The following is a 122,692-nucleotide window of genomic DNA, read 5'->3' on the forward strand; positions in this document are numbered from 1 at the left end:
AATTGCCAAAGTTTACCAAAATACTGTTCAGGTAGAAGTGTAAGTAGTCTGAAAACATATCAACTTCACTAAGTACTGCAAGTAGGTATAATCTACTGGACTATCCCGAAAAAGTTGTAAAAATTGGCATAGATATTATCTCCCAAACGTAACGTGGTAGAACAAAAATAACGCCAGATTCGTATTCAGCGCCTCAAATTAGGTAAGAATGAACCAAAGGAATCCTGGCGCAATAATCGTGTAGACCAGCGTTATTATTATTATTTTTATTTCTCATGCTTCTCGCCTTTTTCAGACTATGTGCACCACGACACGAATGTTTGTAATGTTCATAAGTCTTGATCTTTGGTAATCTTGAGGACGACTTCTTCAATCTTTCGCTCATTCAGTCATCAGTCGCTCTCGCATCCATGCGTCCCAATCGTGGTCTTTGCTGCCGACTTGTAGGTAGCACGGCTCACTTTCGGTCTGGGCACTTGGCTCTGGGAAATTTGGCATGGTATATCTTGGTTGTGTTATGCACCTTCGCAGTAGGTTTTAGTATTGTCACTCAATGATTAGCATAGTAATTCCGTTACCAAAGTCGACAATATATCGGTGCGCGCTGATTTACTCGATACTCGACTTCGACAGCGAAATTACAACGCTAGTCATAAAGACATAGTCTTGAAACTTGGTACAGCGCAAGATGACAGCATCAAACTATACTATACGAAATTCTGTCACCCAGCTCGATATGGAACATAGTTAAAATCAACGAAGGGCAATAGCGACTTTGCCTTTAATTACTGTTGCAGACGGATCGACAATAGCGAAGTCGTCAAAGGTATCTGGGCGTGATAGTCACGTGATTTTACAGGTGTCCACACCCAAAGAATGTAGAAGGACAAGAAGTGCGAGGTCATTGTTACGTCACGGCATTGTAACGCAGCGGCATCCATTTTGGTCCTGAAAGACCACCCACAACAAACCTGAACGCAGTTCTTTCGGCGTTATTGACAGTGCTATTCATGGGATTACGCTTGGAAGCTTGGACATTTGACATCGACACCAAGGTGAATTTGTTTATATTTGTTGTCTGCTGGTCGTTTTTATTTCAGATCTACCCGGACTATCACAACAAAATGCCTTACTGTGCTGCACCGAATTGCGCATCCCGCGATGCTGTATACCGTTTTCCAGCGGATGAAGAGAGGAGGCGGAGATGGAAAATTAACTGCAGGCGAGATCAATGGACGCCAACACAGAGTTCTCGACTTTGCGAAGTTTGTTGCTATATTGAAATTTTGATTTAAAATAGCTTTTGATGAACTCAAGTAAACTCTAGAAACACTTCGAAGCCAATCAATTTGAAAGGAAGCGCATTGACGGTTGCGTGAAATTGAAGCCGAACGCAATCCCAACGTTATTCGATGTACCGAATCCCCCCCCCGTAAACTGGAAGGTACTCAGCGGATTCTCAAAAGATCAATACCGGTATCAACTGAAGGTACGAGATGACATTGCACAGGTAGATAAAATTCTCCTGACCTATAAAATCATGTTGTCACAGAAACGGATTGCAACGATCGCGTGGATTTGCTTGATGAAATACAAATTGTCGGAGAATCACCGGTAGGCCTACATTGCCTCTTTCACAGGATTTGCCGATATACCCAAGTCTGTACAACTAATCCCTTTATTTAGAATCTCGACCAAAAGGCTTCTTGCGAGGATTGTGCCCTGTTAAAGCAGGAGCTGGAGCTAGTAAGATTCAATATTGCCGATTGGTCCATAACTTTACGCAGCATAGCACCGACTAGGATGTAAAGTCACTCATCTTCTCAATTGCAGCTCCAGGGCCAGTGTCGGGAGAAAGATGCAGAAATTGCGCGGTTGAAATCGCAGGTAATGCGAAATCCTTGTCAAATTCATTGTAGCCCTTTTTAAACGTTTCAAATATACAATGAGAACCATGGTGCAAGATATCCAAATGTGACTATAACGGAACTGTACATAATTTACGATCATTTTGGTAGTTGAGTATGAACTCCGATACCACGGAACGAATGGAGAAGGTGGTAGGAAGGTTTCTAAACGAGGATCAGATTCAAGTTTTGAAAAGAGAAGGGCAGGCCTCTGGATACAAATGGAGTGATGATACAATTATGTCAGCGCTGAAAATCAGGTTTTCATCTGGAAAACATGGGTAGATGACTAAAGGAGTTTTTTAGTCTTAGAGCGCCAACAGTATAACCGATCTTCAGATATGAATACCTGAGGAAATCCTCCTATCCTCTCTCGTCTTATCGCACGCTATGTGAACGGGTGGTATCGCTCAAGTTTGCTGCTGGAATCCAGTACATTGTCTTGGATTGGATTGCAAAAAAAGTAGACAGCCTGCATGACTGGGACAGGAACTGCATTTTAGCCCTGGATGAAATGCAGCTGTCCGAGAGCGTGGAATTCGACACCGGATTAAAATCGTTCGTGGGGTACGTCAGCCCCGAGTTTAGGTCGGGCGAACGAGAAAAATTCGCGTCTCACGCTTTGTGTTTCATGCTGAAAGATCTCGCCACAAACTGGAAGCAAGTAATAGGTATTTATAATAGGCCTACTTACTTTATAATAGGCTCCGGCCTACTTGTGTTCAATCAAATGCGCATCCGAGGTAAATAGCATATTGATTTTAACAGCGTATTATTTTACCGGAAATTCGGTGTCTGGCGTGCAATTGTGGGAGGTAACAAAGATATTGATCAACGAGTTGGGTCGACGAGGAATGTTCGTCGCAGATGTCGTAAGCGACATGGCGCCATCCAATCAGGCAATGTGGCGATCTGCCAATATTAAAACCGGAAGGTTTGATGACGAAAGATTGGTAGAGCGCCATTGTCACTTTAACTTACTACCAACGTTCTATCCAACCAGAAATCAAGTATCGTCAGTTGTTGATCATCCATATCTTGCTGGTGCGAAGTTATGTTTCCTGGCTGATGTCCCCCATCTTATAAAAAATTTACGCTCATCATTTTTGTCCAATGAGATTTATTTGCCTGGATACGCATTAACAATACCGAATGTCCCATTAACTTCCGCAAGGGTGGGTATGATATCCTGCACTCATCAATCTCATTTTAAACCAGCACATCCCCGTCATTTAGGTTTCTTCATCTCACGTCGTGGCATTAATTGATTACCAGGAGGGTAAAGAACTTAAAATGGCACCAAAACTCACTCGCAAACACGTGAACCCAACAAAACTTGAAAAGATGAGAGTTTGCACCGCTGCTCAAGTGAGATAGCCTATCGTGATATTGCATTTATGGTGTATGCTATGCGTCCATTGGTTTTGCATACCATGTCATCTGTATTTCAGGTACTGAGTCACAGCACCGCGTCTGCTCTACGAGCAATGCACGCTTGCGGGGCTGTTGCCAAAGAGGCAGAGACAACGGCCTTTTTTTGCGAATTCTATAATAGCTGGTTCGATGTGATGAATGCTCGAAAACCAGTAGAAGGTTTATTTGCCACTTCCGATCAGAGTTGGATCAATTACATTATTTCAGTTCAATTACAATTACAATTACAATTACTTTCATGAATGTTTCAATTACATTACAATTACAATTACTCCATGCTAAAAATATAAAATTACAATTACAATTACAATTACTCCTTGCATGCATCAATTACATTACAATTACAATTACAATTGCTGCTGTTGAACATTTAATTGAATAGTCATAAATTCAACCGTGGTCCTTGACAACCGTAGCGTCGTATTTAACAACAATTCAAGTCTAGTTCAGATTGTGTAGTAATAATTGCGTTGATGTGCGTACATAGTATGCTATGTAAGATGTCACTGTGACGTAATGTAAGCGTGTTTTGTATGCTAGGTAATTATGGCTCACGTAATTGGAAATGTAAAATGGTATTTACCTAATTTCCTATGAGTTAGGATTCAGTGTTGGGATGACTCGAGTCATGACTTGACTCGAGTCAGACTCGAGTCACCTTTTTCGTATGACTTGACTCGACTCGAGTCACTTTGCTAAAATGACTTGACTTGACTCGGCGTATCAAATATGTGGCTTGACTCGTGACTCGGAGCAAAATTCACGAGTCAATTTCAAGTCATCAAGTAATCGATGTCGATAAAAATCACTGTATCTCACGTATGTCGAATTGTTCACGAAACGCTGCTGTAACCGGCGAGAGCGACTAATCATTCAATGATCGTGCGTTTTACTGAGCCTCAATTGTTTTCTCACTCTCACAAATATATTGACCGCAAACGAAGACGAAGCTTACATTTTACTTTGTCGTAAACTAGTATAGTAAAGTAATTTGATAGAAAAATGTATATTTCAATTCTCTGTTCTTACCTTAACCAACCTCTTGTTTTATTGAAATTGAATTCGAATATAGTTTACGTATAGTCCCCACCAATTGGCGCAGGCTTGAATTGTATCATATCAATTTGTAAATAGGTAATTTATTGCATCCTATCAATTCGTTTCTCTATTCTCTATTTTGGAAGGTGACTATAAACTGAGGGTATGCAATTACTTACGTAGTTAAGTAGTTCTACGTAGCCTATATGTGAGCGAGCCTTTTGTGTGAGCCTTCTTGCGTGTATATTTAACTCTGTATTCGTTCATCGGTAAAAAAAACAATGACCACTCAACCTGTATTTCAGACAGCTAGCAAAATGCAATGACGTAATCATGCTTATATACTTGGAAAAGGCAACTTGACTTGAATTGTGACTTGACTCGTGACTTGACTTGACTTGACTCGACTTGACTCGAGTCACCTCCAAAAATCGAGTGACTTGACTTGACTCGAGTCACCTTCGAAAATCGATTGACTTGACTTGACTCGAGTCAAAATGCGCAATGACTCGAAATGACTCGTGACTCGAAGGTAGTGACTTGATCCCAACACTGTTAGGATTGAGGATAGGGTGCAGTATGTCGTTGAAAAAGTATTATAATATATGCATGTGTTGGATTTGCGTATATAGTATATAATTAAAGAAACAATATTATTTTTATCGAGGGACGTAGGAATTAGGATGAGGAGTAAAAACAAAACCGTGCTTTGTCAGATAAGACGTTATATAATATCCAGTGGTCTGGTTAGTTAGCCAGACGAAATAACGATGCATCATCGTGATCTGAAATCGTATTGTAGATTGCCAACCCACGGATAGATGAGCAATATGTGAGTCACGGATGAATGTACCGACAAACGTACTGAAAAGTCGGCTAAAACCAGCAAACTTTATAGTCCTAGAGCTGGCGATCCATGCGTCCAAATTTGATGCATCTGGTCTTCATCGTAAGCTATTGATGTACTAATTCCGAAAATACAAAATAAAATCTCGTCAGGGCAATGTAACTGCTCCAAAATAGCCGTTTAAGGCCGACTGTTCTGAAAAGTGAGAGCGCTGCAGCAGCATGACTACAACAATTACCAGTTACGCCCATAGCGATTGTTCAGAACAATGCCGATTCCCAGACTTTCACGACTATTTTGGGATGGTACCATTGGGCTCGAAAGTCACGTGACTTTTCAGCATAGCAACCACCGTCTGGGGCCAAGCGCGTTTCTGGTATCATCTTCTCTGCGGCAGTAATGCATTTGTATGTCGCAATTTCTGCTACTGCGCTGGTCTTTGCTGTCACATTATGTGTTTGTGTTACAGGCTTGATTTTTTTCCTGCAGATAGATGACAATGTATAGTATTCAATTAACATGATGGAGTATAGAGCAGTTTAAGATAGCCTATTTCAAACAAGTAATTCCAAGGTTTAGTACTTTCATCTGGACCTACTAACTATTCATCGTATGGCTGCAGCATTATTATGCTTCAAGTGTATACTTATCGACACGGAGACAGTGATCAGTCAACATCGGAGATTATTAATATTGTAACATTACCGTACCGTGTTAAATTTGATTTCAGATGGATTTGGTTAAGCTACTTTTACCATTTGCGAGTTCTTCAAAAATAATCCGAATCTGGTCAAAAGAAGTCAAAATGATTTAGACAACGACCATCCAATATCAGCAATGTATGGTGGTGATGGCAAAGAATTGGGAAATATTCAGTTCAGCCATGAGTATAATGAAAGTTTATGACGTAGAGGTTGGTAACTGCAAAATTACCTGAAAGATTGGGGAAGCGTTGGAATTGAGTTCGAATCCCACTTGACGCAAGTTGGTCGGAGGCTTATCTGGACTCCCCACTGCTTACCTAACTACATGAGCAGCGTCATGTAATCAAGCCCAGATGGCTAAGTAAAGCCGATGAGGCTCGAAAATCGGCACCACTGACGAGGACGTATGGAAGCAAGCAAGAGAAGAAAGAAAGAAAAAGCTTATCAAAAAGCAAAGAGACCCTTGAACTTTAAAGCATTTATGTTGTGGTGCAAACAGACGATCATCATCATCATCATTGGTTTATTAGCAATTTTATCGGTTCAATACACCACAAAATGCGATACAATGAAAAGACAGGAAGATGTCGAAGCGACTTGGAGTAGTCTATGGAATCAGACACCCATCTTGACCTAGGCGATGTAAAGAGGAGGCATGCACACCGAATGAAAGTAAAGAAGATAGTATTTCCACCTTTTCAGAGTACTATGTAATATTGCATACTTGCCGGAGTGTTATATTTTTTAAAGTAGTTTTAGGACATGTTTGCGGCACTTTTGTAATGTGTGTATATTGACTGATATCAAGTGTCCCTATTCTACCAAATCAAGATCATTAATAGACTTGAGCGTTTAGAAGAAAGACTTCATTTTGAAATGAGTCGGTGATACTATAGTACTTGCCCAGCATCACAAGTACTTTGACAAGTGCAGGGCAGCTTGTGCATTGCATACTCAAAACTGGACCCGACGATTTCCTCGAGATTCTGAATAGAAGAACTGCCTAATTCTGATATAACAATATTTCCACAACAATACTTTCTTAATCTTGCATAGTTGCATACTCTCGCTTGATTTTACAAAATTCTAAGAGTGCTGACGAAATCAATAACTGGCCAATAAATTCGACAAATTCACAACTTGAGAATGTATTTCCTTTGTACCAAGAATGAAACAAATAGAATGTAGGTATTGGTCACAGATTAGGTATTCCTGATTAATGTTGCCAACTTGCCATAAACGGATGCAGGTTTGACTTAAGCTATACACTGCTACTGTGGAGGTAGTCTTAAACTGACGACTCACTTAAACACACAGAGTTGGCTTGAAAATGGGCAGTCATAAGCAATACAATTGATAGGACTGTGTTGGTATATCGAAATTGACGAGAATAACAGCAAGCAGTGTAACGAGCACTCCATCGCAATCTGTAGTTATTGCATTTCTGCATCGCGTCGACGTAAGTATCTTCCATTGACAAGCCAAGATCCTGAACGGCGTTTGTGTAAATTCACGGTGCTCTGGCCATGAGAACGACGGTAAGGGATACCAGTGTTGTTGGGTCCGTATGGTTACAAGGCTGGTCTCACAAATGACCTACTGGTGGCATTGATGTACCATATGTCGACAACAACGTCAGTTCCTTCCCAGCGTTTTGGGTGGATTTCTACAAGTTCAGGAAGTATATGTGGTCCCGACTTTTAAGGCCGGTAGCGTCTTGAAGTGTGTCGCTCCACCTCCCTACGGTGACGTCATTCCATAGACAGTTGAGCTGCATTTTCTCACAGTTCAAGGGGTAAATAGCGTGCGTGTGCTTCTCGTTCTTGCGATGATGGAGATGGTGTCTTCTGGAGAGCAGTTTTTGGCAGAGATACCAATTGCATCATACAAGATGCCGGGATCAGAGATGCCCCAGATATGGTTTACATATAGCACACAGTGCAACTTCACTAGCACAGCAATCAGGTACAGATTAGTGAGGCTAGCATCAATGTTTGCATTGATTTGTTAAACATCTAAAAGTATCTATAAAGAGAATAAAATAGTTATGAATTACCCTCTGATTTTTGTTCAAGAAATTTGTGTAAATTTTGTATATCCATACAAAATTTACACAAATTTCTTGAACAAAAATCAGAGGGTAATCAGAGAGCAATGCAAAAGCTACTGAAAGTAGAAAATTTTTAATTTGGCTCAACTAGCCAAATTTGCTAAACATTTTTTGAAAACTCAACAATTTCATGGCATAGCCAGTAAAATTTAATAAAACTATTTTATTTTTTCGATAAATTCAATTTTTTAAAAAATCTGATAGCTTCACTTCTGCATGTTGGAATTGAGCCAAATCTAGTGTGCAACCTTTTTTCAAGCCACCTAACAATTTTGTTCATGAGCCAGTGAAATTTGGAAAAAAAGTTATTTTTGAACAACACTGATGTATAGAAACTTGACCAAAATTTAGAAAAACATTGGCAACAGTGCCAGTACTAAATTATAGGAAGTAGCGTCATGAGTAACAGCAAGACCTGGTCTCCCATTAAAAGAATATTTACATTCCAGTTAAAATGATACCAAATTGTAAATCGCTGCATCATCAAAGAAACCAAGTCGAAAGTACGGTACTCTTATCCTTGTCCGGCAATAGCAGTCTTCTCAGCACTATCCTTGAAACAATCAATAACTTCCTTCTGATTGGCATGGTTGAATATAAATTTGGCTGACCAAAATTCTTGATTATCTTTTTCGATAAATGGCACAGATATCTTAAAAGCTAACCGATGCCTGCAGTTGATGCATCTATTCTTAGGCCACTTTCACTACATAAACACTTTTAAAAAATCTAATAATTGTGGCTTATCTTAAATCATTTGCTATTGAAGCTGACTCGATTACGCTGTCTTGGGGCGATAGGGTTGGTGCTCTCACTTTACAAATGGGAAAAAAAGTTTGCAAATGGGCAAGGATTTACTTTGCAAATGGGCAAGAAAGTTTGCAAATGGGAAAGTATTTACTTTGCAAATGGCCAAGAAGTTTGCAAATGGGCAAGGACTGATTTCACTTTGCAAATGGCCAAGAACGGTCAAAAATCACGACTTTTCATTGTATCGCATTTTTTGTGGTGTATTGAACTGATAAAATTGCTAATAAACCAATGATGATGGGTGGGGCTATCAGCACCCTCAGTTGAGCAAGAGCCAGATGGGTCCTCTCCCGCAAATTCGGCGAAATCCAAATCCAAATTAAAAAATCTAGATCTTCATCCAAAATTGACGTCAGTTAGTTTGTGCTACCATGTGACCCCCATCGCCAGATTCACCACCACTAATTCGGATAAATCCAGATTTAGTTGGTGCTGTCAAAACTCACGACATGGTGGGGTCGTCAGCCCCCCAGTTGAGCAAGACCCAGATGAGGCCTCCCTCCACACATTCGGAGAAATCCAAATTCGAAAATCCAGATCTTCATCCAAAACTGGCGTCAGTTAGATCGTGCTGCCATGTGACCCCCGCATCCCCCATCACCACCACCAATTTTGATAAATCCAAATCCAGAATTAGTTGGTGCGGTCAGTCCCCCAGTCGAGCAAGACCCAGATGAGTCCGTCTCCCACATATTCGGCGAAATCCGATCGTGGTCAAAACTCACGACAATGTGGGGTCAGCGCCCCCCCCATACTTGGACACTACCCAAAAGAACCCTCATCCCCCAGAAATACGGCGACAAGGACACTCATCCCCCAGAAATACGGCGACCCATCGTCTATTTGACCAAATCCCGAACCCGAAAATCCATACTTTCATCAGAGTACACCCCTCCCGCACTTATTTTCTCTTAAGTTGCAAATGGGCAGGAAATTTTTCAAATGCGAAGGATTTACTTTGCAAATGGGCAAGCATTTACTTTTCAAATGGGTAAGCGTTTACTCTTCAAATAGGCAACGATTTACTTTCCAAATGGGCAAGAAAATTTGCAAATGGGCAAGGATTTACTTTGCAAATGCGGGCAAGAAAGTTTTCAAATGGGCAAGGATTTACTTTGCAAATGGGCAAGGATTTACTTTGCAAATGGGCACGGATTCACTTTGCAAATGGGCAAGAAAGTTTTCAAATGGGTAAGGATTTACTTTGCAAATGGGCAAGAAAGTTTACAAATTTCCCCGCATCAATTTCGATTCCGCATTAAACACCAAACCTCACTTCATCATCATCATCATCTAATGGTTTATTAGCAATTTTATCAGTTCAATACACCACACAATATGCGATACAATGAAAAGACAGGAAGAAGTCCAAGCGACTTGGAGTAGGCTAGTCTATGGAATCAGACACCCGCCTTAGCCTAGGAGATGTAAAGAGGAGGCATGCACAGTTGCACAGAATGCACACTGAATGAAAGTAAAGATCTAGGGATGGTGTGAACCTCTGAAAGGTTCAGGTTCGTGTGAACGCGAACCGAAAGGTTCTGTGTGAACGCGAACGTGAACCTCACGACGTCACGTGACGTCATATTGCTAATTCCAGCCCTATATTTGAATGAAGTGACAGCCTTTATAGTCTTGTAGAATTTTCGGTCAACCTAGAAAAAATTCTTATAAAGACGTATTATATACGGTTGGAAAGATAATTTTATCAGCTTTTCAATGTTGGGTTTTGTGACTTTTTTACCTTGGGGAAGAAAAGTTATGACCAAAAACGTGCCAGGGGGTAAAGCACTATTTTGCCTAACATTAAAATACAATTACAAGCTAAAACGCGATATCGTCGTAACATAATACAACACCATAAATTGGAATATCACTCTCAGTAAAGCAAACTAACAATCGAACAGCAAAAAAAAATGAAAAATAACTTTATTAAGAGGTATTTATGATACGTTAAGGGGTCAAAAGTTGACCGAGACGGAGATAACACTGGTATACTAATTTCGAAAAAAATGAGGGTCAAAATGAGCGTCAACCCCATGGACCCCCCCTCGAAGTTTTTGTTCAAATATAGCTCAATTATCGTACAATCGTCATCTGTCTTGTGCAAATGATAACTGTAGGCTAGTGGTAAACAGCAACAAAATGACTTTTCTTTAAAATAACAGCATTCTATTTATGTAGAAATTGGGTTGACTTTTATTATTTCAAAGCTAATTATTCAACTGCATTTTTTGAAATACGTGGTCGTGTCTTTATAATCTGCGCCTTCGATTTCATATCAATAAGTGCTGAAAATCCATTTAGACAAAGAAAGATGGTGGCGAATGTGATAACAAGGCATAACGCTTTCGACGACACATTTGGGTATGATCGCAAAAATGATGACACCAAAATTGACTAACAAATTTTTTTATTGAACATATAACATCAAGCCTGTTCAAGCAGCTCATCTTGAAGTTATTAGAGAAATGGTTATGTAGGCCTATATCACAGGAGAAAACGGATTTTTGCGAACATTTCGAAGTCTCCGTGATTGACTTTACGTATCCAACCATTTATTTTTTACACAATGCCCAGCAAAACACCTCTATACGCAGCCAAATATTTGTATCAGTGGGCTATTGGCAATTTCGCAACTAAAATGAGTCCACACAGCATGAGGATATTCAATCTCAGACGGCCATTCTGTTTATGTGAGATCTACTGTAATGAAGTAAAACTGCCTCGTGATTTTCGTAATTTGAAAAATATAAATTAGGCTATCAATTATTTTGTAAATTCGCCTCGCTTCGTGGACCCCTGAAAATGCTTCACGGACCCCCAGGGGTCCGCGGACCCCCAGTTGAGAACTACTGAACTAGAGTTTGTAGAAGTGCTACTCAAGTAGCACAAGTAACTCCCTATGTTTTCTACTAAATTAACAGTATAATTAGCAATTTTTGTGAAACGTGAAAACTACTTCAAGTAGCAGAAAAATCTAAGTATATGTGGTCGGGGGAAGGGTGGTCGCATATACTTTCGACATTTCGACCGCACCAACTACTTCTGGATTTGGATTTATCCAAATTGGTGGTGGTGGTGATGGGGGAGAGGGCGAACTAACCCTGTCGTGATTTTTGAACGTTCTTGGCCATTTGCAATGTGAAATCAATCCTTGCCCATTTGAAAACTTCTTGGCCATTTGCAAAGTAAATCCTTACCCATTTGCAAACTTTCTTGCCAATTTGCAAAGTAAATCCTTGCCCATTTGTAAACTTTCTTGCCCATTTGCAAAGTAAATCCTTGCCCATTTGTAAACTTTCTTGCCCATTTGCAAAGTAAATCCTTCCCCATTTGCAAAGTAAATCCTTGCCCATTTGCAAAGTAAATCCTTGCCCATTTGCAAACTTTCTTGCCCATTTGCAAAGTAAATCCTTGCCCATTTGTAAACTTTCTTGCCCATTTGCAAAGTAAATCCTTACCCATTTGAAAACTTTCTTGCCCATTTGCAAAGTGAATCCGTGCCCATTTGCAAAGTAAATCCTTGCCCATTTGCAAAGTAAATCCTTGCCCATTTGAAAACTTTCTTGCCCGCATTTGCAAAGTAAATCCTTGCCCATTTGCAAATTTTCTTGCCCATTTGGAAAGTAAATCGTTGCCTATTTGAAGAGTAAACGCTTACCCATTTGAAAAGTAAATGCTTGCCCATTTGCAAAGTAAATCCTTCGCATTTGAAAAATTTCCTGCCCATTTGCAACTTAAGAGAAAATAAGTGCGGGAGGGGTGTACTCTGATGAAAGTATGGATTTTCGGGTTCGGGATTTGGTCAAATAGACGATGGGTCGCCGTATTTCTGGGGGATGAGTGTCCTTGTCGCCGTATTTCTGGGGGATGAGGGTTCTTTTGGGTAGTGTCCAAGTATGGGGGGGGGGGGGGGCGCTGACCCCACATTGTCGTGAGTTTTGACCACGATCGGATTTCGCCGAATATGTGGGAGGCGGACTCATCTGGGTCTTGCTCGACTGGGGGACTGACCGCACCAACTAATTCTGGATTTGGATTTATCAAAATCGGTGGTGGTGATGGGGGATGCGGGGGTCACATGGCAGCACGATCTAACTGACGCCAGTTTTGGATGAAGATCTGGATTTTCGAATTTGGATTTCTCCGAATGTGTGGAGGGAGGCCTCATCTGGGTCTTGCTCAACTGGGGGGCTGACGACCCCACCATGTCGTGAGTTTTGACAGCACCAACTAAATCTGGATTTATCCGAATTAGTGGTGGTGAATCTGGCGATGGGGGTCACATGGTAGCACGAACTAACTGACGTCAGTTTTGGATGAAGATCTAGATTTTTTAATTTGGATTTGGATTTCGCCGAATTTGCGGGAGAGGACCCATCTGGCTCTTGCTCAACTGAGGGTGCTGATGACCCCACCCATCATCATTGGTGTATTAGCAATTTTATCAGTTCAATACACCACAAAAAATGCGATACAATGAAAAGTCGTGATTTTTGACCGTTCTTGGCCATCTGCAAAGTGAAATCAATCCTTGCCCATTTGCAAACTTCTTGGCCATTTGCAAAGTAAATACTTTCCCATTTGCAAACTTTCTTGCCCATTTGTAAAGTAAATCCTTGCCCATTTGCAAACTTTTTTTCCCATTTGTAAAGCGAGAGCACCAACCCTTCTCTCTTGGGGCACACGAGATACCGGTATGATATTTGATACCACCAAACAAACAAGTCAACATAGTTCAAATGTTAATTATATTTATCAACATAGTTCAAATGTTAATTATATTCATCATTCTCACTAGCTTTAATTTCAGTCACTTTCCTGTCGTTTTCTGGCAATTCAGAAGTCGATGGAAAGACTACTCCGAATTGTTTTCTCATCCATTATAACAAATTGGCACGTTATACCCTGGCATTTTGCGCGGCTGCAAAACAACATAATCCTACCTAGTTAGTATCTAAAAGTCCTGAAACTAGCTAATAAGTCATAGAAGATAACATAAAACCCAGAACTGTACTTCAAACAACCTCACTGAGACAGAAAATACGATTTAAAAACAGACCAATATCGCAAATTAACACAGGCAGCGGCTATCTAAGATAGTTGTTTGGCCCCAGCGAACCAGAAGTCACGTGACTTTCGAGCCCAATTGCCTGGAAATATACTTTTATTGCGGAATCAGTGCGACACTAGCTTTCGATTACGACCATACATATCAAATTTCGACTCTTGGATCGCCAGCTATGGGACTATCAATTCTGCTGCTTTTAGCCGGCTCAGCAGTTCGCTTCTCGGCGTATTCAATCGTGAGCCAAGTGTTGCGAATCCATCGGTTGGTTAGTAATTTAAAAATTGTATGGAATGGCAGCCGAGGCCAGCATAGCGGTAAAAATAAAAATAAACTCCGCCCGCAAGGGCGCGGTCAATGGCCTTCGCGAATGGATCAACAAAATTCCTTGTCGTTCGTTTAAAGAGAATGCATTACAAGTCAATTGTTTTATGTTGTGCTTGTCAGGTCTCAATAGCAATTTAATGTAATTGAAATTGTAATTGAGCAAAATTTTTGTCAAAATACAATTACAATTACAATTACACAAAATAAAAATGCTTCAATTACAATTACATTACAATTACATTGAAAAATGTAATTAATTACATTCAATTACAATTACAAATTACAATTGATCCAACTCTGCTTCCGATGCAAAAATACAATCACTCGAAATGGTACCTTGATATTTGGCAAGGCCGTGTCACAATTATCCTCCTATTGTAATTTATCAAAGGCTATCAAAATGACTGGGGACATCACATTTTCGAAGCAAGGATGGAAGCCAGTCCAGACCGGGATATTGATGTCCACACAAAGCGTGCTCTATCTCCATCACACGCTGGTAATCGGAGGTGAGCTGAAATACCTCCTCACTGGCCGCCTCACGCAAGATGCCGTAGACTCGTAGAGAATCTTTTTGCACAGGTATGCTATTGTGGGGTGTCATCTTTTCGGAATTGAAGTAACAGAAGTGTGCTTGACTTTAGCCTAGCCTATATATTTTGCAGATAAGAAGTCGTGGTCAATCACACCCGAAGGCGATACAATTCCGCAATGCCTTGAAACTTATTTGCGTATCGCAGTACATGGGCAGCATCAGAGGGGAGAATTGTGAGCAAGATGATTCAGCGAATTTGATCAATTTTTTGAAATCGGCTGTGGACAACCACAAAAATCAAGAACGGGAGGGGCAGGAGGGACTCGAAGCGGAAGAAAATTTGAAATTACTGGCCGACGCATGTCTGGACGAAGGAGAAGCGAACGCCCACTATTACGTTTGCGGCTGGGTTATCGCAAAAGAAATCACGCGTTCGGAGTGCGAGACTTGCCGCTCGCATTTTTCCGTACAAGAGCCGGTTCTCAGATCATCTAACATGTATTCAAATTTAACAGTCATACGGTCCTACACGAAAGATGGAAATTTATCAATAGCTAATGAGGATGAATATTTAACCCACCCGACCCCGCCAATGCTCCGTTTTTTCCAAGGTATCGAAACAATTTTTCGCAGTAACATAGGCCCTTTTCATACCGGATTTACGAAACTCTTTCGGGAACAAGTTCCGAAACAGGCGATGTTCACATAGAGAAAAAATTACCGGAACAGTTCCGGGAAAAGAGCGCGTTCATACCTATTTAGAGTTACCGCGAACTTATGTTCACACAGGTCGTTTTTTCGGTAAATTCGCGGGAAATTATGGCCAGTATGAACGCGATTCTCCGTAAGTGTTGATAGTTACGAAACCATGTCTGTGGGGTGTTCCAGTTGTAATATGCTTGTGGAAAACGATGTGGGAGAGGCATATTCGTGAGATGCGGAGAAGTTGGCTCCAACTTTTAGCTATGGGATGTTGCGGATATGCCTTCTCGATGTGTATGGGGCTCTATACTCAATATACCTGTTAACCTGTATCAGTAATAGAGCCCGAGCATGTTCCTGGCTTGTATATTATCAACCGAAGCTGAGAGCAGAAACTGAAAGCCAGCAATGAGGATAAAGTCCTGGAATGAAAAGAACCACTGATCACATCTGCGTACGACAAAGTCAGTTTATCTTTGTGATTGCTTGTATAATGGTTTGGGTAAATCTAATCTTATGTACACTGTACAGAGAAACCAAGGAATTCTAGAAATCCGTGAAAGAAACATTTGGTATACTCTGCGACGAGCTTCGAGACCATAACGAAAAGCAGCCAGCAAATTATACGAACTCAATTTCTCTTGATTGCTGATTAGCTGTCGCTCTTTGGAGGCTAGCCAATGAAGCCAATCGTTTATAGATCCAGGTAAACATCAGATGTATTTTAAGAAGGCAACTGTCACAAGTTGATTTTAATAAAAATAATTGCTGGTGCCTAGCAGGGCTAGCCACAATGATTCGAGTACTCGAATCTGAATCGAGTATTAACTTTAATGATTCGAGTCGAGTAGTAAAATACTTTTTTCGAGTACTGAAATTATACTGAAAGTTGATTTACTAACGAGAATTATACCGTAGTTTTGATACTATTTTCTACTGAGGAAGCCTTGATTGGCCGTGTCGCAACATACGAGATATAGTACAAAGCTATGAACGTTGCTGGAAATAAAACATTTCCGAAGTCATGACCATCCCATAACACTATCAAGCAGTGCAATGAAAACGGTATGGTCGAAAAAACACCAAAATATCTTTAATGTGACGGACAATAGGCGTTATGTTCTTTGTGGTGGCATAAAAGGTAGCCTACACATTTGGATTTTGGCATAGTACATTGTGTTGTGATGTCATCATGATGATACTTGACTCGAAGCGTAATAAGTGATTCAGAATCGAATCACTCAGGTACTCGATTTTGCCCAGCCCTAGTGCATAGTAATATTTCGATATTTGTCATGGCGGAATGTCAGCCAGTTTTTGCGTAGCATACCACTACAAAAAGGTCAGACAAATTTGGTCATGAATCATTATGTTCGAAAAAGAAGTCTGGAAGACCAATTGTTCTTGCCAAGTAGGCTACTTTCTGTCTCAGAAATAAGACCCAAATTGATGGAAAATAGACTTCTGGAAACTGAGCAGTCAACACAATGACTTGGACTCGGACTCGAGTCATAAAACCATGACTCGAACTCGACGCTCTGCTCGATGATTTGGACTCGGTGGTGAATTGAAAATGACTCGACTTGAATCTAGTCAAAACTTTTAAAGTGGGATCAACTTGTGACTTGGTTACGACCCTGCTTACTTATTAAGACTGAAATTGCTGAAAATGAGACCAAATTTGTATATTTTTTGTAGTGTAGTCAGGCATGTACAATGTACATCAACCTACTCATTTAGTTAGTTTTAGTTACTAAAACTAAGTAGTTCTAGTTGTGGATTTAAAAAAGTGAATAGTTTCTGGTTCTAGTTGGGGATATTTGAAAGTGAGTAGTTCTAGTTCTAATTGCAGATTTTGAAAAGTTGACAGTTCTAGTTCAGGGCCGGCCAACCCGTGGCCCACATGTGGCCCGAGAGTTAATTTCCGAAATTAGTAGTATTATCAAAAATGGATTGCACAGATTGTGAACTTGCAAGGCCAAGCAAAATTTGATTAGTCTGGCCGTAACACTTGAGATGTGATGACTGAAATGTCAGTTCCGACGCATTGGTAGATATATGGGCCAGTCACATTTTGGTAGATCTTCGTACACTACAATAAAGCAGAATACTTTGCGATAGATTTATCAAAAGTAAAAATTTTCTACACGCTTAGCGCAACATCTTGTCACTCGATTTCTTGCTTTTAATATTGTTACCCCTTTGTGAAAATGAAAGAACGCCTAATGTATCAGATTGAGTCTAACTATATATATTTGCGACCTCCTGTTTGTGCTCGCAGAAAGACCCTCGACTATGAAACCTAGGCACAAAATGATTGACGCATGTTGGACGAAGCTTTCGATACCGATATGTCCAGGTGCCAAATAGTCCAGTCCTTGCAAACTGAGCCTAGCGATATACAGCAGGCTTGCAATAAAGTCAAGTGACAATATTATTAATTTATCAACTTCAAAAATTTTTCACACTTGCCGCGGCTAGTGGCCCGCAGAATAGTTCGTCAATCGAATGTGGCCCTTGGCTGAAAAGGTTGGCCACCCCTGTTCTAGTTGCTAGTTTGAAAAATTGAGTAGTTCTAGTTGAAGTTGCGCATTTTGAAATTCCAGTACTTTGCACAAGTCTGAGTGTTGTGGAGGGATAAAAAATTACCACAGCAACATTTGTACCAAACATGCATTTGCTGCATTCAAGTTTTCAGATTGGGAGCCAGAGGGTTCCGTACTAGCCTACATAACTGATGAGGCAGCCTATCCCTTTCAGCCCCGGCTCATGAAGCCTTTTCCCTGAAAAACAAACAGAGCAGGAGCTAAAGCTAATTTCAAATATGTAATATAAATTTCCTTTCTGCTGCCCTTAAAATTCACAATTGCTTTTTCAGAAACTTAGCAAAGCATACATGAAGGTTGAAAGATTTTGGTCGACTGAAGGCGCGGTGTTCGGCTTTGCTCAGAAACTGCAATCCGGTAAGGCCAGAATAATACAGAGGATGGTATACGCAATGAAGACAAGACGTGGTGGTGATCCAAGTATCGCTGGCCCAGACGTCGGAAATGCCTTGTGTGACTTTCTCAATAAACAATGCTCTTGCTTAACCAGATGTGTTTGTGCTGTTTCATTTTATTCATGAGAGAAACTATAACTTCATGCACACTTGCACAGTTCCACCTTTTTCATCAGTATCCTCCATCTAGACCTGCGAAAAGATCAGATTAAGTGACACTTGCATAACAAAGGAATTACTTGGTTGTAACAAGAAAATGAAGGCATAGGTGAAAACCAAATTATGGCTTGGATGATGTACGATGGGTTACCAGCCCGTTGGTTCAATTTTGGTTCGTGATTCAGAGCTAAGGACATCATTCTCTGCTGTGCTGACAACTATCAAAGCAGATGTTACTAAATCCCCTTTTCAGTAGGCGTATATGACGGTGACTAACCTACGCACAACATATGGTAAGGGTCAAGATCACCTATCAAATTGGTGTTGAAGTCCTTAAGTTTTCAGGCAACTCACCCAATGTTGCATCATTTGGAGATGGTGTTCTACCTTTTTAGCCGTGCTGTGTTTACAAAACCACAGAAAAAAGAAGCTGAATAGTAGTCAGTGACTACGTATTGTGAGCATACAGAATATAAATCCAAGAATAATGCATTCCCAACACCATTACACAAGAAGATCAAAATGCCGCAAGTAGCTGACCTCGAAATACAAGCAGCCTGAATGAACAGCGCGTTACCGTAACTAAAAGTTTGATTGACAGCGTTCCGGGAACCCAGCTGCGCCATTCGTGTTCATACTCAGTCGGTCCCGTAAAAATCTCCGAAAATAAGCGCGTTCATACCGCCCCGAAAAACCAGTGTTATGTTCACATAGAGGGGTTCCGGTAAACATTTTCGGGAAATGTTATTCCCGGAACCCCGGTATGAAAAGGGCCATAGATGTCGCACGGTTCGAAAACTCACCCGACCAGTTTATATTTGAAAAACTTCCGAAACAAAACGATTTCGCGCCGTGTCATGCTGATGTCGCCTTTTCTAGAATGGCGCACCGATATATTCAACTAAGACTGCATGCATATGCAAGAAATGTATCGGGGAAATCAAATGCACACAGTCATGCAGGTAAATTGGCCACACGTTCAAATATTAAGTGAGACAACATATACCTTGAACACTACAATATAAATTACCGCTTTTCTACTGTCTAGGAGCTGATTTTTTTCAACTACTACTGAGAATACTTTTCGCTATACTTTTTCGGCTACTATTTCTACCATGGATTTCTAAATCTAGTAATGTCATTTATTGTTCCTTTATTCCTACTGTTCCTTTGTGAGTGTTTTTGAAATTACTGCCATTCGACATTACATATATATATATATATAATTTTTATTTAGCATTATTAGTATATATTATTTTTATGGTCACATGTTTATTATGACTTTAGTCCTACAGTACCTTAGTTAGCGTTATGATGCCATTATATTCGAAATAATTTACATGATTGTTGTTTATGTTATATTGCAATACTTTATAATTTATTTATCACAACATCTATTGTAGTATTACATTTAATATCACTCAAACACTAAATGTATTATTGTAGTGGGTGTTGTGATGAAAACAATCTTCAACTTATTCTAACGAACCTGCTTTTTAATTTGGGTATATTTTCTGGTTAGGCTTCATCGTTTCAGAATATTAATAAGATTATAAATTAAACACTTTTGCTTGGATTTTATGAATAAAGAGGGAGAAATCGTTCGAAAAGTCAATTTCAATAGAACCGAAGAGCGGGGCAATAGGCAAATTAACGATAGACGGCTGCAGCTCCAGGACCAAAATGGCGGACGCCCTACGTAACAATGAAATCACGACACAATGACCTCGCACTTCTTGTCCTTCTACATTCTTTGTCCACACCGGCACACCACCTTTGATTACACGCTGGTTTGACTATAGATAACTAAGGTAAACCTTATAGGTATCTATAGTTTGACCACCTCTGGTACTCACTGTCACTATACGTTCATTTTATGACATTTCTAGTTAGTGAGTCACCCGTGCACGGTTTCTGGAAATGGCAGTATCTTTTTGCTGTTTTAAGACGAATCACTGAAGAACCGAAGCGTAGGCGCGATGACATCGTCAGGCAAGGGCTTATCTGACTTCAATATTCATAACCCTGCTAGATGGCCGAGCTGGATTGGTAGATTTGACAATTGGATGGAGGCAGAGGGCATTACAGATCCTGGCCGGAGACGTGCAAAACTGCTGCATGAGGCTGGTCAAGGCGTGTATGACCTGGTTAAGATCTTTCCCGACATTACCGAGGACGGTGATGCGTATGTGAAGACTAAGAAACAGCTTACGGACTATTTTGTCCTGAAGCAGAATAAAATCTTCGAAAGAGACCAATTCCGGCAGACTAGACAAAATGCTGATGAGCCCATTCAATTGTACGTTACGAGACTGAAGAAATTAGCTGCAACATGTCAGTTTCACAATGAAGATGAAGAGATTGTACAGCAGATAGTCTCTTGTGGATGTGATTCTCGTGTCAGAGAGAAGGCTCTGCGACAAGAGAGGTCTTTGCAGGAATTGTGCGACTATGCACTAAGTCTGGAACAATCGAGGCGGATCGAAAACCGTCACAAAGAAGTGCCCGACTCACAGACGCAGGCAAATGCACAACGTCAAGCATTGCCACTGAAGGAATCATGTGATAGCGAAAGTATGAACATGCAGAGAAATGATGCACACGCCTGTTACCGATGTCGCAGTACAAAACATTTTGCTCGGTCATGCCCGTTCAAAGAAAAACACTGTTGGTTTTGTGGAAAACGAGGGCACGGCGAGAAGGCTTGTCGTTTGAAAGATTCGAACCAATATCATCAATAAAAGGCCGCTCAAACGGTCAGAATAAAGTGAAAATGCTCACTGCGGGGGGGAAGTCTTGGAAGAATACGGTGACGGACTTACGTCATGGGTGCTATTGGCGAAGAAAAAAGTGGAGATTCTGCTGATTTGGACTTCTGGGTGATACAAAGCCCTAGTTTGTTCGTGACGAAATTGAAAAGGAAAACATTCCGGAACCGGTAGTGGACCATCCAGAGTGTAGTTACGAGTCTATTCCGAGTCCAGCAGTTCGAGTGATGAGAGACAAGTTCCTGTTTTAACTGCTGATCATGATATTGAAATGATGAATGATGATGTACGAGGACATCCTTCTTCATCTAGGCCAGGGGTTCTCAGCCCTTTCTTGGCCGTGGCCCATTTTGCGGTTTAAAAATGTGCTGTGGCACACCTGATATCTTAGAGTCATAATCCTGTTTAATGCGCGGTCATGGACAGCGCCGATATGCCTATTTCTCTCAAATATGCACATTTTTCTCTAACTGATGATATTTAAATTTCGATTACCCGGGATATGAAATCGCGCCAAGCGCGAAAAAAAATTCAAGTTGAATAAATATCCTCCAACAAACGACCAACGACATAATCTTGGGGCCCCTTCGAGTTCCGCAATTGGGGGTGTGGGTGCGGTAGTTACGGCCCTGGTAGATTATAAGCTATAACTCCTAAGTAGATTATTTTCGTCCGCTGCTCCATTCGCGTCACGAAACACAATGATCTGTGTGATTGGGACTTTGGTGATACTATTGTGGGGAATATTATAATCATTCTAGGCCAGCATCGAACAATTCATTGGTGGATGGGGTACTACAGAGAAGTGAAGAAATATTTTTCAATATCCATTATGTACTTTGTATGTCTTGTACCAAAACAACTGAAGTTGCGATGTCAGAATATTCAATCCAATGATACAATCAATTCCTGTGACTCTTTCATTATGTACATGTACAATGATTTCCAGGCCGGACATTTTAAACCGACTTCAAATATTAATACGCTCCGATAAATCCTCAATCCATTAAGATTCGTTGAGGTGGTGCAGTATACCTTCGCCAGAAGTTTCCAATAATTTGCAATTATGGCTATTTTAGCTTACAATAGTACGACCTACCGAAGTACAGTAAATCTGTACATCAATTTCACTTCATTGCGAGTTCATACCCCTTTCAACAGCATACGGCATATGACGCTGCCGTAATACTTGGTTACTTCAGCATTATCTTCCATGTATTATACGCTTGAAATTATTTTAGTTGCTGTTAACCGTAGGTTGTCATAGCCAGTAGAAAAAGCCACCGTTTCTCCCTAACATTTTCGATTTGTACATGCTTACTTCATACGTGCCACTACGTCTAATCAGGGTCGGATGACAAGCTTTGTAGCTATGGAGCCTACGTATAATTAGATAATACGAATATATTTTTAGCGAATAACATAAAAAATATAACTAAATTTACATTAATTCTGAAATTTTATAAATAACTCTGTGGCCCACCTCAAAATGCTCTGTGGCCCACCCTTTGAGAACCCCTGATCTAGGCCTACGGAAAGAACGCGTGTTTGTTTGCAAATCATGTATAGCAATGTGCATCAGTGCTTGATTTTGTAACAATGATTGGCGATTTCAATGATGCAGGGTTGTGGTGACTCGAGTCGAGATTTTTTGGTGACTCCGCTTGACTCGAGTCATTTTTTTGAAATGCGTAAAATGACTCGACTCTAGTCGGTTTGCGTATTGACTCGACTCATTGTGAATGACTCGAACCAAGTCGTATGACTCGAGGTTAGGACGGCCGAGACAGACATTTCATTGTGACTTCGAAGAACTGTAAAAGTCACCACGTTTGGTATTTCGTCTATCAGTCCTGATACTTGGAAAATAACGCAGAAACTATTAGGACAGAAAAAATTACCATATTATAAATGCGAGCCATTCTATGTCCCTCGAGCAGAGTTGAATGAAGTGGATCGAATCGAGCAGTGAGCATGATGACTTGAATTCGACTTTTGAGTCAAAACTAAAGGTAAGAATGACTTGCGACTTGGTTACAACCCTGATGCAGGGGTCAATGAGCTAACAAACAAATTCCCTGCAAGGATTTCATGAATAATAAAGATGGGAGTACAATGATGCAATTGATCCCAATACAAAACAGTCACACATAAACAATGCTATGAAGAAGGATAAGTGTCGTGTAACATCAACCTTGCTGAATCAATGACTATCTTGTAATGAATCATGTTTCATAGCACAGCATTGCATATAAAATTGGTTGATTGCTGCCACTCTCTACTTCTGGCAGGCCTGTAACAACAGAGCATAGCAAGATTAGAAATGAATTCATATCAATTTGTGAGACGTGGGTCCCGAGATGTCAGTAAACCCAGATTTGTCGCACTCCTTAAAAAGTTTAGGAGCCACTGTTGTATTATGACCGAAGTTGCGAATGAGTTGTAGGCTATCTAACTGCAATGAGCTCAAATCTATAATAACACCCACTAATTGTTTTTTCGATCAAGTACAGCGCTGAGAGCAATGAACATGCTTGGGACGCCAATCACTCGTGATACGAATTAGGTCATTTCCGTTAGATTTTCGGGGACGTATTAACAGATGAAGTCATTCAAAGAGCGTTCTATTTCGCCAGCAGTAAAATTTAAAAAATGCATAGCTACATCGAGAAACATATTAAGATAAATTATAATGAAGCCATTAGTGGCAACACGTTCCTGCCGTTATTACCACATCACAGCGCTACCTATCGCCCATGGAGGAACCATGAATTGAAAAGTTCTAAACGAACGGTCCCCTATTCTCACATTAATATTGAATCAATTTCGCCAGACTGATTTCATCAGGTTAGGAAATATCCATTGGGCGCCTCCTGGCAGGTTCTATAAACGGTGTCACGAAATGTTATGAGATTGTGATAGGTTAGCACTACTAGTTAGGTAGATACAGTCACACCAAACCGACTGAATAAATATGATTTTGTGAAAAGACCGGCTGGCAAAACATGGAAACTGACCACTGAAAGTATACTAGTGTTGATTGGAAGAAGTTAGTTACCTGCAACATTCTGAAACGAAAGAACGAACGTCACAGGATATGAAGGTAACAACGCACATTTTATTTCACACACAAAACCAAGTAAATTTAACCAAACATACCTCAAGACAAGCCGGACCAATTTAATAGACGCCCACATGAAGAACAAGAAATAATGCAAACAACAAAAGACGTGAACACAAAAACACTGCAGGAGAATAACTGTTTTTCACAAAATTTTAGCAAATCAAAAAATGGCGGGTGCATTTTATTTTGAGGGAACAAAATGTGTATGTATAAGCAAGAGACGAAACAAACTCACAAAAACCAACTTTGGTACTGACACAAAATGGGGATACAATTCGATATACGATACCGTTATTGCAAGAAAATTCAACACATTGAAACATACAGAGAGTTGTCTTGTCTGAATATCTAACCACAGTGTAGGCGAGTCATGAACTAAACGTCGGATTCATCTTCGGAAAACTCGTCGTTTTCGGCGTTTCTTAGCAACATATAGTTGTCCATGTCGATGGACACGCAGTTCTGGATCGCATAGCGCATCTTTTCAGCCATCACTTGCCGGCTGGAGTATGGCGGCAATCGTAATTGGAAGAAACAAGTTTGACTGGTAGGGAGGCTGTCTTTGGCCTGAAAGGAATATCGGATGGGTTATACCAGGGTTGTAATGGCTCGACTCCCATTTTTTTGTGACTCGACTTGACTCGGGTCATTTTTTCAAATGCGTAAAGTGACTAGACTAGACTCGAGTCAATTTTTGTATCGACTCGACTTCTACTCGAGTCATTGTGCATGACTCGAACCAAGTCGTATGACACGAGACTAGGACCGCCAAGACAGACTTTTCATTGTAACTTGGAAGAATAGTATAGTCATTATTGGATTTCGTCTATGAGTCCTGATACTTGGAAAATAGGGCCAGAAACTGTTAAGACTGAGGAAAGTAACTTTATCATGAATGCGAGCCATTTTATAACACCCGAGCAGCGTTGACTTGGACTCAAACTCGAGTCAAAGCACTATGACTCGGAGTCGACCCTCTACCAGCTGACTTGGACTTGACTCGGTGGTGAATTGAAAATGACTCGACTGGAGTCAAAACTGTAAGTGAGATTGACTTGTGACTCGGAACCTTGTGACTTGGTGTGACACCGCGGGTCCTTATGGAGTTGGAGAACTTGAATACTTAAAGCTATTCCTAATTCGATTAGATGTTATGATTTTGCTAAAATTTGGAAATTTAACTGAACTACTTCCTCTCACTTTCTACCACAACTTGAAGCACTTTTGACAGGCCTTGGAAAATGCTACTTCTGCTTGTAATCGAGTAGAAATTTACAGTCTCACTCCCAATTCTACTGCAGTAGCAAGGCTGATTGCTTTTGCCCAACCGCTCTTGGACTGTATTCAATTCGACTTACCCGGTCAATCTTTGAAATTTGAAACTTCTGAGGAATATCGACAATGTTTGCGGGCAGCCTGGATCGTCCGGAAACAAATTTGAGAAAAAGCACCCGTTCCTCGTTTGTGAAATCGTCCAGAGTGGCCCACAACCATTGAATGATTGTCGAGCTTTCCTCGACGTCGCGATACCTGCACGCAAAACAGAAGTGGCCATCGAAATATAAAGTGATCTACTGTATATTCAAATTTAGTTAATAACCAAGAACTTCCGCTATTTCAGAGTACTCTGACTGGTTTTGCCTACTAATACTATTTACTCAAATGGCTAAAAGTACAATATAATCATGGAGATTTGCATATTTGGGCCAACGCCGATACAACAAGTGTGTGCAAACGATTGTAACACTAAATAATTGCAAATTTCCGTACCTCGCTACCGCTTTCAACACATCCACATCCACAAGCCTGGCGCCACACACGAAATTCTCCAACTGCTCGCTGGTCAGCAGGGAAAACAACGGCACCGGAATAATCCTGGCCATTCCTTCCCGGACAGCGGCAATCTGAAATCGACATTTTGTGTAAGTCAATGATTCTCAGAGTATGGTATGTGTTGTGTACCATTAGTAGTACACGGAAGCTTTTAAAGTGTTTGGCCTATTTTAATTGCATGTAGTCTACAATTTATTGTCATATGCAGTAGGTAAACTGCTGTGAATACACAATGTAAGAATTACTTCAGCTGCTCAACAAATTCACATTGGTATTTCTCGAGTCCTAGCACATTCCCAACACTGGGGCTAACAGACTGATTAATCAATATTGCAAGCATGATAAATTTCAGAAAATCCCAACAACGCCGGCATAGTTTAATTGATACTGGACATAATGCCGTGGCACATAGATATTTAAGCGATTTCGGTGCCCAATCCCTCACATTATCCCCCTTGAGCTTAGCTCAAACGCACCTGGCCATAAGCTAAACCCACGCTGCACCTATAAACCAGTTAAACTTCATTAAGGGACATCTTCTGATCAGTGCAAGGTTCGGCATCGGTCATTATCTAGCATCAGTGTGTTGGTGGTACGACACAATCACGACATTTAAAATCGAAACACAATTAGTATTATTGCCATTGTTGAAACTTGGAAAATTCAGCACAAATTAAACTCATTCCGAGTTCACGAAAAACCATCAAATGGTCACAGGCGGCTTCGCACCTCCCATCAGTTGCTTGCCACTGCCCTAAATAGACATGCTTGTGCATGCGCAGAGGAAACAGTTACATCATCACTATTGTGTTCACTTGGTGATATGGCCTCGTAAACACAAGAATAACTAATGAATACGTCTAGATTTGAATAAAATAAATCATGAAGGAGCCAGACGGTAAACAGTGTAGTAGAAACAAAAAATCTGAGACACACCGGTGGGGATGAACAAATCGGACACCTCCACACCACACCGACCTGTTTATCAAACTCGTGCAGACGAAATTGCGTAGCCTTTTCGACGTACTGCTTCCTGTTATCGAACGTCAAATGAATTCCCTGTCCGCCAGGCATAATCGGCACAAACGTGCCCTGCGAGTTTTGACCCACGAAATACTCCAACGGAATTACCTGGAGAGGAATTCATGCAAGATCAAACGGGGTCATGTGAGTAGTTTTGGGACAAGCTCGCATTACCTTTTTGAGCGAAATTATCATGAAAACCGCGTGAAATAGACCCTGCGTCACGATTAATAACTATATATTTGAAGATTCCAGCTGTTTGAGGTTTCATTAGTCTTTTTATGCCAGTTGAGACCATGCATCTTGCTATTTCAAAAGTAATGACCTCATATCAAATGCTAAAATAGGCGTCGCCTCGATCAAACCTACGTTGTGAAAATAATCAATTGACCACTTTTTGGTCCTTTGAAGCTTAAAAAGCGCTACTTCTACTTGCATTTGAGCAGAAATTTACTTCAGTTTTACATTGAGTTGAGCAGAAAAGCATTTTCATCACCTCTGGGTAGGTTGATTTCATTCGAGTGACAGTTCAATGGAGAGACAAACATCGATGGATGGCTTAGAGTTGGATTGTGTTCGGTTGAATTTAAAAGTAATTGATTTAAATTGACATGCACCTCAAAAGGACCAATTAATGCCATTCAAAAGAATTTGTCACTGACGATTGAAACTGCCCTTTTCAATTTTCGTATAAATCAGTTCATCTGTCGCACATACCCTGCCGGAAGAGGAAAAGTTACCTCATGAAAATTGTCACGAGTGACGCCCGATTCTTCGATGCGAGCAATGCCGCGCAGCGACTGTACCGTGAGCATGTCGACCGTTTCCAAATCCTCCAGCGTGATGGTGACGCCTATGACGGAAATATTCTCGACATAATCTCAAAATGTATTTGCACTCAAAGAGCGTATTTTCAAGTTTTCTTAGTACCGAAAGTACACGGGACTTCCCAATAGACTTATTTCATCAATGAGAATTCTAATTTCAGTAGTATTTTCCACTGCGGCAAGCTGTAAACCTTGTTTGGTCCTGATGATGTCATCATTAGTGATACTCGAATACCAAATTCCGAATCCAAACACTCAGCCTTGCTACCGACGCAGGTGGAATACAAACCTGCTATAAGTTTCCAAATCATTGGTGCGAGATGCAGGTCCAGAGGTTTCTTGGTCCTCATCGCGACTCCAAACAAAATACCGATGAAACGATACAGGGACAGGCTGTCTTTGGAATTCTGCGACGGATTGAACAAAAACCTGCCGAGAAAATAAAAAATCACAAATTAAACCTGTTTTTAAAAATTTGCTGGCATTTACTACATCCGAAGAAAATTGCAAATGCCTGTTACTGAGATTGATAGCATTTCATAAACACTGTGTACAGAGTACATTGTTTTTCACATGGCTCGATACCTACTGGCAGATGTGAACAGGTTGCATCAATCATTACAAAATAGACAGAGAAGGTACGATCCAAATTTGAGAATTTGTGCGAAAAGATTGAGGCTAAATCAGCCCACTATGGTTGAGATCGCCGTGTGATTCCAGTACCATTGTCAGAAATTGCAATGCCAGCCAAGCTGAAGAGTCCACGGCATTACAACACAGTAAAATACTGAACTTGAATTAATCCTACGACTCACCTGTCTATATTGGAACCCACGCCGGACAAGGTATTCGGAGTTTGAATAAACAAATCAACCACGCCAGTCTCCAGTTCCTAAAAGCATAAACAGTTCTGCTACTCAATGACCGAGGCTTCAACTCACATTGTCTGTTACAACAAATTTATGCAAGTTGGATATCACAATGTGACATATTACAACCAGAACTTCTACTTGGTAGTTGTAATTTGAAAGTATATATATTCACAATACTCCAGCAGAGTAAGAAACTAGCCCTCCGAGAAGCAGTCCATGAATTTCAGCACTTGGAGTTCTCATTTGGAGCGATAATATCAGCAGTGATGTCAGTGGCTGATCAATATTGATTGGAGTCGGCCGATACCAAGATTTCAACTGAGACCCAACATCATGCTTTTCCAAATAAACAGTACTGAATTGGTTTCATGGATGTAATCTAGCATGCAAAATTCAAGCATGTGACTTTGGTGCATGTCGGTTAAAGTTAGGGAAGGTAGAAGAAGTGTAATGGTCTGTGTAACAGAAATTAGGGAACAAATCTCAAAGTGTTTCCAAAGACGGAAAGTAATCACATTTCCAATACGAACCCGACACATTTCCGTGATGGTATCGTCAAATACACCGCCAGCATCATCAGCACCTTCCCCTAATAACTTCACTTTCCAAGCCCTGGCAGGCAGACGAAGTTCTTCCGGGTTCAATTTGACCACCTACCAAATATAAGCGATATGAGCCATTTTACAGATATAAAAGCTACAAGCTGACGTACTTGACGGGCAGTCTGCATGAAGATGGATCTTGTCTTTTTGCCGGTCATGGAGAAGCGCTTGATGGTGATATGCGGACCGTAGTTGCGACCTTGCACCATCGTTTTACCTATAAACATGCGGGTCGGCTGTCAGCAAACGTACCACACAAATGTAATGCCAAACACACAAATGGAAAATATCTAGACTCTCGGAGGTACAAAACTTCAACATACAATTGCATATAGTCATATTGAAATAAATTGGTGTATTTTCGGCTGAGATTTATATGCAGGGTTGTATTGACTCGACTTGTAATTGAGTCATTGCGCATGACTCGGCTTAAGTCATATGACTCGAGACTCCGACTGCCAAGACCGACATTTCATTGTAATTTCGAAGAATAGTAAAGTTACCGCACTGTTGTTATTTTGTTTATCGGTACTGGTACTAGAAAATGCGACCAGAATCTGTTAAAAGTGAGGAAATTGAGGATATCATGAATGTGTAGCATTAAACATTACCAGGCAGAGTTGCAGTGAATATTAACGGAAACAACATCCTTGTGATAAATTGGCAGCAGGTCACAAAGCGAGATGAAACGGTCATCGTCAGGAAATAAAAAATCATTTTTATATCATTCTCCTCATGCCACAAAAAAGTATATAATTGAACTTTTCAAGTCCCACTGACATGACTTCATAGTGAGTCATACTCAATTAGGTTCACTCCGGGTTGAGAACAGAGGCGTAACCACGTTGGCTGTCCAGTCCATGTAGAGAAAAGCAACAATCGCTTATACTTTTCTTAATGTTACGGCACAAAATACGTTACTTACCAAGAGAGCGTACCAGTGCTAACGAACTGACTTTCGAGTTGAGTAACGGTTGAATGGTACCATGTTTGAACGCGTTCGTAACAACCGTATACTTGGACGGAGCCGAGGTAATCTGTAAGATCAAAATATACCGGTGACAAAGCCCTTGTCAGGAAACAAAATGGTTGAATTTGCTGTTTGCAACGTTCCACTGTATAGAGTTTCGTGTTGGACGATCATAAAAGATGTATGCTTTGAAATGCACTGCTCCGAATGCAATAACCGTTAAATCAGATTAAAAAACAACCCAAAAATGTGTACACGATCATTGCCTATAAATTGGTAATGAAAGGATAATAAAAAGTTCCAATTTAAGGACAAGTTATGTAAAAATGAAACACTGGGCGATATCTTGTATTCACTCCGCTTACAATAAATGAAAGTGCAATAATGGAACACTTACAGGATCCACGTTGGTAAGTCCGAAACATCTCCAACAGGCCGACGTCAGATCGGAAAAGTATTGCAGAACGAGAAGGCGAGATCTCAAAGCCGTCATCGGTATGTCATGGAGATGGTTGTACTGCACGGGCACGCGGTCCGGACTGCCTACACGCGACACCCTGGCGCGATGGGCGCAATACGCGGAATCGGATAGCTTCATATCGTGAATAGCCCTGTAATCAGAATTGTGTATTGAATAAAAATTCATTGAAAACACAAAGAAACAGATTGTAGTAACAATAGTATTAGTCTTCAAGTGTCATTTATGAGAACGTGATAACTAGGGCTGCTGCCCTTGAACCTTTTCCCCCATTCTTGCCAAGCTACTAGGACAAATAGTCGCATCCAGCAATGCAGAAAAGTACTACAATTCTAACATCTAGTGAAACAATGCCTAATTTAAATACCTGGTTGCCAAATTTTGTCACAATTAAGTATTTTAATGTCGAAATCTCAATTTTTAGAGCAACATCTTAAGTTTTTACATCAAAAAACAACGGCCCTTGTCATAACAGCAGGGGTAATGTACAAAGTTAAAATGTGAATCTTTTATGCGACCACAAAGAAGATCCTCTATTTTGCGTATTTTTTTTATAATCTGTTCTGTAATTTTCACGATTACTTGAAATAATGTGATCGTTGGGGCGATTTTTTTCAGACATGTCAAAATAAGTCAGGCTAAACTATTTCGTAATGACAGACAGTTCCAACCAGAAATGAAGATTAGTAGTACAATCCTAACATTATGCGGATAAGTACCTAATTTTACATACATCAGGTCAAAATTTTGTGAGAATCAAGTTTTTCAAGGTAAAAAAATCAAAATTGTTTTACTTGGTCAAGATCTACCGTTTTTTTTGGTATAAAAAATCGCCATATTTATGATAAGTATCATCTGCTCCCAATTTTTGAAGATATTTAGCAAGTGATTCAAGAGCACAAATGGTAAAAGTAGAGAGCAGTTTCACCCAAAGAATCCAGCAAGAAATTCCCGTGGAGAAAACTCCTTTTGTAAAAGCAAAAATACATAACCGTTGCCTATCTCTGACGATCACACCAAGGCAAACACCAACCTTATTTGTCCGACAGGTTGGGAAGTCCACGCGGCAGTGTGATTCCTGCCGGCTGCCACCTGGCTGATGTTCTTACCAGACAATTCGGTGCAGACGACTGGTTCCTTGATGTGGTCATGATGACCAAGTCCAAGCTGAATGAAAAAAATATAGGCTTTTATCATGTGTTACCGTGTCATGTACAGCTATAGTGCGGTACATGCAGAAACGGTTATGATTAGAGCCCCACTGATTCAAAATAGAAATGAAATATAGCATGCAAGCAATAAAACTCAAAGCCCAGAAATGCCGATAAGCATACCTGACCGTCACTGTTCGATCCCCATACAAAAACTAAATGGTCCGAGGTCAGAGCGATGGTGTGGTCCGCGCCGGTCGCAATGTCCACCACTTTGTGATCTCGCAGTGCCGGGACCATCACCGGCACCATCACCGTGGGCCTTGGTCTTATCGTACTGTCAGGTTGACCGATGAAGCCATCTGAACGTAATTGAGATACACCAAGTATTACAGAAGTGCAGAGTGGAATGAATTTTGTGCCTTTTCAACACTAACTGCAGTGAAGTTTATTGATTACTCAACAAAAACGCATAAAGCTGATGGAGAATTATTTCATGGGGCGGAAATTTAACAGCAAAAATTTAATTTCTAGTAATGGACAAGCGTGAAATTCTGCACTAATCTCTGCATGCAGTTGTGTCTGCATTACTATTGGTAATCCTAAGTCACAGTGATAATCTCCTGCTTTGAGACACAGAGATCAAGTAAAAGTTTGTTTGAAATAGGCAAAGTTTAATAGGGAGGCCTAAGATCAGACAACATCAAAACGTTTGACATTATTACTAGGTCGGTGCCAGAGCTGGGAGTAACCATTTCAGTGTCACTCGAGAATCCCAATGGAGCCTTGTATAAAGAATTAAAACATTCAGATTGATTAGTGATAGAAGATGTTTACGAGTACATAATTATACCCCTCTTTCCATAAAGACTCATATTACTAACAGCATTTATAGGAAGCCTTGAAAATTGAATTAGTTCTATCAATAAATTTAAAACTCATAGCATAAAGTTACACACATTAATGGAAATGATACATCTGCAAATTCGTGATCAAGCCTAGCCGGGAATAAATACTCAACAGCGTAAAATGTACTGTAGAAGTGAAATCATTTTCCTTGCGGTTGCATCAGCCCTACTAAGATGAGGTTATAATTAGGGCTGAATCACTAGGTCACTCGATTATTTAGCCCAACCTTAATTATGACATGTTTACAGTGATGACCACAACACACTGCCATAGCACATACCATCCGACCCAAGTTACTGCATGTAAATAGTCCCGCACACTGTAAATACTGTTATCATGTCTATAAGCTTTGGAATTTTCCAAGATTTCATTTGATTGCGAATCATTGACACCACCCTTGATATGAAATATCTTGAGGTTGAAAGGAATAAAGAATCATTTAAATGGATCTCTTACCTTGTCCACACGTGTACACGCGGCCACATTTAGTCAAAAACACAGAGAATTTCGCAGAGGCACACACTTTTGCGATCGTGACACCAATCAGCGCTTCGATCCTGGTGGGTTCCATTTTCAAAGACGTGCAGCCCTGACCGAGCTTGCCGAATTCCCCATCACCAAACGACCACACCGTCTCGCCGTCTTGAGACACTGCCAGCGTGTGATTCATGCCGCACGACACCTGAAATGTATAATTTAAACATAAATCTGTCCCTGTAAGATATTGCCTGTGCAGTAGTCATTAATCAAAGTTATTCGTTGAGCACTAACACTCACCTTTCCAATCAGGGATCCTCTCAGCGCGGCCACTCTTTCCGGCACTTTTTTGTTAGCAGTAGTCCCGTGCCCCAAACGGCCAAAATCTCCGTAACCGAACGTGAGCAACTTTCCATCCGAGGTAATCACCGCCGAATGCTTATACCCGCACGCCACCTGAAATCATTGTCGACAGAATACTAGAGGTGGTCTTTACTTCCTTGGAAATCGCCAGGGTTGGAATGACTCGACTCACGACTGCCCTTGTGCCTTTAAGACAAAACCAAGCCAAGGATACATACATTTTTACTTCCTTGTAAATCGCTACTTCTACATATACCGGAGTAGATGAGTGGTTTACTTTTCTTTTTATTCTACGTTTACATCTACTGGAGTAGGCCTACCAAGTGTGGCTACTTTGACCAGCTCTGCAGAATAAGTTGTGGTTGAAAAAAAAATTGCCACAATTACATGCACTACGGATTCTCCACGCAATGCTTCAATCTGTCTCGGGCGACGTTGTCTGTCACTGTTCCCGTGTCCCAGCTTGCCGTAATCTCCGTCTCCCCAAGAAAACACTTCCCCTGACTCGGTCAAAGCCAGCGAATGACCGTCGCTGCCCACAGACGTGGCCAGTTGTGTCACCACAAAGCCTGAATATTAAAAATTTCGATTAAAAGGCGGAAATTTGTGAAAACGCCTGTTTGAATTAAACCTTAGATTTCGGCAAAATCGAGTACCTGAGTTATTTGACCTTGAATTGAGCAGTAGGCTTCGAGTCCCCTTATCGAGCATCACTCATTATGACATCTCAACAGTATCAATGATCAAGTTCAAATATGTACAATAGGGCTGTTTTTCAAATTTTCTTGGCTACTCGATAAAATTAACAGGCTGTCTAGAAAAACACTGCACACTAATTTTGGCTCAATTAATTTCTATCGAATAAATACAAACTTATTTCTTATGTAGCAATGCTTCTACAGCTTGGAATTGAGCGAAAATTGGCGTGCAGCGATTTTTTTAAGCAACCTAACAATTTCATCAAGTTACCAAGAAAATTAAAAAAAAAACAAATACTAATTTACACTAAATAAATCCAAACTTATTTGTTATACAGCAGTTCTTCTACTGGTTGAAATCGAGCCAAATTTGGTGTGTAGCGTTTTTTCGGTAACCAAACAATTTTTCCAAGTAGCGGGTAAAATTTGAATTTTATAACAGCCCTAATGCATATTTTATGAGATTACAAAGAATACAATCCCAGATCTACAGCAAATTAAAGATTATTAGGTATTTTTGTAGCATACCCATTTCACTGCAATTTGCGACTGTGGCTTTATCATGACTTAGATAGCTTTCTACTACATGTTTCGCATGTTGTGATATGTCTAATCGAGGTTTACAGTCTCTTTACAGTAGAAAATTGTATTGAAACTATTAATTCTTGTTGATGGATCGAATCTTAGTGACAAGAAGTGTATTATTCCGGCGCTTGGTTGTTCATAACTTCATAGATCTGTCGTTTCCATAACGCGATTCACTTTCCACTACAGGTTACGATACGACCTGTTGATGTTCCAAGACTTCTATAGCGGCAAATAACTCTACGTGACAATAAGCTTATAATTTCATCTCTCATTGCTCGGCTCAAATCATTGTGCCAAGCGTTGGTTACCTTGCAGCGAAGTTATGATCGACAGGGTGTTTAAATCGTCAGAATTTCCTTGCCCGAGACGGCCGTAGCTGCCTTCGCCACACGCAGAGACACTGCCATTGCTTTGGATGATGAAAGTGCAATTTTGCCCGCACACCACCTGTCAGATACAAAAGAAATACTTTTAAATCGGGCTCACCCACACGTGGCCCACAAGGTCACATTTTGCGGCCCGCGATCTGATTTGAAATTTGTTGTTATTCGAAATAAGCTATTCTCCTGCGCCCAACATCACAATTCCTCAATATCTGAAACAGCTTAGGCGATGGCACCAGCATTCCATCGAGGGAAAATCAGCTGATATGAATTAGCATATTGCCTTGGCGTGCCAAGACCAAGACGCTTAGGGCTTCCTTGCAAGATTAAGCATGGCAAGGTGATGGTCATTCAGCGAGTACTGTCTCGCTAACGCCAATATTCATTCCTTAGTCGCTGAAAGGTGTTGCCAGGTCCAAGGCGAAGCTCAAAGTTCATAATAAAGGTGATGATTATGATATGTTTGTATTTATTCAATAAACACAAAATACAAAAATAAATTCCATATGATTTCTTTTGTGGTAACTATGCCCATGATGGAGAACATAGAGTCTTACTGCCATAAAGTTACAAAATTGTGTTTGGGAAACGGCGTGGCCTGTTTTGTCACAATATTGGATACTTGTGGCCAGACTTGTAATGATTCGAGTCACGATTTTCTGATGACTTGAATTGACTAGAGTCATTTTTTCAAATGCGTAAAATGACTCAACTAGAATCAATTTGTGTATTGACTCGACTTGTACCTGAGTAATTGTGCATGACTCGAACCAAGTCAGATGTCTCGAGGCTAGGACGGCCAAGACATACATTTCATTGTGACTTCGAAGAATGGTAAAGTCATTAAAACTGTTGGTATTTCGTCTATCAGTCCTCATAATTTGAAAAGAGGGCCAGAAACTGAGGAAAATGACTACCATTATGAATGCAAGCCATTCTATATCACTTGAGCATAGTTGCAAAAAGTGGCCGGATTGAACTCAAACTTAACACTGGACACAAGACTTGCACTCGGACTCAACCTTATGCTCACCGTCTTCTACTAGGACTTGCCTCGGTGGTTTATTGAAAATGACTCGACTTGACTCGAGTCAAAACTATAAATGTGAGATTGACTTGTGACTTGGTTACAATCCTGGGCGACATGGACTGACTCTACGACAATATGATGGCCTGCGGTACACATTAGACATCAACGCACGACCAACCTCTTGCGCCAGAACGAACGAGTCTGCTTTCTTGAACACGTTCGAAGACGAGCCCACTTCAGCGATCTGCCCGTTCCTGCCGCCCCCGGTGAGGTAACAATCGCACCGACCGCCAGGCTGCCAATCTTCAGGATGCAGGACGGCCCATTCCATGACCTGACCGTCCATTTTCAACGACCAGCGTCGGTTGTCCTGGGGAAATAAAATATCGGAACGTTAACGCTGGGTGTCGATAATCGTCAGATTATATTTCCATGTGATCAAGACACACAAATATATATACCAACCCTGTAGCTGAGTCTCGGGGTTATTTTGCTCGAGGTTGGCACGTCTTTATCGCTATCGTCAGTGTAACCAGAAAAGTCCTCGTCAACTAAACTCTCAGCTTCAAAGCCTTTATGAAAAGGCTTGCGGTGATGCAGGGAGTTGACCATCTCGGTGAACATCTCCACGTCCGCGAGCCAAGCCCAGTTCTCTAACAGGTCGAGTTTGTCAGGAGTCTGTCATGAGTAAAATATTAAATTGAAGACACAAGAGTTATGGAACCTGAATATACAATTGAATAATATTCTCGAGTCCGAGTCCAAGTCATTGAGTTGACTGCTCAGTTTCCAGTTAAACTCTTGTTAAACCCACTTTTTGAAACTCTTTTTGGTGGTATCGAATGGGTCGTATTTATAATATACTAATTTTCCTTACTCATAGCAATTTCTAGTTGCATTTTCAAGTACCAGTACCAATAGACAAAATCTCAATGGTGCGGTTACTTTACTATTCTTCGAAATGACAATGAAATGTCGGTGTTGGCCGTCTGAGTCTCGAGGCATATGACTTGGTTCGAGTCATGCGCAATGACATGAGTCGAAGTCGAGTCAATACGCAGATTGACTCGTGTCGAGTCATTTTCTCAAAATACGGACTCGAGTCATTATAACTCTAGATTAGCTAAATTAATTAACGTATCTTGTCATGGACAAAAATGCAATTGATCGGAAATGGGTTTGGAATATCATCTCTTGGGTTCGTGGACATGAAAGCATGTGGCAGTTAGGAAGTGGGTAAAGCCAGAGTTCCAGTTGGGTTAGGGCCAGGGTTAAGTTCATGTCGGGATTGTGGGTAGGATTAGTTCGGGGTTTATAAAGTCATATGTTCAAGTGTGCGACAACCTATGGAGTTGTAACAATAGAGCTTGAGGCGGGGGTTCTCAACCGGGGGTCCGCGAAACCTCCAAATTTACAAAATGGTTATTAGCCTAATTAGTATTATTTTCATTAGAGAAATGACGAGACAGTTTTGCTTCATAAATGATAAAACTTCAGGACGGAATGGCAGACTGAAGGTCTGCGATGAAATATTCTACAGCGTAAACTCATTTTAATTACCAACAGCCCAGTGATATAAACACCGTTTACAGATGTTTTGTTGAGTTTTAGAAAATATTCTGTTTGAAAAAAAATCGATTATCTCCTGTGAAATAGATAACCGCTATTCCAGAATAACTTCAAGATGAGGACTTTCGGCACTCGTTCATATCAAATTGACGGATTTTCAAAACGAAACCGTGTATTTCAAAAAATTAAGCTACAGAATTCGCTTTGAAATGAGAAAAGTCTTTCCAATTTTTACACAAATAGTACGATGATATTTTCCAGAAAAGTCATTTTGTTGCTGTTTATCACTATCCTACAGTTAATATTTGCACAAGACAGATGACGGTTGCACAATAATTTGAGCTAAATTTGAACTAAAACTTGGGGGTACGTGATAGTCCAAAGGGGGTTCGCGGAGACAAAAAAGCTGAGAAGCACTGGCTTAAGCGGAGACCAGTCGTACAACAGTTTTACAGACTATTGGCGGGGCAATGTTGGAAACCACTATAGACCATTATGGTTCAATAACTGCCGCAGAAATAGTCATTAACACACCAGTTCAATCTCAGACATCTGCGGAGCATTCAACATTTAGTCAGGTTCAATTTGAAATCCTTTTAACACAGCGATAAAAGATTAAGGATTACATTACCTCGGCCGTTTGAGGATTAGTTCTATACGCGATGGTAGAGGTCAGGTCCAGTCCCATGCAGAGCGCCACCATCGAATGTACGAATGGAGAATGGACCAGTTGATTTCCGTTGTCAATATCAGCCTGTAGAAGTACAAGCGTACATGGAAATGGTACAAGGAGCCAATTACGCATTGTCACTATGCACTATAGCAATGGTTCTTAACCTTTTTTCCTCCAGCGCCCCCTTTCAAAAATTATCGTGCTCCAGCGCCCCCCAGCCTCATATTGTAAGGAATGTAATTAAGACAATGAGTAAGAGAGAGGGCCGTAACAGCACTTCGTCAAACCCCCTAAAAACGATTGACTTGCGCACCCATAGCGTGATAAACCAAACTTCTGAGGGCTTCGCCCCCAAGAACCCCATAGCGTGATTTCGATGGTCAGCAAGGTTTGTGTGGCCTTGTCGCCATAGGTACCAAAATTTCCTATAATGCATGAATGAATAGGTAGTATTTACATATATAAGTCGCCATAAACTCTTTATCCTCTCAGCCCACGTAATCAGATTTACCAGTAGCGCTGAGTGAGCTGTTGTATGGGAAAATAAAGGGCACGTAATTAATAATTGAACATATTCGGGTGTGCCCGTAGGTACGATTAATTCGTTACCAGGGCCGTAACAGCAATTCGTCAGCCCCCCCCCCCAAAAAAATATAAACGTTGGTCTTGGGCCCCCCTTCGGGTGATAAACCAAACCTCCAGGGCTCCGCCCCCAGACCCCATTCGGCTATCCGCTATTTGCTCATACTAGTCATCTACAGTAGGTGTCCATTTACTGAGGCAGCTATTCTCGCCTAGACTTGCGAAGCGCGAAAAATTTCACTAATTAATCATTGAATTGGTCAATATGATCGGTAATTGCATGTATATTTAGATCAATTTTTATCCTCTCTTTGCTCACGTAAACAGATTTACCGGTAAGGCTGAGGGATGTGTGATTGAAAAGGTAGGACCCCTCAATAATAATTATACATCTTCGGGCATGTACCCGTTGGCAGCAACGAAACGGTACTTTGTCAGGCCCCTTAAAAACTTGGGTCTTGGGCTCCCATAGGGTGATAAACCGACCGCCCCCCATCACGTTGTTCGCTTTTGCCACGGAATCAGCTGTACTGTTCAGCAAACCAGTGCGAAGCTCAAAAACTTTCGATAATTCATGATAAAATTGATCAGTAAGATCGGGAATTGCATATATATTGCTATCAATTTCTTGTCCTCTCTGCTCACGTTACCAGATTTACCGGTAGAGCTGAGTGAGGTGCAATGCTCCCTCTAAGCTGCGCACGTGCGCAGTGCTGACACGGTCTCTGCGCACAGAATATCTACGCTGCGCACAACAAATCCGAAGTTATACCTTTTTTTAGTCGTTACGCACTGTTGTCCAAGGGTCAGCGCAGTGAGTTGTTGAGTGTGCGCAGACTCATCAAAACTAAAGCGAACATTGTGAGGTGTCTTGGAAACTGTAGGGCCCGTAACTAATCATTAAACATATTTGGGCGGGTGAACCCGTTGGAATGACTTCGTTGCATGATGCTATTTCGTGACCTCCTGTCTGCTATATCAAAAAATATAGAATCGCCAAACAGAGATATCGCCCAACAGGAATATCTAGTTTTAGATATCCTTGTCGCCCAATCGTACTTAACTAAAAGACGAACACGATTTCAAATTGGTATTTCTTCACTGGCATATAATTTTTCCCTGCCATATGAAATACGTCTTCTGGGGTTCAGATTGCCAAGACAGGAACATTCGACACCAGTCATTTAGGCGCCCATGGACAATTAAACCTATATGTCCTTTGTAGGCTATATATAACGAGGTTTTCGGTTTTAATTTGCTCTGAATACTCGTTAAGGATATGTCCTACCACCACATCATCTACTGCGAAGCCATTTCTCTCCAGCGCCCCCCATACCGCCCCCCTGAGCCCAGCGCCCCCCATATCGCCCCCTTCAAAATCACCAGCGCCCCTTGGGGGGGCGCTGGGGGCAAGGTTAAGAACTACTGCACTATAGGAATGGATTTGGAACAAAAAATAGTTACCTTTTCATAATTGTACTGCTCAAGCAAGATGTCCGGCAGATAGTTCATGGCCATCTGAAAGCAGTCTGAAGATGCAGCCCCATGCACCAGACCTTGTCGACACAGAGACATTCGCACTTGCGATAGCACTCCAAATTGATTCATCCAAGATTTAGGCGACATCTGAAAATGATTTTGCAGCATAGCAAATGGCAAAATCAAACACGCAATCGTGATGACTGATGATAGAATTCATGAAGACACATAACAGTTTCTGATGTTGTCAATATGGTATGCTCGCCTTTTAGCAATATATAACAATACATGCTAAGATATAACATCATCAACACAGGACTTTTAAGGTAGGCTACTTTTTACCGCTAGTAACTAGCACACCATATAGAAAAGACACATATTTCATATCAGATCACATCGTTTCTTTGAGTAAATAGATTCGTGGGTCTTAGCTAGGGTAACAAGTCTCGAGCGTTTGCAAGAGGTCAAGACACACACCCTACCATTACAGCAGAAATGACCGAGATTTCCATAAAATACTCGACATAATCTTTTTGAATTGTGTGAAATTCATGTTTTAATGGATTTGTTATTTTAACATTGCTGTTGATGCTGCTGTTGAGTATTCTATACAGGTAGTGATAATTTGCAACACGGCATATTTACGCTTTTTGTAATTCAACAAAAATCTGGGGTTCGATAGGTCAATGAGGGGAAGAACCACTGAAAAATAACTGATTATTTGCAAGGGATGTCCACAGGAATGCAATCTCAAAGGCCTGTAGCAGCATTGGGCTTTGCAGTCCACTGTCAGAGAAATTTTAACACAGAAAAATGTCAAAGCGAGGTGAAAACGTATAACCCAACACAAATTATTAGGGGCGACCAGAAAAGAAGCCCCAGCAACCCAATGTTAACCTACATGACTTGTCATAGAAATGTCGCAGTTCAATTTTGACATTTAAATTTAACAATGCCTAAACTTTTCAACTGCAAACACTGACATATATTAAGCAGCCTTGAAATAGCATGACAAAAAGTATTTCAGATTAGATTTAATAAGCTAATTTACGTAATTTTCGGAACTTTTACTAGGTACAGTATAATAAAATATACATTTGTCTCACAAATCCACCATTACCAGAAATATTAGAAATGGGACACACAAGATAACCTCACTGACACAATCAAAACGAAATGGCCACGTACCGTGATGGCAATTATTTCTTTGGAATTACGCACACCAACGCCCAGAGTCTCGTCACCGATCCATTGCAAGCACCCGATCGGACTGTCCTGCTGATTGCTTTGCAGCACAGATCCGTTCTGAAGTAAAACAGCACAAAATGATGAATGTATGCGGTTTATTCTTCGTAATAACGATGAAAATATATAAAGTATATCAACAAGAAGCTAATGCATGAATGAGGGCTTGTAAGTTAAAAGAATAGTTAAGTCACCACATTATTGGTATTTCGTCTAGCAGTCCTGATACTTGGTAAATAGAGACAGAAACTGTTAATACTGAGGAAAATTACTATATTATGAATGCGAGCCATTCTATATCACACGAGCAAAGTTGAAGAAATTGGGTGGAATAGGATTGAACTCAAAATGGAGCAGTGAACATTTGTGACTCGGACTTGACCCTCTATTAGCTGCTAAGACTCTGATTTGACTCGGTGGTGAATTAAAAAGGTCTCGTCTTGACTCGAGTCAAAACTAAAAAAGTGAGATTGACTTGTGACTTGGTTACAGCCCTGGCTAAAATCCACCTTTACGCAAGACATTGAAAAACATAATCTTACGTGCATGGACCAAATATTCATCCAGCCGTCTTTGCATCCGCTGCTCAGAACCAACGAGCTGTCGTGAAACGCCAGGCACGTGACCGGGCTGGAATGGCCGCGTAGCGTGAATACGTGCGCCGCTGTTGACAAACTCTCCAAGCCTAAATAAAATATTTCACTACCGATGTATCACATCAAATAGGGTTGTTAAAAAGTAAGTCTTTTCCCAAATTTAACTGTCTCAAAATGAAGAAATTGCTAGGTTGCCAAGTTTTGTCAGCGGTACAAAAGTTACGTACAGATATTAAACATCACTTTCTAATATATGCTTGTTAGTTTATTTCCTATCCATGGTCACTGACTCCAGTGCGGAATGTACACAATTTAATAATATATATTCATATTGAAATAAACTGGAATATCTTCGACTGACACTCGTCAGGGGTAATTGTCAGCAACTAGCGCAGAATTGAAAAGAGCATTGTACATCAACAACCGCACCAAGAGATACGACATTGCAGGCGTGAAATTTTCAATATTAGCTGCGATATTAATTTACAAGGTTATTTTGAAATTCTCAACTAGTTGTTTGATGATTACCACTGATGAGTAACAGCAAAAATATTTGGGTTCATTTGAATTAATACTCATATTTTTATTCAAATCAATACATTTTATTATTTAATTGTGAGCTGAAGTTCTGTTTCTCCAACAATCTTTGCAGCGTGCAATGTATTTCATTTGCGATTGATGTCACCATCGTTTTATCTGGGCTATCCCAATGAAACACTCAATTTCCAGATCATCAGCCTCATAATCTTTATTAATTAGCAATATCTTAATCCAAACGCTATGACGGGCATAACTTAAAATGAGATGAAGTGAGAAAATTGACCACAGTAAGGCAGCAATTGAGTCAAATTTGGTGTAAAGCGTTATTTTGAGAAAAAAGTGACTCGTCAAAAATCCTAATATCTAATGAATCAATCATACCTATTGCCGAAGACGCACTCGTGCATAGCTTGACGGGCATGTTCGCCATGCCGTATTGCGCCGAACGGTTTGTGATGGTGTCAGAAACGGCTGGTATCAAGTCCTGGTCCCCGTACTCGTCACTTGACTTGCTCGACACAGACCAAACGTGGATGGTCCCGTCCAAGCATCCGCTACAGTAGAAAGGTTGATTGTAAGCGCTGTTTTTATGTGTGGTTGTTAGGTGGAGAGAAAATCTCTATGACAGGTGAAAAGGTTACTAACAATCCCGATACTTTTATCAAATTTGAAACTTTCCGGATTAGGGTTGAGTGAAACATACAAAGATTATAATTTCAGAAAGTGTTGTTGATATAGGCCTATGGTCACAAATATCAAATGAAACACTTCTATGACGATTTCAGGTACCTGCGTACAGAAGGTTTGCATTTTCAAGTAAAAGAGTTATAAGATAAATCATCATATGCATTTGACTTCGCATCTAATGCATCAATGCCGAATTTTACTCAAAAATTCAAGTAATTTGCTTGTAACTTTTTTTCTGTACATTTTTAAGACAAAGTTACACAGGACGGAGATAGAAACATGTCGCTTCTGAAGATTTTAAGCGCAAAACTAGCTTTTTAGCATAAGCGATTATTAAGATAAGACAAAATTAGCCAATTTTTGCATGTTCTGTGAAATTGCACGGCCACTAGAGCGTGCAGGAATCTGAAATCATGATATTTGGGACCATGTAACAATAACACTTTTTGAAATCAAAATTTTTCTATTTTTCACACCACCCTATTTCGGATTTCTAAATGTTTTATTTTACATAACTTCAAATCAGAACAAAACATCTCTTGTAGGATTTCAACATTTATAGATCGTACTGAGATAATGAAAATAACTCTAAATAAGCCAGATATATAGTAATGGAACAAATGAGGAGAGTAGCATCAAAATCAATTCATGAAAATATTACAGTTTTCAAAATTCCGACACCAATACCCGGGTGATTAGATTTCGAACTCAGTGATAACATTCGAGTATCAGTTATCGTGACGTCATAGCAGTATGAACCACAAAGAAAATAACCCAGTTGCATCATATCAAATAGTTTTGGTCAATATTAAATGCCAGTATTGTTCAACTCATTTCTCTAACAAACATTTTAAATTCTCTTGATTGGCCCGAAGCACGGAATCACTCGGGAATTAACAGTAGTGACAAAAATTCATGCATAAAATCTAAAACAGAAAAATTGTGACTGTAAAAATTCACCTCGCGACCAGACTACACTTGTCTTCGGCGTAGGACCACGCGACACACTGTACGGGGGAGGCGTGCTGAAATTTATGCGCTGCGATCCACACGCCGTTGCTGTTTTGCCACAGTTTGACGGTAGGATCTTCGTAGGCGCTAGTTAGAAGTGTAGTCCCTGAGAAATGAAAAAACAACATAAAATGCTCGCTAACTCAAATAGCTCATTTGTGGCACAGAGCTTAAAGATGGTTTTCATCACGAAATCATGATACCGGTAACACATTTATTACAACTCAAAAGCGGTATAACAATACTATATATAGTAGCAACACGGCAAGGTGAAATTGACCGACGATACACATATTTAGTAAATCAAACTAATGAGTGATTTGTAAGTTAACCAGAAACTCTTGCTGTTTACCAAACCTGGCTTGGTCTACTGAATAAATATAGAATCCAACAGATGAAATAACGATCTGCCATTCTAAATCACAGTGAACATGCCATTGGTACAGTTTTACGCGCAAGAAAAATTCTCATTCAAATGCTTACACATCGGCGAAATATCAATCTGCTTTTGCAGTAGGCCTATGTTAACACCGACGTGCTTGTGGTGTGGATTTCCCAGTGTGCTGCCTTACTCGCTAAAGCAATTCTTGGTATGTACTACATGCCTACAATCACAGTGGCACTTACATTCATAAATGACGTTACTTTCAACAGCAAGACAGCAATAAACAGACTTACCGGTTGAATCCCATTTGAGCTGCGTTATCTCCGAGTAGTGAGCGTCGACAGTCCGAGTGACGTTATGCGCTGTATGATTTCTCATTCCGAACAAAATTTTCCCGTCCGAATATCCGGCAACAAGCGTCTGGTCTTCGTGAAACCAAGCGACCTTTGTCACTGACGCTACAAAGCCACGACCATTAGTTGAGACAATAGTTTTATTAGCGGTGAATAAGGGTGATGCATCAACTCTGAATCAGAATTTGGCAATTAGATCGATAAAAGATAAATGTAGCTGTCACAATATACTAATTAGAGTAAAATAACAGAGTTCAAATGTAATGTAATTTCTGGTTTTCCCGACAATGTGAAACAAGTCGAGCAATGAATTAATCATTAAAAAATAAAAAAAATGTTTGTCCGAAACAGATTGCTGAAACATCTGCCTAAGAAAACCTTACCGTTTCTCCTGGCGCAGTGGCCGACTTCCTTCCGATGAAACGTGGACACGTCAAAGACATCGATCAGACTCAGGTGACCATCAGCACATCCCACCAGCAAGGAGTCCATCCCTAGACCGGCGCAACCTTCAATCGGGCCGCGATGTTCGGGCCAGCACACTGACGTCACTTTGGAGGTGTAAGATTCCACATGTCCGACGGTACCTGTGATTAAGACGCAAGAAAGCTACATTGTGCTGTTAACCTATCTCTCAAAGACATCGACAATGTGGCAGAGCCCTGAAAGATATCAGTTGTGCCTAAAGTGAGCGACGAAAATATGACATCATGATATAATTATGCAAATTACAAGCTCCAGTAAGATTTTGATATTGACCCAAAAAATCCAACTTTTTTAAAAGTTATGACCTTAAAAAACTGGATTTCAACAAAATTTTGCCCTCATGTATGTAAATAGGGTGTTTTCGCACATAATGTTAGAATTGTACTACTTCATTTATAGTCCTCCCGAAGTGGTTTGACCAGAACAAACTATTACATGAAAAAAACTTTATGCTAACGATATCTGGACCTATTAAGAATTCCAGTAGTTACATCACGCATTATGGCAGAAATAATTACAATTTTTAGTAGTACAACGAATGATACATTCCTACATCCTCGAGCAGAAAGTGTCAAAATTTTCACTTTTCTGACACGGATAAATAAATAAAACAGTCAATGTCGTTCTATGTGCCTGAATGCAGTAAAATGTGCTCAGGTTTCATAGGAAGAGTAGACCTACAGCACTGTTTGTCACACTTTCCGCATCAGAGCTCAGCACAATTTCAAAAGTCATCATGGCCTTCTCGGATGAGAAAGCCCAAATATGATTCAATGAAGTATAGATAATTAACGTAGGACTCACTATGCCAGGCTACATAAACTAATATTCATTAGTGAACCGCTGTAGGGATCCCATTTCGGAGCCACTGGTTTACAGGATAGAGATACTAACTTGTAATCGGCCACACATTCACCGCGTTGTCGAGAGACGCCGCAAAAAGTCGCCCGTTCGCGTTCCAGCAAGCGTTTTTCAGCGAGAGGCTCCCGATTTTCTCCTCCGTCTTCGCGTCGTCGCCGATTTTATCGCAATCCTCCTCCCGTACGTTATCGCGTTCCATCTCCTCGTCTATGGTGAGAACAGGCTCGAAACAAGCGCTTCTCGGGGGTCTCGTGAAGACGCAAGTGTGTTGCAGCTGCATCGATGTCTCGACGGATGTAGTCAGCGAAAAGAACAACACGCTCAGACCTGTGCCGCTGTTGATAAATAAAACCGAAGACTAAAATATGTAAAGAACAGTAAATTGACATGACTAAATTCTCAGGGTTCATAATGGCGTTGATACTGACGTAAATAAACTGCAGCGAAGACCTTTGATCTGTTCTCTGTATACTTTTATCTAGTGTCACAGAATATTGTTATACAATGAAATAAAATATTCTCTATTTCCATATAATTCAAGGGGTTAATTCCATCTTAAATCGAACTGAACGATATATCCATTATGAATATATCATATTTTTATAGGCTACCCCAAAAAAGTCCAAGCAAAGATGACTGGTCGAGTGGTTATACACAAAATGTAGTGATCCACTTGGTCAAGTGCACCTTGTCTAGTAACTAGGACGCAGAGCATCGCTGATAAATAGCCAACAAATTCATTTGCAAGTTCACATTATGCATTCGATTGAGCAGCTACTGTAAACATGTTACCTCAAGCTCGAGGTTAAAAGAGTACATTGTCCGAAACGTTAATATTTAACTCGTATTACATTGGTATACTGAAAAATCGATAGTGACAGTCTGATTCCAGTATTTCAATCATTACTTTACTCTAATCCGAGTAATCAAATTATTTGTCCTGGCCCTTCAAAGATCAGTTGTTAAACCTACAAAATCGATGCCCCGTAGCGTGAAAAAATACTAATTTCATACCATACGGACATCAGTTTCCTCCTAGCGTGCCAAATACACGACAGCATTCCTTGATCGTGAATTTTCAGTTTGGTCGAGGGGCATTTCGGGAGGTGTTGATGCACGTCTGCGAACAGCATGTCAGGCGACGTTTCCATGGCGTTGTTAGCGAACATGGAGACTAGAGTTTTGACGGCCCACGTTCGAACATCGGGCGGCAATCGCGTGCTCAGGAAACACGCGGATAACGCGTCAAACACCACAGACTGAGCTGCAACATGATTAAGACGTTTAATATTGAGAAATCCACGCAGTTACTGTGACAAAGGGGAAATTTCACTAATGTAAGACATACAATCGCATATTAAGCATGAAAAATACCCAAAACAGATATCATGAAAGAACGATGGAATATCTATAGAAAAGTGGCAGGAATACCGCCGACCGAGATAAGATCTCACCGTTATCCTTTTCCTCATTTGTAGCATCTTCGCTGATAGAAGCGATCTGACCGTTTGCCAACAAATTAGTGAGTGATTGAGCGACCGATACGCGTGGCGAGTCGGCACGCGACACTCCAAATGCGGCGGCGAATAATTCCTAGATTACAGAAAAATTCACCAGCGAAAGAGCATTTTGTAAGGCAGTAGGCCATATTGAAACCGACAGGTGTTTCCAAGTGTTTACATGGGCTGTAATGACTCGATCAAAGGTATATGACACGAAACTGGAACGGCCACGACAGCAGCTACATTGTAATTTCGAAGATTTAAAAAGTTAGTACTGGTACTTGAAAATGTAACCAGAAAATGTTAAAAGTGAGGCAATCAGTATATTATGAATGCTAAGCATTCGATATCACCATACAAAGTTGTAAAAACTGGGTATAACGAGACTTTAACTCAAAACCGAACAGTCAACACAATGACAAGACCGACATTTTATTGTAATTTCGAATAGTATAGTAACCACACTATTGGGATTTCGTCTTTTGCCACTGGTACTTGAAAATGTGTCCAGAAACAGATGAAAGTGAGGAAAATTAGTACATTATAAATGCAAACCATGCAATATTGCCAAACAGAGTTATAAAAAGCGGGTTCAACAAGACTTTAACTGGAAACTGAGCAGTCAACACAATGACTTGGACTCGGACTCGAGTCATAATACCATGACTCGGACTCGACCCTCTGCTCGCTGACTTGGACTTGACTCGGTGGTGAATTGAAAATAGTTAGACTTGACTCGAGTAAAAACTATAAAAGTGAGAGTGACTTGTGACGCTGACATGGAGGTAGCCTAGTATTTTAAATTACAAATTTAAGATTTGACGACCTTCTTAGCTGGTACACTAGTCAGCATTATTACTCAAGTACAAGCAGTGATTTCATTCGTGACTAACGCAAAACGACCAGTGACACTACAACTAAGTGCGATTTTCAAAAACATAATCAGTCGCCGTGATACAGTTCGGCTACTGGATTGTATTGAATCCTTCAGGCCAATATTCGTACCATACATAGCAACTAAGTCATTTGAAATAGCATACCTGGGCACCAATAGTGAGCAGCAGTCGGCCGGCACTGCTATCTTGAGACGCCAAAGCACCAATCACAGTGCTCATACTCTCCAGAGTCGAAAAGTTTGCATAGTCCTGGGTCAAAAGAAATTAGAATTCGAAAATCACGCATGCCCTTATTCTATTATTCCAGTGTTATGTCATACCATGATGGTTTTCATTTGAAATTCTATGTCTGGATAATATTCGTCTGCGCTAATTGTCAGCAACCGGTAAAGAATTTAAAAGAACTTAAGGGGCAGGGCTACCCCAGGAATCAAGAAATCAGTGAAATGCCTATAACTTGAAAACTAATGCAGCAATCCTTCTGAAATTCGGATACATGCTTTGGTGGATATTCTAACTTTGATAAAAATTTGGTAGTATGCAGTCAAGTATTTTTTTATTTTAATCAAATTTTGTGAATATTCAGACCAATTTTTGGAAAAAAATCTCATATTGTCAATTAGGCTTATCCAATCATTACAAAACTTGGGTAGGTCGAAGATAACATCTAATGGTACAAATAGCAAGAAAAATAAAATTTTCATTTTCAGGGGTAGTATCACTCTGTAGGATTTTTGATATACAATATTCATTACAATTCTTTACTAGCTGCCGAAAATTACCCCGACGGGTGTCAGTTTAAATTATTCAGGTTTATTCAACATCAATATCAAAGTCAATACAACAGTAGAATTATCAATTAAATGTTTGTCTACGTCAAAATTCATGGCGTCAAGTAACGATCATGGAAATTAACTTCTCAAAAATTGCTGATGAAACACCCGTTTACTCACCTCCGCGTCGTCTCCGTAATCTTCGTTTGCAGTCAGACACATCAGTTTCACGATAAGGCTGTCAAAACGCGGCGCATGTCGAAAATTTATAAGAGCAGCTGCAGATTCGCATTTTACCTGACATCATCCATTCCGACTGCGGAAAGCCCGGCAATAAAATCGCAAGACGATCTGCTCGATGTCAGTAAAGACAGCACTTTGGTGACGAGTCTTCGACACAGCAGGGTGCGCAATGTCGACACAATGTTGGCGCACGCTAGTTCTCTCGCTTGGGAAACAGACAGGCTGAAATATAGATATAGAAAGTCAGAAAATTTCAAATTATTACCAACGTAAGAATAGCAAAATGCCCAAGTGACAATTAGGGCTTCAAAAAAAAAACATTTCCAATGTCATCGGCTACTTGATATAATTGTTAGGTTGCCTAAGAAACACTGCACACGAATATTGGCTCAATTCCAACCTATAGAAGCATTGTTTTATGAGAAAAGAAGAACATATCGAAATAAACCAGAACGGGTAATCGTCAACAACTAGCCGAAAATTTGAAAGAACATTGTATATCAACAATCGTTTGAACAATTATTATGTTAAAACAGGAGAGAAATTTTGAATAATCGAGGCAAGGAAAGCTCAATCTACTATTTTTAGATGAAATCAAGTCACCCCTTATGTGGGCACAAACTAGGTTGGCGTATTTTGATAAACGATGACTCCAACGTACATAAACGGAAGAACGTATGGCACTGATTAGTTCACATGAATGTGAGATTTTTGACATTAATGTTCCCATTATGTTCTGATTATGTTATATCATCTGGAAGTAAAAAGCATAATTACCTGGCTGCATGCTTGGCGAGATAGTGCGGGGGCCAATCCAGTTTCTTGCTATCATTACCGCTCATCGCCGAAATGCTGCCTTCCAGAGACGACGTCTTGTCGCTGTCAGTCAGCACGTTTGCGCCGAGGGGATCTGGGTTATTGAACCTGTTGCGATATAAAATCGTTTTCTACCTGGGTATCGTTTATAGCTATGCAGCTCTAGCAACAATTTCATGGCCGTTCGCGGTTTGGAAACTTAGAAATAAAAATTCTCGTTTCGATAGCATTTTCCACCGTGGATGTTTTTAAACTGTGATTGATCAATATCCAAGAAGCCTTAATAAGCCTATAGCATTGTCCCAAAGAGCAATAATATGGACACATCTGAAAAAGTACCAAACTATCTTGACCTGGCATATTATTCTATGAGGTAGCAAGGTACCGGTACAGCCAACTCCCCATGGCGTTATTTAAAATATTACATAACGTCGCGCTTAGACAAATGGGTTTTCATTTGAATCTCTGATTATATCAGAGGTTCTTGAACCTTTATAAGGGTGGTTACGTGAATCCCGTGTTGTGACTGGAAATTTTTTGAGGTACATAAAAAGGTTATGGATCAATATTTAGGAAGGTAATTACGAAAGTTATGGAGATGATGACTGAGAAAAGGTCATATCTTTTGTTGGGTGATGGCCTCATTACCAATTAGTGCTTCTATAGCCAGTGTAGCTGTTGTGAACCGGGGGGGAGCGGCACTGAAAATGAGAATGGGTATTTGTCGAAAATAAGGACCGATCTTTCAAATAAAGTCAATGCAGTTTTATGATGGATAGTTTCAATAAGTCTCTTCCAAAGACCGCATAAACCTAGTCCGCGGAACCCAGTTTACGAAAAGTGTGTTATTAACGAAAATTCTCAAACTGAAATGCATTATACTGCAATGAATGCGGTCTTGGATGCAATACTCCAGAAAATATTTCCTGAAAAATCAGAGAGAGATGTAAATATTTCAATTATTTTACTTTATCACTCCTGGCACAGGCTTCTGTCTCGTGAGACCCAGCAATTCGAGCAATTCGTCAGATTTTGATTCCACGTCGAGATTCCCGTCTTTTCCAGACAGCGGCCTCTGTTTCAGCTTCCGTCTCTTTCTAGGATCACCGCCGTCTTTTTTCTGCATGAACATCCCCGCCAGCGACTCCATTTGATCTTAAAAAAGTATGCGAAATTCATTGTAAACGTTCTGTAACATGGCCATCGCAGATATTGGGTTTTTCAAACAATACAGATCCCCCGATATTCCAATGATATGGCATACAGCTTAAGGCAAATTTCCAAAACTTCGGAGCATTTACTTCTACAGCTACACAGCTATTGCAATTCTTTGACATGACATGAACTAGAAATGCTGCATCTCAGGGGAGGGCAAACTACGGCCCATAACACACTTTGGTCCATAATGACTTGGACTCGACCCTCTACTAGCTGACTTGGACTTGACTCAGTGGTGAATTGAAAATGACTTGACTAGAGTAAAAAGCTTCAAAAGTGAGATTACCGTGTGACTTGGTTACAATCCTGAGCTTAACTTACAGAATTTTCAATAGTCTTACTGTAGCAATACACCAAGACATTGCCGACTGGCTGTACAGCAAATGATAGAATTACCTGTGCCGTCAGACGGCGCCTGTGTTCCGTCGTCCAATAATCCTTGTATATAATCCACGGCTCCTGCTTCATTGCCACGATTCGACACGTTGGTCTGGCCCTATCAACATTTCAACACTGTGACACATGGACAAATTCCACTTTTTGCGAGTAATTTAATATCCAGTCAGGCAGTATAGTGTCTGCCGAGTTGGGAGCATATTTTGTTTTCTAGCAGTATCGTGAAGATGATGAATGTATATTTGCAGTTTGTTTCCGAAAATCGTCTTGACATGATTTTCTCAGCATGGATAAATTAGCATCACTTCGAACATACTTTTGAATATTTTTCTATACAAGTTCAATACAACAAATCAATTATCGAAATCCATATTTGTCAAAAATTCAAGTCAAATCATTACCAAAGGAGCCAAGAGATTTCCTGCTTGAGTACGGAGACTATCTACCGTGGCCGCACTGTCATCTGCCAATCGTCGCATGGTGTCTGCCATGTAAGTCGTGAAACGAGACAATGCCGGAGAATCGGTAGACGCCTGGTTCCCTAAAAAATCGTTTAAAGTTATCAGAATTCCAACTCATGGGGAACACAATTTCAGTATGCAAATGAAAGATATATTCATATTGAAATAAACCTGATCGTATTCGACTGACAACCATAAATTTCTGCAATATAAAAACATCTCCCTGAAAGCTACTTTTTACTTAAGGAATCCCACAGTTGAAAAGCTGTTCAACGAAAGTGGAAGCAGTGTAAAAACCTGGGTGCAAGTAGGCAAAGTCTACTTGAATACTGTTAAAAAGACGGCCTACGACAATACTGATTACGTCTGGTTTGCTGTAATTCAGGTATTGGCATATCTCACGCAAGTACCACGATTGGAAATAAGACGCACCTTGAGTTCTGGTGGCAATTCCGGCGTTTTGGCGTGCTTCCAGCATCTGTCCCAGTACATGTCTCATGCCGCGGGCGATAGCGCCGTCCTGCGTGCCTGTTTCCGTAGTTGGATTCTGCTCGTGCAACAAAAAGCTTAGATTGTCGCATTACCAGTGCATAATTCATTATAGCGGAATATATCCTGATGTCGTTTGACGGTGTATTAACTTCATTTTGTGAGAAGTACGCTATCTTAATATCACGTTTACAAAATTTCTGGTCTATTTTGAATTTGGTCAACTACCTTTACCGACATTCCAGCCTGATGAGAGTGATGTTAAAGTTTTGACCCTCCGAAAGTCTATTCAGATATTAGAGCAGTCAAGCTGTAATATGCTTTGGGAAATAGTTGAGTAGACATCATTAAGTTACATGGGACGGAATTTGGTGTTGTTGATATTATGAATCGTCGGTTTAGAGTTGAAAAGATGAAAGATCACCTTTGCATACCTCTTCATTATTCACCTGAATTTGTTCTTCCAGGTCATCGTTTTCTGGTACGTGCGGGTGCTCCACCATCCAAGTGGCCAAAACAGTAGTGTTATGGGGGCTGGCGGCAGCGCTGACCCCGGTCTCTCTCATCGCGATTCTGATATGCGCGGCCGAGAACCCCATTTCGAGCAGGGTCAGGAAAAGGTTGGTAGATTCGGAAGCGCGGGCCCCGGAACTTGTACTAGGCTCTCTTGTGGCTTGCTCTCCGGCGGTCGAAGACGCTAGAAATAGTTAAGGACGCGCTTAGTGTATAGAAAATTGGTCACTCATTGGTTGAGCTAGTGTTGGTGATAGTCTTGCGGAAAATTGCAATGACGCACAATAGTTCAACCAAATTGCAATCATGAGCTATGATATTTGCGCTATTCAACTTTTATCTAATAATACTTCCGTATATAATTCACCACCATATAGTTTGAACCTATCTTATAAATTTCCTATCTATAATTCAGATTAACACAAGTGAGATGCTATAAAACGGAGAATTTTTAGCTGGAAAGCTTACATTTCCAAAATTACACTTATACACTTACGCACATATGCTGAATTCAACTAACCTGAGTTGGCATTCACGACGCCAGGCAAAACTGCAACTCCGGCCGTGTCACTCTCTGCCGCCAGATTTCTCTGCGGACTTTCCGAGCGTAGCAATGGCGGGGGAGACGAGTGCCGGACCACTGGCGGCACCAGACCAGAAGGACAGGCCCTGAAATGCCGAAAATCACAGATCAAAAGCAAGGCCACTTCCAAAGGCACGCCAACACAGGGACAGAGGCCGTGAGTAACAGAGTATTGTCATCCATCAATCGATCAAGCTGTTATGATTTTAGAATACTCGGACTTGTAACAGACTTCAGTTCTTTTAGGCATAAACAGGCCAAGGATATGTACCTTTTTGCTGACAGTCAGAAAGTCAGAAAAAAAATTAGATAAAAATGTTTCACTTACCACCAGTAGATTAGAATTAGATAATCTGTATTTCGTTCTAATTAGTTTAATTAGACTAAAATTATCTAATAGTCTTATACCATGGCACACGATGCCACTAAAACAATTGAACAACTTCTTCAAATGATTTACACACTCTCAAATGCCACCGAATTCCAGAAATGCGCAATTCAGCAACATTTTAGCGCATAAAATCGACAAGCGTCAGATTTATATAAACTACCATATTTTCAAAACTAGAACTAATGTCCTTTTAAAAATCCGCAACTTACAAACTAAAGCACAATTAAGTAATAACTGCTAATACGAATCAATACTGATTTGAAAATAAGCTAAGAAATAGTACAGATAGAATCTGCATTTCAAAACGACCGGGTTTCGAGTTTGAAATGGAAGGCATCCCGGCCCCCTGGTTACCCCAAGGGTTGTCCATCCCAAAAATCAACCCCCGGCTCCGTTACCGTGAGCAGTAATGACTCTGAGCAGGCAATGGCTGCAGGAACATCACCAGGCCGTGTTATTTTTGGCATATGCCAAAACTGCCAAAAATAACTTATTTTTGGCATTTTTCGATTTTTATTTTTGGCAGTTTTGGCATCGTCCTCTAAATAGATAGTTTCAGCCTCGAATTAGTCACAAAAACGCTTTATTTGGGCTAGTTTGTCAAAAGACACCACAAAATGTGCAGCATCCACGTATAATCAGTGCCAACAAACAATTAGAAGAAGAAAAAAACTAACGATTTCATAGGTTAATAATATCAAACGAAACCACAAAATGTGCAGTATCCATCGGAATCGGTGCCAATAAGCAAAAAAAAAAGAAAGAAAAGCCTAACAAACACGCTCAACAGCTGATTGTTACAGCTGTTGAATAGACTTAAATCGTTTGCACTGTAACAGTGCTTCCAAACTCAGGTCAGCTAAGTTTCTCCTAAATTCTTTTCTCGCCCAGCGAATCTGGGAAATATCGGCTTCAACAGTAGCCGTTGAGGGAAAGAATGTTGCCTGTCATCCACAAAAGGTTTTCAGAGCTTCAAAATCTTTGGAGGGCCGAACCGGCTTCCATGCATCATGAAGAGATCACTTCGCCAGTGCCATCGATCTTATCGCGGAAAGAATTTTCTTCCCGATCCTTTTCCAGGAGTTTCCTGTGTTGTCTCTCAACACATTCTATTTAGTAGCCCGACTATCATTTCCCCTTCAGTCTACCGATATATTTTCGGAGGACATTTGTCACTTCAGGTGGCTTTAATATTACCAACTCGCATGGAAGAGTCCTGGAAAAGTTAGCTTGTTCAAGAACATTGACGCAACAAGACTGTCTAGCAAAACGAGACTATGCAGCTCAGAAATAGCCAGACAGTTTGTTGCGTCACAATGTTCAACTCGATCACAATGCAAAAATTGTGGTTGATTTTGGAGATTTCAGTTCCATGAGCAGAATATAATTTAGATTTTAATAATCAGTACTGCGGCAGCTTCTCATTGATACCCGTTTTATCAAATTTAGTGCCCGACAAGCCGGTCAAAAATGGTTGTAAAATTGCCTTTCGACAAATGGAAAGTATGACGTAAACCAAATGCAGTCAGCCGTTCGATCTCGCTGTGCCCACACCATTTAGGACACCATGCTTTCCCCCCTAATGGGTGGGCTGGACCCAGATTAAGAAACCTGCCTTTCACAAACGCTCTTCTCGCTTGTAACGAGGTCCTGCTAACACAACACCATGAACGAAATACACTATTTGGCAGGCCGTGTTATTTTTGGCATATGCCAAAAATTGCTTATTTTTGGCATTTTCAAATTTTTATTTTTGGCAGTTTTGGCATCTGGCTCCTGAAATGCCAAAAATAACACGGCCTGAACATCACCCAAGACAACGCAGGCATACGATTCACGTTGAACGACAACACGTGCTTTCCAGCTGTTTTACAACTTAATTCTTTTTAGAATGCGCAACTAGAACTACAACTAGATCTACTTAAAAAATGTAATAAGTTGGCCATTAACTATCTAGACTGACAGTTTTCGCAAGTCTCAACAGAGTAACTAATTCTAACACACCATGCAATTGCGAGAGCATACCAACCTTCTACGAATCCTCGACATTATAGAGCGAGCGCTCCTAGTTGTGTGTGACTCGGTATTGGGTCGCCTTGTGCCCTGGCTCCTGGACAACTCTTGTTGGGATAACATACCCGAATCCCGCATTCTGAAACTGAATTCATTTGAACTCCCCTGTTGGGCTGTTGATTGTTTTGTGCCGACAATCGAAGGCCATTTTAATATCGCCAGTCCGCCCCACTAGCAACTATTTTGTGATGTTAGGCCGGAGGTATAAACAAAAATGTCATACTGTTTATCAGTATGGTTGTGATGTAGACAACATTGTCAGAATACAACAACACGGTGTGTCACCAGCATTGTAGGAACAACTTCAGAGCTGCCTTTCAGCAATTGCTGTTGTTGAACGTTCTTTCTCCATTCTTGGCAAGCTACATAGTAAGGACAGACACTTTCTACCCGAGAATGTAGGGAAGTATCTTTCGTTGTACTACAACAAATTGTAATTATTTATACCACAATGCGTGATGTAACTACTGGAAATCTTCATAGGTTCAGATTTCGTTAAAATAAAGTTTCGTCAAGTAGAAATTCATCAGTTTCCAAGTCAAAAAGTTATTTTTCAGGTCAAACTACTTCGTAAGGACAGACATTTCCAGCCAGAAATGAAGATAAGTATTACAAATTTAACCCTATGTGCGAAAACACCTAATTTACATACATGAGGGCATTAGGTAAAAAACGCCTTATTATGACTAATGAAAACTTGTTCATGCATGCAACCTATATCAACTGCGGCCCATTCTCAGACCAGACCAAACACAACACATTCACACCAACTGAACATATACAATGCGTTTAGATACATTTTAACAACACATTTCATACAACACTTCAAATCACTCGCAATTACCAACATAATACGTCGACTACAGACTCCAGACATAGAAATGCGACAATCAAGGATGAAAACTCACCTTCTTGCCCGGCCCCTCCCTCCTGTCATGACGCGATACGAAGTGGCACGGCGTGAAGGCGCGCCAGATGGTAGGATGCCATAAAAATTGTCGCTACTGCTATGTAAAAACATGAAAAAGTGTCACTTGAAGCAAAATTCAAGGTGAATGCTATGCATGATGGTGGAGAACAAAATGAAAAAAATTTGAATTTGAAATCCTTCAATACGAAATATAATTTCAATGTTTCTGCAGACTAATATTGTTTGATACTGAAAGCAGCTTCGGAATTTTCATGTTTTCAACAAGAAGTATTGTGAAAACAAACCCTAAAACATCATACTGGTCAGAAGTCTATTGATTTTAATCTTTTAGAAAAATCAATATCATCGCTCTAACATGCAGTTCTGACAGTCGTTATTTAAAACACTAGCCCCATTTATACTAGAAGGGGACTTCATTTGTTTGACTAATTTTGCAAAAGTAGTTCTAATTGACGGGATACAGTTCAGTTATAAAATGCTGAATTTTACTTGAAAAAATCTTCAATTCGCTTGTAACTTTTTTTCTGTACATTTTCAAGACCAAGTTCTGCAGAAGTGAGATAGAAACATGTTGCTTGTGCAGCTTTTAAGCACGAAACCAGCCTACTAGCAATAGCGGTTATCAAAATATGGCATTATCAACTATTTTTGGGTCATTGGGTCAAATTTCACAGCCAGTAGAGCGGAGGTTCTAAATTTTGAACAATCCTACCCATATTAGATTCTATGATTCCGTTACCTCATGAAAAACTGGATCTCGTTATCGTCCTCACTTTCCTCATTGCTGTCCCGTCTCCAAGAGTCACTGGCCGTATTACGTGGCGCCCTCCTGGTCGGGGTGTCTGTCAAACATGGAAGGCTCGGCTAGTTTTTTGACAGAGAGTGCCGACGCATATTCTCGACGAAAATTTTCAAAATTTTTATACTCCTGTGCGTTCACATCTACCAGTTGGAATTATGCCAAATTTGGTGTGCAGCGTTTTAGGGAACCTAAAAAATTTCGAATACTCAAATTGTTGTGCCCAGCCTTAATCACACGTTTATATATATAAAGCTAGTCCGGAGATTTCCAACATTATTTTGTAGCAAAATTTCACCATCTAAAATTCAAGTACTGGTACCATTGCGACCAAAAGCTGCCTCACAGTATTATTTCACAGTAAAATTATTCGACGCATTACATAAATTTGGCCTCTTACGCTAATCTTAACATCTCACAAATGACGTTAACAAACAAATCATCAGAAACACGCACCTGGCTGTAGGTGCGGCACGTCGAATTTCCAGAAACTTCCGTATTGTTCTTGGGCCTTTAAGCTCCCACCAACCTGCGATGAAATAGCATTTTTTGCGCCGAAAAATTCCTAGCAATTTAAAGTAAGCGATTCGAATCACGGAAAAAATATAGCACTCAACTTGACTAGAGTCATTTTCTCAGAAGCGTAAAATGTCTCAGACTCGACCCTCTACTCAATGAATTGGACTAGACTGAGTTGTGCGTGAATTAAAATTGACTCGATTTGACTCGAGTCAAAACCATAAAAGTGAGATTGACTTGTGACTTGATTACAACCCTGGCTACTGTAATACTAATCATTCTTAATGAGATCACACCAAAAAAGGTCGATGTAATATTATATTAGATCAAATCGGTGTTTATAATATTATACTACAGCAAATTCCTTATTTACTGAATCGCTATTGTTCTTGTGTGTAGCTAGAAAGATGGACACTAACCTTGAAAAGCACTGTAATAGCGCGGTCCAAATCGCGGACGTTTTTCGAGGTGAAATTAACCAAAGGGGCGCTCTGCAGTCCGTGCAGCACCGCTTTCGAAATGATAAACTGCACCATGTCTCTGATGCTACGGGCGTCCGTCTGAAAAGCAATTGGCATGCGTTAAGAGATAGTCTGTCTGTGAAACAAACAACGCTTCACAAGAAAATTGGCAAATAAATTATTCGTAGCGAGAAATTTTCAAAATTTTCAACTTACAACACTCGGAAAAGTTGGCCTTCTCCAAGAAAAATAAGTATGGGTTAGTCCTCAAATATTGTCCGTGTATACACAATACTTATAAACCAATTGCTCACTTTTATAAGGCTATCTCTTAGTTTAAACAGATGCCAAAAAAGACAACAGAACTGCTAATAGTTTCAAAGTCATCGGGATCTGTGTTATCTAGCCGATTAGGAACTGCTAGAATGGTTTAGAACTCTGACATTTCGACATTAGAAATCTGAATATAAGAAGAGACTATGTGCAGCTTTCAACAGCAACAAAAAATCCATAAGTCTTAATCTGATCGGAGAAAACCTGCCACTTTTTCGCTTAATTCCACACATTTCCAATGAGAAAAACTTAGGTCAGGACCAAGGTTACACACATACACCATTATAATGACTTGTCAGGGAAAGAAATGATCATAAAAACGTTGCGACGAATAACCTCAGAAGGAGAATTCTTTTTGGTTTCATCTTCCTTGTCAAAGTCTTCAATTTTATCCTTCTCTTCCGTATCATCCCGTTTTGGAGATTTTGGTGTTTTTGGATGCAAAACCAGTTCGAGATATCTGTCAGAAGAAATTCACGTTGTATGCAGACCGTGTTGTGCGAGTTTCACAATGTCCACGCGAAAAGTCCTACCTTGAAACCAAGTCAACCAAGATATATAATGTGAAATAAGCATTACACCTCCATTGAAACTACATAGCGAGAGTAGAGGGTGAACTGAATGATAAAAAAGAGCGGGGCTCTTAACCCTTTTGCAAGTGTGGTCGCCTAAATCTATTTGTATTACTTCATGGGACCCTAACCCCTAAATTCGGGTAGCCTATGACTAAAAAATTGAATGGATGATGACCCGATGGCATGTTGGACTGCAATTATTAGTGTATGTATTGTCGGTGTGGCTATCCTGACCTGTAGCGAGCAATGAAAATAAGACGAAGGATGGATCTGGTATTGAACCAAGTATAGTTTTATGGTTTCTAAACATTCCCCTTTCATTGATCCTAGGTTCAGAACCCATGAGCTATAGGAACATTACAACTAAATGAAGTAAAATATACCTTCTAGACTCGAGCAACGCGCAAAGACATTTCAACGCCGCGCTCTGAATGGTCTGAGCCGCGACGGAGCATTCTTCGTCACCGAACGGATCAGCGGTTTCGAAAGAAGTCTCAGAGTTGTCAGGTTGCAGAGTGTCGGGGCAAGGCTCGTCTTGCAAGGAATCGGCTTCTGAACAACAAAAGAATGTTAGGTATAAACAAACCCAGTAAAAAGATGAAGGAATACAAGAAAACAATCCTGACCGGTGGTTCCCAGCCTTATTGGATGCCGGAGCCACATTTTAAACTTCATGAAAACACTCGAGTAGATTACTAATTAACTCACTAAAATTTAAAGTTATCCTAGCCTACCTCTGCATCTCACCATCCGGCTAATTCAAAAGCATGCACATAGACTTTTGTAGATTATATATCGGTTATTTTAGCATTGATAGATAGGGATTGGCGAGTGCTATACAATGAAATGTCTAACTAACAAGCGCCTGATTTTGACATAGAGCTGTATTTGATCAAAAGGCATGCGTAATTTCCGACAAAGGACAAAGAACTAACCAATGCTCGAAGTGCTCTCTTTAAATTCCCCGCAGTAATCGCTATCGATTTCTTTTGCAATCTCCAAGTCCAATTCGTTTTCAGTCTTCAGGCTTTCCTCGGAATCCTTTGCCGAAACCTGACAGGAGATACGGTTTAATCGCAAGATGTACACCAGAATATCAGACCGTCTAAAACATTGGTTACACAAAACATGAGTACTAATTTATCGATACCAAAGCACATAGCTGTACAGATGATATTGGCTTACTGAACCTCAGATCAGCTCAGCTACCGGCATATTCAATGTATCTGAGTGAAAATCCATAATTCAAAATTGCAGACGAATGTTCCATGTATCGATACGTCCAAAATATAGTGGCACATATTCCATTTCAACTGAACGTTTTCACTACAAATGAGTAATAGAACCACCTCCCGTTCTTTAGGCTTCTCTAAGACTCCGGCCAGTAGCGCCAAATTGTACAACACTGTTGCCGACAGCAGGGGTAAAGGCTCAAAGTTGAATACGGAAGACGGCAACGCTCTCAGTTTCGACGGGGATGATTCTTTAATTTGTCCCTGAAACATAGAAAAGCAATACATGAATTTCAAGTTGACAAAAGCAACAATGGCACGAAAAATTAACTCGAAGAATTCTCTGCTTAATTCTGACACAGGCTCACAGTTCGTATCGTTAGGATATGACATAATTAGCAGTTCTTAATTCGTTTTAACACAAGACGAGTGATTACGGCGAAACAATCATGATCCATGCAGTAACAATCGACAATGAATTCATATATGCCAAAGCATTATGTTTTGTGGATTTAGCCGTCAGTAAGAGTTATTAGCTTTCCATAAATTAGGCTAAAAGTGAGCGGAACCCTGGTGTCCGAATTAGTTTCCTTCCAAATTAGATTATAATTGGAATTATTGAATTCGCAAACACTTGGAAATTGCTCAAGTTACAAAGAATTACAACAATGATCAATTACAGATCATATAAAATTGGAGATCATTCTTACAAGCATTGGAATGGCAATTGGCGAATGTATGTGCACCAAAAGCTTACCTCCTTCCGCACCATACAGTTTTCCTGTGACATTTTCACAAAAACCAGAGATTAGAATAAAATTAGATTAGCGACAGGTTCATCTACTTAGTGTATTTATATCACTAGAATTATATAATCGTTCAATTCTGCTAACGCCATATAGCCAGGGTTGCCTAGGGTTACCACATGTCTTCTTTTATGAAGATTTGTCATCATTTTTCAAGAAATTAAAAAGTGTCCTTGGAAGATGTCCAGACGTCCTCATTTTCGGAATTTCTCCTATTTTTCTAGAAAAAGTAGTAAAATCCTTGCAAAAATTCGACTCCGACGTACGAAACGGCAGAGTTGTCTAAAAAAGAAACAAAAAATACCCCCAGTGGGTAATTCGAGATTGTTCATTGTTCACAAAATACAGCATCGTAATGTCTAAAAAGACGGATTGAAAAGGATGGACACATGGGCCTGTGTCCTAATATTGAGTCAAAGGGCCTATGTCCCAGTATATTATTGAGCGTCAATCAAGGCTTATGTCCATTCGGGGAGGAAAAACACGGCATGCCGATTGATTTCAAAATGGATATTTCTTCCACGAGTACGTTGATTGACAAGGAGAAGGTTCAAAGAACTATAACAGAAAAAGCTTTGAGATCTTTCCATCATGAATATGTAGAATCTTTGAATTGGATTTTCTTAGAACTATGAAATGTGACATAGCCCCTTTCTAATATTGGCGAATGCCATGTATTATTGGAAGAAACGGGTATTTCGGGAGTTGAGTCGTAAAAACGGCCTTTTTTCAGTCAGAACAATACTAATATTCAAAAAAAATTCACAAATTATCTTTTTTCTCGTCAGACATTATAGTTTTTACAGCTTTTGAAAAGTGTTCTCTTTTTGGGTCTCAAAAAAATGGTAACCATAGGGTTGCCATATCGTCCTTATTACTAATAATTGTCTTTACTTTGGAAGGCTATGTCTTTGAAAATGACCTTACCGAATAGGCTAATCACACACCGGAACACTGCCACCACGATTTATACCAAACAACGGCACATGCATACTTGTTGGTGGACAACCAATTTAGTTGGCCGCTATCTAATTAGACTTTTAGTTTGTACAAGTGTGCCTTCACTGCTTACATCGCCTTCGTCCAGTTGTATTTTGACTGCGTGCGGATGATTCTTGACCACTCCCAAAATGTGAGCGTTTGCGTTGTTCGGCGTGACCGTGCACCGCCCGCCGACACGCAGACCGTCGTCGACGCCTCCCAGTAGCGCCAAAACAGGCCACAAGTCTTTCTTCGTAGATTCCGGAGGCAGCTCGTCTTTTTTCAAATCGTACGCCTCACTGTTGTCCTGTCAATTATGCAAGATATTATTAAAAATACTAATAACAATAATTGACTTGACTTGTACCAGTGCATGATGTACTGGTACTTGACTCAAACCAAGTCATATGACTCGAGACTAGGACGGCCAAGACAGATATTTCATTGTAACTGATTCGGACTTGACTCTGACTTGACTTGGTGGTGAATTTAAAATGACTTGAGTTAAAACTATAAAAGAGAGATTGACTTGTGACTCGGAACCTTTTGACTTGGTTACAACCCTGAGCAAATGTGACAATCAAACCAATGATGGCACCGTCAATCATGGCTATGTTAACATGACTTTTCTGTTATAACCGAAACTAAACTAATGCTCACAAGTCTTTTCAAAATCTCTCTGTTGATGGCGGCGGTCCAGGAATGCACAACCGGCGTTTCCGATTGGTAGAGGGAACCTTGTTCCACGGACCCTCCGCTGTGAAGCTTTCGCAGGATTTGAACGCATTCTTCGGCGATTACCGCGTGTTTCGGAGCGCAAACAGGGTCGCCGGCGTGTAGATCTTGCGGAAGACCGCGGATCTGAAAACGGAACGCGGGTTTACTCAATCAATAAATGTTGAAGGATTTTGGACATTACCCAATTATAGGTTAATGTTACTGATACAATGGTTGAAATTACCAAGTTCCCGAGGTGATTCTCAGTTACACTATATTTTGGGTATATTTTTCAACATTCCTAACATTCGAATGAATCTCTCTCGGAATATCATGATTCGAAGATACCAAGAATGCAAAAACGTACGAAAAATTCCGCTAATTCGGTATCACAACCACGATAATCTCAACTTGCGGTCAGAAATTCATCCGATTACCTAGCATATCTTACACTAGACACCTTAATAATGAGATTTGAAATTGAAAACCAGTATTTCACCGCTTATAGCCAATACATCAACTCCAGCAGATTTTGTGACCAGAGTAGAAGTCATTTGCAAGGTGTGGTGAAGATAATGTAATCTAAATTTAGTATAGCCTGACATCGTAATCAGGATTTGGCACAACGATTTGAGTACCCTAATCGGTAATTGTATGATGTAAGTATTGAGGGATGATATTTTCCTGGTAGCGAAATTATTACTATATTATTTGTAGTCTGTTGGTCATTTTCAACCGTGTAAGAACCATACAGTCCATTTCAATTCCATAACAAGTCAGTTGATATCATCTAGTAACAAGTCCGCTTTTACAAATAAGTACGCTGCTGGCATTATGGGTTTAAGAAACACACTTCAAACTACAAACACTATACATTGACATTTATGTAAAAATTCCCTAAATGCATATTTGCAGCGATGAGAAAGCACTTCCGCGGGGCTATTTTCTCAACTTATATTCTTTCCTCCCCCTGACATCTTAAAAGTTCACCTTAAGATCCGAGATCTGCACTTTCTCCCCGGGGTTGTTGCTGTAGAAGACCACGCACGGGAAATATTCGACCGGGCATTCGTCCATATCAACCGCGGGGGTGTTAGTACCGGGCGTCGAGCCCAGGTTTGTGAAGGCGACCTGAAAAATTTAGCGTAAGATACCGGCCTATTAACGAACAAAGGTAATTTTTGAATTTGGAAACAATTTTGACAACTTTTTGACTTCTTGGGGTCACAGAGCTTCAATATACAATTGAATAATATATTCATATTAAAATACACCCGAATAGTGTTAGCTAGTGTCAGCCGAGAATGTCCAGGTTTATTTCAATATCAATGTATCATTCAACTGTATAACAACAAAACCTACTCTTAGAAATATTTCATTAGCGAATACCTCTGTTGTCCAGAACTCAAAATACCCAACTTGTGACACAGCCAGGAATAACACGCACCTCTGGCTCAGCACCGTTGATACCAAAACTCAACGTTCTCGCTCTTGTATCTAGTACACAAGTAATCACGTCATCCATCGAAAATGGCGCCAACCTGCAGTGTTCCCCGTTGTGATACAAATTCCCGCTGAAATAATTTGAATTAGATGTTACAATAGCCAGAACGAAAAAATACCATATATAATATACACCTGTAACCGCGATACAGCCACATATCTTTGGTGGTGCGATATGCGTCGTCCTCAATAGGATACACCGCGATTCCGATGCACGTGCCTTCGTTTCCGCGGTGTTCCTTCAGTATGGTGAACTGGAATTTAAAAGAAAATGTAGACACAATTGATACCAATGTTTGATTATGTACGGTAGGTGTGTTCAAAAATAAGTTCTTTTCAAATTTTACTGGTCACTTGATAAAATTGTTAGATTACCTGAAAAAAAACGCAAACCAATTTTGGCTCAATTCTGGCCAGTGGAAGCGAAGTCATTACAGCGGAAAATTTTGGATTTAATTATTAAAAATCAATATGAAAATATTTCAAATTTTACTGGCTACACTGTGAAATTGTTGGGTGGTCGTAAAGAAAAACGATTCACAACAAATTCGACTTAATTCTAACCGGTAGAAGCAAAGTTATTGGAGTACAAAATTTTGGATTTGGAGAAAAAAATATGTACGGTGGCAAATTCTTTCATGATTCATTACCAATCTACCCACCGTAAATACTACAGTTTGAAATCCTAAATTTTGAACATCACTAACTTTGCTTCTAAGAGTTAAAATCGAGCGAAATTTGATCTGAATAGTTTTGGCGCTTATGATAATGCCGTTTGGAAGTCAAGGGAGAGCGATAATCTGAGTATTGAGTACGGGTGTTTGCTTTGCGACAAGTTATTTCTTTAACTCTCTCAAGTGTGACGGTGGCGCTGTATCCAATGTATTCTTGTAATGGATGGTGTGATGAATAGGGCGATTTTTTTTTGACATGTAAAAATTTGTCAAAATATTGTCAAAATTGCAGCGTTAGGTCCAAATTTGTCAAAATTGTTAGAAAATTCAAAAAAAAATTGACATAGCTGCATTTCGTTTGTATCGTATATTTTGCACTGACGGTGAACTTATCATTTGATATTTTACAGCTTAGTAGCCTACTTTATAGGTGTACCGTTGTAGACGGTCCATTGTCTGCTCCTTGCGAATCATAAACGGTCAAATGAAACAAATAAGTTGACATGGTGTTATGGTCAACGTACCGCAATATGCTAACTGAAGCAAGACTACTTGGTCATTGCATGGTTCTTATATCAGGAAGCGCATGATGGAAATTTGTGATGTAGATAGCATATTCGGAATGAAGCAACACCGTGTGTCACCAGCAGTGTACGTACAACTTCAATGTTGTCGGCCAGCAACTGCTGCTGTCGAACGTTCTTTCTCCATTCTTGGTAAGCTACTTAGTACGGACAGACACTACAACAAATTTTAATTATTTCTACCATAATACGTGATGTAACTACTGGAATTCTTCATACGGACAGATTTCAGTAAAATACTAGTTTTTTCATGTAAAAATTTGTCAGTTTTTAAGCCAAAAACGTGTTTTCAGGCCAATCTACTGCTTAAGCACATACAGTTCCAAACAGAAATGAAGATAAATAGTACAATTTTAACATCATGTGCGAAAACACCTAATTTGCATATGTTAGGTCAAAATTTGGTCAAAATTTAGAGTTTTTAGGTCAAAATCTTCTGTTTTTAAGGTAAAAAAAAAGAATCGCCCTAGTGACGAATTGAATACGGCAGAGTTCCAAAAAGCCTCCTACAAAACCTAAAACTGACTCACCTTCCATTCGCAACACCCTTGCGATATCCCCGTCGTGGTGAGAGCGTACGCCTTGCCTTCCGCGCTATGAATAACCAGCGTGCCGCCGTCCTCGATAGTCGTGCCCGAACGCTTCCTCGGATCGAACGTGAGTTCCGACAAGAAGATTGAGTTTGTGGTGGACAGGTCCGGCTCCACATCGGCACCTGGCAGTTTTGGCGCGACAGGTTTCATTTCAGATAATGTCTCGGCCTTGTCGAGCGATCCTGAGTTCCAGTACGCGTCCGATATAGTCAGGAATAACTTTCGGACCACCTCGTCGGTTATCTCTGGTTTTAAGGACCTAGAATCCAACGAGTGAAAACCAGTAGTGGTCAAGCAATAGAATTGTGCCTAACGTCATAAATTTTACTGTAATACAAGCAAAAGTAGGAATATAAGAGTAAAAAATCAATTAAGCAGTCTACGCCAGTGGTTCTCAACCTTTTTGACCTCACGAACCGGTAAAACAATACAAATAGAAAAACACAATATGCGATACAAATGTTGCAGTGATCCTTCAACCATAAAAATCAACCCTAAATTCAACTACAACAAATGTATGCAACTCAAATATAATATTGTAAACTTCATTTGATGCTGCCTTTTCCCGCCCAAAGTAGACCCTAAACTCTATTACGACACAATGCAGAACAATACCTTCCAAACTTTCTTGATCAATTCAAAATTTGATATTCTATTTCTCCAATTAACAGACAAGCGTCCACCTCCTTGCATATTGGCATTGAGATACATAAATTTTAATATATTTCGCCGACAGGCAGGAAATGGTTCAGAACCACTGGTCGAGGCCTAGTTTGTTCCTAAAGATCTGAAAACCATGGGGGCTTACGATAGTGCCGTTTCGCAGTTAGGCAGGTCATGGGTTTCAGAGGTTGAAAGTATGAGTATCTAAGTATTGAGTGCGGCACGAGTATTTACTTAGACACAAGTTATTATTTTAATTCCCATAAGTATGACGAACAGGACTGATATTACCACTTTGAGATGCTGATTAGTGTGGATGGTATAACCCTCAAGCTCTCTACAGACCAATGCATATACACATAACCAGCACACACATCTTACCCGGATTCAATGTTCACTATCGCGTCCTGTGAAGGTGCCGTGGACGCTTTCGAAGACATCCCGCTATGTTTGTATAAAGGCAAGGTAGTTCCGAGCATTCTCAAGGCAAGAAGTCGCACTCGAAGGCTTTTCACGACGGGCACGCCTGCAAACGGACATGAAATATTCGACAGTTTGCCTGCGGTAAATAAGGATTGTTGCCATCAGGTTGTAGTTCCTGACAAGGTTGCAATGACTTGAGTCGCAGTTTTAACTTGAGTCGAGTGATTTTCTTGAAATTTTACAATGACTTGATCTTGAAATTTTACAATGACTTGACTTGAACTATGAGTAAATTTGTGTATTGACTCCACGTGTACTCGATTAACTGCGCATCACTCCACCTAGTCATGATTTGACACATTTTGTAAGAATTAGCTCAATTAAAATATCCGGTATCAGTACCGATATGGTTGAAAAATTGGCCCCAAAACTGTATCATATCTGTTTAAATATACATGCTTAACCGGCTTAACTTGCCATATTCTTTTGTGCTACCATGTTATATCTGCAACTGTAACGTGGGCTTGCCTGGAGTGCGAAGATTCATAATTAAACTGAAACTACAGTGCCTCAGCGTAGGGATGATATAAATTGTATTATTATAGAACTGCCTTGTAGTGACAGGCTTGGATTTGAACTTGGAAGAAACAAATTAAGAATTTCATTCCAGATAAATTTTTCTTCACTTTTCAGAACTGTAAAACGTGTCCTCATTGGGATGCGAAACAAACAAGTAATATATCGTTGGATTCAGATTTTCAACGCCTAACCAACTAGGCCTACGCCACGAAGCTAGACGAGAGAGGGCAAACGAGTGTGTATAAAATCAAAAAGACGAGATAACCTTGCCGTAAATGTAAAATGTACATGTTCTGGTAACTTCCTTATAGAGTCCACAACGTATACCTAGTGTATATAGGTACGCGCTATTTACTACGACAGAGATGTCTTCTTTCGAACCAGCCATGAGTGACCACGTTTGCTGAACTAATTCGATTGATACTATCAATACCAGGTAGAGCGTTTCACCATAAATACGCACTACGCGGTCTGAGTGGGTCTCTCCCTAAGATTCCTAATATTTATTCGGGAGACAGATTTTTGCCTACGAACTTTCAGTATTCATCCAATTCAGTACCAATGCTGATCGCTTCGAAGAAAGTTGCACGAAACTTGAAACTAACCAGAACTTGATCGCTGTCCAGCAATGGCTAGAAGTAAAGAGATCCAGCGGGTCGTCGTGAAGGCGCGTTTGATCGCGTCGGTCGAAAGCAAATGGTGCAGAAACACCATAAAATCTCCGAGAGCATTTTCGTGGAAATGCTTCATGCTTTCCGACATCGGGAATGCGCTGAAACGTAATTTTATTAGAACAAATTATTGGTGGTGCAGATCTTCAGAATACTATTGCTACTGTAATCAAATACAAGATTTATCGGAAACCATTGATTGCTTCTTACTTTTCAGATTCGGCCGAGAGACCAGACTCTTTCTGCAAACATTCTCCGAGGAGATGGTCTCCGTGTGGCATATGTCCTCCGATTGTTTCGAACATTGACTTGGTATGTGTGAACAAGATGCAGAGAATCTGAAGGAGCGCGTCTTTCGTTTCCACATCGTAAGAATAGTAGCTGGAAAGGAAGTAATTAACTATTATCAGCTCGAAATGGGATTGATGTCGGCTGCTGAAATTCGGATTAAGACGGCTAACATATCCTGATGCCCTTCCATAAAGTAGGCTAATATCTGAAGAGCTTCTAAGAGGTACAGAACTTCAATTGAATAGAATATTTATATTAAAATGAACAAATATTTTTGGCTGATAATCGTCGGGAGAAATCAAATCAAGTCAAATCAAGATAATATCCAACAGAACTTTTATAGTATGGTACGCCGCACTTGTTATGAGTAAGATAATTTTTTAACAAAAAAATGGAAGATTTTGACCTGAAAAAGCAAAATTTTGACTTTTTGTGACCTAAGAAACTGAATTTTGACCAAATATTGACCTCACTTGACCTCACAGGTGTTTTTGCACATAATGTTAACATTGTACTGCTTATCTTCATTTGTGGTTGGAACTGTCTGTCCTTACGAAGTAGTTTGGCCAGAACAACGCTTTTGGCTTAAAAACTGATGAATTTTTGCGAAAAAACTGGTATTTAAACGAAATCTGGCCCTATGATGAATTCCAGTAGTTACATCACGTATTATGGTAGAAATAATTTAAATTTGTTGTAGTGCCACGAAAGATACTTTCCTACGTTGCCAGGTATAAAGTGTCTGTCCTTACTAAGTAGTTGTTAAGAACGTTCAACAACAGTAGTTGTTGGCTGGCAACACTGGTAACACACTGTGTTGCTTCATTCTGTCAATGTTGTCTGCATCACAATTTTTCACCGTGCGCTTCTTAATATAAGAACTATACAATGCCCTAGCAGTCTTGCTTCAGTTGGGATATTGCGGTACGTTTAGCACAGCACCATGTCAACCTATTTGTTTCATTTGACCGTTAATGATTCACAATGAGCAGAAAATGGGCCGTTCAAAACGTTCTCCGACAGCGCAAAATCGACAATACAACCGAGATGCAGAGGTCAAAAATTTTTGACTTTGTAAACAATTTTGACAAATTTTGACTTGACGCTACAATTTTAACATAATTTCGACAGATTTTGACATGTCCAAAAAAATCGCTCTGGTTATGAGAAATAGGCCAATGCACGAGAAGTACTATTGAAGTTCTGTACCTCCAAGACGCTCTTCAAGAAGTTCTACGTGGGTGTGGGTAATAGTCTCGAGTTTGACCGAAACATATGATTAATAATCGGTTGAAGAAACATTGTATGTCCTGGGAATGGTAACCATAAAAATCAGAATGCCCCACTCTGGTCCAGCATTAATAAAGACATGGTACACAGCTGCTTAGATATCACGCGTTAGTTACCTGACAGTCATCGCCAACGTCTTCAAAAATATCCCGCATCCGACCGTGGTGTTGGCTTCCAGCCTCTTGTCGCCCTCGAAAGTAACAGCGTGGGAACACAGAACCGAGTGGAGAAGTTCGTAAGGCAGTCGCACGCCACGCGAACCGCACAAAGTCACGTCGGTGTTGCGCAAAACAGCGTCGGATTTCGCCAAGACGTGCTGCAGTTCGAACGACTTGAACTTCGAGATTCCGACAATTGTGATGCACGCCAGGGCCAGTCTGGAATCGTCCTTGTCGGACGCTGGAAATAAATAAGGCAGTGAGCTATCGCATAGCCACATAAGCAAGAGGGTGTCAGACACAGCCTCGGACAACAATCTAAATTAGATAATTAGATAAAATCAGGTTGCCCGATCCCAACCAAGGACACTCCAATAGTGATGACTAAGACGACTTTATTTTGACCTAAAAAACAGAAGATTTTGATCAAGAACACTAAACTTTTGACATATTTTGACCTCAAAAAACTTCATTTTGACAACATTTTGTCCTCATGTTTGTAAATTATGCGTTTTCCCACAAAACGTTAGAATTGTACCACTTATCTTCATTTCTGGATGGAACTTTATGACCTTACGAAGTATTATGGCCTGAAAAGACTTTGACTGAAAACTGACAAATTTCTACATGAAAAAACTTTATTTTAACGGAATCTGGACCCATGAAGGATTCCAGTAGTTACATCACGCGCTATGGTAGAAATAATTAAAATTTGTTGCAGTGCAACGAAAGTGACTGTCCTACAAGAACGTTAAACCGCAGCAGTTGTTGGCTGGCAACAATGAAGTTCAGTACACTGCCTATGACACACCGTGTTGCTTCATTCTGACAATGTTGTCTGCATCACAAATTTTCATCATGCGCTTCTCGATATAAGAACCAATGCCAAGGCAGTCTTGCTTCAGTTAAGACATCACAGTAAGTTGAGCACAACACCATGTCAACCTATTTGTTTCATTTGACCGTTTATGACTCACAACGAACGCACATGGGCCGTCTACAACGGTGGGCCTATAAAGAAAGGCTATAAGATTAAAAATGTCAAATGATAAGTACACTGAACAGTGCAAACATCTACAATACAAACAAAATGCGGGTTGCAAAAAAAATTTGACTTTGCAACTTTATTGACCTAACGCTACAATTTTGACAAAATTCAGAGTTTTTTCAAATGTCCAAAAAATCACCCTAGTAATGACCTTGTATCCACACTACTCCAGCGCAAGCTGATCAAGTGCCCACCAAGACACGTGAACTAACGAGCTTTCAAAACCCACAACTAACTAACTAAATTACAACCAACTAAAACTGATTACTTGAATTTCAAATGAGAAATATTGCAGATATTATAATCGGCATTTCAAACCCCGACCCCAACCTTCCTCTGGCCAAGCTACTGTTAGTAGTGATGACTATGAGGTGGCGATGGCTGAGAACATCACACAATAGAGCACTGCGAAATATGTTTTCGATTTGTTCTAGTTTATTTACTCTACATCTAGAACTAGAACTACAAACTTTTCAAATCTACATGATCAGACTAGAGATACTCAAAACACAATCGTTAGTTGACCGCCTACTAAATAGTTTAGTAGTGCACAACCTGGTGGTTTCAAAAGTTATCACGCACTAGTATAGATTGGCCATTACAGCCTACCACAAAACATAGAAACAAAATTCGAAAATTGTTGCGTTATTCTGAAAGCAAAGCCAAGGAAAACAGGCCTCACAACGAAAGTATCGCAAAGTGACCACCATCCAGCCACAGCGTCTAATGCTCACCAGGTCGTTCCAGATGCACCTGGGCAATATGCAGCAGGGCGTTTCTAAGAGATCGCGACAATTCCGTGATTTCATTTCGCAATTCAGTCCCGCAAAAAGCGATCCCGTCCAGGTAGTTTGATATCGGTCTGGAATGAAGATTCTATTTCAAGCTACCAACTAAACATCAGTTTACTGTTACGGCAGTGAAGGCACAGTCAATATTACGCATCTAACGATAGGATGCTCGTGGAATATAACCCAGGGTAGGTAATAATCATGACACATCTCCCTAATATCAATTCAAATGTTATTCGATGACTATCATCACATTGTCTCCATTCACCATAACAGAACGCCAATGCTTTTTATTACACCTTGATGGTTTTTTAACAGCCTTACTGATCACCTCCGCAGTTATGCCATATGAACTTAGCTTCAACACACCAAACCAAGATAAATTATAAAATATCGAAGTCTCGAGCCGCACACCATTCAGAATCAGCTCTTCCAAGCAGGCAAAATGAATTTTCTTACAAGCTAACGGACGAAATTACGACAAAATGACAACTATCATCTAAATTGCAACCTTCCTTAAACCAGCAACGCATATCACTCTACAACACCCCACCTTGATAAAGGCAATCGGATACAATCAGGCTTGATGCTGGAAATTCCGAAGCAGCTGCTCAAGAACGAGAGAAACGCAAGCGTCGAAATGGCTGTCACCGAGCCATCGGAAGAATCAGTCCATTTTTTGATTAGGCGAAGCATCTCCTCCAGCGCAAGCTTTCGTGTCTAAAAATCAAATACAACCTTGTGCTAGCAGGCTGGATTTGCAACTGTAAAGTGGGCTTGCCTGGAGTGCGAAGACTCATAATTAAACTATAACTACAGTGCCTCAAGTGTAGGGATGATAAAAATGATTATATTATTATAAAGCTGCCTTGTAGGCTTGGATTTGAGCTTGGAATAAGCAAATTGATAATTTTATTCCAGATAGTGAAATTTTCACTTTTCAAAACTGTAAAACACGACCTCAATGGGATACGAAACCAACAAGTAATATATCGTTGGATGCAGAATTTCAACGCCTAAACAATTACGCCGTGAAGATAGACGAGAGCAGGGCAACCGGGCGTGTATATAATCAATAAAAGATAGGCATGGTTGAAAAAATACCAAGGTATCATAAATGCGATGGCATAATATTATTTAATATCACACAAAAGGTACATATTTGAACTTCCACACCGTTATGACGCCATAATGAGTGATACTCGAATACTCGACTAGACTAGAAGCCTAATGAATTTGCCAAGCCTTAACAGTGAGAGACTACCGTATCCATGTTCACCCAACTCCACCGCCACCGCAATACAAACCTCGGCGATCTTTTTTTGCCTCTGCATAAGCCGGAAGAGGTCAAGATTACCGATGAGTCCGCATCTCGGAACGAACGTCATCTTCAACTGTTCGTTTCCTTCCACATCGTCCTGCCACGGGGAGTGACTGGACGCGGTCGAGACCACAGAGGACTGGGAGGAAGACTCGTCAGGTTGGCCGGCGACGTCTGAAGCCAGGTCGCAACAGCAAATTTCTAGGATTTTCTTCAGTAATCTGCGCAAATTTGAGGCGCGATTGAAAATAGTGATTGGAGTCACAAAAGTGCAGTACAACTGCTGATACATGATAAACAATGTTGATATGAATCAGAACACTGGTTCTTAGCTGGGTTTCAAATTAATCTCAAGGTTCTGCTGAGTTAATCTCAGGGAACTCGCGTAATGTGTTAGATTTTTAACAAGGTAGGACGGTTTCATACATTATACTGTGGCCCGCGGCCACAGTCTGCCCTGATCCTACACTGCTTGCTTACTATGCAAAAATTCAGTGACTGTAGTTTATTCTTTAGCGTGTATGTTGCAGGGTTGTAATGACTCGAGTTACCATTTTCTAATGACTCGACATGACTCAAGTCATTTTCTCAAAATACGGAAATGACTCGACTCGGACTCGAGTCATTATGCATGACTCGAACCAAGTCATTTGACCCGAGACTCAGACGGCCAAGAGCGACGTTTCATTGTAATTTCGAAGAGTAGTAAAGTATAACCACCCTATTGGGTGTTCGTCTATTGGTACTGGTACTTGAAAATGCGACAAGAAACTATTAAAAGTGAGGAAAATTAATACATTATAAATGCGAACCATTCGATATCACCAAACAGAGTTATAACAGTGGGTTTAACAAGACTTTATCTTAAAACTGAGCAGTTAACACAATGACTTGGACTCGGATTCGAGTCATATTACCATGACTCGGACTCGAACCTCTTCTCGATGACTTGACTCGGTGGCGAATTGAAAATGACTCGACTTGACTCGAGTCAAAACTAAAAAAGTGAGATTGACTTGTGACTCGGAGCCTTGTGACTTGGTTACAACCTGGTATGTTGTGCGAGAGTGGATATTATAAGTATGTTCGTCAGCACGTGAAGGCTTGCATTACCGGCATTTACGCATGAACCCAAGCCTAGTGAATTGATATAGCAATGAATTAGAATAACCCAAACCCTAGTTTGGACACAATACATTTTACCGGATCCGCGCAACATACGGTCCACGAAGGTTTTTTGATCAGCCCGCAGACAGTTTTTGGTCGTATGTGATAATCGTCACAGTTTGCCGCCATTCTCCACAACTTAATTGCCTATTACGTCAAGTTTTCTTTCATTTATTCTAACACAAATAATAGTGATTGTTAATTATTCCTTAGTTCTTTGTTTTCTTTGTGTCCTACATGCAGCCAGAGTTCTAACAACTTGTTGACATCTTTGATTGGCCACAGAAGTCTTGCTGACTTCAACAGCTATTGCAGAACATTACGCTAATAAATTCATTGAATACTCTATACTATGCTCAATGCTTCAAATTTAACGTTTACATTGAATACGATTAATCCTAGGTGGATAAATACGCGATTAATGTATCGATTTGGGAATTCGGCTGGCCAAGTACTTCATTTTTCCATTTCTCAAGGGTAGTAAACGTTAGAACCGCTAAACCTGACCAACGACTTTTAACCCGGAGTCCAGACGAGTCACTCGCATATCTGATTTCAAGTTTCAAGGAGGTAAAAGTCTAAATCCATAACTAAGTTATTCTTCGCTCTCAAAATCAGCCACAACCTGCACCCCCGGTTTTCCTACATTTTATGTCGCGTTTCTTTCAATCTAGTGCGTCAACCCAGTTTGTACCCATAGAAAGAGTTGATGTACCAACTAAAATTAGTATGTAGAGCTAAAGCGATATCTTTGCCTCAGTTATTCAACATTTCATACTGGTGACTTCATATTTGGTGACACAATTGTTGATATCGACCTACAATGTTCTTTCCAAGTCTTTACTGGTTGCTGATAAGTGTCAGCCGAATATATATATATGCAGGCTTAATCCAAAATGCATATATTGTTCAATTGTACAATCAACATTCGGCATACTTATAATGACTTGAACTCTTCTTCATCTTATTGCTTTCCAGGGATAGACTCTGTTTTGGTTTGAGCAATTTCTGCCATCGCAGATGCGGATCTAAAAATAAGCGATAAAAAAATCACGAGAGATCACTACAGTGTTGTCCTTGTGCTACCTGACACGTCACATCATGGTAGGGGCAGGCCCAATCAGATTCTGTATGGCACACTAAGCGGAGAATTTTCTAGAATCTCTCATTATTATGATGTCACACTAGGATTTGTCAAACGATATGAAAATGCATTCTTTATGAGACAACAAAGAGGGGGTTTCAGAGAGTCGAACCCCCGAAAGATATCATCGCTGGCCTGACTATATCATCTCGGGCCAAGCATACTTTGGCTTCTATCTCTTGATAGTTTGGAGACAATGCCGTTAAGTGTACGCTGATTAATGATTGTTATGTCATACTGATTGAAGAAACTGAATGACACAGAATGTCTACAAACAAACTTCAGCGTGCCAAATTGATTTCAGCTAATATTAAAACATAACGATCAGAAAATCTGTGTCAAGGCTTGAGTTATCGATGCCATTATACAACAGATTCAGGCTCGAAAATTTCGATTTGCGAAAACTGTCGCCGAGGCTGCATAGTCAGGCTACGCAGTAACACAGATCAGCACTTCCGGGCTCGTTGGCAAGCCTATCACACGAGTAAAATCCTCAACACGAGAAGCTTGTATCATCATCATGTACTTAACTGTAATGAATTGATGCTATGCTGGTGCATTTGGAAAATATCGAACCGCCCTAATGTGCACTGACGTAATATGAGTGTGTAGTTGAAAAACAAGGATTATATACCCGCCACATTCTCAGCTGCCGTCGTGTTCGATCTGGCTCTTCTACTGCGTTGAAATTCAGGTCCTTTCTCCACGTTCGTCAACGACGATGAGCTTTGCGGCTTGCCAGCCTGATTAGAACGTTGACCGTCTACGAATACATATTACCTTAAACGCGGTTCCAAGGAAAAGCGATTCGAAATCTTTCTAACCTGTAACAACTGACGCGTCGCTTTCGTCCAATCCTTTGTCTCTCTTGACGTAAAACAGCAAAAAGCAACATCTTCCCACCATATTTTCGCACGTTTCCAAAAACCATTTTGTCGCTCTGGACTGTTGACCGTCGTGGTCTGAACGAAAAGGCCAATATCTAATATACCCAGGACCGGGGTTGTTACCTGGAAGTCAAAACGCTCCTAGTCACATGTCAACCTCACTAAAATCACTTTGACTCGAGACAAGTCGAATCATTTTCAATTCACCACCGAGTCAAGTCAGCGAGCAGACGGTCGAGTCCGAGTCATGGTATTATGACTCGAGTCCGAGTCCAAGTCATTGCGTTGACTGTTCAGTTTCCAGTTAAAGTCATGTTAAACCCACTTTTTATAACTCTGTATGGTGATATCGAATAGTTCGCATTCATAATATATCAATTTTCCTCATTTTTAGCAGTTTCTGACCACTTTTTCAAGTACCAGTACCGATAGACGAAATCCCAATAGTGCGGTTACTTTACTATTCTTCGAAATTGCAATGAAATGTCGGTGTTGACCGTCTGAGTCTCGAGTCATATGGCTTGGTTCGAGTCAAGCGAAATTATTCGAGTCCAAGTCGAGTCAATACTCAGATTGACTCAAGTCGAGTCGAATCATTTCTGTATTTCGAGAAAATGACTCGAGTCAAGTAGAGTCACAAAAAAATCGTGACTCGAGTCATTAAAACCCCGATCAAGACCTTCTTGAGGTATCCCCCTTGAGGTAAACCAAATGCAGCATTCTGCAATTGACAACTCAGGCAAGATATTAATCCGTATATGTCAGTCGGTCACAGTATACAAATCATCGGTCGCCACAAGGAGGTTAATCATCGTTTACTCAAGAAAACCCAGATTTCATTTCTCGATTGTTAGTTTCGTTCCCCAATTTTGCCATTTTTTAATCATACACTGAATGGTTCAATGTGTTATTTTTTCAATGAAGTTGGCTAATTCATGTCTTTGTAAGTAAACAACATCTCGAATCTGAATTAGATCCGGTGTGTGAGAATAGATTTTGGTACAATCAGAATCCTTCAAACGCGAAGTTCGTAATCTGGATATTGATTCGGAATGGGGTCTGCTGCTATGTAGAATAGCATGCTAATAGCTAGATCGTATACACGTACACAGTAGTTAAAAAGCTACGGTATGACCAACCTCTTTGAGAAGAATGTAAATTATCCTGGCCGACATCCACCGATTCTGCTGATCTTTGATTGTCCATAATACTTTTCTGTGTCCTTGTAGTGATCAAGTGTGATCTTACCTAAATTGCACAAATTTTGGTACAAATTTCAATCACGGACCTACATTTCAGATATCTAATCGATACACCGGGCAAGATGAGTGTGGTAAAGACTGAGAAAGCTAACAGCGCAAGCATGATAATGGCATGTTAGAAAAAACAATTCCTGCACCCAAAACAAGGAGTAATTAGACTCCATCTGAATGAGAACTCATTGTTGTTAAGACATAAAAAGCGGTAGGGAATTTGAGGGATTTTCAAACACTGCATCTAAAATCTCTACTCACCCTATATACAGATCTAAAAATCTCAATCATATGCTGCGAGTTATGCATCGCGGTCATGGCTTGTTGTTTTGTGCTGGCGTGCTGGAGCAAAACCGCCAGGAGTATCTCGGACAGTCTCTGCAATGGTTTCTCTTCGATATTGCAGGTATTCCAACCTAAAGATATCACCGGAATTTGAAAAAATATCAAAAAATGTTAGGTACAGAGTTTACATAACGTTTTTTTATAACCAAGGGCCTATTTCGATAAGGATTCACAAGAATTCAAAATGATACGCAGCAAATATTCAAATTCTTGCAAAGGTTTTCATGGATTTGTTGTGTTAACACTATTGTCGCACGATTATTTTACAGTAATGTGTTTGGTCAATTTTTGTTTTTACGACTCTTTGAACGAATCTTATACTGCAACTTTTTGCAATTTTTTTTTTTGAAATTTTATGCAACTGACTTTTTACTGAAAGATATTTGGCAGTATATGTAAATGAGTCGCTCGAATATTTCACTATCGTTTAAATATGAGGTCCTCTCTGATTTGTAGTACATTCAGGTTAGCCGGCCGAAAAATATATTTTGAGTGGGTCCATTTTTCAGGCTATTGATATTGTTGAGGTCGCCAACATTGAGTTTTGCTACAGTGCCTTGGATACGGAATGATTCTAGTATCTCATACCCTAACAATTTTAAGGAACTTGTCCATAAATGCAACTTTTGTGAAAAATAAGTGCAACTTTCCACAGATTTGACTGCAACTGAAACTTGCTCTAGCGATTACATAATCCAGCCTCTACGGCTCACACAAGCTTTACATTAAGATTGAGTTCTATTGAACAGAATATAACAGAATAATTACCTCGATTACGCGCCGCGTCAGACATGCAGTTGCAGATGTGCGTGGTCCACTCCGTCTTGACCCCGCTCACAAGCTACGAAAGTTGCAATCAACAAAATGGAATTTTCCAGCAACAAACAAAAAATCTTACGTCGGACAGTCCTTTCCAGCGAAAAGCTTGCGATATCAATTCACGCTTCGATTCGACGTCGGTAATTTCTCCGCACCCCACCACTTCTCTGCACAAGACTTTTGCGACTCCTGAACGTTCAAACACTGGGATTGGATTGGCATCAGTGAAGTAAAAACAAGCCAATGATGAGCTTTGTACTGCGTGTTTCCTACACTTCGATATGACCAATTGAGATTTCAAGACTTTCACTGTCGGAAATAGCATTGAAACTATAATTGTCGGTGATAAATTAACTCTTTGTTTCAAGAATCGTATAATTTCTGTGCTCGAAAAATTCACCGCTTACTTCTCATCAGTATTAATACTTGATTAAGATTCCAGTGCTCAAATCATTGCGCTCAGCTCTAAATGTAAACCTAATACACGCCATTTGTACACGAGCAACATTACTGCTTAATTGAATTTTAGGGGAGTTCAAAAAAACCTTTTCCTTCAGATTTTACTGGCTACTTGATAAAATTGTGAGGATGGTTAAAAAATCGCTGCACACCAACTTTGACTCAATTCCAACCAGTATAAGCAAGATTCTTGCAGTAGAAAGTTTATAATTTCAAAATTTTTCTGTCGACCCCATAAAATTGTTGGGCTGTCAGTAGCGATGATGCATACCAATTTTGGGTCAATTCCAACCACTAGAAGAATTTGGATTTGAATAAAATAGTATTTACGGTGATTAACTTTTCAATTAGATATTAGAAAATCATGGAAGTCGAAATTTTTCTACTGCGATACCTTCTCTTCTAGTGGTTGGAATCGACCCAAATTTGGTATGCATCATCTCTAATGACAGCCCAACAATTTTATGGGGTCGACAGAAAAATTTTGATTATATTGTTTTGTTTTTAATGGTAAGTTCAATACTTTCTACTGCAAGAATGTCGCTTCTAATGGTTGGAATGGAGCCAAAGTTGGTATGCAGCGTTTTTTAATCAACCCAACAATTTTATCAAGTAGCAAGTGAAATCTGAAGGAAAAGTATTTTTTGGAACAGCCCTATTGAATACGCTTCGTTCGTAGCATAAGTAGGTCGTTACCAGTGAGTTCGTTGTCCGCAGAGACGAGCCCACGAGACAAAATCGGTGACGATTGCCAGTACTTCATATTGACGGTAGACGTGTCGCTGACTGGTCGGTTCGTTGCCCCCGACGTCTGCCACGACAATATCCGACCAATCAGAAGTCCGCACGAGCTTTCCAAGTCGTTCAGCCAGTCGAATTGTGTCCAAGATTTCGAGGAAACATACCTATAACGATGATAGACGCTAAAAATTGAAAGATACCATACCAGCACTGATCGATAATGGGAATCCCGAGGGCCGCGTGTTGGTAAGCCCTTCATTAGCATCAATGGCATTATTGCCCATGTTAGATTCTTGGCAAACCAAATTCTACTGCTCTAGTTACCTATATATAGAGAGAGATTTCAAACTATTACCTGATAACATCATTCAGAACCGCGACAAGACTCAGAACTTTGCCGAAAATGACATTGATATATCGAGCGCCCAACATGACCGCCGAATTCATTGCGATCGACAGCAGGGTGCCAGCACAAGAATCATTCAACACGGCATCTGAACAGAGATACCACAAATACACATAACATCGATGTTACATGACTGGATATAGTTGTGGTGTATTACGTCAGTGTCCAATTATAATTTCTCATGTTTACCAATTGGTGCATCTCCGTTGCTGATAAGTGCTCGGAGTTTAATGTTGGGTTGCTTATTCTGTTATGTGAAAAAATACACAACTATAGTACAAAGTGACCTGGCTCAGTTACTACGTTTCAAGGGCATAAATATTATTAGCAAAAAAAAAACATCAAAAAAGGTGCTTGGCCTAATACTACTATCAATCAGTCCATGATATCTTATAGTTAGTGTATCATCCAGGGTTGTTAGGACTGAGGAAACAGTCGTATAACCAATTATAAAGTCACAGGCATGAAATTTCGAATAATCACGGGCAGCAGAGCTCAATGTACTATTTTCAGATGAGATGATACATGAACTCCAACTGACGAACCAAAAAAAAAATATAATTCCGAGTCCAAAATGGCAAGGCAATTCTAAATCCGCAATTTACAAACACAACGTTCTGCATTATTTCAACTTACCGATGGCACACTCGTCCAAATTGTTTTCTTTCAAAAAAGCCAAGATTCCCGTCAAAGTATCGTAGGCCGAGGTAGTCAGAAGGTGCAGATAATCGTGAAGTACATCACTGCTAGCGTTTTTCTGCGATAGAAAACCAATCAAGATACGTGGCAATAAGAAAACCTCTTACGCATGATAATGAAACATCTTGTTTATGATTACATAAAAACTGTAATGGGTTACTACAGGGTTGTGCTGTCTCGAGTCATGACTCGACTCGAGTCAGATACGAGCGGCAATTTATCATTGACTCGAGACATTTTCTTAAAAATGGAAAATGACTCGACTTGGGTCAATTTGTGTAGTGACTCGACTTGAACTCGAGTCATTGCGCATGACTCGACCAAGTCATACCACTCCACATATTCTATATCACTCATTCAACCTTGATAATATGGACCAATAATTGAAAAGTACGCCCAGAAAAAGTCTGGTTAAGCTTAAGGTTAGAGCTCAATAGGGCTGTTCAGTGTTCATATATAACTTTTTCGCAAAATTTTACAGGCTAGTTGATAAAATTGATAGGTTGCCTGCTGCACAACAAATTTGACTCCAATCCAATATGTAGAATAATTGCTACTAGAGGAGAAAATTTTGGATTTAATGAAAAAAAAAATAAATAGAAAAACTCCACAAAATTTACTGGCTGCCCAATAAAATTGTTTGGTTGTCTAAAAAACGGTGTTCCAAGATTTTGCAGTAGAAAATTTTGCATTTGCAAATACAGTAGGTTAACGGTAGCTAATTCCATAACATATATTGAAAGAATTTTACACCGTAAATATCATTTTTGCAAATCCTAATTTTCAACTACTCATAACCCAAAACTTTCTCCCCCGATAACAGTGCTTTAACAAGGCTGGAATTGAGCCAAACTTGATGTAGGCTACAGCGCTTTTATGGGCCACATCACAATTTTATCAAGCACCCGGTAAAATTTGAAAGAAAGCTTTTTCCCCGAACAGCCCAAATGGACACTGTAATAAAAATAAAAGATACATGCATGTCGCGATTACATCCGTAACAAACTACAAGCCATTGTGTTGTTTGTTCATCTCCAAAATCAAAAAACGCACACGATATAAACAGGCTTACCTTGAATGGCGTGTCGTAGCAATAAGACAACAGGTGAGTTTGCAGCATTAGCAGCAACGCATGAATTTTGTCGAATCTAACGCGTTCCGCGCAATCTGGCGCCGTATGGTCTGGCCCTGAACCTTGCTCAGTGCCGACTAGGTGCAGGAATTTTCGCTGAAAAGCGTAAAGTGACAGTTAAAAGCAGTGGTTTCCAACCTTCATTGGTGTCGGACCACATTTCAAATTTCAGAGCTGCATAAAATTACCCAGAACGAACATTTCAAAACACGGAGAGCTTCTTGGAGGTAAAAAACTTCAATATGCAATAGCATAGTTTATTCATATTGAAATCAACCTGAATATTCTCGGCTGATACTCGTCAGTGGCAATCATCAGCATCTAGTAGAGAATTGGAAAGAACATTGTATATATCAGCAATCTTATCACAAAATATGACTTCACCTGTATGAAATTTCAAATAATCAGGGCAAAGAGAGAGCTTATGCTTAATGTACTATTTTTAGATAAAAAGGTCTCGATTACTCAAAATTTTGTGCTCATGACGTCATATTCTGCGAGAGGATTGCTGATACACAATGCTCTTCCCAATTCTTTACTATTTGCTGACGAGTGTCAGCCGAAAACATTGTTTTCATTTCAATATGAATATACTATTCAATTGTATATTGATGTTCTGCACATACATGAAGCTGTTGAAACTAAATATAGAAACAAAACAACAACTGTCTGTTATTGGGTTATTTTTGTGGAATTTTCCGGGGCCAATTGAGAGCTCTAAGGCCAGCTTGGAGCCGTATGAGACTATAAGAGTTATGTTTGTGAATCACCGGACTAAACAGACTTGTAAATACCAGCGAATGGTGTAACTTATGCATCAACGAGAATAAAAACACTCAACTTACAGTATGCGAGCTTATGTTGGCTAATAACACTTCCATGAGTTTGACAATCTTCTCCTTTGTCGATGACAATTTCCTGTTGCCCGTAAAACCCATCACTCGGGCGATACTGAGATGGTCGATCAGACTTTTCAGTATGAATTCAATTCGCATTTTCTGAAAAGTAAATAGAGTAAATGATGGCTCGCAGACGACCGTATTTACAGTCGTACGTGTAACAGGCCTACTAAATACAAAGGTGGGTGGTATTTTTCATCGCGCTGTATTTCGAATTATAAAATATTGAGCGTGACATGCAGCCATTCTCTAGAGCAGGGGTTTCCAGACTTGAAGAGCTTCTTGGACGTACAGAACTTCAATATGCAATTGAATAGTATATTCATATTGAAATAAACCCGAATATTTTCCGCTGACACTCGTCAGGGGTAATCGTCAGCAACTAGTAGAGAATTGGAATGAACATTGTATATGATTGTTGATATACAATGTTCTTTCCAATTCTCTACTAGTTGCTGAGGATTACCCCTGACGAGTGTCAGCCGGAAATATTCGGGTTTATTTCCATATGAATATACTATACAATTGTATGTTTGTGGGAACGTGACAATTTGATTAAGTTTAGGGTATGGACAGCCTTAGTTTTGCCCTAAAATGTGGTCAAACTATCTTTCTCAAAGCTCAATTTGGTTACCGTCTCTTCTAGGAGCTTCAGGACTTACTTTTCTATAGTGAACTTTAATATATTCCTTTTGATATCTTGGAACAGACTTGGATATAATTTTTTCACGGCCACCTTGAAAGGGTCTTATGGTCCACAGGTAGGGAATCCCTGCTCAAGTTATTGTAATTTTACAAATGATCACGGCGATCTCACCTGTCCGCGTGTCAATGTCATCCACGCGTCCAATTCGTGTGGCAAATTCTCCAGCAACACGTCCACTTGCTCGTTCAACGGAGGCAGCAGCAGCAGCGATCCGACTGATAGCGTGTCCTCCACGGCCTGCGCCAAAAGAATTTCACCAATCACTAAATATCACCGGTAAACAGCATGTGATACATGCCCAACGTGGGCCTGACACAGGAATCAGTTAACTCAAGGCTGCAAGTTCTCAACCGTAGCCTTCACGAAGCAACCAAACGGCACGCAACGCAATCTAACCTTTTCAATTTCCTCTGGCGAATCTTCATCGATGAGCAGAAACAGCAGATTTCGAATGGGATGCGCCTCCGTGCCGAACACTTGGGAGGAAAGGCTGCCTGTGTTGGCCAGATGCAAGTGCACTTTCAGAAGGTTGAGGCAGAGAAGCACGAAGGTCTGGTGGTCTCTGGAAAACATTTGTTCAATGTTGGAAGGTCCGACGCAAAAATTAAGTCCAATCAAAATGTGCGGCTGGCTTCGTTGCCTAGACAAAATAATCCTTCAATCCTAAAATTTAAAAAAATATTGTCAGCTATTAATTGCTCGTATGTCAGTTCAATGAAGTAATTTTGTCAAGAATAGGGCAAAAATTGGATAACAATCATACTCATATTGAAATAAGCTCAATTATTTTTGGCTCGCACTCGTCAGCCGTAATCATCAGCAACTAGTAGTGAACTGGAAAGAAACTTGTAGATCAACAGTCATATCACCAATTATGATGCCTTAGGCATGGAACTTGAAAAAATCTAGGTGACCAGAGCTCGATGTCCTATGAAAATACGATGACCACTCACTGACTATGTCTCATGGGCAAAAATGGAACTTTCAAGCTACTTGGAGCGTCAAAATATCTTTCAAAATTACTATACGAATTGAGAACTCTCGCAGGAAGAGTATCCTACTACGATGTTTCTACCAATACTTGCAATATAGTTATCATTGAGCAGAAAGAATTCAATCTAAGTTTCCTTGCAGCATCATGAGTTTCAATACTTCAAAAGTTAACCACGGTTTACTAGAAAACCAATATCGGGACATGGGAACAGCTATATGCGGAGCATTATTGATAGGTCTCTCTGAATCATGTTAGCAGCGACTGTGTCCCCACGGACTTTATAAATATCAAACTTACCTAGAGTTATCGAAAGGCTCCACCGGAAAGGAATTGAAATTGCGGCAATACTTCTCCAAAAAGCGTCTCAGCGACGTGAACAAAGACTCTTGAAGCTCGATACAATATGGTCGGTGCCACGATATGGCTTGCCTGTTGCAATAAATATATATTATAAGGATAACCAGTGTAGAAACATTTTCGTCAACCAGCAGCGTTATTCAAAAATTGCTCAGCAAGTGAAGTCCAAGAGAGTCAAAAACGGAGTACAAACAAGTGATTCTTGACTACGACTCTTGAACAGTATATTCGTATTGAAATGAACCCGAATATTTTCGGCTGACACTCGTCAGGGGTAATCGTTAGCAACTAGAAGAGAATTGGAAAGAACATTGTATATCAACAATCATATCACAAGCTATGATGTCACGGGCATGAAATTTCAAAAAATCATGGTGAAGAGACTTTAAGCTCACTGGACTATTTTTTAGCTGGTACACAAACTCCCTCTGTAAGCACAGGCTTGGTTGGTGCACTTTGATCCTGTCAGTTCATTAACATATTCGAAAATCAATAGCCAAACTCAAATACGCACCTATCGTGGGGCAATGCGGTCCATACAATGCTGTGAGAGGTCCCGGCTGTGATCTGCTGTATTTGTTTCCCTTCGAGACCGACCACTTTACTCGGCGACAGGACAGGACTGTTCACGTGACTTAGTCCGCATTGACCCATGGCGTTATTGCCCCAGGCGTACACCTCATTGTCTGAAAGCGATCACCAATTTCATCATGAATAATAAGGGTATCGCTTCAAGGAACTTTACACCAAACAGGGTAACATGACGGACTTGGACAAACTAACGCTTTTCAAAATTCGCAACTAGAAATAGAACTACACAATTTTCAAAATCCGCAACTAGAACTAGAACTACTTACTTTACGAAACCCGCAACTAGAACTAAAACTAGAACTACTCCCTTTTAAAACTCGAAGCTACAACTAAAACTAGAACTAGAACCACTCCCGATTCACAATCCGCAGCTAGAACTAGAACTAGCTGAACTACTTACTTTACAAAACCCGCAACTAGACCTAAAACTAGAACTACTCCCTTTTTAAAACTCGCAGCTACAACTAAAACTAGAACTACACACTTTAGAAAACCCGCAACTATAACCATCGTCCATCATTCATCAGAGCACCGGTATGTCGATTCACTCACAACAACAAAACTTGCTTTCGAGATGTTCGGCAACCAATATTTTTTTGAAATGTAAAACTAGAACTAGAACAAGAACTACTCCACCACCAAACCCAACTAAATTGATGGTTTGTAGAAGTCTGTAACATGACCCTAGTTCAACAGATTGAGGTTATACCGTGAGTTAGAGCAAGGCAGTGTCCATCACCGCAAGCAATGTCGACAATTCGAGCATTTTCCGGAAATTGAATAATCGCAGGTTTCAGTAAAGTTGTTTCACCGCTTCCCATGCCGAGACAAGGCCCACATCCCCAAGCGTACACCTGAAGGCAATCATCAAACGTTCCATCAACATATCGACAACGGTTCATGACTCAGTATCGATAAAATGATTATTAAAATCTATCTGTGTGCACCGATCATATATTATACCAGTATGATGAATAAAAGCAATTTGCATAGTAGTTACTCATCAAAAGTCAAGCCACCATTACCATATAATTTCCCTATTCTACATGGAACAATACACTATCCTTATTGTTGCACACATAACCATGATATTTTGCATAATCTAGCAATAGGGTCATCTAAATAATGTGAAATAAGATGTTTCGGTCCAGAGCATTGTTTAGCATATATGTATGAATTTTCAAGGACTTGCCAGTCATGTCATGTCCAATGTACCCTCTACGCTGCGCACGTGCGCAATTGCGCGGTGCTGACACGGTCTCTGCGCACGGAAAATCTAAGTTGCGCACAAAAAATCTGAAGTGATGACCTTCTTTTTTAGCGGTTACGCACTGTTGTCCAAGGGTCTGCGCAGTGAGTTGGTGAGTGTGGGCAGACTCGTCAAAAATTAGAGGGAACATTGGTCATGTCTATATTCTATCAGCAATTACAGCTTAAAACATCATACTACATAATTTCTGAGTGTTTAGGAAGCCATATAAAAAAACTGCTAAATTGCAAAAGCTTGCCCTAGTTATTACGAGTGGACACGAAATATAGATCAGTTTCCCAACGTTCAAATAAATGTGTTATACCATACCTGACCGGACGTAGCCAAGGCAAGCGTGCTCTGACTTCCGGCGCATATTTTTCGAATGAACGCTCCCGCTAGGCCTTCTATAACTTTAGGCCTGTGAAGAAATTGGCAATTGGCATTTTTAAACAATCAGTCGAAATATCTGCCATTCTGCATGCACCAATCAACGAAAAACTCAAGTCAAAATCAAAACTATAATTTCCACTTTCAGCTGAGTGCAAACCCCTTGAACAGCATATGAGATAGTGCTAAGTGTCATAAGAAGTCTTCAATCGATGAAAAAGCTGGAACACTGAGGATTGTGGGGCATTTGAAATAAGCGGTGTAACATTCGCTAGGGGATGTTTGATGGCTTGCCAAAATTCCCTCATTTGTAAGGCCTTATCCTTCCAAATTATCATTTTATGCGAGAATTTAATATTCTCGTAAGCAATCCTACCATAGGCGCTGAACTCGTGCATGCTAGTTATGCTCGAGTCATCCCAACACTACCGCATACCTACGAAAAATTAGAGGCAGATAAGGATCAGAAATGTTCTAAAACCAGTAGATACAAAAAGTAGATAGCTTGCGTTCTTTTGGCAGTGAATCGGAGGGGGTTTGTGGGCATGGTGAAAGCGTGAAAACATACCTGTACACTCGGCTGGTGTCGCCATGTCCAAGTTTACCGTTATCGCCACCGCCAAAACTCCACACCACGGCACGATCCTGAGACACCACCACAGTGTGCGAGCTACCGCAGATAACCTGCAAAAATACGAAATTCAGGTACGCGAGTAGCACAAGATTTATACAGAACATCAACCTGGCCGGCGTTGTTAATCTCGCGGACGAGAGTAGGCATGTTCTTCCCGTTGTTGTTACCGTGACCCAGACGTCCGTAGTCGCCTTCTCCCCACGTGTAAAGCTCCCCGTCGATTGTGACACAAGCGGAATGCCTGTAGCCAGCCGAGACGCTTACAACAACCTGGTGTAAGGTAATAATTTTTATTGTACTTAAATCACGGATAAATGTAACAATATTACAACCATTATGTGCTGTGTTGTAATGAGTTGAAAGGCGGGATATATTTCATTGTCACATATCTATTCACTGATCCAGAACATTATAGAGGTCCTGAAACTTATAAAGGAACAAGCCTTAAAATGTATATCACCATATTCCATACGGAACCAGTGTATATTATGTCGTGGACTCAAGTGAAGAGCTTCTTGGAGGCACAAAACTTCAATATACAATTGAATAGTATATTCATATTGAAATGAAGCCGAATATTTTTGGCTGACACTCATTAGGGGTGATTGTCAGCAACTAGTAGAGAATTAGAAAGAACACTGTTTATCAACAATCTTATACATCGTATACATCGTTGTTGACGATTACCCCTGACTAGTGTCAGCCAAGAATATCCGAGTACATTTCAATATGAATATACTATTAAATTATATTCGAGTGACTAAAAGTGCCTCAACATGCAAACACGAAAAATCAAAGGGCAAGGGCAAGTTTTTGTTGCAGTTAAATCCGTGAAAAGTTGCATTTATTTTTGAAAAAAGTTGAGAAGTTGCAGAAGTTGCATTTTGACCACATTTTGCTCGGTTGACTAAAAAAAAAAGGTCAATTTTCCGGCTCAGCTCCCGAAATACCCGTAAAAGCGTTACTTCGGTGCTGATTCACGGTGTTTCAGTCAAATTTGGCCGTGTATTTCACCAAAATCGTAAATACTTTCATGAAAAATCGAGATAGTTGAAAAAAGTTGCATGGAAAAAATGGACAAAAGTTGCAAAACGTTGCACTATAAGATTCCTTCAAACAGCTTAAAACAGCATTCTAAATATCTTACGAGTATTTAGGAAGCTGCCGGAAGCTGTAAAAAAAAGTTGCAAAAGTTGCCAAAACTTGCCCAAGTCATTATATCTAAACAAATTTCAATACGTTCCATGTTTTGAACCGCGATCGCCCAGTAAAAAGCACACACTGCTACCTTTCCGGTCAGACTCTGTATTAACTTTGGATACTTTTGCGTCGACCCCGAGCCGTGTCCCAATTTCCCGTAATCCCCATCACCCCACGAAAACACTTTCCCGTCGAACGTTAACGCCAGAGTGTGGCCGTCCGATCCTGCAAAACAACGGATCATCCTCCAAGTCTATACCTTCAAGTCAAATAATTTCGGAACTTTCCAAGTCAAGTCACACAAATAATAGAGTCACACAAATTCTCAAAGTGACTCAGATCAAGTCAAGTCATATCAAAATTTGGATGCCTTGAAAATTATTCCGCGAGTCATAAGTCAGTTCAAGAATCCCGACACTCACCTTTGGAGGACGACACTTTTTTAATGAACGATGCCGGTTCGAATTTCAATTGCTTCGGCACCGGTTGATTGTTCGAAGTCCCCAGACCAAGTCTGCCGTAGCTCCCTTTACCGCAAGCCCACACGTTACCGTCAATGGACGAGATGAACGTGCAATACTGTCCAGCTTCAATCTGTAAAGATGAATGCCACTTAGAGCACATACTTAGCTCACAGCTAGGGCCAGGTCAAATCGAGTCTGAATAAAGTATTAGGTTTTGAGTCAGGGTTGTAATGACTCGAGTCATGAGTCAATTCGAGTCACGATTTTTTGGCGACTCGACTTGACTCGAGTAATTAATCAATTGCGTAAAATGACTCGAGACTAGCATGGCCAAGACAGACATTTCATTGTAACTACGAAGAATAGTAAAAGTGGCCATAGCCTATTATTGGTATATCGTATGTCAGTCCTGATACTTGTAAAATAGAGCCAGAAACTGTTAGGAATGAGAAAAATTACACAACACTGCGACTCGGACTTGACCCTCTACTCGCTGACTAGGACCAGGACTTGACTCGGTGGTGACTTGAAAATGACTCGACTCAAATCGAGTCAAAACTATAAAAGTCAAATTGACATGTGAGTTGGAACCTTGCGACTTGGCTACAACCCTGGTTTCGAGGCTTCGACAATCGAAAATACTATTGCGACCTTAATTATTGTTGTTAAATCAAGTCAATTAAATCATGTAAAAATCAGTTAACATTCGAGTTCTGGGATCATCGTGGTTGGAAGTACTACGGTACCATTTGCGCATGGGCGAAAGGCATTATCTTTTTTGGATTGAGTATTTTCTCTTGCATAGCTTCACCGAGTTGATGGCTGCTGTTGCTACCCCACGCGTATACTTCGCAGCTTTGCTCTTCGCCCGGTTTCGAATTGCTGTGAATCAATGTAAGAAAGTTGAATACAGTCGGCTTCGGGTGTCAGTCTTTAGAATTTTTGCGAGGTAGGTCGAATTTGATGCTGCCCAACATTAAGAGCATTGCAATAACATTGAGATGATTTGACTAGGAAAAAAAATTTTCAATACACTCTAATGGTGGTTCACGTCATATAAATCTAACCCGGCTCGGTGAAAAATCCTAAAATACCACAAAAATATTGCCATTGACAAATAATCTGATCGCATTACTAACATGGCAAATGCTACGGACTGGAAAATAATGATACATGCGCCCTCACTTGCATAGAGCCCCGTCTTAAAAACTTATAGGAAAAAGTTATAACCGAATATTTAATTTTGAAATGTCATAAGATCAATCGGTATAATTTGTGACGTCGCATCCATTGCATGGGTACTCAATTTTACTTACGAAATCAGTAATTTGCTTGTAACTTTCTTTCTGTACATTTTCAAGAGAAAGGTCTATGGAAGTGAGATGGAAACACATTTCTTGCACAGCTTTTAAACTCAAAAGTAGCTCTCTAGCATAAGCGGTTATCAAGATAGAGCAAAATTAACTATTTTCGGCTAGTTCTGTCAAATTGCACGGTCACTAGAGGGTGAAGGAGCCAGAAATCATAACAGAAGTATTTCATTTGATATTCAGGACCATATAATGCACGGTCACTAGAGGGTGAAGGAGCCAGAAATCATAACAGAAGTATTTCATTTGATATTCAGGACCATATAATGAGACACTTTTCGAAAATCAAATTTTTTCCATTTTTGACTGCACGCTACTGATCATCTCCGAGTAGTAATGTTGGTCCCTGGTAATGTTGGAAATTTATATTCAACCAGCCACACTTTAAATATGCATAGCTGATCTGATTGGCACAAGCTAGTCAAACGAAACTAGCCTCATTTCTCATTACAAGATACAGGATAATCCTGCCTGTGGTTCGTGTAAAATTGAGCCATCCCAAACAGTTTTTCTACCTTGCCGAAGGGCTGGCGCACGAACTGGAATATCTTTTCGCCAAACAACCAATCTCTTCCAGGAGTAAAAGTGCGGCTTTTTCAACTGGGACAAATTCCTGATTTTCGTCAAGTTCGTAAAATGTTGAGGATTTTTCTTCCTGAAGTAAGAGGCACAGAAGAATGAAGCGCAGAAAGCAACTTTAAATAATAAACAGAAAACTAAACGAAGGACAAATTCTGAATTTCGACAATTCAAGGTGGATGTTAAGCCACAATTTCGCAAAATGTTCATATCTGGTGATAATAAGATAATACGAAGCAATGCATTAATGTGAGGCCTAGGCATATTATGCTGGGTTGAAGCCTGTTGAAGGCAAATTGACAATATCCCAAATGGTGTCGATACATCATAAAAATATGGCAATCAATGGGATTACTACAGGAACTGGAAAGGGTTATGTTGCGTCAATCTACTTTGTTTTGCAATAATCCTGTGATCTTCAATGGAAGCATGGCTCTATATCACATCAAATCAATTAGGTGTGATCAAATGAAAGCTTATTTTTCATCGTGACTTGGGGGATACAAATATATATAATGTTAAGTGTTAACAACTAAGCTTTCGATAGACTTTTTACACATTCAGGAAAAATACAGGAAATCGGGCTGGGAGAGGAAGATCTACATACTGTAGGTAAGCACGAGTCTCAACCTGAACCAATCAATTGCACAGTTTTACTTTATACTGATTTGAAAGCTCATGCAAACCAATAAGAAAACTAAAATCATTCAAGATACCTTGAGTGATCATTTTCTCAAACACAGAGCAAGCATAATTCTGATTGCATCACGATAAGCGAAAATGTTACGCTGATGCGTTACATGCATTAGGAGTAACTACATACAACATACAACACTGATAAGTAGCCTACTATGCATGTAACATGATGTTTTCAGTGAATATGGATATAATTTACTTCGACTCAAGTAGCTTGAAACATGCATATTAGGTCATTCGAAAATAACCGTTTTTCTTTTCAAAATTGCGGAGTTATTTGAGTTTTTCATTAATAATTCTGGGATCACCCAACGTCCAGGGCTCCAGGCTATTTTTGGGAATACAAAATTTTCAACTACAATTACTTCACTTCTACCAGTTTTAAGTGAGCATAAATTGTGAAGCAACGTTCTTTCAGACAACTTATCAATTTCATGGCGTTTTAGAGTAAAATTTGAAAAAAAAAATTCAAAATATTTTTATACAAAACTCAAAATTTTCAAACTCCTGTGCGTTCACATCTACCAGTTGTAATCGAACCAAATTTAGTGTGTAGCGTTTTACTAGGCAACCTATCGATTTAATCACTGAATCTCTGGAATCCAGGAGTTATTTTCGAACAACCCTCCTGCATATGCAATGCATTTTGTTGTTTTCATGGAGACGTAGGCTGAATTTATCGTTCTCTCCTCCACAAAAACGTTCTGTAGGCCTACTATTTACCATTTATTTCAATTACCGGTACGAATTCGAATGCTGAAGACAAATAGACTACCAAACACTTCACAAAACTCCGATATCACTACATCAATTTCCAAGTTTGAACACGTTGAACAGATGCTACGTCAAGTGTACAGTACCATGTGTTATGATCCTGAATACCCAATGTTCAAGTTACTCTATTTGCATTTTCTATTTGATCAGAGGTTATGAATACAGCAAAGGTACTGATGGTAGTAATACATTAAGTCAGTCAATGTAAACTGTGAAATGCCTTCGGTGAGTCCATAATTCAAATCATGCGCAATTCAAACACTGTTATTATATCTAATATTTCAATGACATTTCACAATAATAAGGCAAATTGTTATAGCAGTACACTGTACACACCTTTTCAATATTATTCCGATAATCAAGCATAATAATGTGGGCAGGTATACAAAAGTGCTATTATTTAATATTTATTAGCCTACCTACCAACTGAGAGTAATGTATTTAATTAATATGCATGCAAGAGTTGATTTCAATGATTTTCTCATCCAGCAATTCTAAATACTTTTTAAAAACATTCCACAGCTGTACTAGTACTAGTGTGTATTTGGCTTGAGGATACTGAGAATACGCATGACATAGCATTTTTAAAACAAAACAAGGCAAGGTGGTTAACAAGGGCCTTCTTCCAAAGACTAGCTTTTGAATTTTGGAGCGTACATAATGCTGCCTGATATTATTTTGTGGCTATAGCCATATCTGATGAGCCGTTGCAAGACTGTATGAATTGCTGATATCGCTATGTTATTATTGGAAAATTGATGAAATAATCAAATTATGAAACATTAAAATGGAATAGGAATCTGTAAATGTGTATTTGTTTTTGTTTTCATGATAGCAAACAATGTTATAATGACAGTTTCCTGCTTTTGGGCTGGAAATGGCGTTATGCAGAATGTAATCATGATCCAGCCAGTTACTCCTTGTATCTTAAAGTGACGTTCGAAAATCTTAGTTTAGTTCACATTTCAATACTATTGTAATCGCTCATCGCTCATCTTTAAATCGAGCAAATTTGGGATCAGAGCGCTAATCATACCCATTATGCTTAAATGTTTTGTGACTGAATAGTATCAGTAAATAATTTATTGGGTTCAAAACCACTTAATACCTCAATAAATGGGGTCGATATAGGCCTATGTACTACTTTCGAGGATTTTTCAAATAGTCCTGACAGTACCAGTATCTTGTGATAAAATGGAATGGTTGATTAGGCAGACACTAATAGAACAGAACATTCAGCATGCTCATTAAAAAATAATCCATACTGATACATATTTACGACGTAGTACGGAAAATGCAAAAAATCACACACCCAGCCAACGAATATGATTTGCAAGTACACCCATGACCCATGTAACTGCAATGATTGCGATGGAATGAAGCAAGCTAAACTATAACAACACGTTTGACGAAACTGGGAACTACACATGAATTAGTCGACAACACCCCAAATGCTTGAGACAGGCAAACAGAAAACCAGTTCTATATATTTACCGTACGTACATCTGATGACTGCCTTACATACCACTGTAAATGCATATTTAGAAAATGAATAACACATACGCTACTGGTATACGCAAAGGGGACAGACAAAATGATGGTTTTTGCAAAGCATAACAAATGTGTAGCATATTAATATTTCATTAATCTGACAATATCAACCAACAAGGATACCTTGTTCATATGGCACCCTTTGCACGTAGTATAGGCAAATAAGCCTGTGTCACTATATTAAAGCACTTGTTGAAAGCCCTGTTTTCAGTGGCTACTGTAAATGCCCAAATAAAACTATTTATTGCAGGAAAGCTGAGCTCTGAATATGATGTGATATGTGAATACAATTTCAAGTTGAAAGCGAGGAAAACATTTTGGCAGTAGCCATTCCGTACAGAAAGCCCCAATTCCGTAAAGGATTAATAATAGGATGATACATTTCTAGAAAATCTTTCCGCTGCACTTCGCAGAGCTTAAGGACAACTAAAAACTTTCAGCTTTTGCAAAATATATTAGAATTAGAATCATAACTACACATTTTTGCAAATCAAACTACTTCATAAGGACAGACAGTTTCAACCGGAATTGAAGATAAGTAGTAAAATTCTAACATTATGTGCGAAAACTCCTACCAGTAATTAACATATATGAGGGCAAAATTTTGTCAAAATTAGTTTTTCGCTCAAAATCTTCCGTTTTTAGGTAAAATAAATGCCCTAATCATAAGATGAAGAACAATCACACCTGTTTGAAATAAAATATCTTATGTTGATGATTGATTTATATCTGACAAGGGATTAACATGTTTCACGGTATGCCATCTTCATGAAAGACATTCGAAGATTTTGTCAAAAGCAGTTTTCACAGTAGGCCTCTTCCATATTCGACAAACTGAACCAATTGAAAACATAAACAAAAATAGTTACAACTAGCTACATACCTCGGAGAGCTTCATGTGCTTCAATACTGTTCTGACGACTGAAATTGATATCTGCGATCGCTCTGTTTAAAAGATCGAAATTACCATCACATAGGCTATCATTAATGCCGACAACCAGTAGAAATAGTGATTTCAAAAACTAGCCTACTGCAAGTGGAAATATAAAATGGAAGGTCTTAAAAGCACTCGTGTAGTTGAAGAAAGTACATTTGATCGCAAACTCGCAAATTTTGTAACCTTTCATATTGCCTGATACATCTTCATGAGCAAGGCAAAATGACTTATAAACTTACAAATGTTAAAATTTAAAATGATGTTTTTCAAAAGTGGTCTTGATATTCGTGGTGCCAAATATCAAATGAAATACTTCCATCCTTTGAACGAGCTGAAAATAGCTAATTTTGCAATATCGTGATAGCCGGTTACACTAGAAAGCTAGTATCGGGCTTAAAAGACGCAAAAGTAACATGTTTTCGTCTCACCGCCATAGAACTGTGTCTTAAAAATGTACAGCAAAGTTACACGTATATATATTATGCAACTTACTAGGAGATAGAAAATTTTAACTTCTACATCTTTTATGCCCAAAACTAGCATTTTAGTGTTGGCTATTTTTGGATGGTTCCTTGAAACTACATGGTCACTAGAGGGTGCGCGGAACTAAAATAATGATGGTGGTATTTTATCTGATATTTACCACCTTATAAAAAGACCGCTTTTGGAAATTCCCTTTTTAACACTTGACCCTACTATTTGGTTCTGCTGTTTCTTAGCCAACTTAGCCAACCAGACCCAAAAAATTGTAACGATAAGTGAAAGTACCATATGGTAGCCTAGTCAAAATATTCCAAAAAATATCAAGTACCGTACTTCATTACCAACCAATGAACACCTCTTGATGCCGCAAAATAAAACGTGTAAACTTGACAACACCTGACAATGAATTGCCTTTTCTAGTCGCCGACATGTTAAGAGCCAGTTCGATCCACTCCAACAGGTGAGGCAAGGAGCCGCGTTGAAAAGCTATGGCCAGCAGTAGCTCGCACGCCAGTCTGCTGCAGTTCAAATCGGCGCCAGAGTCCGGCATGGACGCGCTTTTTAAGAATGCTGTCACCTGGAGGACACACTAGTTGAGTACATGTGCCTAAGTCCAATCAAGAAATACTATTAAACAAACAACTAGGAATTTGTGTACCATCTCAAAATAGTACATTAGGCTCAAGACTTCTCTTTGCCGCAATTATTCGAAATTTAATGCAGGTGATGTCATATTTTGTGATTGTTGATATATAATGTTCCTCTCAATTTTCTAGTAGTGGCTGACGATTACCCCTGACGAGTGTCAGCCGAAAATAGTCGAGTTCATTTCAATACTTATATACTCTTCAATTGTATATTGGAGATCTGTAGGCCTACCTCCAAGAGGCTAAACATTTCTTACTGTGTGGGCCTACACATGTCTGAGCACATCAATAATACTACAAAACAACTACGACACCAAATCTGTGACATTTTGTGGCATTTTTCAACTGTCTTCTTTCTTATGACGACAATTTAAAGGTGCAGTGGGTCTATAGTACAAATGTGGACAGCAACAGCTGCATCAGGTATTGAGATATAACCACGAATTCAGAAAATCAATTTGGTATAATTTCTGTCAATGGTCAACGCACAGTAGGCTACACGCCAACCACTTCACTACAACGCCTTGATTAATATTAAGTCGACAGCACAGTTTAGGAATTTATTTCATGCCATGTAGACATGTACTGTACCTCATGTGTTTATTATTGAAAGACAATGACTATACTTCATAGTCAGTTGAAATAGTTTGAAGTGCATACATGGTTACCAACAAAATTGGCACTTGGGGACCCTAACACTAACCCCTAACCCGAACACATTGATACATACATGCAGGATGCAGGGTTGTAATGACTTGAGTTATGCCTCGGCTCGAGTCTGATTTGAGTCACGATTTTTCGGTGTCTCGACTTGACTCGAGTCAAATCTTTCAAATGCATAAAATGACTCTAGTCGAGTCAATTTTTGTATTTACTCGCCTGACCCTCTACTCACTGACTTGGACTTGACTCGGCGGTGAATTGAAATCGACTCGACTCGAGTCCTAACTATGAAAGTGAGATTGACTTGTGACAAGAGTAGCCTACAAGCAGGCAACAAGACAGTCTAAGCATCACGAAACACCCGCTTACCTCGGACAAGCAATCCATCCCGATCGCCGGAATTTTGTCAGAGCATGCAAGAGTCAAAGGAGGTAGATTTGACATAACGACAATGGCTGTATTCAAGGTATCGTTGCATAGTGACGAAGTGACCGTCGGCTGACTCCATGCGGAACGGATCAAGGAAAACACCAATTGCAATCCTGTTCTGACGCCTGCAAATTAGGAATGATTTGTTTGCTCATGATCAAAATGAACTAGCAATTTACTCGACCTCAGGAACAAGATTTAAAACAGTTCGTAGATTTTCGAGTTGCTATTTTGATCCATGGAAAAAAGAATTACACATCTGATTCTATCAGGGAATTGGGTCAAATTGTAGAGTCTGTTGGCATATATAATGATTCTATGCAGATTCTCCGTCTTTCACATTTCCATAGTTAGTAGTCTGGTTATTAACAGTGATAGCTCTAGTACAGTATACAGTTGTTGTCATACCGGTGTGCCCGAAGAATATCCAAGTGATTAAAACAAATATTGATATTGAGAGCTCATATATCAGTCTGAACTTGCGCAAATATAACACCCTGGATAATTAGGCTAACCTATAGATAACCATGCAAAAATGTTGATTTTAGCATCATAGGTAGATGATAGGTACGGAAGAGATAAAATTAATATAATCAGACTATATGGCATATTCCATACACCCTCGAAAGACTTGCACAAACTAATCATTTAGTTGGTTGACAATCAACTAACGTTTTTTTAGTAGTTCTAGTGCTAGTGCTAGATGCAGATTTTTTGAAAAGTGAATAGTTCTGGTTTTTGGTCTAGGTGCATATATCGAAAAGTGTGTAATTCTAGTTCTAGTTCCAGCTATGGATTTTGAGAAGTGAGTAATTCTAGTTCCATTTTTAGTTGTGCATTTCGAAAATCCAGTAGCTTGAACAAGTCTTACCCTTAAACCAGGGCTGGCCAACCTTTTTAGCCAACGGGCCACATTCGATTGACGAATTATTGCGCGGGCCACAAGCCGCGCGAAGCGCGAACATTTTTGAAGTTCATAGGCGAATAGTATTGTCATTTGACTTTATTGCGGTCCTATTGTATATCGCTGGGCTAAGTTTGCGAGGACTGGGCTATTCGGTGCTTGGACATATCGATATCGAAAGATGCGACCAACACGCGTCAATCATTTCGTGCCTAGGTTTCATAGTCGACGGTCTTACTGCGAGCGCAAGCGTAATGTCGCATATATGTTGAACGACACTTTGTCTCGTAATCGCGAATATAGTTAGGCTCAATCTGATACATTATGTGCTTTTCCATTTTCACAAAAAACCAACAATATTAAAAGCACGAAATCGAGTGACAACATGTTGCGCCAAGCTTGTAGAAAATTTTTACCTTCGATAAATCTATCGCAAATTATTCTGCTTTATTGTAGTGTACGAAGACATACCAATATGTGAATGGCTATGATGGATCTGTCAATGCGTCGGAACTGATATTTTAGTCATCACATCTCAAGTGTTGCGGCCAGACTAATCAAATTTTTGGTTGGCCTTGCAAGTTCACAATCTGCGCAATCCATTTTTGATGATATTAGAAGTTTCGGAAATGAACTCGCGGGCCACTCAAAACCTTCTCGCGGGTCACATGTGGCCCGCGGGCCATGGGTTGGCCGGCCCTGCCTTAAACTATGCGGTTGATAGTAAATGACTAGGTGCTGCAGCGAGTACTGACGAACATATCTGCATAACTTCAGAGACTAATGAATGAATTTGAAGTGGTTCCATATTAAGCAATGGCTGTTCAAATCTCTCAGTCACGTGTCAATTGACACACCAAACCAACATAGAGTAAACATATTGAATTATCAATTTCAGATTACAGGTACCAGTTCTACGGAACACACCACAAAATTGACTGTGAATCACCCTATTATTTGCTTTCATAATATTAGGCGCCGAACGCATTTGAATTTCAATAAAAAGTGTTCACTTCCCCATCGTCCTACTGGGAGCCAATAAGAAATCCACACACAGCAACATAATATGAATTGTATGTCGATTTAAGGATTCAGGTTCAACAGGTTCAATAGGCTAATTAATAATGCTGAATCTAACAACAGTTGCGACAAAATAAACCAAATTTGATTAGTTTTGGCTGTTCTTCAGAGTCAATACAAACAGGTCTGTAACTTGAGACAGATTTTCAGAGCAGCAGATCTACATAAAATGAAAGCAGGACTAATAAGCCTAGCCTAGTCATACCAAGTTCAATAAGAGCGTCTTTTGGATGCTTCTGCGAGAATGCATCTGTCTTTTTCAGTTTAGTGGCTGTATCGGACCCGGCCGCAGATTGAGTCTGTCACAAAAATACAGCTCAGTAACAAGAATTGCAGTAGCCTACCCTGGATACCACCACAAACTCACCATGGATTCCTGTTGGCCTGATTCCTTGCTGTGATATTTCGTATTGTAGGCATGGTATATTCTCTGCAAGACGGCAAGCCTCATGTGAAGTTTTGATTCAGATAAGAACTTGCTGCTGACATGTCTGGCAAGCTTCAGCTAAAAAAAATAGGTAGTAGGTCTTGAATTGGAAGATAATTTGAATTTGAAGTGCAGTTTTGAATTATCAAAAAGATGATGAATTCAGGCCCACCATGAGTCTAAAAGGAGGAAAAAAGTTTACCATCCTTTCAAAACTATTTATTACCATTACAATAGGCTTACCATACGTCCTCTTTTAAGAGGATTTGTCCTCTTTTTTGACTTTTTTGAAAGTGTCCTCGGAGGACGCCCTTTTGTCCTCTTTTTTGAGATTTTGTCCTCTTTTTTGAAAATTTAGGTCAGATTTAGAGGAAATTGCGAGTGATATGCCGCAAATTAGCGCAGAAGTGAAGCTCCGGCGGGTATTTCGGAGGGAAAAGTGGTGATTTCAGCTCTGAGCGAAAAGAAGACCTTTTTTTTTTTTTTTTTTTTTTTTTTTTAGTCATCCACCTGGTAATGTGGAGTGAAAAACGTGTTTTTGAGCTCTGACTGAAATTTCTGAAAAAGTGTCCTCTTTTTTCATTTCCGAAATATGGTAAGCCTACATTACAAAATTATTCCTTTCGCCATCTCTACTGCATTTCTGTATTGCTATGATCAATTTACATTATACTATCAACATCAATGGTACAAGAAATTGCACCAACCCATACTTCAATTGTAGGAAAACAGTTATCTACTTACGGCCCATTGTCAGTTAATAAATCTTACACTAATATCCCAAATAATATGATTTTCACAAGTTGCAGGTCAATTCCAGCAATACAATTACCCAAATGAACACCTGTATAGGTTAATTTGTTTTCACAGGCATGTTTTTTATATTTTCCCTAAAGCATTTTTTGATTTGTATAGGCTAGGAAATATAAAAATAATCGCAAAAGGTCCATCAGGCAAAATTAGGGAGCAACTGTATTTGCTAGGAGTAGTGGAACCAGAATTGGATATATGAGTACATAATTCTAATTGTTCAATTGGACAAACCAGATTGAATACAATCTATCTGATTTAGTTAAATTTGCGAAATATTTCCATACTTTAATTTCAATTCTCTAATTTCAGGTAGACTATTCCTGACACTGTTACACGAGAACTGTATAGTGCAAAGCGAACCAAGCTTGGTGTGTTGTACACTATGTACAGACATTTGCCATAATTGTGCTTATGAGACCATGAAGCCACATTCGATGTGAAGATTTTTGTTGGATTTCTTTATAATTCGGAATATAATTCAATTTCAAAGTGTAAGCGGAATTCCGTAATTCGGATTCTAGTCTAATTTGGGAAAGATTGTAGCTATAATTGTAATTCAATACTAATTTGAAAAATTTGAGAATTTTCTCAAGTTGCTCAACACTGATTGGAACCCACTGTGGTGGATTGCATTCAATGGAAAATGGTAAAAATAAAACATAGCAGCCAAACGAAGCAGTATGACAGAGACTATATATTTCACCTGGCTATGCAATAATTGATCCACATAATGCTGTTGTTCTTGCAGAGAGGGCGTGGATATATTGTAATCGGTTAATTGAAGCCTGGGTATATCAAAATTATCTTTCTTGGGTATGGTAAGTTCCTTGTTTTTTATCAGCCTACGAAATTCTTCTTCCACGTCGGATCTGCAAAATTGAACAAAATCCGGTATTAAATGAAGGAACAATGTGACCAACATTGATAGACTCATTTCAAGCTACAACTTTATATTTGTTTATTGATTGTTTGCTTAAGGGGGTGTATCAAGTCAAATAAGTCTGCCATGCAGAGCCATGTCACCAAACAACAGTTGAAATGACACACATTTTTGGTCCCAAAGCATTACGATATAAAGTAGGGGAGAGTGGGTAGGCATGGGCCACTAAATCTTACAAAGCTATAACTTGGCCAAACTTTGTCTAATATTCCTAAATTTCGGTATACACTATCATTAGTTATCTGGCTAACTATTACTGGTAGAATTAAGCTAAAATACCCATGTATTTGGAAGTGACATCAAATTTTGTAACAATACATCATTTTTGTAAGCAAAAAATAGGCTCCGAGGTATGGGCCGGGGGGTAGTGAGGTATGGGCCGCTGTCTGTATTGAATCAATAAATGCCATTCATATCCTGCAAACCTCAACTCTTGTCACAGTTACCAACAGTTTATATATACTGATATAAAGCTGGGCTGGAAGTGGACAATTCATATATTTCAATTCCCGTATTGATTGAAAGCCGTAACGCATAACGAAACAAGATAACTAAAGATATGTAACATGAAAATCACTATCAAATCATGCTTCTTTCGCCTCAACTACCCCATCAAATCCAAATGTCACAGCTCTATCTATTATTTAAGTGGGAGTGACACACCATGATACGTATTGGAGCATATGATGACATACTGTGCCAACAAACTTTTCTCCCCGTCATTAAAGACAGTATTGGAAAACGATTTTGAAATCTTTTTCATGTGAGACTCATCCCCTGGTTTTACATATACCTGTTTAATGCAGCTGTACCAATTTTATACTGACGGCATTCTTCTCTCCCTCCCATGCTTTAAAGTTTCATATTGCCAAGCTCAGATCTGATTCTGAAAACTGGCTTTTTATGGGTTTCATGATTTACTTTCAAGAGATTGTACATGGGAGGGATAAGACCAACACCTTCTGTATTCTAGAGATAAATATATTTAATAGGATCATTCAAATATTGATTTCAGGTATATGTTATGCTGTCCCATACCCCAACCTGCTAAAAGGCCCATACTTCAAACACTCCATCTTGGGGATTCTTACCATAATTTCAAGATCCGAGAGATTGACAAAGCATTAAAACTATACTCTATATGCAGCATATTTCTATAGCTTTCACACCATATATAAGTCTAATCCAAACATGCACATATGTGGACTCAAACCCAAATTCCCTATTTTCAAATAAATTTACTTTAGGCCGAAAAAATTATATATCTCTAGCTGAGTCAAAAACTCCGCTGGCCACATGGCTGTGAGTAATATGGGTGAGTCTGGAGCCTTTTACTAACAATCACAGAGCTTGGCAACCATATGGGATGTCACAGTCACCAGATATGGCAGTGGCCCACACCTTAACAGTGGCCCATACCTACCCACTCTCCCCTACTTACCGGCACCAAAATTTAGTCAAAGTCAAGCAGTTTCACTCTAATAAAATATCATTTTCATCTCTGCAGAGATAAGAAAACGGTACATGATTGTTATCATGCATTATGCATAATCCATTATTTGATATATGCTTGAAGGTCTATATATTTACTTACCTGTGAAGTGAAGTATGCAATAGCCATACCAAATGAATACCCTGCACCACAATCAAGCGAAAAACTGAGCTTTGATTTCACTTGGGCTCGTCGTAACTATACCACCCCCCAAACACAACGGTCAGATCGATTTTGGAAATGAATTTACAATATATGATACAGTTCGTTCGTATGCATGTGCAATATAGTGCACAGATCACACCCGAGCATTGCAAACAGCATTGTAATATCCACCGACACTGGCCAGTAATTGAAGATAGAAAAAAAACTTTAAAATTTACCACTTCTCTACTTAAAGACACACCTCTTCTAAAAAGACTACCATTGAACATAAAAGTGCATTAAATTTATCCCCTTTAGCAATGACTTGGACTCGGACTCGATTCACAACACTATGACTCAGACTCGACCCTCCACTCACTGACTTAGACTCGGACTTGAGTCGGTAGTGAATTGAAAATGACTCGACTTGATGCCGAGTCAAAACTATAAAGTGAAATTGACTTGTGACTCGGAAACCTTGTGACTTGGTTACAACCCTGGGACACGGAGCAGGGTAATAGAACGAATATCCCGACCTCCTGTGTATTCTGGTAGGCTCCACATTAATCCACTCAAAGTTGAAGTGATCCAACCACGAGGATTGGTGCGTTGAGTCTTGGCTCCCGTCGTCTCCATCAAGACCGTTCATGCTTCAATAACGTCAAATGGAAGTTCGGAATCATTGAAGGTAGCAAGTTTACGCTAGGCAGCGATGCAATATACAGCAAATAATTTATCTAAGAATACTGAACTGAAACACATAGAAACAATGAAAAAAGGTCTTACGACAGACAAATCAGCGGTACCAACACAGTCCAGAAATAAGAGAATGCGACAGAAAATAAATTATTTCGTTAGCACCATTCCTTGCAAACGATAACTTGATAGCATATGATAAGAATTACAAAGCTCCAACTTCATACACCGACGACTTTATGCAGAGTTGTGAGCGCGGCATGACAGAATTGTAATTTTACGTTGGTCAATACAAAGCAAAACACACACTTATGCCAAGATTTTCTATCATTGGATATATTTATCGATATTGATCTTGAGAAGTATATAGCCCACTAAAACCCAGCAATTGACCTAGTGATAAGAGAATTCCAATTGATCAAGGTATGGTGTCCGTACATCTTCACCGGCACGAGGCACCAACAAATTAATACACTTGCACTTGTTGGTACCGGTATCTTAACGTAATAATAATTTGCAAGTGCTTGGTTGCATGTTAACTGCTCACGTTTGCAACTGTGGGATGCAAACATTACGCTAAAAGCTATAATATTGTCATGGTTCAGAGGACATCGTTCATGTTCCAGCTACATATTCAAAGTGGATTTGATGCATTCAAGACACATTAAATATTTTCAACTGTAAGCTATATAATGATACCTAAGTATTTTGCAAGTTTGGTGACTATACACTCTAACTGGAATGATCAGCTAATCATTCATCAATGCTCTTAAAACAACCAGATTATGTTATCCATAAACTGGGCATATTCTTATCACGAGCATATCATTTTGCAACGTACAAATACCACAACACATACAAAATTCGATCACTCCAAATTATACGATAGCACGAATCAGTCAATGGATCAATGGAAGTAATTTCAATCAAGGTAATACAGTGCCGACCATATTGGATTACAAAGTGTATGTGAAATCATAAGCTCACTAGTAGAGATGTTGTCATTGTATAAAATAGGAAAGGCTTGTCATCATAGCACACCAAGGAAATTCGTCAGAATATGATACAATAAGATAAATACAACAGGTCTTAAAGCAAGAACGAAAACTACACTACAACTACAACTCACAAACTTCAAATGAAAACATATCAAAACTTGTAATTACTGGATGACAAATTCCAATGCAACCATCCTGACAGTTGCAGAATAGATACCAACAAGCAACGATATATATGTATAAAGCAAGTATCAAGGACTTGCATTTTATCACCCAGTGTTAAAAGTTGCCTGGCCACAGACTTCGTGAAGCCTTAGCTTGAAAATGCAGCCTCCCCACTGCCAGAAAAATATCCATTGAAAATTTACCTGACATTTCGATTTAGATATCATGACTTGATGCTATAGTTCTACATTATATAAAGACTATTTGATTCTCCACACCGAAACTATTAAAGCATGTTGTTAGGGTAGCAACAGAATGGAACAAAGATGTCCACATAATAACACCCTGATAATGGTTGCCAGATCCCTGTCGAAATGTAAGTCAATAATAGGAACTTGAAGATTGGAATATTGAAGAACAGTACTCTGGTCTTGGTCAATGAAGTGAATTGAAAGGAATGTAATCTACATATAGCCATTTTGATTGGAGGTGTTTCAAAACTCACTACAGGTACTACAAGCAGTCAAATAGACGATGCAACTTGGCATACTAAAACACAAAACAAAGTATCATATGAAACATTGATTTCTCAGTCGAGACCATAAAGTTGCGGTAGTAGTGGTACATAAATCAATACACACACAAACACATGAAAGAATGGCACATGTATGATGAGATACCGACCTCACTCCTCATGCATTGCCATGAAAAGAAAAGTACAATTTATGCGTCCGTTGTGAAACTTTAGCAAGACCAGCTATCGTATGTTCTATACTTGAGGTAGTGATGTGTTCATCGCGATTCTACCTTGAACGAGAATCCAGCACTGATGAATCTGAATTCGCTATACGATGATCTAAGATTGTGAATTGTGATTGTCGTAGGTACACTGCCACATAGAGACTGTAAGAAAGCACAGATAGCCCACACCAGCTAATATCTGTCGAGTGTTGAACAGCAGCCAGAAACCAATGATATCCGACTTATTTCAACTCTGTGGCTTCCTCGAGCACCATGTTGCGTTATTACACCAGGAATCTTGGAGGTTAACGATCTCCAAATTCATTTTCCAGGCAATTACTAATCAAAGTTACTCTTTATCAAAATATTCAATTCGCGAAACGTAGTCCCGATTTTTCCTGTCGTGTGAACCTTTTTCTCCACAATCGGCCTGATTTGTGAAACATAGTCATTGCATGAAACACATTTCTTGTATCGTTCCTCTCGAGAAATATCTACTCCACCGCTAGGGTGGGCGGAAACGTTGGATTTGATAACGTGTCCGAATGTCTGTAGCACGACTTTCAACGCTCCACAAGCTGCCGCAACATACGTCTCGTATTTACTGGTGATCAAATCCAAGATCTCAGGCAGCATGACCTACAAGGTAAAATTGAATCAATACACACGTTGGCTAACTTAAAACTCAAAATCCTCAGTAGTCTACTATCAACGGTTTAAACATATCAAATTCTGGCTTGTTTTCCAATAGGATTGCCTACCCACAGATTCTACTTTGCTTCAAGATGAAAATTTTGGCACATAACCAAATGCATCTAAACTGATCATCAAAGATAAGCTCCCAACGTCTAGACTAGACTAGACTAGACTAGACAATTGTTTACGATTTATCATTTAAATCTTGATCTATTTGTCCATGTCCAGCAATAGGCAACAGCAGGGCTGGCCAACCTTTTCAGCCAAAGGGCCACATTCGATTGACGAACTGTGGCGCGGGCCACTAGCCGCGCGAAGCGCGAAAATTTTTTGAAGTTCACAGGTCAATAATATTGTCACCCGACTATATTGCGGGCCGGCTGTAGCCTATATCGCTGGGCTCTGTTTGCAAGGACTGGGCTATTGGCGTCTGGACATATCGATATCGAAAGTTTCGACCAACATGCGTCAATCATTTTGTGCCTAGGTTTCATAGTCGACGGTCTTTCTGCGAGTGCAAACGCAAAGTCGCATATGTTGAACGACACTCTGTCTCGTAATCGCGAATATAGTTAGATTCAATCTGATGCATTAGGCGTTCTTTCATTTTCACAAAGGGGTAACAATATTAAAAGCAAGAAATCGAGTGACAACATGTGGCGCGAAGCGTGCAGAAAATTTTTACTTTTGATAAATATATCGCAAATTATTCTGCTTTATTGTAGTCTACGAAGATCTACCAATATGTGACTGGCTCATGAATCTGCCAATGCGTCGGAACTGATACTTTAGTCATCTCATCTCAAGTGTTGCGGCCAGACTAATCAAATTTTTGGTTGGCCTCACAAGTTCACAATCTGTGCAATCCATTTTTGATAACATTCGAAATTTCGGAAATTACGTCGCGGGCCACGGGTTGGCCGGCCCTGGGCTACAGTGACCAATTAGAAATAGGATTTCAATTTAACTAATTATTGCACGCCTGCAAATCGTGCACTGTGCGCCTTCATAACTTAGCAAGCAAGTTATGAATATCCTTGTAGAATGATATGCTACTGTAATTGTCAAAACGTAAATGGTCAGGATATAAAAAAAGATATATATATAACAGTAGGGAAAGTCCATGTAATATTTACTGTGTAATGCACTAAAGCAAATAAAGGATAGTGTTATGAATGATGTTCCTTGGTTTTATATCCTACCTTTAATTTCCTATTCATTAACAGGGATCGTGAATATTGCGTCAGTAGTGATTTACACCTACAGTAAATTAAGCATAGCCAAAACAAACACATTGAAAGTTGATGACAGTGTGACATTGAAACTATTCCCAGTGGTACCCTACAGAGAGATAACAGCATTTAGATGGATTGATAACAAAACATACATTAGTACCAAAATAAACATTGCTTTACCTAGTGGGAATCTATATGATTTATCCTATTACAAAGTAGCTTCCAGAGAATTCACTAATACTGGCATGCAATGAAATGAAAGATATCAGAGTAAAGTAGGATTATTCTTACTCAGATAAGATACAGGCAGTTGTAGGAGTTCAAACAAAACAATTATAAGCATGATGTGATGTACCATAGGTCTGAAGACAGTACATTTTCACAAGCATGAACAATTATACCACTTCCAGGTAAACACCAGTCAACAATAGCAACTTAGCAAGTCATTCAACCCCTATGTCCATTGTCCAGCTGTAGAGATATATACCGTATATGCAATAGGCCTACACTACAGGTTATCCCACAACATTACCGAAGGATCTTCAATATGCCAACACTGGATTACAATTTGGAACCCATTGAAAAAGGTTACCAGTGAATTCGGCAATATGTGAATTCGTCTTAATGAATCCATCACTTTGTGCATTTGGCATTAGAAGTGTAATAAATAACTATTATTATTATGAAAGTGATGCATTGATAGCGTATTGCACTGGTTCCTAACCTATTTCGGCTCCTATCAAGCTCGACATATAACAATCAACTTTTCGCGGCGATCCCGGTATCTGTGAAGAGTTTGTGGCGAGTGGACATTCTTTTTCAGTCAACTTTCGCGACGGTGCCAGAGTAACCAGTTTTTCCCTTCGTTAGGTAAATTAGAGTTAGAATCATAGCTACAGTTCATTTCCCTAATTAGATTAGAATTACTGAATTAAAAAAAACTTTGAATTGAATTCCGGATTCGAAATAAATGCAACAAAAATCAAAGTTTAGTTCAAATCCATTCAGAGTTCGTCCTCATAAGCGTTACAATTGCAAATGTCTGCACGCCGAGTTTGACTAATTTCACAAGATACTGTTAGGCCTAGCCTATAGCAATTTCACACAAACCAGAAATTGGATAAGAATTAGAGCATAGAAACATTTCACAAGTTAAACTGGAATTGGATCACAGGCGTTTCACATTGAGTTGCTTTTCAATCAATAAAATTGACTGAATAATTGACACATTAGTTATTTTGACTCCCTTCCCTCAAAATCTTTCCCAGGGGGGGCGATATCTACCCCTTTGGGAGTCACTGCTCCAATTAGTCCAATAGAGGACCTAATTCATCTTCTTGTCCAATCTGTTTGCAGGAAAACAATATAGGCTACAATGAACAATGGCTGCACCAATTCCATCAATCACAGACACACCACGCTAACAGAAAGGCAAGCTAAACCACACAAACCTGGCAGAGATCCAGAGTCCAAAGCGATTTCTTCAAGTTCAACACGCTGAATAAATCCACGAGTAGGGCTTGATCCTTCATTCGTACGGCTGTATTCATGGCCGTCATGACGTCGCCGCCAGTCCACATAGCACGCACGACTTCTAAATTTTTCCGTCGCGCGGTCAACACGATTCGCATTGACTCAAAGCCGTGCTTTATGTTCGCGATTGCTTCCTCGCTGGTAATCGTTTTCTTCTCTGCACTATACGACGGTTCCTTTTTAGTTGGTAGAAATGCGTTCATGTCTAATCCAGTAGCGTCTTCTCTACTGGACGGAATAATTGTAGTCATTCGAGTATCATCTAATGAGTTGGACATGTTATGCGGTTCCTCCGACTTCGAAACATCAGGCGTAGGTTTCCCATCACCATTTTGCTTTGTGGGTTTATCTCTGGTAGGCACTTCATTAGCGGGATAGTTTGCCTCGATATTCGAAACTGCAGGTTCTGGAGTCTGCTTTTTAGGTTGCACTGGTTCAGGCACCTTTTCCTGCACAGGATTGACTTTCGTGTCTGTTAATGGCGTTTGGGGTCTCAAGTGAGGGAGTATGTTGGTAGCTTTGTACGTGCTGGGTGAAGGTTTTACTTGTCTTGCATTGGTACGATCACTAGCCTCGGCAGACACTGGAGTATATTTCTTATCGTCTGGCGAACGGGGTAAGGTACTTTTGGGATGAAAAACTTCGTTAGGATGCGGCAATTCTTCCGGTTTATTATTGTTGAAGAATTTGATGTCTGGTTTTTCTGCGTTGCCCCGTTTTTCAGCCGCTGAAGTGGTCGGTTTTGTAGATTGCGGCCTTCTTGTGATGTTATCAGTAGGCACGAATGGTTTGAGAGTGGCGGGAGGTTCAAAAGGGTGGATTGTGTTCGGTAGTTCGAATGGTGAAGCCTTCACTTTGGTTAGATCGACCACGTGATTCGTCACAATGTTCTGAGTGAAGGAACATGATATTAGTTGCCTGGCGGATACAACGACATCCGACGGTCTACCCCATTTTACCATTAACGAATCTGTATTGCGAGGTTCAGGTTCCCAAACGTACGCGTGGCACATGTCCTGGGACACTGCGTACACACAATGTCCGCTTTCTGAAAACGCGACTTTTAGAAGTCCGCTCGACTGCGGCTTGGAACTCGATATCATTTTAAACTGTTCCACATCATACACTTTCAAAGTTCTATCCTTTCCTCCAGTTGCAAGCAATAATTCGTTAGGGTGAAATTGTAAGCACGTAACTGGAGCACCGTGATCAGAGAATTGATGTAGTAATTTCCCAGTTGACAAGTCCCATATTTTGCAAACTCCGTCATCTGAAGCGGATGCAATCCATCTTCCATCAGGTGAAAACTGTAGAGCATTTATGGCACCTTGGTGTCCTGTATACTGAAAGATGCACCCTCGTCTTCTACAATCCCACATTTTAACTTTATGATCAAACGATCCAGACGCTACAAACTCTCCGATCGATAAGAAATCGACGCATGTTACGGCGGCTTTGTGACCGGACATGTGTCTAGTTACTTTGCCTTCCGCTATATTCCAAATACGCAACTGTCCCGATCTTGAACCGGCGCAGACTAACTCTTCCGACGCGTTAAACGTGAGAGCTTCCACGGCTGACGTATGACCCGTGAACTGCATAACGCACGAAGGTTTACCTACCGCCCAGAGGTTGACCTGTCCGTCTTCGCCACCGGTGGCCATCACACGGCCTGACTTTTTACCAAGGGCAGCCGCTGATAGCCCGACGCTGTGCGCTGAAAATTCTTGAAGCAACCAGCTGCGTTTCGAAGAGCCCATTTTGCTGATCGCACGCAACTACGGAATTGTTAGAAATTACGTGGTTTGGACAAAAGTAACAGCTGCAGAAAAATTTCAGTACAGCAAATATTGATTTACTAAGGATAGGCTAGGCTACATTCAACAGAAAATTATGCCACTTATCAGTTATATGTGTAACGAATACACTAAGAATTTGAATGCTGACAATCAGACATTTATATATAGCCTACAAACCACTGGATTTTCAAAATGCACAACAATAACACTATGGAACTGGAACTACTCGTATTTCAAAACTTGCAACCAGGACTAGAGCTAAAACTACTCACATATCAGTAATCAACAGTAGTAATTCTAGAACTAGTTAACTACAGACCTTTGAAAACCCGCAAATAATTAAGTAGAGATTCAATTCTAAAGCAACTTATTAAGTTTCATTCAATCAGAATCGGATCAGATTTCCATTTGATATAACATCAGTACAAGTTTGAAATATTTGAGGTTTTAACTCAAACACCCACAGAGAGCTAGCAATGGGCCTGTATGGAATCGGTGTCTTGTGCTCACACTATACGTTTCATTTTTTGGTTATTTTTTATTAAATTACTTCAACTTGATGGCTGCTCAATTATATATATTAGGCAAAACGTACCGAGAAACCAGTAGGGGCAACGGCTGCAACTGCTGCAAGAACATCATACAGCACCTGCACCTGTATCACGATTCAGAGACCTATTAGAGTAGAGACCTATTTCCCCTGTAAGGTAGGGTTACCATATTTTAAATTTCAAAAAAGAGGACACTTTTTTCAAGTTATTACAATGATCGTAAGTTGACTAAAAATAGGGTGAAATTTCCGCGTCACGGCGCCGGTAGGCTATACCTTGGTTAAATCCATCAGGTTTCCACGAACTGTCTGTCTCCGTTCGATTGACCATTTTTTTAGCCAACCTCTACGGCAGTTCTAGAAAAAGCCCATTTCCGCGAGCACTCTGTGGCAAATTGGCCTTTGTAGTCGCCACTGTATAGTCGTGTAACACTTGAAAGAAAAAGAGGACATTTGTTGGGCGTCCCCGGGGGACATTTTGGTTTTATTAAAAAAAAAGAGGACGAATCGTCTCCGAAGGACACAGAGACACAAAAGCACATATGGTATCCCTATGATTCGTCAGTTACTAACGCTATCGCAAACTACGATATCCGTCGGTGTCCATATGCTACTTCTATCACACTCCAAGTCGATCTGTCACCTGATTATGCATAAGCTCAGCAATCGCTGCTGATTTCATGGCTCATTGTTTTGAATTGTCGCTAGGAGTTGCGCTAAAGCTCTCTAGCACCATCTACTGCTAATATATTCAATGGTGAAATTCAATGTGCTCCACTTTTACTAATAACGCACATTCACTTCAAAACACCAAATTCGTAACCATAATAAAACGGAATCTATTCCGTTGTCCTTAATCATATCTTTTGGCCACAGGCAACGGCCACGAGTTCATTAAGGAAAATTGACTGTAACTGACGTTCAGAATGGAGTAAAAGATCTCCAATAGCGAAATTGCAATTAGTAAATTGATCACAATATTTCACGTAGTGCGTAAGCAGACTGCAATGATTGGGTTGAAGAAATGTCGTGATTTGTTTTTCTTTCCTACCGTGGCACATGCTGACTAATTCTTTGTTGCAACTGCCGAGATGTGTGACCTACATACCGACTATCACACATGAGAACGTGTATTGATAGATTATGTGGCCTTGATTTGTCGCAGGCAGCTTTTGCGTTTTACGCAACAGAGGTTGTCATAAAAATTAGGTTTGTATACCAAGAATTCAACTTGTAAGAAACAATGGTTCACTGATGATTTGATATGTTTTTCATGGCTTTTGGACACTTCACACAATCCAAGGAAGATACACCGAGTCAAGTCAAGTCATTTTTGCAAAGTGACTCGCACGTCAAGTCATAGCCATAGGACAAAGGTGACTCGAATTTGACAAGAGTCAAGTCATGACTCGAGTCATGCCAACACTGGTCTACACCCCGTAATTTTCTCCTCCATGCTGTCCAAACGGATATTCTATTGCAAGACCCTCAATCTGCTTAGCCCAGAGGTCTCAAACACGCGGCCCACGAGACCCTTTTGTGCGGCCCGCGACGACATTTTGGATTTCGAAGTATTCGACAATATTTAACTGCCAAATATATATATTTTATTAACTTGAGAACTGGCAATTCGCTCTAAAACTACACCAGAAGCCTGAGACTAATTTAGAGGTGGTCAAAGTAGTGAAGAAAGCTACTCAAGTAGAAGTAGAAGTAACCACGAAAAAATCTACACAAGTACGAGTAGAAGTACTTCTTCCATGAGCAACCTAAAACTACTTGAAGTAGAAGCAGAATTGACTGACTTTAAATCTACTCAAGTAAGTAAGTGGTTGTGACAATGATCGTAATTCGTTCGCATGGATTGTCAAAAGCTGCAAATTTTAGCTATGCGAAAGGTGCAGAGCTTGAGTCATTTTGATGCATACCAGCCAATTTTCGACAGCACAAGCTTTCGTCCACATCATGGGATGAAAATGACCGTATTGATATGGAAATGCGATGCTAATCCTCTGTTTACTCGAACAGCCCGTTTTAGAAAATATCATGGTGTGGTGCCCTCCCGGGCCCATATTATAAAGCCCGTAGTTTAGTCGAAGAGCAATACGGAGAAGTTGTATAGCAGTGGTTCTTAACCTTTTTCATATCGTTACCCCCAAGAAGAAAATGACGGGCGGCAATTACCCCTTTTCAAAAAATGACAATCACGGCTTGCACTCAATTAATTGTAAAACAGCACAATTAAGATGACGCCATAATGCACACTGAAATGCCTGTTAAAAATATCAAGTCAATGGGAAGGCTAATGCTGTTTTTGTGTTATTCAGGGGTCAAATCTAGATAAAGGGATGGATAATTGACAGCTTCACGTGTAATTGTCTATCGCAAACGTAGGCTACTTTATTTTGATGGATACCATTGCAGAAAATCCTACTTCACAGCAATAAGTTGAAGGAAATGTAATCCGAAAATTCAATGCCATTATGACAAAGATTAGTTATTCATTTTGAAGATAGATAGATAGATCATTTATTAAATTCGTCTCACCAGGAAAATTTGAATATTCAAATAATCGGTATGGACAGGGAAGGGACGATACGACCGAGTGGTCATCTAGTCAATCCCTTCCCTAAAGAGCATACAAATTACATCTCACGTGACAGACGAACACAATGATAAATTTCAAAAACACAAAAATGAAAGAGATCGGTATAAACGAACAACATACACATGAGAAAGCCATACTCGAACAGCGACAACAACAGTGCATGAATCACAGACCAATAGGTTGCTTAGAGGGGTCCAGCAGATAGTCTATCAGTAATTTTTTAAAACCGTTGAAGCTTCGTTCACGAATAGTAATGGGAATGCTATTCCAGATGTTGGGACCGGCTATCAAAAGAGATCGTTTGCAGAATTCCTTCCTTACGAAATTGTGGCGGTAATTTGGTGCGGCTGAAAATCTGGTATTGTGACTATGGGTGGATGTTGATAGTTGTAATTGATCCTCCAAACTAAAGGCAAGCTGTTTATTGTGAAATCGATACATGAATTTAGCTACTTCCAGATATTTAATTTCTTCTACTCTCAATATTCTCCACTCCCGAAATGACTTTCCAAGATTACATCGAAATGATCCCGTAAGGGCGCGAATGGCGTTGTTTTGTATCACCTGTATTGGATGCAAAGTAGTTTTGTTGCAGAAGCCCTAACTCAAAATTCCATATTGCAAGTGACTGTGAACCATTGCAAAATACACTTCTCGGAGCACCGTCTTCGGAACTATAGATGTCTAACGCGCCGTAAGATGCCAACACCACGGGAGAGTTTAACCGCTAGTTTCTGGGTATGGTCCTTCCAGGATGGATCGCCATCAATGAATATGCCAAGATATTTTGCAAACCTAGAAGGGTTTATCGTCTTATCATTCACCATTACACTAACAGTGCGATATTCCCTAGTACTTATGGTGTTACTAATGAATATAATCTGAGTTTTGGCAGCATTCAGTGTTAATTTATTACACACCATCCACTTTGATACCAAAGTCATATCCCTATTAAGCTTCGCATTGAGCTCTTCAACGTCATCTGATGAGACGAAGAGGTGCGTGTCATCAGCAAATAGGGTGGTTTCCAGCGATGTGGATTTAGCTAGGTCGTTGATATATATCAGGAACAATGTCGGACCAAGAACAGACCCTTGAGGGACACCGCATCGTATGGCGCCAGGCGACGAGTTGATGCCACCGATATCGACACATTGATATCTATTGCTCAAGTAAGATCTGAAAAGGTCATAGGCAACACCCCTGATACCGCAGGCCGATAACTTGGCAAGAAGGATGTCATGATCAACGGTATCAAACGCTTTTTTGAGATCAAGGAATATACTACATGCCACTTTGTTTCGCTCAATTACCTTATAGTATTTCTCCGTCACATCGAGAATTGCCTGGTAGGTATTGAATCCTTCCCGAAAACCAAATTGATGTTTCGACAGGATTTCTTCTTTATCAAGGAAATCCATCAACCTCATATGGACTAGCTTTTCGAACACTTTAGCCATGGTTGGTAGTATAGAAATTGGTCTGTAGTTACTTCTGTTGGTGTCATCTCCTTGCTTGAAGATTGGGACTACTCTCGCTATTTTTAGGCGGACCCAAAAGGCTCTAAAATCTTCTCCTCGGTTTTTCGTTGGCATTGTAATGGTTCCAGACTTAATGCTATACTGACTAGACCAGACCACCACACTTTTCAATACTAACAAATATATTTCTACGATATTGTTAATGCATTATAGGTGTAAAACTAAAGTTAGATGCCCCTTGTCTTTCAATTTGCCAGCATGCTCAACAATATATGATCCGCGCTACCGAATCTCAAAATGAATTGGACTTACCTAGGTAGCACTATCCTAGACTACATTAAGGCCTGTTATTCATATTCACTAATGGTTACTATGATATCACAACAGGCATGGTGTGTGGAGGGAAACGAAATATATACAAGTTCGCAAAAATATATGCTAGCCCACATTCATATTACCCCAAAAACATTGGTAAATTACCCCTTTGGGAGTAATTACCCCCAGTTTAAAAACCACTGTTGTACAGGATACGGTGATTAGTAAACGTTAATAAAAAAAATATGTTGGATCGTAAAAATGCCATATTGTGTTGCTTTATTTACGGAAATTAATGACATTTCTACACTTGCTTTCATACTTCAACATGTATATTCTCAATACAAGAGAACTGAAACTAATTAGAACTCAAAGTGTGATACTGGGAATTGAAAGAGAAATATAAATATGCTACTTTTAAAAGCGGAAAATGGTTTTCATGTCTTTAGTCCAGAAAGTTTCAAAGGTGGTATGCTAAAACAGGTCTAAAACTAAAAAAAAGTCAAAGTCCACTTTCCCAGATTAGGACACGCCATGGACTACTAGATTGCCATATTATAAATAAATACTAGATTGCGAAACATCAGTTTCAAACGTTATGATGGACTGTGATGAAATAGTTCATATGGCCGACAATGCGGTTTGAACGAAACCACGCAACCCGCTACTCAAATTATATTCACCGATACTTTCGTGATATCATATTGATCCCTCCATATCCACTGTGCGCGACGACAATTTTGGGCTTTACTCAACTTTACTCAAATTATATTCAGTGATATTTTCGTTAAAACATATCTGTCACTCCATAACTACTGTGCGCGAAGCGCGACGAAAATTCTGGATATTTCATGACTTTTATGCAAATTAAATGTTGATACTCCGTGAAAACAGCCCCAAAATTGCTCAGGCTATCTTCCTGATTGGAGGATTAAACTACTTCTACTTGACAAACTGAAAATAGCGAAAAGTAAGTAAGTAGATCACAAAGTATTACGAAGTAGAAGTAAAAGTAACGAAAATCAGATCTACTTGAGTAAGTACCAGAAGTAGCGGGAAACTACTTGAGTACTTCAAAAAAGTAGAAGTACTTCGTTACTGACCACCTCTGGAAACTATTCATCAAACTTAACTATTACATCATTTTCAAAAGTTACCAAGCAGTGGAAGAGCAACTATTCCGTCAAACTACTTGCTTATGATGGTAAAACATGACCCGTTTATGATTCGTGACTGAAAATTGAGATTTGGATCGACAATTACTCGATCTCGGACGCAATGTGTGATAAAATAAAAAAATTACTCGAGTTGACTCGCGTCAAACGCTATAATCAGAGAACAAATTATTGTGACTCGGAACCCCGTGACTTAAGTAGGTGAGATGTGGTACCGATGGATCAAAAATTGGAAAATGATCGGTGGCCCCAAAATGTTCAGCCGAAAACAGCAGATCTTTTGCTGGATCAGCACTTTGATACAAGCTCTACCTATTGCGCACATATCCATGAATATCCGTCTTTTCACAAAATATTTATGGACGTTCAAAATTTGTTGCTCGAACGTATCATCGGTCTCCACCCGATGGGTCTAATGGCACACAACCCGGGGACCTATGAGTAGGCTTACCATACGTCCCGCTGTAGGCGGGACAGTCCCGCTTTTTAACGTCTTGTCCCGGCGTCCCGCCCAGTCAGCAAAGCGTCCCGCTTTTTAAGGCCGTAAGAAATTTAGGTCCGATTTAGAGCAAATTGCGAGTGATAAGCCGTAAATTAGCACAGAAGTGACGCTCCGGCGGGTATTTCGGAGTGAAAAACGGTGATTTCAGCTCTGAGCGAAAAGATGACCTTTTTTTTTTTTTTTTTTAGACAACCGATCACAAAGTGGGATAAATTCACCGGTTTTTGAGAATTTTTCTCCGGTTTTGCAAGCCTCAGTTTTCGGAAAAAGTGTCCCCCTTTTAGATTTCCAGAATATGGTAAGCCTACCTATGAGAGATAGGTCAAAAACTCAGATGTGACAATTTTTCTTGCTTAGTATTATAATAATCGAAGCTACAGCAAGCCAAAGAAGAATGTTTGGTCGCAAATAGAATAAATAATAACTCAAATGTTGCCATAAAATCACGTTTCGATTTAGGCTCGAGCCTATAAATTTGAGGGTACATACAGATTGCCCGAAAATCGACATTTGTGACTTCCAAATACCTCGTTATAGCGATAAAAAATCATATGCAATTATTACATAAAGAGTTTCTGTACGTAGGCAGGTTTCAGTTGTTGCATGATTAGTATGCTCGATTATTTTGCTTGATTTGGCTATTATATCATCGGTCCCCACCCCACGAAATTTATTCATGAATCGAAAAAAATTCCACTCAAGGAAGGTATTGAATAAAATAATAGGTGACATTATATTGCCTGATACAAGCCCTACTCTTCACATTAAAAAATATTGCTGGTTTGTTCGTATTGAAGGTTACAAAGAAAAATGTATGCGTCGATCAAAATTTAGTTGACACCCCCCAAAACAGAAAACATCTGTCAGAGGCCCCATAGCTCGCGCATGCACGTCGATATTTTTTGTACGTGAGGAAATATTTTGCCAGCATGCAATTGTAGACAAGTTCACGGAGTCTAATCATGGAATTATCATAGAGAATTTTTAAAGTAGGCCTATTTTCGGTCCCAGTGATCCATCGGTACCACATCTCCCCTACAACCACGGACGTAACAAACTATCAAACTTGTATGGGGAATGGTAATATATCAAAAGGTTTTAGCTTGTGTTGCGTAGCGTATTTAGATATCCAGGCAGCTCGGTAGACAAACATTGGCATTATGTTGCCCTCTTGATGTATAATTAGTAGGGCCATTTAAAGTCATTAAAGTCATATTTTTTTCTATGCATCAGTAAGTCGTGAAATCAATTTTAACGCAAAAACCGCATCCCTATGGGGTATATTAAGAAAGTTATAAAGTCATATAAAGTCATATTTTGCTGGTTAGGTCATAAAAGGTTATAAAGTCATATTTTAGTATAGTTTAAATAAAACTACCAATTTAAGCGGTGAAGCAATCAAGCACTAAGAAACTAAGGCAGTTACTCGTTGGGGTAGCTGATCGAATGCTGCTCAATATTATGCCGAGACGTAGGAAGGTAGGAAGGTGAAGTTATTGTTAAGAGCATCAAAAATTCAGTCAACGATCCAAAGTTGACTATTCAGCCAATTTTCCTCATCTATAACAATATTTTAAACTTAATACTGAAAATGGAAAATTATAGCCTACGTACACCGTCAACCTGTTATGATGTTGTAATGAAAAGTTATAGCCTACGTACACGCCCATGTTGATCTAAATGCCCTTGATTTCGGAAAAGATCCCCTTGAGCTCAAAAATTACATTAAGAAGCAATTAGACAAAAACGATGTGTAAAAAATTATGGAGCTACAAAGACGAGACATTTCACCATCGCTTTATGCAAAACTGCAGAAGTGTCAACCCACATCAGCGTCTGTGGAGCGCTCATTTTCCTTACTGAATTCATTTTACGTCCAAATCGTAACTTCAATGACTCTAACATTCCGCACTACATGAAACTGTACTACAACAGTGGCTTCCAATAAAAATGGATGTGTTATGTTGCGTATGTTTTACTCTTTAGTTCCCTGAGTGACGTGGTTCGCATGTAAAAATACACAATTTTCACATAAAGTCATATAAAGTCATATTTTCCGAAAAATAAAGTCATATTATGGATTTTTTAAGGTCATATAAAAATGGCCCTAATAATTAGTTATATCCTGTCGCATCTTGGGTATCTTTATCCTTGTTATCGTCGCCAAGTAAATGTGGCGAGTATAAGTCGTAGCCTTCACAGCTCTAACACCAAAATGGATTCTTCGG

At 39.8% G+C, this 122,692-nt stretch overlaps 3 protein-coding genes and 2 long non-coding RNA genes across 8 annotated transcripts; 2 read left to right on the forward strand and 3 right to left on the reverse strand.

Annotated features, from left to right (window-relative positions):
• Positions 1-983: 983 nt before the first annotated feature.
• Positions 984-1,661, forward strand: LOC145436993 (52 kDa repressor of the inhibitor of the protein kinase-like). Its single transcript, XM_080314171.1, has 3 exons — positions 984-1,265; positions 1,328-1,489; positions 1,553-1,661. The coding sequence occupies exons 1-3, from the start codon at positions 1,011-1,013 to the stop codon at positions 1,616-1,618; spliced, it is 483 nt and encodes a 160-aa protein (XP_080170297.1). The 5' UTR covers positions 984-1,010; the 3' UTR covers positions 1,619-1,661.
• A 13,755-nt stretch (positions 1,662-15,416) lies between these two features.
• Positions 15,417-18,577, forward strand: LOC145436995 (uncharacterized). The gene is made up of 3 exons (XR_013914528.1): positions 15,417-15,949; positions 16,017-16,191; positions 18,364-18,577. It is a non-coding gene; the product is annotated as an uncharacterized LOC145436995 (long non-coding RNA).
• Positions 17,606-19,422, reverse strand: LOC145436994 (uncharacterized). The gene is made up of 2 exons (XR_013914527.1): positions 19,000-19,422; positions 17,606-18,678 (listed from the first exon to the last, which is right to left on the reverse strand). It is a non-coding gene; the product is annotated as an uncharacterized LOC145436994 (long non-coding RNA).
• Positions 19,423-24,513: 5,091 nt separating this feature from the next.
• LOC145438037 (putative E3 ubiquitin-protein ligase HERC1) lies at positions 24,514-106,649 on the reverse strand. 4 transcript variants are annotated; one of them, XM_080315399.1, is made up of 95 exons: positions 106,507-106,649; positions 104,098-104,263; positions 102,522-102,659; positions 102,360-102,453; positions 100,111-100,295; positions 98,828-99,008; positions 97,895-97,956; positions 96,955-96,987; positions 93,927-94,066; positions 92,788-92,923; positions 92,000-92,171; positions 91,666-91,802; positions 90,486-90,647; positions 90,312-90,427; positions 89,684-89,774; positions 88,814-88,958; positions 88,028-88,199; positions 87,454-87,585; positions 86,559-86,724; positions 86,274-86,399; positions 85,403-85,555; positions 84,498-84,653; positions 83,363-83,483; positions 82,676-82,814; positions 82,276-82,484; positions 81,200-81,309; positions 81,070-81,142; positions 80,218-80,372; positions 79,843-79,951; positions 78,641-78,778; positions 78,451-78,579; positions 77,610-77,700; positions 75,492-75,726; positions 74,738-74,904; positions 74,128-74,255; positions 72,304-72,586; positions 70,817-70,987; positions 70,541-70,707; positions 69,315-69,459; positions 68,208-68,529; positions 66,555-66,673; positions 66,364-66,490; positions 65,907-66,047; positions 64,860-65,060; positions 64,291-64,506; positions 63,170-63,193; positions 62,530-62,676; positions 62,116-62,233; positions 61,564-61,732; positions 60,942-61,065; positions 60,231-60,371; positions 59,749-59,821; positions 59,233-59,335; positions 58,471-58,569; positions 57,519-57,641; positions 55,036-55,184; positions 54,437-54,699; positions 53,946-54,060; positions 53,454-53,593; positions 53,053-53,152; positions 52,407-52,593; positions 51,400-51,546; positions 50,677-50,844; positions 50,560-50,617; positions 49,751-49,855; positions 48,663-48,801; positions 48,223-48,472; positions 47,242-47,543; positions 46,245-46,448; positions 45,802-45,966; positions 45,073-45,229; positions 43,807-43,979; positions 42,832-42,974; positions 42,233-42,349; positions 41,030-41,191; positions 38,942-39,064; positions 37,207-37,419; positions 36,920-37,111; positions 35,637-35,775; positions 34,430-34,611; positions 33,980-34,135; positions 33,659-33,884; positions 32,477-32,655; positions 32,176-32,309; positions 31,062-31,275; positions 30,620-30,731; positions 29,805-29,911; positions 29,623-29,745; positions 29,036-29,112; positions 28,510-28,649; positions 28,134-28,246; positions 27,349-27,501; positions 26,308-26,441; positions 25,896-26,067; positions 24,514-25,104 (listed from the first exon to the last, which is right to left on the reverse strand). In XM_080315399.1, the coding sequence occupies exons 1-95, from the start codon at positions 106,617-106,619 to the stop codon at positions 24,913-24,915; spliced, it is 14,118 nt and encodes a 4,705-aa protein (XP_080171525.1). In that variant the 5' UTR covers positions 106,620-106,649; the 3' UTR covers positions 24,514-24,912. The 4 variants fall into 4 exon arrangements, with proteins under 4 accessions (XP_080171525.1, XP_080171526.1, XP_080171529.1 ...); XM_080315400.1 differs by having other exon boundaries at positions 54,452-54,699; positions 57,519-57,647; XM_080315403.1 differs by lacking the exon at positions 63,170-63,193 and having other exon boundaries at positions 57,519-57,647; positions 58,471-58,566.
• A 72-nt stretch (positions 106,650-106,721) lies between these two features.
• On the reverse strand, positions 106,722-113,931 carry LOC145438046 (katanin p80 WD40 repeat-containing subunit B1-like). Its single transcript, XM_080315415.1, has 2 exons — positions 111,953-113,931; positions 106,722-109,209 (listed from the first exon to the last, which is right to left on the reverse strand). Exons 1-2 carry the CDS (start codon positions 113,792-113,794, stop codon positions 108,910-108,912), a joined length of 2,142 nt encoding a protein of 713 aa, XP_080171541.1. The 5' UTR covers positions 113,795-113,931; the 3' UTR covers positions 106,722-108,909.
• Between the last annotated feature and the right edge of the window lie 8,761 nt (positions 113,932-122,692).

Source organism: Botryllus schlosseri, chromosome 4 (genome assembly GCF_051294905.1).
Source record: "Botryllus schlosseri isolate E-star chromosome 4, Bs_hap1, whole genome shotgun sequence".
Lineage (NCBI taxonomy): Eukaryota > Metazoa > Chordata > Ascidiacea > Stolidobranchia > Styelidae > Botryllus > Botryllus schlosseri.

Coding starts and splice junctions, on each gene's coding strand:
- LOC145436993 (XM_080314171.1), top strand. CDS start 1,011: ATGGGATTACGCTTGGAAGCTTGGACATTTGACATCGACACCAAGGTG. Junction 1,266..1,327: donor AGAGTTCTCGACTTTGCGAA/GTTTGTTGCTAT, acceptor AGTAAACTCTAG/AAACACTTCGAAGCCAATCA. Junction 1,490..1,552: donor AATACCGGTATCAACTGAAG/GTACGAGATGAC, acceptor ATGTTGTCACAG/AAACGGATTGCAACGATCGC.
- LOC145438037 (XM_080315399.1), bottom strand. CDS start 106,619: ATGAACGGTCTTGATGGAGACGACGGGAGCCAAGACTCAACGCACCAA. Junction 92,172..92,787: donor CTTTCGCCCATGCGCAAATG/GTACCGTAGTAC, acceptor TCATCTTTACAG/ATTGAAGCTGGACAGTATTG. Junction 88,200..88,813: donor CTGCCTTGCTCTAACTCACG/GTATAACCTCAA, acceptor GATCGCTTTCAG/ACAATGAGGTGTACGCCTGG.
- LOC145438046 (XM_080315415.1), bottom strand. CDS start 113,794: ATGGGCTCTTCGAAACGCAGCTGGTTGCTTCAAGAATTTTCAGCGCAC. Junction 109,210..111,952: donor GGACTCTGGATCTCTGCCAG/GTTTGTGTGGTT, acceptor TTTACCTTGTAG/GTCATGCTGCCTGAGATCTT.